Below are 137332 nucleotides of genomic sequence, written 5' to 3' on the forward strand. Positions count from 1 at the left end.
TGTGGCGCTTCCAAGCTGGGGAATGCTCAGGTACCTTGAAGTAGGGGAAGTGCTCCTTCATGAAGCTGTAGATCTCGCTCACGGGCAGGCTCCCGGTCTTGCTGTTCTTCAGCGCCATGGCGATCAAACAGCTGCGGGCAGGAAACCCGGGAATGGCTTGGAATCATGGAACGGCTTGGGTGGGAAGGGACCTTAAAGCTCATCCAGTTCCACCCCCTGCCACCTTCCACTAGCCCAGGTTGCTCCAAGCCATGTCCAACCTGGCCTTGGGCACTTCCACAGCTTCTCTGGGCAGCAAATGCCAGGGCCTCACCACCCTCACAGGGAGAAATTCCTTCCCAATATCCCATCTAACCCTGCCTCTGGCAGTGGGAATCACTCCTCTTGTCCTGTCATTCCATACCTTCTTCTGGTCTAGCAACCTCTTCAGACACAGACAGCTGGGATCCTGGGGTTTCTGTTCCCAAGGGCTCAGAAGTCTCAGAATCACAGGATAAGCTGGTTTAGAAGGGACCCACAAAGATCACTGAGTCCAGCTCCTGGCCCTGCACAGCACCATCCCCAAGAGTCACACCACATTCCCAAAAGGATTGTCCAAACCCTTCTTCTTGGGCTCTGCCAGGCCTGGTGCTGTGACCACTTCCCTGTGATCCTCAGATTTTACTCCTCTGTGTTGTTTCTCCCCACTGTGCTGCTCTCCAGGAATTACTTTCCTTTTTCACTCCTGCTACCCCTCAGAGGCAGCTTCCACAGAACTCCTGCATGGATGAGGGGATTTTTGTTCCCTTCCAAAGGACTCAGACACCCTTGCAGTGTCACAGCCTGACAGGACAGGCTGTAGGCAATGTGCTTCCTGCTCCCCACTCACCTGTAGGAATAGATGGGCTTGGGATAATGCTTTGGGTGCAGTTCCTGGGCAGAGTGGGGAGCCAGGCGTGGCTGGGAATAGTGTGGCTGTGCCCCATAGGATGTGTTGTACATTGCTGCTGGGTTACACTGCGTGCAGAGGGAAAAGAAGGGAAATGACAGATGGCAAAATGTCCAGTGGGTGTGTGAGTTTCGGGATATTTTGGTTTTCTTTTAAAAGATATCTAGATTTGATCTTGGCAGGTACTTCAAGACAGACAACAAGCACATACCAGTACCTGCTGGGGGTTCTGGGCCAGGGCAAACACCTGCTGGGAGTGAGGAGGAGGAGGATGAGGAGGATGAGGAGGAGGGAAGAGCTGTTGCTGTGTTTGCAAACCAGGGGACAGCTGCCCACCCACGGCATAGGGGCTCATCTGCTGAGAGAAACACAACAGTCAAGGAATTCCCACCACCTTGTCCCAGGAGCTGGGGCAATAACGAGCCACCAAGGCCTGCTCTTACATTGGCTCCATGTGCTGAAATGGAGTTGAGGCCCAGGATTCCCTGTGGGAGGCTGGCCTGGACGTGGATCATCGCTCCGGGCGTCGAGTGCATCGCGTTCCCCACAGCACCTGGCGCGGAGAGAGGAAGGCAAGGGATGCTCCCATGGAAGCACAGCTCAGGGAAGGGGGTTAATAGATGCAGTTGAGCACAGGGAAGCTCTGGAGTGGAGAATCCAACCTCTCTGGCTTTTCACAGCTTGCCCAGATGACATCAGCTGCTCCCAAAACTCGTTAGGCAGGGAATGAGAGGCAGCAGCTGTTTAACAGCCCACGGTGGTGACACAGACACTGTGTCTTACAAAAGAGAAACAGCACATTCAGCATTAGCTGGATTTGGGCTCTCAGGCAGGCAGGGTGGCACTCTGAGCTCTGTGATGTGTGTTTACCTAAAGGATGTTCACAAGGGAAAGAAAGGAGTTCAACCAACACACGCTGCAAGGCTGCAAGAAGCAAAGAGGTGTGAGGTAAATGAGGTGCCCTTTGTTTTATCAGTGTTGAAACAAAGCAGAAAGATTAATGATCTCATTTCAGAGCTGTTGAAAACCTCCGAGACCCAGGACTTAAAATACCTCAGCCCAACAAGTCACCAGCAGCTGCAGAACTGAGCAGACTGAGGAGAAATTCCCATGGGATCTGAGTGTTTCCAGTGCTGAAGCTCTCTCCCTCTTGGAATGGGGGGGAAGACACCAGCAGAGCCCTCATGAGAAGCCAACAGGCTCCAGGTCTTTGGACAGGAAGCAAAATGTAAAAGGATAGGCAAAGGGAGCCTGAGGGGGAGTGGCAGGGGCAGGCTGTGCTGTTTAGGGAGCAGTTATTCCCTATTCCCATTTCCCATCCCACAGTACCTGTCTGCTGGAGCATGGCATTCTGGGCCCCCAGGCTGAAATCCATTCTCCCACTGGCCATCTGTTGGAGCCGAGGCACATCCACGGATGTCAGCCAGGACAGGGACTGCAAATCCCCTGGGAGCTCATCCTCACTCAGCTGGGATGGGTCTGAGGCCAGGAGTCTGCAAAGCAGCAGGGAAAGTTAACAGGGAACAGGAATTGCTGCATTGTCCCTGGAAAGAGATGGATGGGCTGCCAGAGCTCCTGCAGCTCAGGGGAAAGAACCACCAGGCTGGAATTCTGTATCCAAATCCAGATGTGCCCTGTGGTTTCACAGCTGGTACTGACACCCTTTACCTGGTTTTGTGTTCCTTTGTCCAGTCTGAAACATTTTGGTTAAGAAAACCTCTTGTGGTTTTCTTAAATGTAGGAGAAGAAGGGGCAGGAAACCAGCAGAGAAACTGCCTGGAAACAAACCCAAACTGATTCATTATTGTCACATCTGTCAGAAATTTGCACTTGTTTGGCTTTGATGGGGGAGGAACCAGGACTTAGAACCTGGTATTAACCCTGCAATCCAGAGCCTTGGAAGGAGCTCTGTGCTCAGCTCCTGGGGAATGTGTGTGTGCTGCTGCTGCTGGAACACCTGGGAAAACTTTTCCCAGCCCCTGGATCCTGTCAGTGGTGACAGATCAGCAGCTGCATAAAAAGAACTTCACAGACTGAACTGCTGATATCTTCCATTCAGATACATGAAGTTATTGATACTTTAAAAACCAATTTTTAGGCAGTTTTTGACTGAGTAAAGGATCAGAATGAAAGGTTTGCGACTGGAGGCACCATATCTGCCAGGCACCAGCAACAACATCAGGCACAGCTGTGACAGGCTGCTTTTGGTTTAAAGCTCTGCTTTTGACACCTTTTACGTGCTCCAGATCACCTGTTTTGCTTTGCTTCTGACAGAGCATGTGGTACAAAACGGGAATATTGGAATGTATTTTCAGTACTCAAAAATTCCTGTGTGGTCCAAACTCCCTGTTAAAGTCGATAAAAGAACTCTTGCAAATGAAAGGCTAAATTAATTAATTTGTGTGGAACAGTATTACAGGAGTCACTGGTACCTTGAGGAGTAAAGCAGTAATTAGGACATGTCAGGAAGTTGTCACTCGACACCCAGGGCAAACCTAAAGGGATTCAGATCCAGGAAAACATCTTTATCTCTCAGAAGAACATAATTTAGTTGGATGCAGTTGATTTTGCTTTCAAACCCTTTTGCTTTCAAGAGCTCTCGGAGATGTGTTAAAGTGGTGTCGACTGCTGATGTGTGTTTGCTGCCAAGTGATGCTGCAGAAACCTTAAATAAATCTGGTCTCTTGCTGAAGCATCTTTTATGTTTTACACGACTCTAAATCAGCTTAAAAGAGCAAGGCAGAACTCCAGTGCCTGCCTGCCCTGGAGCTTTCAGCTCCTCTATTCAGGAATTCCAGAAACACCTGTCAAAGCTCCCTGAACAACTATCGGGGAGATCTTTAAGGCAAAACGCCACTTGTTTGCAAAAAGATTTTGTAAAGGGCAAAAAAAACCACAAAAAACCGCTCTTCAAATCTCCCTCGCAGTGTTCTCTCTCCTACTGTAGTTATAGGGCAATAATTAGCATTGCCATGGTTACGCCGTTATTTCGCGAGGCTTGGGGACTTCCATCCATTAAAAAAAAAAAAAAAAAAAACAAAAAAAACCAAAAAAAACCACAAACTCCAAAACCATCAGGTGACGGCTCTCCCGGCGCTGAGATTGGCTGGATTGGAAGAAAACAGGGGCATGAAATGATTTGAAAACCGGGCAGGCTGGGGGTCGTTTGCAACAGTTGGTTCATGGGGGGGGGGGGCGCGGGTCCTTTGTGCGCCCAACGCCCGCCGCCCGCGGCACGTGGCCCCTTTGTCTTTGGGGACCCCGCTTAATTGTCCCACCCGCTCCTTTTTACAAACCTCCCATTAATCTGCCCCGAGTGACAGGCGACACACAACACACGTCCCCTCGCCATCTGGCACCCCGCGCCCTGCCAGCGCTGCCCGCCCCGGCGGCACGAACGGGGTCAGCGCCCGCGGCATGGAAACACGGCATCACCATCCTGGGGGAGCGGCATTCCCGGCCCGGGTCGGCATTCCCGGCCCGGATCAGCCCTCCCGGCCCGGATCGGCATTCCCGACCCGGGTCAGCATTCCCGGCCCGGGTCAGCATTCCCGGCCCGGGTCAGTATTCCCGGCCCGGATCAGCATTCCCGGCCCGGATCAGTATTCCCCGGCCCGGATAGGCATTCCCGGCCCGGATCGGCATTCCCGGCCCGGATCAGCATTACTGGCTCGGATCAGCATTCCCGGCCCGGATCAGCCCTCCCGGCCCGGGTCAATGTTCCCGGGCCGGATCAGCATTCCCGGCCCGGATCAGTATTCCCGGCCCGGGTCAGTGTTCCCGGGCCGCATTCCCGGCCAGCCGCGGCTCCCGTCTCGCTCTCACCCGGGATGCACCCAGCCCCCGGCAGCTCGTGGGAAGGTGGGACAGCGTGTCCCACTCAGCATCCGCTCCAGGGACAGGGATATGGGCGAGGAAAGGGTCTGGTATTGACTGGGAAATTGCTGTCACTGTATGAGGCTCTGTTTTAAATGGATATGAAGATGCAATAGTATTTAATAACTAGAGAAGTGTGCAAAAGGGCTCTTTCTCCAAGTCAATGGTCTTCCCTTCCCTTCCCTTCCCTTCCCTTCCCTCCCTTCCCTTCCTTCCCTTCCCTTCCCTATTTGAGTTTACAGTTCTTTCACAGTTTAAATTTGAGTTTACAGTTCTTTTAAAACCACCTCAACCTGTTCACTACAGTTCACTACAGTTCTTTTTAAAATGGATTTGCCAGTTATCAGATTAACGTTCTGTTAAAAAATGAAGGAAAAAGCAAATTTAATCAGAATTACATCCCTGCCCATGGCAGGTTGAAACAAGATATTTAAGGTCCCTTCCAACCCAAACCATTCTGGGGTTCTGTTTCCATGATTTTATGATTCTGTGTTTCCATAATTTGATAATTCTATGATTCCATGATTTCAAGTTTAAAAATTATTCTTCAGGCTGCCTTCAAAACCAATGTTGGGATCTCTCATGTCTTAAAGAAGGTGACATTTTAAAGAATTCCCATTGCTGCCTGGCTGAGGAGTTTTAGAAGTCTGGGGATATTCTGTAGCATAAGCCCAGCACATCTCCCAGGCCACAGGCTCAATGTGTGCCCTGCTTCCAGTGAAGAAATTCTAATATATCTCCAAAAAAAGAGAGAGCCAAGCACAGGAATAACCAACTCTGTCATCTCCTGGGCTTCAATCTTCCTGACCTGAAAATTGCCTGTGCCAAGGCAGCTACAGATCCATAAATACATGTTGGAATAGCAGGTGGGATTACTGTCATCTCCTGGGCTTCAGTCTTCCTGACCTGAAAATTTCCTGGCCTGAAAATTGTAGCCAAGGCAGCTACAGATCCATAAATACATGTTGGAATAGCAGGTGGGATTGCATTCAGTTCCCCACCACCACCCTGCTCATCTCAGTTTGGAGGATAAACTCCGGGAGGACAAACTCCAGGAGGGCAAACTCCAAGAGGACAAACTCCAGGAGTCAGAGCTCCTGCCTTTGGCTGGGTGCTCACAGCCCCTGGCACAATGGGGCACTGTGGTAAACGCAGCCTTTCAGTGCATGTAAATGAGATAAATAGTGATAGGCTGTAATTAATGCTCTGCTGAGCCTCCCCTGCTCATTCCCAGGGCTCCTGGAACAGCCACGGAGCCACTGAGCCCAGCGAGGGGAGGCTGCAGTCCCACCAGGTGTGTTGCAAACGTGGTGCTGCTCTTCAGGGTGTGGTAAAATGATGCAACTCCACTTTTACCCCTCTGCTTTCAACTCTCTGCAGGAAAACACCCCCTGTTTCTGTTTCTCTCCTGCAAGGATGAGAATCCAGAGGATTCACCCTCAGAGGGTGCTGAGGGTTTAGAGCTCAGTTCTCTCCTGTGTATCCCAGGATGCTGATCCTGTGAAAAGTGCCTGGAAAACTGGGTTTGATACAGAAATGCTCCTTGGCACTGTTAGTTTTTACAATCTTCTCTGGAGTTATCTGCCCAAAATATCTATCCCATCAGGGTAACTGGATCAGGAGCACCTTGGAATGAGACCCCTTTCCAAATCTGATCCTGGCAAAGCTCACCAGAGCCTGCCAGCAGCACAAAATTCTCACTCACAGGTACCTAAAGGTATCTTTACCTGTTTCTCCCCACCATCAAGAGCATCCTGCTGGCACAAAGTGGAATTGGAGTCATTCCTGGTCTGGCCTTGCAGGAGTTTAGCACCAGAGCTGGATCTGAGCTGAACTCACCAGTGGGGCTTTGCCACCTTCCCTCAGGCTGAGCTCAAGGTGGTTCCTCACCTTGGGAACCACTGCCAGGGGAACTGTCCATGAATTATCCACCTCCAAATTGCATGGGATGGTGAACTCATGGCTGGAGACTGTGAGGATTCATCTCATCAACCTCCACCTGAAACAGAGCCAGGCCAAAACCCCACAGCTGCATTTGGGATATTCCAGGGGTTTAAGTCTGCTCAATGGACAGGGTTTTTCCCCATTTTCAGGACTGCCACCTGAGTTTTTAGCCCAGGTTTAGGTGACACAACTGCTCAATAGGCAGGAGCAATTAGGTGATAAGTTCTTAATTAGCTGTTTGCAATGTTTTATCCAGTCAGACATTTGGACAGGAAGAGTCCAAAGAAAACCTGTTCTAGAACTGGTGTTTTTCTTTGTCTGGGATTACACAAAATCCTCAGGCCAAGCACAGAGAGTTCTTATGTGCAAGACAAGGAAAAGATTTGTATTGTGACCCTCCAGCTGTGTCCATGGTGAGAAGTGTCCTCTGTTTTACTGAAGGATTTAATTTCATGTCCTTCAGCTCCTCATTCCAGCTGCTCTGCTCCTTCCCTTTACGCCCTTCCCCTCCCATTTTCCTGCCTCTCAGGTGCTTTTTCCCCCACTATTTTCTGGTTTCCACACTCATAACCAGCTGTCCCTTCCAACTAGTTTCTGTCCCAGCTCCTCTCCTGCTTTACTCAGCAGCTCACAGAGTTTTTGGTCTGTGATTCCTCCCTGAAGGCACAACACACACCCAGTCCCAAGCCATCATCCCACCCCTCTCTCTGTCTTCAAGGTCTCTGAGTTATTTCTGGCCTTGCTGGAAATCAGAACAAAAATTAAGCATCTTTCCAGGGATAAAGAGGGTCCCTCTTTATCTACAACTCAAGGAACATTGCATTATCAGAACAAAAACTAGTGAGGAAAATTAAATAACGTCATTAACCTGCCAGGTGGTGATGGTCTCCTTTCCTTGTGCCACGCTGGACTCTGAAAATCACCTGCAGAGGTACTTGGCACTAAGAACAGGCCACAGCTGCACTCCTGGAGCCTTTTATCCACCCCAGCTCCCCATTTCACAACCCCCCTTACACCACTCTGCTGTGGGATCAGTGGAAACTGGATCACAGTGAAATGTGTAATGCTTAAACCCAAGAGGAAACGAGAGGTGATGGCAGCACTGCACCCCCAGCCACTCATTCCCTGCTCTGCCCTAACCATCCCCAGGCTGGGATTTGCCAAATACAGCTGGGATCTGACTCTGGAACCTGTTTGGTAAAAAATCCCAAACGAAAAACTCAAAAATCAGCCCTTTGACAGACGTCAGAACAAGCAGAATGTGTCGAAGCACCAGGAATGCTTTATATTAAAACCAGGACCATGGTCTGACTGGGAAGCTACTTTTTCTTTGGGAATTGCTGCTCATTAGCACTGGAGCCTTGTGTTGGTGTCAGAGCAGTGTAGAGGGAACATCAGCTCTACAACCTGTCCCTGGGCAGGGCTCTCAGAACCCTCTCAGTCGCTGGGCCTGCAGCAGCTCCGCTTCCTGCACGTGGGTGCAACAAACCTCTGAGATCCCCAGGAATGCTGGAAAAAACCCAATTCCCTTTCTCTTTCCCTGTTTTGGCCTTTCTGAGATAAGGGATGAGCCCCTTCTGCTCTCCCAGGACCCTGAGGTGCTGCCCCTCCAGCTCTGCCATCACCGCGGGACCTGGGGAGAAGCAAAAGGCCACAAATTTATTTATTCCTTCAGATCAGCACATTTCAGGAGTGCCGAGGAAACAGTTGTGCTAATCCACTTAAATCAATCCAGTTTGACTGATTCCTTGGAGGTTTCTCACTTTTTTTTTTTTTTTTTTTTTCTTTTTTGGGGGAAAGAATGAAGCCACTCCCGTGCTGGAATTCCTGGGGCACTGGGAGTCATTATCTCACTGCCTGTCAGACACGCACGGGAATGTCACGGGAATGGACACTGGCATTTTCTCCAGGAACAATTAGGGTGTTGTTAGTGATGCATTTGTAACCTTTTGTGTGCACACTCCCATCCATCCATCCATCCATCCATCCATCCATCCATCCATCCATCCAATCATCCCAGGGGACAGAGGTGTCACTTCCTCTCCAGCAACCCCAGGGCAAAAAAAACCCAGATGTGAGAGCACAACAAATGTGCTCAAATTAGAGATTTGTCATCTTTTTCCACACTGGAATGCTGTCACGTCTGGAATTTAGGGAGTACAGCAGTCCTGTGCTTCTTAATCTGATTTTACACAAAACCATGGCAAAATAAAATAATTAAGGAAAAAATTGATGAGACAATTTTTTTAAGAATCAAAGAGATAATTAAAATGGGGTAAAGGACAATATAATCTACTAATATATTGAAATGATTAACACTTTTTGATCAAAAATAGGTAATTTAAAGCTTAATTCCTGTTTAACATATAGGAAATGCATTGCAAGGCCTTCAAAGTTCTCCACAAGGCTTCTGTCAAGTGGAAATCCATAATAACATCAAAAAATAGAAATGTGATCCTTACACCAAATATTGTTGAATCAGATCTTAAAATCAAAATGACAGATTTCATATTTCAATTCAAAATATTGCTTGAAGGCTGCAGCACCCAGGAGCTGAAGAAGCTGAATTCCCAGGAATCAGCCCATAAATTCCATGGGAAAAGCCTGGAGCTGGCTCTTATAATTTGCACAGCTTTGTGCTGGAACCACCACGAGCCACCACTGCATAGAAAACGTGTGGTCTGCCTGTGCTGTGATTTAAAATCAAAATAGTGGCACTAAGACATGTTAAATTATTAATTATGATTAACAAGGAGGAAGTGCTAAGGGTTAAAAAATCTCGGTGTGCTAAAATTCTCTACTTTCATTCCCTTAAATGTGATATAGAATTATTAGAAATATTAGAAATATTAGAAATATTAGAAATATTAGAAATATTTGAAATATTAGAAATATTAGAAATATTTGTCAGCCCTACAAGGGTGAATATATTGAATATGGGGGTATTTTCTGTAGGAAACTGAGAGAGGCAGCTCCTAAAATAAAGAATTTCTTTGCATTGCAGCCAGGCAGTGACAGCGCCACAAAAACAGGCAGTGGAGGAGATCTGATGGCCCTTAATCATCCCTGTGCTGTTTTATATCCCACAGCTGCACTGCTGGGAGAGATATTTGCCTAAAATCATTTTACTGGGGTGCAGAAAGTCCTGGGATTTCACACAGCAGCCCAAACCTCATCACCACCCCGAGCCACAGCAAATTTACTGCAGGTGCTTTGGAGCCGCACAATTCAAAGGTCTGTTAAAATCAGATTTTCCCCACATCCCTTTTACCAAAAAATTAAAAAAAAAAATTAAAAAAAATTCCAAAATCCCAAGTTTTCCATCTGTAAGCATAATCTGCCTGCAAGCTGATGGGTGTCTGGGGGTTTGATCCCCTCCCTTCCCAGCCTTTCCTCCTCCAAGTCCAACTGTCCCATTGAAAGATTCCAAATGAGACAGAGGAGTATTCTCAGCACAGCCCCAGCCTCCCACTCGCTAATTGGAGGCCATTCCCCATTTTGTGGAGCCTTGATGCTCCCCCATGGAGAACTCAGGACTGTGGGTTCCAGTCTTGGACTGTGGTGACAGCAGGAGAGTAAACAGAGCTGATAGAATTTGACAGGTCTATTCTTTTCTTAAAATCATTCAGTCTAAAAGATTTTCTTTTACATAATCCAAAGTGTTTTCTCATGAAGTAGGACAAATACTGCTCTGCATTTATGGTGCAGTTCAGATTTTATGCATTTTTATCAGAATTTGCCACTATTAAACGAGGTCAAATAATTTGTTTTAAAGCCGTGGTAAAGAAATCACAAGTGGGTGAAAAACTTTAGAGAACTGAGTTCAAAACATTTCACAGAGGGCCCAAAGGTTTTTAAAAAGAGAAAAGAAGAAAGTTATGAATTTTTTTTGCTGCAGTAAGAGAAATCCTATCTTTCTCCCCCAAAAAGCCTTTTTTTTTTTTTTTCCTGCAGCTCTGAGTTAAAGAACAGTTCTCTCCCTGAAAAAGGGGCTTTGTTAAGGTGGTGAATTCTGCAGGGCACTGAAGATCCAGCCTTAAATCCACGTCCCCAAAAGTCCCTCTCACCCACACCCTTCCTTAAATCCCCAATAATTTCTTCACCAGTATTTACGTAGCCAAGAAAAATGCCCCGAGCAAACAGTGCCTCGGTAAAGAGCAAAAGCTGAGGCACAAACCTTTTCCCCAGAGGCTGCAGGGACTCAAACAAATCCCTCGCTGAGCTGCAAGAGGCTGAGCTGCAGCCTTTGCATTTTGAATAGAGGGAGGCCAGGAGAAGAATACCTGCAGCAGCCCCAGGAAATGTTGCAAACCCCTCAGGCTGGGAGGGAGGAGTCTCTCAAAGCTCATTTTATATTAAAAAAAAAAATAATAATTTTAATCTGGTTTGCTTTCTGTTTTGTTGTGAGAACTGGGACGTGTTGTGTGTGTGTTCTGTGTTTCTTGGAGCTTTGCATCATGTGACAAAATGTAACCTAACATAACCCAGGGCTCTGCAACTCGTGCAGAACCCTCCTGTAACCTCCAACAATGCTTTGAAATGATAAATGGAAGCACGGTGGTGCAGGTAAATTAAATTATGAAAGGCTCTTGGCAAAGCCAGGTTTGTTCCCAGCCCTATTAAAAGCCCTTTGACAGGTTGTCAGTGCTTTGGAGGGCTACACAAGTGCTTGTTTTAATTAAAAACTCCTCCAGTGTCTCTTGTTTAGTCTCTCCATGACTGCTCCATAACAATGCAAAAAGTGATCTGCAAGGGAACTTTTGAATTATTATATTTTAACGAGAATATCCTTCTGTGGCAACGCTTGCACAAGACAGAGAGTTTACAGAGAGGTCAGCCCAAGGTTTTGGAGGAGTATTTGTCAAATATAGGTTAGTATCAAAATCGGAGAGCCACAGAATTACAGAATGATTATGGATGTAAAGGACCCCCAAGATTATCAAGTCCAGCCTCCATCCAAATGCCACCATTGTGAATACTTTAAACAGGAAGGTTTCTAAATAAGGAATGCATTGTAACAGGTCATCAGCCTTAGAAATCTTATTTAGAGTGGAGGAATAATTCAGATAGCTTAAAAAAAATACAGAAGAAGAAAAGTGGATTTCTACATGCTAAAAGGATTTTTTAGGAAGCAAGGAGGAAGCAGCAGGAGTTGGCAGCTGTGCCAGCGCAGTGCACGTTTTTGAGACGGATAAAGCCTCACCTGTACTCCTGCGAGGGGTGGTGGCTTTGCCCTGAATTCCTAATGATTCCTGACATTATGGACGGGATATCGCTCTCTATCATCTCCTGGGGAAGCAGCAGAAGGCAGCGGTCAGCAGCAGTAGCTATCCAGCACTTCAGCAGCGGCGGGAGCCACCGACCCCGCCCGAGCCCCGGCACCGGGGCACGGCGCAGCCCGGCCCGGGCACCGGCACCGCCAGGTGCGCCGGTGGCACCGGGAAAGGCAGGAAAACACTTCACGGGGGATGATCCCATCCCAGAGAGGGATCCCTGAGGGAGGGACAGCTACCGGCAGGGCTGAGGGCACCGGGAGCACCGGCGCTCCCGCCTTGGGCTGCTCTAACCCCCAAGCAGCATCCGTCGCATTTTGGGTGAAAAAGCTGCGGGAGATGCAGCGGCCCGAGCGCGGGGATGAGGGGAACCGGGAGACCCCAGCCCTGGACGCCCAGAAATGGAAGGGGAACCCGGGGGAATCCCAGCACCGCAGCCCCCGGGATGGAGGGAGCCTGGTGGTCCCCAGCACCGCGGATGGAAGGGGAATCCCAAATCCGGGAGAATCCCCAAACCGCTGCCGCATGGATGGAGGGAGCCGGGGAGAACCCCAGCCCCGCACCCGCGGGGATGGAGCGAGCCCGGAAAAACCCCAGCCCCGCTGCCTCGGGGGATCAGGGGGAGAGCAGCTCCCCAAACCCGCTGCCCCCGGGGATAGAAGAGCCCGGGGGTCCCCAGCCCTGGCATGGAGCGAGCCCCGGCATTCCCAGCCCCACTGCCCCGGTGATGGATGGATGCAGCGAGCCGGGGGGGGGTCCCTATCCCCGCTGCCCTGGCACGGAGGGAGCCCGGGGGTCCCCATCCCCGCTGCTCCGGGATGAAGGAAGCCCGGGGGTCCCCATGCCCGCTGCTCCGGGATGAAGGAAGCCCGGGGGTCCCCATGCCCGCTGCTCCGGGATGAAGGAAGCCCGGGGGTCCCCATCCCCGCTGCCCCGGCACGAAGGAAGCCCGGGGGTCCCCATCCCCGCTGCTCCGGGATGAAGGAAGCCCGGGGGTCCCCATCCCCGCTGCCCCGGCACAGAGGAAGCCCGGGGGTCCCCATCCCCGACCCCGCACCCCCCGCTCCGTGCACCAACCTGTCGGGCGGGGCCCCGGGGCCGCCCGGAGCTCGGCGGGCGCTCGGTGCGCGGGGCCGGCGGCGGGGCCGCGCTCCGGCCCCGGTTTAAATTTCCCTCTCCGGAGCTGTCCAGCCCCGAGCATGCGCGGCCCGGGCCGGGGTCAGCGCCGGGGCAGGGCCGCCCCCGCCCCCGGTGCCCCCGGTGCCCCCGCCCCGCCGCTCCGGCCCGGGCAGCGCGGGCGGGCAGCGCGTCCCGGCGGAGAGCGGCGAATAAAAACGGGGGGAAAGCCCAGATTGACCCAACTTTGTGCAACTTTCCGCAGGGAGGAGGGGGAGGGATCCGCCCGCTCAAACGGGCAGCGGCGGGAGGAGAGCGGAGCGGGGCGGGGGCGGCTCGGGGGAGCCGGTGCTCAACGCCCGGGGCCGGTGCTCGGTGCCCGGTGCCCGGTACACGATGCTCGGTACCGGTGCTCGGTGCCGATGCTCAGCCCATGCTCGGTGCTCGGTGCCCCGCTCGGCGCTGCGGGAAGCGGAGCGGAGGCAGCGGCCGGAGCCGCCTGTCCCCGGCTATCCCCGGCTATCCCCGGTTTGAGGATGTTGTCCCCGGCTGTCCCCGCCGCCGGTGGCGGGATGGCCGCGGGAAAGGGCGCGGGAACGGGAACGGAGCCGGGGCAGCGCCCAGCCTGAGCCTCACGCTGCGGGAGGTGAGGGATGAGGATGGAGAGGATGAGGATGGAGGGATGAGGAGGAGGATGGAGGGGATGAGGATTGAGGGGATGAGGATGAGGATGGGAGGGATGAGGATGGGAGGGATGAGGATGGAGAGGATGAGAGGGATGAGGATGGGAAGGTGGTGAGGCCCTGGCACAGGGTGCCTGGAGAAGCTGTGGCTGCTCCTGGATCCCTGGAAGTGCCCAAGGCCAGGCTGGACAGGGTTTGGAGCAATCTGGAAAGAGAATCATTCGTTCTGAGCACTGTAATTCTGCCTCCTCTTTCACCAGACGCTTTCAAAGCGTGGTTCAGCCATCAGAGGGTGAAATTTGGGACAATGTTACCTCCAAGTATGAGAAAGACATGGATCAAACATCTGAGCCAAGGTCAAATCCCACACCAGCAGAGATCCAGCCCCAGAAAATATTGGCTTGGACTGTCCAGGTCTTTTCTTGAGACCAGATTTTATTTCCTATAAATCCATCATGAAAAGAGGGACCAACCTTCTCTGTCAGGACAGAGTTTGGAGTCTGTGAGGACACTGGGTCCTTTGGGCTCAGCACAGCAAAGCTGAACTGTGGAAATACTCCCGTTATCCTTGCACAATGAAAACCCACAAGATCCATGATAAATGTATTTCCTTGTGCTTGCCAGTTTACCAGAGAGTATGGAGGGGATGAAATGTGAAGACAGATCTTTTTTTCCGCTCTTAATGAGAATCTGTTCACTCTGATGGGCATCAAATCTCTCTCTGTTAATTGCTGTCAATAGACGTGGAGGTTAATCAATACTTCTATGAATCAATGCCTTTATCAGGCACCTCTGGAGAACTGAAATAAGAGGAACAGTCCCAGTACTGGCAGAGCCTCAGGCACGGAGTTTGCACAGTTGTGAGTGTTCCCTTAATTACAGGCTGCATTAATTAATGTTGGGCTGTAATTATTAAAAGGTCATCTCAGAGTCCTTACCATCCTTACCTGCTAACTCAAAAAACACCTTAAAGAATGGGTTCCTGAGGCTGAATATTTGCAGGAGGAGTGTGGATAAAACACAAAAGTTCCTTCCAGACCTCCTTGGAGCCTGTTCAAGGCATTGTGCTGTGCTTCCCCCCTGGCTGCTTTCCTTGCAGGAACACATTCCATGCCGGAGCTGCTCTCCCCTCTCAGGTGATTTGCAAGCCTTGGGAGGGCAGGACTGCAGCAGGTGAGGAGCAAGGGGTGGCTCCTGCCCCGTGTGCTCACCTGCAGCGGGGAGGGATCAAGGGCTTAGCGCTCCAAAACCTGCAGGAGCAAGTTCCAGCAAGGAAAATTCCAGTTATTAGTGCAAGGAGCTCTTTCACAATGGGGGAAGTCCAATGCAGTGGGCACTGGGAGGTTTTTGGGTCCCTGCCCTTGGAGCTGCTGGGATTGGACAGGACAAAACTCTGAGGAGTTCACAGAACACTTTGGGTTGGGAGGGACCTTAAAAACTCCTCTCGTTTCAGTCCCTTCCACAGCCCAGGGAGCTCCAGCTGTTCCATGTTCCATCAGGTCAGCTCCAAGCTGGAGCTGCAGAACTGCAGGCTGGTGGTTCACTTTTAAAAAAAAGTGTTTTTTCCCCCTTGTTTTTGGGGTTTTCTCACCAGTGCCTGTCAGGCTGGGGAAGTGATGCTGTCCATGGGAATGGCATGGAAAGGAATATTGGGGTGTATTTTCTCCTGGTATCCAGCAGCTCTGTTTCTTTCTGTGATTTAAAATGCAAGAGCACAAGATATGGATAATTTCTGGTTGTATTTGTATTTATCCTTATCTCAGTTAAGGAAGGGTTCAAATTCACCTCTCACAATTGAACTTATTTTACAGTGAATATTAGCAGAGAAATGTGTAAGGTTTTTCTATTGATCCAATTTCTGTCTGACTTATTTGGTGGCATTAAAAATCACATACAGCCTTGAAATTAACATTGTTCAGCAATTAACTTCTTCCTTTCTTTGGACTAACAGCTTTGTAGTAAACAAATAATGCCATACAACAACAGAAGTAAAATAGGGATTTGTTTTGTATGAATTTCTCCCGAAATATCTTTAATTTCTATTGATTTTCTTTTAAACTGTTTCTTTTAAACTTTTGGATGACAAACTGAATTCATTTTGCTACCAGCTGAGGTCATCATAAAACAAGTTTGGTTTATTTTCCACACTCTCCACTGCTTTAGGAGAAAAGTAGGGGGAAAAAAATTAAAAAAGGAAGAGAGAGCTGAGAAACCTTCAAAAGCAGAGATTGATGAGAACTCTGTGAAGATTTTGGTGACCAGGCTGGAAAATCAAAATATTTCCCCCACCTCAGGCAGTTTGGACTGGGACCTGTGGTTTTTGTGGTGAACCCAGAATGGCTGAAAAGCAACTTCTTGTTTATTCCTTGTTGTTTTTTGTGAAAGGACATCGGGGTGTCCTGACCCTGGATCTTCCTGCTCCTCACTTGGCTTTTTTTTTCTGATTGTGTTTTTCTCCTCCTGAGTACCTAAAACATGTGGGGGAAATACTGACGTGAATTCAGCTCTGAAAGCATTTAGTGTTTCTTAGGAATAATTTCCTTGCACACTTCAAGCCAGCTTTGTTTTATGAGAAAGACTGCATTTTTGAGCTCCTCCTTTATTTACCAAACTGAATTTATCCCTCCAGCCCCCTCCCTACAGAAGTGAAATATTCTATTCACATTTTAAACTGCAGCTCCATCACTCAGATTCTCAGCCCCTGATGGAAGTGGGAATTTGGTGACACTCCATCCCCTTTCCAGTGCCCAGATTTGGGGTGGTATCCTCACCCCCAGAAATCAGAAGCAGCTCTTCCCATTACCCACAAGCTCCTTTCCCAGGATTTGTGCATTCATATGGGAATAAAAACGTGCAAATGGATTCTGTCCAAGCCACTGGAAACAGGAAACTCTACAAGCTCCCTCCTTTTATCCCCCTGCGAAAGCACCGACCGTTTGTTTTATTTCGGGATACTGTATCCTAACAAATTATCCTTAAAAATCATTTGGTGTGAAATTGCAGATTAATCCCACCGGGCTGGGGGTTTAGCCCTCAAGTCTGGCCTCTTGGGAGCACACAGATGGTGGCTGGGAGTGTGACAAAAGGCACAATCCCTGATTAGATGCATGGATGTAACGGACAGAAAGCTTTTCCTCGTGGCCAAGGTGAGGAAAGCACCGGAGGTCCTGGAGCCTGGCTCCTGCTGGGAGAGCTGTCCTGGAAAATCTGCCCTGGAAAAGTTTTGCAGTGTCTCCCAAACAAAGGGAAACCTGCTCTGATTCCCTTTAAAATCCCATTTTTACTTCCTAATGCTGTTGCTACTTTTCTTATTCCTTTTTTTTTTTCCTTGTTGTTTGGTTTTATTGCATCTTTGTGTGGCAAACACCAACAAATGGGGATTCCTTTCAGAGTCTGGCAGCTTCTTGTTCCTAAAATTAATTCTGTCTATCCCACAGGGAAAATGTCCTGCTTGTGAAGTGCTGGAAGTCTGGCCTGGAAGAAATTAATCTTTATCCTTGTGAAATGACATTGCTGCCCTGCTCAGCCCTGAAATTCCAACTGCCAGCTGAGCTGCTCTCTGATTTTAATGTGAAATTTAGGAACAGAATCCGTTGTGCTGCTTGTTCCTGGTGGGAATTCAGGTGTGAGTGCAATGCCCCTGGATCCCTGGAAGTGCCCAAGGCCAGGCTGGGTGGGACTCTGAGCAGCCTGGGATGGTGGAAAGTGTCCCTGCCCATGGCAGGAGTGGAACAAGAGGAGATTTAAGTCTCTTCCAACACAAACCTCTCTGGCATTCCATGATTTGCCTGGAAAAATGGGCTTCTAAATGCCCCTGCAACAGAAATCCTGCAGAGGCAGGGTTGTTTGTGCTTTAAGAGCTGGCAGAACTCCAAACCTAACCCAGAAAGACACACAAAGCCTGACAATATATTTATTATTTCGCCAGTTAAACCTAAGCTTAGCGCAATTTTTACATCTGTGAGTGCACTACAAGAATATTTTGCACTGATTTATGTCTAGTCTGGGGCAAAATGAGTTTATAGGTGCTGTAATTATGCAGTGGTTATTGTGTACAATAATATGAAGCAATGAAGTTAGAACAAATCTGTTAGAGTTAACACTTTTATTTTGCGTTTAGGGGATGAAAATAAATACTTCTGAAATTATATTATTTACCAAAACCAGAGGGCTATCAATATGCTGTTGGCTGATGGATGTAATTTATAATTTAGTTTGTCATTGGAAGAGACAACTTCAGCCCCAGAGCACACAAAATTGTCACTTTTGGTCCCTTTATTGCTCTTTTGTAGCCTGTGGTTTATTTACAGCTGAGGAACCGTGCAGAGAATCCTGTGTAGGTCTCACCTATTCCTTCATCATAGTAATTAACTTTTCCTTAATTAATATCCCTCATTTTTTCAGCAAATCCCCATGGCTTGTGTCATGCAGATAATGGCAATCAGTGCTTTTTCTGTTCTCTGTGCTCACATGAAGTTTTTTGTCTTGGTAGGTGAAAAGAAAAGAAGAAAGAAATGAGATTTTGGAGCTCTTTGCTTCCATCTTTGGGCAAATGCACAACTTTTGGTTGTAGGAGCAATGAATGTTGAGTGGCTACAGGAATATTTTGGGAAATTCATCCCTGAGGGCTCAGGTGGGCTCAGCTGCCGGGACAGCTCATGGAAAATCCAACCAGCAGCTGCAGCCAGAGCTGGAGCCCAGCTCTCAGAGAGCCCATTCTGCTTCCCAGCCAGGGAATTCCACTGGCACAGGGAGGGTCTGAGCATCCCACTCTGGCCACGGTTAAATTGATATTTCTTGCACAAAACCACAGAGAATGTCAAAGTCTGGTTTGGGACTGGAAATGTTGCAGAGCTGAAAACTCCTGATGGCATCAGGGTTATCAGCCACGACTGGAGATGCTCAAGTAGAGCATTCTTCAGAGGTTTTTTTTCCTTTGTTTTTATTTCTGCAATGTTTTCAGTGTATCACAGACACATTTCATCTCAAATGAAAAATAGCACCCACAGGATGTCAGAGTAACATCCAAGTGTGCACAGCCCGAATTCAGTCTGATCAATCCTTTCAGAAGGCACAGAAGGTTTGATTTCCATTTTCTTCCTGGGGTCTGTAAATCTTTGGTGAATATTGGTTCTACTCACGCATCATCCCTCAGAAATGAGGGATATCAGCCCTACTTCCCTGCCAGGTGCTCCAGAGTGTTGGGTGCTTTCAGGGATTCCAGTTTCTGAGGATTTGTATAACTCTTCCTGGGTGGAAGCATCCATCAGAATCCAGCAGTGACCATTCCTTTGGAGCCAGTGAGCCAACAGAAGCCTGTGAGTATTTTCCTGCGCTTTTTAAAGACTGAAAACTTAAGATCCCTTCTCTTAATGAGGCCATCACTAAATCAACACACGCAAGGAATCATCAGCTCCATTATGAGCAGCCTCTCCTGCTCCCTCAGCAGCTCTGCCCTCACCAAGCCCATGATTTAGTGAATATTGTTTCCTTCTTCCATGGCACACAAGTCTAATTAAACCATTTCTCCACCTTCCCTGGCCACAACTCTTCGTTCCAGTAATTAGAAGACACCCCAGTACAGAACACGCTGCTTCATCAGCTTTTAGGCTACGAGACTTAAAACTAACATTTTCAAAAGCATTTCATGGTTTGAAAGAATGGTCAATTAACCTTCAGTTTCCTGGGGGGAACCCTGCAAAGAACTGTCAACAGTTCAGTTTAGAGAGATTTGTCCAGTGACCTACGAGGCCACGAAGTTCACCAATGCATGGAACGGTGTCATCATGGATTTGTTCCCTGGGTTACTGTCACAAGAGAATAAACTGATTTTTCTGCTACAGTAACAAGTGACCAAGGGGCGGCTGAACGACCTTGGTGCTTCCCTGGGCTCCTGGGCAAAACCAGGGCCACTCAGCAGAAAAAAAAAACCCTGGCATCTTCAGGATGAATTGTGTGTCTCTTTCTCTTCCTCCCCATAAGGTTCTTTTTTAATCAGAGGAGCCCCGGGGGTGGGGATTCCTTGGCTGCCTGCTGGGTTTCTTTGTATTTTGAATTCTCGGCAAACTGGCGGCGTAAGAGAAACGTCTGATTCTTGTGGTGGTGACAGTCTTCAGATTTAAGTGATAGCAACATCTCAGTCTTTATAGCAAATTGAGGGTTTTCTGTGGAGCGGTGGGATGCTCCTGCTGGAGGAACCTTCTGAGCCTTCCAGAGAGGTCTCACCATGAAGTTGGTTTTATTGTGAGATTCCAAAGGAAACAAGAGGCTGCTCCTGGCCATTGAAGGTAAAACAATCTCTGCTTCATGGGAAAGGCAGAATTAGCCACAAATAAAATTATCTTCTATGTAGGATTTGATATATGGAAATTTGAATCTTTGGCTTTGCTTTTACTTCAATAAAAATGGTAAAACCACTTTATTTGCTCTGTAAACACGGGGGTTTATTACCATTTCAGAAGCTGCATGGAAAAATTGGTTTTATTTTCTTCTACTCATCATCAAAACGTTTTCCCTGGCCAGCGTTACAAATCCCTACATTAAATCTGATTTTCCTGGTTTTTCTCATTTTGCCACACCCTTGACACACAAGGTCAGGGTTGCTGCTCCATGACTGGAACTGTCTCCTGTACAGTTTAAAACATTTCAGTTTGATTTTATGTAGTGCTCCAAACTTAAGGTTTTAAGATATGAAGTAATCAGGATGGTTTTCTTAAGGACACACATCCTCGTACTTACAGAATCCCAGTATGGTTTGGGCTGGAAGGGATCTTAAATCATCCAGTTCCACCCCCTGCCATGGGCAGGGAGCCTTCCACTATTCCTGGCTGCTTCAAGCCTGGTCCAGCCTGGCCTTGGACACTTCCAGGGGTGGGGCATTGTACCCACACACCTGAATTCCCACCAGGAGTTCAGCCCTGAATCCCAGGAGCAGTTTTTGTACTGAGCTCAAAGACCAGAATTCTCCAAATCCCAAGTGCTGCATGACAGGAGCTGGATATCCTTCAGAGGAAGTGGAGACATCTCTGTGGGGATTTTTAAAAACTAGATCACACCTAAGGGTGGTGATTGAAACTGACTCCCTGTTTTTATGAGTTTTGCCCAGCTGCAGAGTCGTGGCTCAGGCTCCCAAGCTCTTCCTGCCTGTGGTGATTCCCATCGGGGCAGATCAGGAAGGTTTTCCCCCAGACCTGGGGTGACAAATCCTGACAAAACCCTGCAGGAAGGGAATCACATTGATCCTGTGTATTGCTAGTGACCCTTTGCTGTATTTCAGCACATTTGTCACTCTCTGTCCCCTCCTGACATTCTCAGCGAGCGAGAAGGGAAGGACGAGGAGAAACAACAGCTCTAATTAGAAATTTGCCCATTTCTTTCAGAACAGCTGGGGAGAAGCTCGGACCCTGAGCTGGTTTTTTCCCTCCTCAGAAGCCCCAGAGCAGAGATTTAAATTCAAAGCATGACTTTGCAGGCTGGGCTGCACAGGGGGGAGGGAAGCAGGGACGAGGAGCCGCGGGCACGGGGCGTCAGACATGGACAGAGATATCATTAGATTAAAAAAGTGTCTTCCCACACAAACAAAAGGAGAACCTGGGTGGGAGCACCAGGATTATCCAGCATGAGCTCCAGAGGCACTGCTGGGACAAGGACAGGATTCTATTCCTGCAGTGCCTGGACTGTGGACACACACGGAATGTCCCACACGGGCTTGTGGCTCCCTCCCCACTCAGCATCAATTACTCATCCAGAATGACAGCCACTGTCTGGTGACCAAGAGCTGTCACCCCTTTGAGCTTCCTCAGGGGTGAATGGCTTCGCTTCTGAGCTCTTCTGACTGCTCTGCTGCGGTTTTGGAAGGAAAAATTGGCAAATTTTTCCAGTTTTTGTTGCCCGAAGGAATCAATTAATCACACAGAACACTGTGGGAAATGGATTTGTAGAGAGGTTTTAGGGTTTTGTATCAAACCCTAAAATGGATTTGTAGAGAGGTTTTAGGGTTTTCTATCAAACCCAAAAATGGATTTGCAGAGAGGTTTTAGAGTTTTCTATCAAACTCTAAATGGATTTGTAGAGAGGTTTTAGGGTTTTCTATCAAACCCAAAAATGGATTTGCAGAGAGGTTTTAGGGTTTTCTATCAAACCCAAAAATGGATTTGCAGAGAGGTTTTAGGGTTTTCTATCAAACCCAAAAATGGATTTGCAGAGAGGTTTTAGGGTTTTCTATCAAACCCAAAAATGGATTTGCAGAGAGGTTTTAGAGTTTTCTATCAAACTCTAAATGGATTTGTAGAGAGGTTTTAGGATTTTCTATCAAACCCTAAAATGGATTTGCAGAGAGGTTTTAGGGTTTTCTATCAAACCCTAAAAAACTCTCTACAAATCCATTTCCCACAGAAGGCCTTGCTTTGATTCTTATTACTTTCTTACTTCAACACCTTGGTTTCATTCTACATCCAAATCATCATTGCTGATGGTTGTTTTTTTATAGATAAAAGCTCAGTGGTTGTGCTACAGTTTTTTGCCTCAGGAGAGTATTGATCCTGCTGAACTCCTTGGGATATGAAGTTAGGCTTTTCTTTTTCCAGTTCCCCTTCAGCCCTGCCAAACAGCTTTAACCTTTATTTGTCCTATATTTGGTTTCAGAATGGGCACTTCAATGCTCAGATGAATTTCGATATACGGGGATGTAAGAGAAAAACAACAACAACAACAACAACAACAAAAGGAATCTGTTGGGGTTATTCATGTGCTTTTGGATTTGATTTACTTCCTACTTCCTTATTTAATAACCAGGTTCCTTAAGACTCCTTAAGCTTGACTGACCCGTGTTTTGTTGGCAGGTCTATTCCACTGACCCCTGCCAAGACCCCTGCCCCAGTTCGTCTATCAGACAAAAATGAATCTATTCCAGGAACTATCACTTCCCATTATCTCTAATTAAGCCTGACAGTTGGAGACAGGCCTCATTATTTTTAATTGGGCCCTATAGTTCTAGAGTTAAATTAAACACAATTTAATGCAGATAGCTCATCTACATGGCTGTGACAGAGTCAAATTGTATTTTAAGTTTCATGGAACAACAGGGTTTGTTTGCAGGCTTTGCTTTTTTTTTTTTTTTTGCAGAGTGTTGCTGCTTTGAGCTCTGTGTTGTGTAAAACCTGCCTGGGGTGTGAGGATACTCCTGTTAATTAGAGCCTGACCTAGCCCTGCACCTGTTGGACCTTTTCTCTACACTTTTATACCAAAAATCCAAACGTGGGCCCAGGGTGGTGATGAAAAACTCTTTAATCAGCCCAGACTGCCTGTGAGAGCTTCACATGGTTCAGGTAGTTTTAAACAGATTTGCAGAGGTGTCATGCAAACAGAGGAACTGCTGAAGGTTTTCCCCAAATTCCTGTGGGAAGTTTTATTCAGAATTTAAAGGGAAGATTCCTCTCAATGCCTCAACATGGGCATTTTTACTGTTCCATTCACAGCTTTTTTCTGCCACAAAGCAACATTTTTATCACTGTCAGGTGGGGCTTTTCTGTGAAGACACCTCTGGATGAAGATGGAATTGGAGCATCCTGTTGCTGTAAATATTATAAATGTTCACACCTTGGATTTTCTTAGGGAAGGAGCATTCCAGTCCGTGCTGAGGAAGGAGTTGTCTCACCCTTCTGGTGGTGGAAAATCAGTTTGGTAAATCATTCCCTGAGCTCTTTCTTTGAGTCAGCTGCAAGACTAAGTCATTTGTTATTGAAGCTTTAACTTTGGCAGAGTTCTCAAAGCAGTTAATCCCTCACAAAACTCTTTGGATTACTCATGGAACCAAGATTCCTAATTACAGAAGGTTTTGATTAAATATTGGATTTTCCTTTGCACAGGTGAGGTTAAACACTCGTTTCAAATGACATTTCCTTTGATATATTTATATTTTCTGTACTTTCCTCTTTGAAAGGTCAAATAAACAAACTACAGCACTTCTCCCCTGAGAAGTAACACATCTAAAGTGTCTTGAGGAATCCAAGACAAGAATCCTTCAGTTTGGAACAGTGGGATCTCTACTCTTAGGGGTTTGGGCAGTTGGCATTAGTAATTATATACGGTGTGTTTAACTAACAGACACTTAATCATGGAAACTCTATGACATCAGGCCTGGAGGCTGGGATTGTCCTGGAGAAAATGAGCAAGGATTATCCAATGTTTGTCCAGTCCCTGCTCCTTCCCAGCTGCTCTCCTTGGTGTCAGCCACCCTTCCCAGCCCAAGCTCAGTCGTGCCTCCCTTCTCCTGCTGCCTCTGGAGCAGGGAATTCCTGCAGCCTGGAGAAGCTCCTGGATGAGCCCTTTGCTGCCTGTCCGTGCTGGATCCCCAGCTTTTCTCCTGGCATTGCTTTTGCTGCACACAGAGGCTATCACTTCTTCTGGGAGAGCAAAACCAGCTCCAAAACCTGCACCAAAACTGCTTTTTTTTTCAGCCCAACCACTCACTGATGTGATGGCGCCTCTGGGGATGATTTTCCATGCCCACAGCCAGCCTGGGAATGCTATTCCAGCCAGACAGCACCAACTGCATGAGCTTCCCAGCTTGTTCACTTGTTAGGTGTTTTTGTTGGCCTTATCCTGGCTGGAAGAACACCCCTCCTTCCCTGGCCCTGCAGGAGGTCCCTGCTGTGACCCTGAAATCCCAGGAGATCCAAGGGCTCTGTCCTGTGCTCTTGTCCTTTTGACTGAACTTGGAGAGAAAAGGCCTTTGTGGCCAGTGAGCAGCACACTCCCAAAAATACAGATTTAGTGACCTGTGTGAGCAGTGAGCCTGAAAGGGAATTATGACAGCTTTCCACACCTCTGTGTATCAGTATTTGGGATTTATGACAGCTTTCCATGATCCCATGGGTCTAAATTTGGGATTTTTACGCCTCTTGCATATCAGCATTTGGGCTTTGCTGGGAATATTCCCTGCAACCACACCAGGGAGAGGAAGGATTGTCATCCCTCAATGGTCAGCCACGTTGTGGAGTTGAAGTTTTAGGGGTGTGTTTTTGTGGGAAGGTTGTGGTGAGGGAGACTGGAGGGGTTTGGATGCTGGGTTTTATGCCTGTGCTTGTTCTGTACAGAAGTTTTTGGGGAAATTCACCTCTGAGCTAAAGGGTTTCAGTGTCCTCCCTTCTGTTGCTGAGTTAACAAAGCTGTTACTCCCATATTTGTTGTAGAAATTAGCTTCTATAACTTCTAGCTACACAGCATTGCTGGCTCCATGAAGTTTTCCTGTTAGGAAGAAACTTTAAATCCTCATCCTGAGAAATCCACCGCAATTTCAAGTGCAGAGAAGGATTTGCTTATTTTAAGAGGCGTTCACATTTCCCTGATTCCTTGTTTGCCTTGTGGATATGAACTTTTAATGGGATAAATTAATTATTTGATGGCCTGTGCAACACCACCTTGGTGCTACATGAAGCTCATGGATTATTATGGCTGTGCTGGATTGATCCCAGAATCACTGAGGGTGGGAAAGACCTCCCAGACCATCCAGTCCAACCTGTGATTGTTCCCCACCTTGTTTGGGCTTTAAATGCAATGTAAAAATCTCACATTCCAACCTTACAATGGCAGAATTTCCTCATGTGTGGCTGCTCTGTTCCAGAGGTGCAGCAGGGTTTGGAGAGGCTCATGGAGAGCAGGTTGTGGTTTTCATGGATTTGACCAGGTTCAAATTATCTCCTGTTCCCTCTGTGCTCTTTTGGGGTGTTTTTGGGGGTTTTTTGTCTGCTATGTTTTTGTTTCCTCTCAACCAGCTTGAGAAAGAATGTGGGTTAGAAACAAAAGATGTCCGAGGATTTAATTTAGCCAGACAAAAAATACTCTTTTCAAATGTTAAAACAGGCTGAAAGAGAGGTCTGAGGGCTGGTTTGAAAGGACAGGACTTTGTTCCCAGTGCTGTTCCCAGCAGTGGTGGGAGACACTCGGATCCTGAACTGATGGATCTGTCTCCTGACACTCCTGGCCTGCTAACCTGCTTTATTCTTTAATTAATATACACGTTTATATTCTATAATTCACCGGCCAGCTTGCTGGAGAAGAGCTTAAAAAATGAAAACAAAAACAATTGGGAATTTTTACCAGCAGTAGAGGAGTGCTATTTATTACTTGGGATGTTTGGAATTACTGAGATCAAGGGTGAATAATTGATAATCATTTTAACCCAAGCAAGAATTCCATTAAATATGAACAAGAGGAGGCTGGACACGTGGTAAAGGATTTCTCTTTCCCTTTTGACTGCAACCAATCCCTTTGGATCTGGTCACTGAAGACACCTGGCAATGAAATGGGTGTGTGAAAGAGGAGGAAACCAGATATTATGTTACTTAAAAGTCATTCATCATGTCACAGGAAGGCAGGAATCTGAACTCCTGCAATAAATAATCGCTGAAGGTGATCTCTGCACACAAAGGAGCCACTGCCAGCTGCTGAAATGTCCCTCTGACAGCAGGCCAGGAGCTGGGGCTGTGCTGGAGTGAAGGCCAGGGAGAACAGGATACAGAGAAATGATTTCCTGGGAGCCATCCCATGAGCTGTCCACAGAAATGAACAGGTTGTGGTTTTCATGGATTTTACCAGGAACAAATTATCTCCTGTTCCGTCTGTGGATTTTGGGATGTTGTGGGGTTTTTCTTGTTTTTGGGTGTTTCTTTTTGCTGTCTGCTTTGTTTTCTCTCACCAGAGAGAAAGAATGTGGGTTAGAAACAAAAGATTTTGCTGGAAGAAAGCAGGATTCTGGGTTCCAGTCTCAAACCTGAGTTGCAAGGAGGGTTTGAAGAGCTCCATGTGCCCATCACAGCACCCTGGCTCCAGCTACAAAGTTGTCATTTTGCATTTGTCAGCAAAGAGCAACATTTCTGTCTCTCTTTTAATTCCTTTTAGTTTGGTTTTTCTGTGGTTTCTTCATGGAAAGGGTGGTCAGGCCCTGGAAGGGGCTGCCAGGGAGGTTTGGAGCCCCCATCCCTGGAGGTGTCCAAGGGAGGACTGGAGGTGGCACCCAGTGCTCTGGGCTGGGGACAAGGTCAGGGTCAGGTTGGACTCAGTCTTGGATGTGTTTCCTAACCCAAATAAATGATTCTGCAATTCCCACTCTGTGCAAAGCAATTCCCTGAGTAATCCCCTTTCCACTGATGGTGTGGAAGGATCTCTTTGGGATTTTATTTTAGCTGGTGGCAACTTCCAGTTGTAATTTGTGAGAAATAATGTGTGAGAGAGAGCAGAGCTGTTCTGGTGGACAGGGTAACACCTTCTTGGCATGCCCAAAGTCCAGGTGGACAAGGGATGTCCATGGCACATCCAGGAGTCCAGGCCAGCTCACTGAGAAGATCCTCCTTGGCCCTGTAACCAGACAGGGACTTTGGGATTTTCTTTCAATTTTCTTTCAGTAGAAGAAGGGATTGGGAGGGATAAATTGGACCTACCTGGAGAGTCTGAGTGGCCACGAGCACCCTTTGTTTTCAATTTCTTGTAACTCTCAGTGACACCTTCAGCTCTGCTCCAACACATCCCTAAATGAACCAATGAGTTTTCCTCAGTGTTTCTGCCCCAAAGTCAATAACACACATTTATATGCTTTTCCTCTCTGTGTTACACCATCTCATATTATATTATTTCTCTATTTTCCTCTCCCTTTTTCCTGGAAGGTGCCCAGGATCTAAACTGAGTGGCTTGGCAGGGTTAACGTGCATTTCCCAGCTAATCTCTGGGATTTTTTACCCTAAAGCTTTGGTGCTGCTCAGTCCTGTAAGCATCAGGACTGATGTAAGTCCTGCTCCCTGCCCTCTTTTCTGAGTTCAAACACCCACAGCAATGTGTCCCCACGCCTCACAGGCACCAGGGAATGAATGGGACAAATCCTGAGGGAATCTAATGAATATTTTCCCTGCTGAAGCAGCTGTAGGAATGGCTCAGAGCTCGGGGTGTAGTTTTTCTCCAGCTGATGCTGAGTGAGGCTGCGAGGTGCAGGTGGAGCAGCGTCTCCCCATATCTGGTTACAGCACGTCAGGACCCCGGGGAGGAAAAAGGCAGAATTCAATATCTGCATGTCAGAGTGGGGCCCTCATCCCCCACAAGAGTTTTATTCCAATTCCTTCAGGGCGATCTGTACCCACCCTGGGCCCTGTCCCAGTGAGGTGGGGAGATCCCAAAGGCTGCAGCAATGCAGGGAAGCTGCTAAAATTGCCTCTGTGAGTTGGAATCACATGAAAGATTCATGTGGAGTCTTAGCACCTGCTCCTCCTTTGTGGGATATCTGCACTGTTAATTTTTAAGCACGTCTTAGCCCGAGGAAGGGAGATCCTATAACCAAGGGGATATACATTATTAACCTTAAAGCTCCTGCAGCCTCAGCCACTGTGGGTTCTGAAGGAGCAGCTGGGCACCCACCACTTGCTCCGTGCTGGCATCACACTGGGATGGCTCCCAATGCTCAATGCACCCAAAAGATGCCCTCCCTAATTTGGGTAGTTTGTAATTAACGCAGAACTCTCACCCTGACTCCTCAAGGATCCCTGGTGCAACCTAATCTGGAGGAAGATACAGTTTCTAGTTCTTATCTTGGAAAAGTGGCCACTAAGTGGATGCAAGTGCCATAGGCCCAAGTCCCTGGTCCCAGTAAATTATTAAAGGTGCTCAATTGGGGTGAGGACATCATCCCTGCCCGGCTGCCCAGAGTTCTGAGGGACCTTACCCGGGTTCAAAGCCCCTGGTGAATGGTTTCCCTGGAATAATTGGTAACAGCAGCCAGGATGGACACCCAGGTAACTTAAATTATCGTGGCTCTAGTGGGAGATGCATTAACAGAGAGATTTATTCCATGGGGTATGTCCTGCAGGGGGATGCAGCTGGAGGGTTTTTAAGGTCCTTTCCAACCCAATCACTCGGGGATTTTAAGGTTTCTATTATCTGTATTACTGTGTATTTGAGTGGTGCATTTCTATAGGTTAAATGATGGGATAATGATCTGAGAATTGTACTTTTATAAAGCACACAACTGATGCAATTCAGTCACAAATATCAGGACTCATTTTCCAAACTTCCTGGGGCAGAAATATATATTGAGTTTATCCTGGACAACGTGGGGTAAGAACAACTCTTCTCCTCCATTCCTGTGTGCTCCTAAATGCTCCCTTTCCTTCTCTCCTGGCTAATGGCATTTTTGGACTTCAACACAGAAATATCTTGGAAGCTGGGACTGGGATAACACCTCACTTGCATGGTAATGAAGTCTTGACAGAGGAGATGACAGATGGAACTTCAGGATGAATCCAGATACTTCTTTATTTTTTCCAAGAAGATACTAAAATGGGAAGGTTTATAACAAATTATAATTAAGGTGCAGGTTTCTTGGTTTCTGCTGATGAGTTTCTCTCATCATGGACTTCAGGAAAACTTCCAGAGAAAATTCAGCAGTACTGCACCACTAACATGGGTGCAAGCTGATTTCTTAAACAATCCAGTTTAATTTTCCTAAATGCTCCCAAGGTTCTGGAGCTGGGCTCTTTGGACAGAGGTCACAGTTTTGGTGTGGTGCTCTGCAATCTGCATCAAATCCCTTCCCAAAACCTGGGCATGGCTTTTGCAGGACAAACATCCATAACCTTGACATTCTCTGTCCAGAGCTGCCTCCTAAAGAACTGGACGAGGTTGAAATCCCTGCGGTCTCCTCAGCAAACATTCCACCTGCTGCAAATAACCTGGTTAATCCTTGCTTTATTTATTGGGCATGGGTGTGGTGAGACCTGCTCAGAGGGAAGAGGCTCCCTGGGCATCTCCTGTCCTCCTGTGCCCGTGGAAAAGCGTGGTGGGACACGGAGCCCGGGAAGGTCAGTCCTGCAGCAGCGCTGGGAGCTCAGAGCGTGCTGGAAAAGCTTCCCAGGGAGCTGCTCCCTGGGCTGGAAAGAGGCAGGAGGAGGGGAAGCCCTGCAGCTGGGGGGCTGGAGGGAAGGAAGGAGCGACTCTGAGGCACTGGGAGAGGAGCTGCAGCCAAGGTGGTCAGCTGGGAGCAGAGCAGGAGCCGGGTGCTTCAGGGCAGATGGCAGAGCTGGATGCAGAGCTCCAAGGAGAAGGAAGGAAATTATTCCCAGAGAGAAGGTGGCAGAGGCAGAGTGTGACAGGCTGAGGCAGAGAGAGAAATACAGTGACCGAAGGCAAGGGAGGATTTAATTTTTAATTAGCCACAATGAATTCCTTCCGCATCTGAAGTCTGGTGAGAACACGGAGTGAAAGGTGGGTTTGCTCTGGTGGGTCCCACCAGAGAGGGAGGCAAAGGGGTCTCTCAGGGAGCTGAAGTCCTGAGGGCTGAGCTCGGAGCTGCTGGGGGTGTCTGGCTGTGGGACAATGCTGGGAAATCCCTGGAGTTTTCCTTGTTGCAGCACAAATGGGATTTTTACTCTGCACGTTGTGCTGTCCTGTGCATGGTCTGGCTGAGTCAGGGTGGTGGATCCCCCTGCCCAGTGATCCAAAATTCAGCAGCAGAAGGGTCCCCTCCACTGGGGTAAGGACTTTGCCACTGATGCTTGGAGCTGATAGAGGAACGAGGGAATTTCTTTTCACCCATGGTTGCCGGAGGCTCAAAAATAATTTCTCCTTAGGAAGGCTTGGGTTTGGAGGGGCCTTTTCCCCCCTCAGATGGGACTCCCTGCCTGGCTATTTACTGTATTAATGACACGAGGCAGAATTCCAGCAAACAGGATGAGCACATTCATTACTGGGATAATTGGGATAATTACTGGGATAATTGTTCTGCTGCAGAGCCAGGACATGGGCAGAGCACTGGCTGCAGGATCTGCCTTCTCCTTTCTCCCCACTTCCCTGCTTTCCTATCTCATCCTCTCTTTGCTCCTCATGCAGCAGCAGAGGAATTCTCAGTCTGACTGCCAGGATAATTTCCATTTCCTGTAAATAGTCCTCAGTGAGGAATTCTTCCAGGGAAGTCTCACAAAGGTGACACATCCCTTTCCTCCAAAGTGCTCCTTTGTTATTTTTAATAGGTAAAACATTTCCATCTAAATCACTGCAGTCATTTCTACTTCCTCAAATAACATTTAGCTGCAAATATATATATATATAAATATAATTCATAAAGAATTATGAGACTCTTTAAAAGAAACTTGTTAACTTTGGGTACATTTAAATTTCAAGACAAGGAATAGCAACATTTTCTAATTCAAACATGCACCTCAATCCAATAAAATGTGGCTATTCTGACCCATTTAACAGGTTTTCCCTGTTTCAGAGAATTACCTTTCCCTCTGTCAGCCATCCAGAAGCCATTTAGGAATCAGCTGAGTCCCCTGTGCCTCCACCTGCTCTGCCCTGCCCTTGACCCCACATGGAATCAGTAATTTTGTGCTTCAGAAGGTGTGGTGGTGAGGGATTAATTTTTCCTCTTTCCTTCTTGGCTTGCCTTAAGCTGCCTTTTTGTAGAAATGTGGAATAGTGGGGTAAATTCAGAGCTCTTCCTTGGGTTTTATGGGAATTTCTCGGTAATGGCAAGCTGGGACCTGACTGGGAGCAACCTGACTGGTTGTTGTGCTTCTCCAAGGAACAGAGGGAGAAGTTTTGGGGTATTCTGGAGAGAATGGTGGGACCAAAGGAAGAGGGAAGGAGCTGACTTTCACCTACCTGAAAAACAGGCAATTTTTTTTCTACTCAGTGGAGAAAGGAGCTGGCAACACCAGAGCCTGGGAACCTGTGACTGCCTGAGGAATCTTGATGCTTCCTTAAACCCAAACCCAGAGGAGCTGCCCTTAGGTTGCCCTGATGGGTGGGTCCTGCTACACTTGGAATGATGGAGTTGGTTCTTTTTTTAGAACCAACCTGGATGCCCTCAGAGGGGGTCACTGTGGCTGTAACAAGCCAAGGGCAGAGTGTTCCCTTTCCCTTCCCTTGATGATCCACCCTTGATGGATGGTGATCCATCCTTCATGGATGATCACAGAGCCAACAACCAGGCCCTTCCCACTCTCAAAAATAGCTCTGGTGCACTGCAAGCTACCTTTAGGAAAGGAATATTTTTGAAGAGAAGATAAATTATTTCCTTTACAGACACTCCTGTACTGAGACTCTTTGCTGGTTGGAGCTGCAGGAATGGTCTGGTGTCCCTGTCCCAGGTGGGGACCAGGGGCTCTCGTGTGGCTTCAGGTGGCAGTTCCCAGAGTGAAATACTGATGTGGCCTCTGACAATGTCTCTGTGCCTGTCTCCTGGATTTAAAAGCTTGTAGAAAAGTGCTTTGTGTGCCAGGGTTCCAGGGAAAGGCAGATGAAGGTGTTTTCTGGAGGAGTTTGCAGGAGGCTTTTCCTCTTTACTCCCATCGTGGCTGCATCTCCAGGCTCAGCTGAAATCCTGCCCTGCCAATAAATCCTCAGCCAGACCATGAGCCCTTCCAGCCTCTTTGCTGCCCCTCCAGCTCCTCCCACCCAAAACTGCAGCCCTGGCACTGCTGTCCCCTCAACCCTGACAGAGCAGAGCCAGAGCAAGGCCTCTCCTAAATCACTGAGAGCTTTGGGTGACCTTGGCTGCAGTTCTGAATCAGACCTTGCGTCGCAGCCTCTGCAAGTCCCTGGTGTGTAGATGTTATGGAAGCAGCCCCTGACTTATGGGGGGCGCTTATGGAGTGATAAAAACTGGATTTTGCTGTGGGAACTGGAGCTGTACTCTTGGTTTGGGCTGGGATTTGTTGTCCCAGGTGTCATTTGTCTCATCTGCTCTCAGTTCTGATGCTGGCTCATACAGGCAGCTCCTTTCTGATGCCTGGTGCCCAAAGGGTTTGGTCTTTGGGGGTTGTTGGAGCACTCCTATGGGAGATGGGATCTCAATCCCTGCTTTATCAGTGGCTTTCTTGCTGTGGCCATAAATGTGATTTTGGGGTCGTTTTCCTCTGGTTCTCTGTTCTGTCTTGAAGGCTTGTAAACAACCTGGAGGTGTCTTCAACTTGGAATACATTAATTTACTGTGGTCAAATGCTCCTCTCCCTGTACCTTAGGGACTGTCAGATACTCCAGGACCATTCTTCTTTTTCCTAGATATTGAATCAATCTGCCTTGCTGTATTCCCAGGATTGTTAACTCTGAATTTTAGTTTTTCAGCTGGAAATCCTGTGCTCTGTCAGCTGGGGAATGCTCTGGAGCATAAGGAGGTTAGCTATGGAGTTTATCAGGAATTGATGTTTTCTAATAAACCATCCTGTTCTGCAATTAATAAGGATCAAGGATTCATTAAGGAGCTGTCTCTGGTCAGTAAACCCAAGCATGAAGAAAACTCTGAAATTCAGATCTAAAAGCCAACAACTGAGAGAATGAGCACTTCGGTGTCTGGGCTCTGGCCTGACAGGATTTGAACTGGGTTTTACCTGGTCCTAAATTTCCCACGGGAGGTGGAATTGCTGCTGCTTTCCTCGCTCATCCAGCGTGTCTGGGCTGCAGGGATGAGCACGGAGTTTTGGGCAGCATCTCTGTGCGTGTGAAACAAGCTGAGACAGCAAAAGGACCCTCCCTATGGGGAAAAAAAATCTCTAAAGAAATGCTTTATGCTCTAAGTCAGGTGCCTGAACGCTTGGCTGCCCGCTGTAACCTGGGAGCACTGATACAAACTGGGAATTCTGAAGCATTTTCCTAACCTGGGCCGGGCTTGCTGGCACCCACCCAAAACCCGAGCCGCTCGCATTAACCTGACAGGCCATTGTTTTATTGAAGCTGACGTGGTGAATGGGGCTCTTTTTTGCTGATATTCTTTACCTGTCTCGTTGTGTTAAAGTGGGGAGCGCCGGGGGCAGGTGGGCCCGGGCCCAGGCCCCGCTCGCAGGCCTCGGAGCGCCCGGCGCGGCCGACGGGGACCCCGTGGCACAAGAAAGAGTTGCTAAGAACAAATCTCTATTGTTCCCCGTCATCTTTAAATGAGTGTCAAAGTAGGCAGGGGGGCTTTGACCGTTAACCGCACAATTTAGCCGGCCCCTTGTGTCCGGCAGCCCCCTCCGCCTTGGAGCTCCTGGGATGAGAAAAGGCGGCCTCAGCCCCTTCTAAATGGGCCAACTCTTCTCCTTTGTGTGCAGACTGCCCAGTGTGAAATCCGCAGTGACGTTAAATGTTTTCTAATGAATAATTACTGAAAGGAAATGGAGGAATATATGTGTCATGGATTGTAGCGCGTTAAAATGTTTTCTTTTGGGCACAAAAATGTTGTCCTTCAGCAGCGCCGCGATTGTTTCAGGGAGCCTTTTGTGGGGGTTTGGATTCTCAATGGATTATCTGTGAGCGCTCGCTTTTCCAATAGGAATCAAAAGGGTCCTTTGGCAAACTAATGTTTTTCAAAATGGCAGCCATGAAGCCCATTTAGTATTTAAAGTTTGGGGTTTAAAGAAATGTTTGAACTCGGGAGATTTTCTCACTTTTTTTCTTTCTTTTGATTTATGAAAGTGAAGTGGTTCACCTCGACCTCTCCTCTATTGAGAAAGACAGACAGTCACCCTTTAACAAGTCTATAGCAGACCATGCCCTGGAGACAGACAAGAGGCCTTAAGAACTCTTGGCGTTTCCCTGGGCTGTTGATTAACCTTAAAACCCTCTTATTCTGTATTCTTTTGAAAAGAAATTAGGTTACAATGTGTAAATTTTTCCACAGTATAATTGTATTTATGAATTCTCCTGCCTCGAGGAACGTGTACAGTAGTGCCAGACAGTCCAAGTGCCTCCCTGCACACACAAACTATCCCTTTTCCATGGTTGCTGCATTCCCAAGCATGGTCCATGTCCAGCATTCCAGTTCTGTTAGAAATCTGAATGAGGTTTCCAGAGATCTGTGAAAAGTCTCGGTGAAATATCTAAAAATCATCTTGTTTTATTGGCTTTGCTGTGATGGGACGAGCGTAACTTGGTCCTGTGGTGGAATCTGCTCTGCTTTAATCCCTTTTTTATGGGCTTCTCATTTATCTGAGAGCTAAGCCGAGCAGATGAATTCTCAGGAGCCACACCAAGGTTTCCTCAGGAGGGGGAAAATGTTCCCGCTGCCCTGGGCTGGCTGTTCTTCCTGGGTGGGGATGTGTCACCCCAAGTCCTGCTGCCAAGATCTGACACTCTGAATTTCCTTTGGGGACAATGGGATGAGTCCTGACTGCTCCTGGAGCAGACACGGGGCATCCCTACGGAGCGCTGGAGTCCTGACCCCGAGGTCACGGCCGGAGGAAGATCCAGCATTGCCGGGACGTGGCCGTGCTCCCCCGCTGACCCTGCCAAGTGCCTCTGGCAGAACATCTTCCTTTTCCATTCTCCCTGGTCACGGCCCCTTGGGCCAATTCCTCCAGAGAGCCGAGGGTGGAGCAGAGCTGAGGGGTTCCTTGTTGTGATCCCTGCAGCCCAGGACTCCTAATGAGCAAATTCCTGCAGCACACGAGGGGAGCAGGATGGGTCAGGGAGCTGCTGCCTCTCAGTAAAGGAGTATTTCCAAAACAGAGCTCCCACGTTCCTGAGGGAATGTGTGTTAGCAGTGCTGCTCCCAGCTCAGCTGTGCTGGGCAAGCCTCACAATCTATTTTGAATCTTGTGTCCATTTCGAATCTTGTGTCGATTTTGAATCTCATGTCTATTTTAAATCTCGTGTCTATTTTTTATCTTGTGTCTCTTTTGAACCAGATGACTCCAGGCATGTTCACTTATTGCACATTACCGTGGCACCACTTTTATATGCTTTTATCTCAGAGCTGTAACTGCAGAGAACAGGCAAAAATGAAAAGTTTGGTGTCACAGAAATTTCCAGGATGCTGGAGCTGTGTCAGTGGGTTTAGGTTGGATATCAGGGAAAGGTTTTTCCCCCAGAGGGTGCTGTGCACTGATCAGATTCCCCAAGGATTGGGCACAGCCCTGAGGTTGCCAGAGCTCCTCACACTCTATTTTGAATCTTGTGTCCATTTTGAATCTTGTGTCCATTTTGAATCTCATGTCTATTTTAAATCTCGTGTCTATTTTTTATCTTGTGTCTCTTTTGAACCAGATGACTCCAGGCATGTTCACTTATTGCACATTACCGTGGCACCACTTTTATATGCTTTTATCTCAGAGCTGTAACTGCAGAGAACAGGCAAAAATGAAAAGTTTGGTGTCACAGAAATTTCCAGGATGCTGGAGCTGTGTCAGTGGGTTTAGGTTGGATATCAGGGAAAGGTTTTTCCCCCAGAGGGTGCTGTGCACTGATCAGATTCCCCAAGGATTGGGCACAGCCCTGAGGTTGCCAGAGCTCCAGAATTTGGATACCACTCCCAGGGGTGCACAGGGTGGGATTGTTGGGGCGTCTGTGCAGGGTGAGGAGTGGATGATGATCCCTATGGTCCCTTCCAGCTCAGGATATTCCATGATTCTGTGGTGCCAGGTGGAGACAGAGCTGAACAAACAGGCCAAACTGGGCTTTAGGATTTCTGTGTCCAGCCTTAGATAAGGCTTGAAGCGTTGAAGGGGATGGGAAAGAGAAGTTCTTTGCAGAGATCAGAACAGAAATGTGCTCTGGGTGGGAAAAACTAACTTTCTGTTACCAAAACCTGGTTTTGTTACCAAACCCTGATTCTGTTGGGAAACAGAGGGGTCTAAACAACCTGGCTGATAAACAGGTGCTTTTCCCACTTCTCTCTGAAAATGTGCCTATTGAGGGTTTTTTCATTTTAAGTTTTGAACGGTTTTGTTCATCCCCAGTATTTATTAGCTGAGGATAAGTCAAAAATGCCTTTGCCTGGCTCATGCTCTGAGGCCCAAGGGGTCCTGTGGCCCAGGAAGGGCTCTCCCATTTCTGGAGAACCTGATCCTGCCATGAGTCCCTTCAGGAGCTCCTCATCCAGCGAGGTGGGGCTTGGGTGGGAAACTCCTTAAATACAGAGCTCATAATTAACGGAAGGAGCATCTGGAGAACGGTGAGATCGCTTGGTGCTGCTTATTTCCCAAATGGATGTGTTTTATCCTGTTGGAAACTGGGGAAATCTCTGTTGTTGCTGTCTTTGACAGCTGGGCAGAGGCAGGAAGAGCTGGCACCAGGTGGGAGTTGGTGTCCAGGAGGAAAATAATTTTTGAGTGGAGAAAACTGCCTGTTGCATATGAAAAAAAAAAAAAAAAAAGGAAAATCCATGGAAACTGCGACTTAAACTGGGTTTTGCAGTGACCTCTAGTGGGAGCCGAGCCGGGAGCTGCGGGAAGGGGCTGAGGAGTGATGGGGATGTAATTTGTGCTCGGATTTGCCCGAATTGCCCATCAGGAAGGTCAGAATTTGTGCTCAGGAATTTGTGCTGTGATCCCACAGAGTTCCTTGCAGTTTCCCTGTTGACAGACAAATCCCTGTGGGAAAAGCAAAACCCTTCATTGTAGTGAGGGAGAGGTTTTCTGATAAAGCTCGTGTCTTTAGGGGAGAAAGAAATCTCCTGGCTCCTGAGTGACGAGGGAAGGCCGGATTTGCCCAAATTGCCCATCAGGAAGGTCAGAACCCATGGGTTCACCCCCAGAGTCAGCCGTGGGTGTTTTGGTGAGAGGCAGAAGCTGCCGGGGCTCGGCGCTGACAGCTCCTGGATAATTCATTAAAGAGGGAGGATGGCGCATCCCTGCCCAAGGAGGGAGCAGCAAACAGCCTGACACACGATCCTGGGTGTCCGTGGGACTCGATTCCAGCCCCGGGAACTCTGTGGAAGCGGCAAGGGCTGGACAAGGAGGTGAGGGGAGGGTGGAGGTAAAGCAGGACTCAGGCGTGACATGAAAATCGCGATTTGCAGGCTGGTGGAAGGGAAATCTGGCAGCTCCGGGATGGTTTGGCGTGTGGAGGATCCTTGAGGAGATTTTTTTTTTGCTGTTGGTTGTCCCAGTAAAGCTGGATTTGTTGGATTGGACCTTTTGGTGCAGTTCCCTGTGTGGGTGGGAGCTATGAAGCTTTCAAAGGTCCACGGGGTGAGCTGGTGCCCACCTGAGGCTCTCACCTGTATGGTTTGGGCTTTTCCAGTGCTTCCAAAATAGCTGTGGCCTCATAAGAGATCCTCCTCCCCCCTGCACCCTCATCTCTTCTGTTCTATGGCATTAAACCAAAGAAACATCAATGGAGCATCAATTGAAAAATGGAAGTTTTGATCCTCCGGTGAAGATAAGCAATAATTTTGCAAAGTTTCTTTCTGTTTTTTAAAGTTGTTTCCTTGACAGACCTTGCTTCAAAGTGGTACAAACTTTGTCAAAGGAGCTGGCCTGTTCTGCCTGACTCTTTCTCAGGAGTTGCAGAGCTCAGGAATTTGTGCTGTGATCCCACAGAGTTCCTTGCAGTTTCCCTGTTGACAGACAAATCCCTGTGGGAAAAGCAAAACCCTTCATTGTAGTGAGGGAGAGGTTTTCTGATAAAGCTCATGTCTTTAGGGGAGAAAGAAATCTCCTGGCTCCTGAGTGACGAGGGAAGGGAAATAATCCTTTAAAAAAGCAGAGTCTTGCTGGGCTCACGTGCACTGATGAATCCTGGGGCATCTCTTATTCAAGCACAAAACTTGCCGTGAACTTCCAGAAATGGCAGGGGACAGGGCACTAAAGGGTGCTGGCATCATAAAATTATCAGCACCAGCAAAACACTGAGAAAATCTGGGCACAAAATAGCCCAGAAAAGAGTTCAGGAGTTTTGTCTGGTGGGGAGCAGTGTCATTTACTCATTAACATACACGTGAGAGAAGTGGGTTAAGGAAACCTGAGCAGGCAGGTGCTGAGGCTGATCATTTCCTGCTTCCCAGCTGGGAGAGAAAGGAAAAGTGGCTTTTCCTGAGAGCTCTGTCAGAAGCAAAAGAATAAAAATAATAATAATAAGTTATTGTTAATGCTAATGCTAATGCTAATAATAATAATAATAATTTTTATAATAGTAGTATTTGTATTGTTAGTAGTATTATTAGTATTGTTATTATTTTCTCTCTTCCCCCCTTCCATGTTCCTCCCTGAACGGGCAGTGGGGTCTGTCCAGGTGTTGGTTTGAGAAGCAAAAATCTTCCTTTATTTTGTCTTCCAAACCAATGGAGCCTGAGCTAAGGACAGGCACAACAAATGGATGAGAATGGTCACATGCAGGGGAGGGGGAAAAAAGGATATTAATATTAAAAGGAAAAAGTAGGGAACTTTCTGACAGAAAAGAGAAGTGATCACAATCAGATCCTGCTCTGGCTAAGGAAAAATGAGGAATTTTGTGTCCGGGGGCTGGGGACAGTCAGCAAAGCAAAAAATGGCATTCCTTGTGTGTGAAGTGAGTGCAGGTCTGATTTCTTTATTTTTTTATAAAAATAACCTGCTTTCAGGGGATCATTCTCTCTGGAGTGTTGTGGTCTTGTTGCTGCTGAGCATGAATCTCAAAACTCAGCTCACACTTAAAGAGACAAACGCAAAGAGCAGGCTGGATTAAAATGAAAATAACCCTAAAATTCCTGTTTAAGAGCTGATTTTTCTGAGTTTGCCACGGTCATAAAGGATATTGTGTGGTTGGGTCCTTTGCTCTTCGTTTTATGCAACCCTGCTCCCAAATCCACTAAGCCCCAATATCCACCAGTGCCTGCAGGCTCATCCCAAAAAACCTCCCTCCAGAGTCAGGGCTTGCCAGAGCTCAGCAGGAACATTCAATTTGGTGCCTATTGCCAATTTGCAGAGCTGCTGCTTTGGAAAAATCAAAATTAAATTAAAAAAGGGGGCAGAACCCCACGTGGCCCTGCACAAACAGAGCATCGCCGTCCTTTTAGTGCTTGGTGAAAACCTTGCACACAACCACAGCGTCCCCTTGAGCAGTGGAGCAGCAAAAAGGGACAAGCCAATGTCCCCAAGGGCAGGAGGAAAACAGCAAAGGTGCTGGGCTGGTGAGCACAGCCTGGAGCTGCTCTGGCTGCTCAACCACGTTCCTCCCCTAATTGTGCAAGCCTGGAACCCTCCAAGGGAGCTCACTCCAAGGCAATTTACTCCAAGGTAAGCTGCTCCAAATGTACTGAATTCATTTCTGTCCATTTATGCCTTAGGATGGGAGTTTGTCTCTGAGCTGGGTAATCCTGGTGTCTGTAAAAACAAAAGGAAAACCTGAAAACCCAGCTTTAGTGCAATATTACCATAATATGTGTGATGTAGACATAATTTGTCATACCATAATTTGTCATACCATAATATGTATGAACTGTGTAGACAAAAATGTTTTTTTTTATTTGCTAGCATGAAATTAGCAGCTTGGTTTAAGTAAATAAAAAGCAGTTTATTTTTATAGCCTGGGAATCGAGCTTGACCTACAGCAGTGAGAATTTCCCAGATACATTCAATTTCTACTATGAAGAATGAGAAGTGGAGGGTGCAAGATGATTTGGTTGTGTAAAGAGCGTTTTTTGCATCTCTCAGCCTTTGGAGAAGAATAGGGGATGCTGGGCAGGGTTCAACCATCCCCAGGTCCCTCTCTGATCAGTTTTGTCAGCAGTGGCCATGCCTCTCGCTGGCGTGTGGGGACATCTGCTTCCAGCACTGAAAGCTGACTTGGAGCTGCTGCTGGGAAGCACTGGGAATCACATTCTTGTGCAGGGTGGTGCTGTGGGATTCATCTTTTTTGCCTACAAGTCAAACCCCTCGCAGCCTTTTCCAGGGATTCTCCATTTTCATGCCTAGATCTGTACAATTTCTACTATGAAGAATGAGAAGTGGAGGGTGCAAGATGATTTGGTTGTGTCAGGGACAGCGGTTTGTTGCATCTCTCAGCCTTTGGAGAAGGATGGGGGATGCTGGGCAGGTTTTAACCATCCCCAGGTCCCTCTCTGATCAGTTTTGTCAGCAGTGGCCATGCCTCTCGCTGGCGTGTGGGGACATCTGCTGCCAGCACTGAAAGCTGACTTGGAGCTGCTGCTGGGAAGCACTGGGAATCACATTCTTGTGCAGGGTGGTGCTGTGGGATTCATCTTTTTTGCCTACAAGTCAAACCCCTCGCAGCCTTTTCCAGGGATTCTCCATTTTCATGCCTAGATCTGTACAAAGGGGGAAAACTAAGGGTTTTTCTGGTGCCTTCCACTGTTTATTCCAACTTTGTGCCTGGAAAATTCTGTCTGGACTGAGTTACTGAGTGTTCAGATCCTGACTACATCTCCAGGGCTGGGTTTGTCTCAGTCTTTATGGAAACTGGGATCTTCCTTCCTGCTCATAGCAGCGAGTCTGGCACGTCTGGACTGGGAAGAGCTTGGATGGAATTGCCATCCTTGGACAAGGAATAACCCTTGGACAAGCTGGAATCTCTTGGAATTACCTGTGCAAGGCTGATTTTTGTCCCCGGGAATGGCCCTCTCTGCCCCCTCCTGACCCTGCACCCCACAACCTTTGTGTTGCAGAAGGAGGAGGTGGACGAGAACGGCGACGCCAACATGGAAGGGGCTCTGATAGCCCGGGACAAGGTCGGGGTGCAGGATTTTGTCCTTCTGGATTCCCACACCAGTGAGGCTGCTTTCCTCAACAACCTTCGCAAGCGCTACCAGGAGAACCTCATCTATGTAAGTGTCCCTCAGGTGGGCTGGTGGCTGCTGAGATGTCCCTCGGGTGGCCTGGTGGCTGCTGAGATGTCCCTGAGGTGGGCTGGTCGCTGCTGAGATGTCCCTGAGGTGGCCTGGTGGCTGCTAAAATGTCCCTGATGTGGCCTTGTGGCTGCTGAGATGTCCCTGAGGTGGCCTTGTGAGTGCTGAAATGTCCCTGAGGTGGCCTTGTGAGTGCTGAGATGTCCCTGAGGTGGTCTTGTGAGTGCTAAAATGTCCCTGAGGTGGCCTTGTGGCTGCTGAGATGTCCCTAAGGTGGCCTTGTGAGTGCTGAAATGTCCCTGAGGTGGCCTTGTGGCTGCTGAGATGTCCCTAAGGTGGCCTTGTGAGTGCTGAAATGTCCCTGATGTGGCCTTGTGAGTGCTGAGATGTCCCTGAGGTGGCCTTGTGAGTGCTGAGATGTCCCTGAGGTGGCTTTGCTGCTCAGGTCCAGGAGGAAGAGCTGAGCTGAGATGTCCCTAAGGTGGCCTTGTGAGGGCTGAAATGTCCCTGAGGTGGCCTTGTGGCTGCTGAGATGTCCCTAAGGTGGCCTTGTGAGTGCTGAAATGTCCCTGAGGTGGCCTTGTGAGTGCTGAGATGTCCCTGAGGTGGCCTTGTGAGTGCTAAAATGTCCCTGAGGTGGCCTTGTGGCTGCTGAGATGTCCCTAAGGTGGCCTTGTGAGTGCTGAAATGTCCCTGAGGTGGCCTTGTGGCTGCTGAGATGTCCCTGAGGTGGCCTTGTGAGTGCTGAAATGTCCCTGAGGTGGCCTTGTGAGTGCTGAGATGTCCCTGAGGTGGTCTTGTGAGTGCTAAAATGTCCCTGAGGTGGCCTTGTGGCTGCTGAGATGTCCCTAAGGTGGCCTTGTGAGTGCTGAAATGTCCCTGATGTGGCCTTGTGAGTGCTGAAATGTCCCTGAGGTGGCCTTGTGGCTGCTGAGATGTCCCTGATGTGGCCTTGTGAGTGCTGAAATGTCCCTGAGGTGGCCTTGTGGCTGCTGAGATGTCCCTGAGGTGGCTTTGCTGCTGAGGTCCAGGAGGAAGAGCTGAGTATCCTCTGTGGATCTAACAAGGTGTTGGTAGTGCCCAGCAGAGTGATCACCCAGGAGTAATTTATCTACTTGGACTGGTGAAAATAAATCTCAGCTTGCGCTGAGTTGCCTTGTGAAGCTTTAAAGGATGTGCAGTAAATAGGAAGGGAATGGAAAAGGGAGCACTGTGATTGAAGGAAGGCAGGGCAAGGTTTGTCTGGGAAGGGCTAAGGATTTTATTCTGTGTTGTGTTAACTTTAGTAGGAAAAGGGTCCTGGAAGTACCAAGGGATCCCTTGCATTTGAATTGTCAAGATCTGAGCTTGCTCTCATGGTTCAGCTTTACTTGTAACCAAGGTGATTTTGGAAGAAGTTTGGTGTCAGTTTGGGAAGAGTTCTGCTTGGTTGGTTTGGTTCTTCCATAACAAGCTCTGTACCAGCTTTGACATTTGTTTGTGGATTATGTCCTGAGATACTTGGCTCCTCCTTTGGGATTTTGGGTGGAACAGTTGTCCCTTGGCTCCTCCTTTGGGACTTTGGATGGAGCAGGTGTCCCTTGGCTCCTCCTTTGGGATTTTGGGTGGAGTGGCTGTCTCTTGGCTCCTCCTTTGGGATTTTGGGGTGGAGCAGGTATCCCACCAGGCTCTCTCTCCCTGCAGACCTACATTGGTTCTCTCCTCGTGTCTGTGAACCCCTACCAGGAGCTGGACATTTACACAGTGTCTCAGATGCAGCTTTATCGGGGCGTGAACTTCTTTGAGCTGCCCCCACACCTGTGAGTGTTCCCAAGGCATCTCTGTGGGTATTCCTAATTTTGGGATTTCCCTGTAATGCTCTACTGCCACCACGGGGGGTGTCCACAGTCACTAGGCCTGGTTTTTACTGTCAGGCCTTGAGTCAGGCTCAGGTTTTGAGCCCAGCTTTGGCAGTGGGTATCCCTGCCCAGAATGAGATGATCCCTACCATCCCTTCCGACCCATTTTGGGATTCTATGACCCTGTCCAACACTTGTAAAATTAAACCAGGAGTAAAAACTCTTGGAAACCTTTGCTATTCCTCCTCCTGTGCCATTCCTAATGGATGTTTCCCCTCCTGTGCCTATCCCAGCTATGCCATAGCTGACAACGCCTACAGGGTGATGTGCAGTGAGTACAACAACCACTTCATCCTCATCTCTGGGGAGAGTGGGGCTGGCAAGACAGAGGCATCCAAGAAGATCCTGCAGTACTATGCAGTCACCTGTCCCACCACAGAGCAGCTCCAGACTGTCCGGGACCGGCTCCTGCTCTCCAACCCCGTCCTCGAGGTGAGGAACCAAAGGAAGACCAAAAATGCAGAGGGGTTGGAGTTGGTGGCCTCACTGCTCGAGGATTCCCTGCAAATCTGCAGCCCTGAGCAAGAATGGCCAATACTGGAACAGCCTCTGAAAGAATATTTGGGATTTAGTATCATTTAATGTTCGAAAATTTTAATTTGGGGTTTGATTTGAGGATGGCTGGAAGAAATGCAAGAAAATACAAAAAAAAACTGCACCGTGCAGCATTTCCTTGGGGCCTCACTTATAGGTTAGATAAGAAAAATCAGTAATTGGCTTAGCTGAATTCCATTTTATAGCTATGGAAATGCATTAGTTTGTATTTCTTTAATCCCACTAAATTCAGTGGGACTTGGCTGAAGTAGAAAGTCTTGGTTACTTGGTGCCAGTGAGGTGAGAAGTGACTTTCCCTCTCTGCTTACCCCCAGGCTTTTGGGAATGCAAAAACCCTGCGCAACGACAACTCCAGCAGATTTGGGAAGTACATGGACATCCAGTTTGATTTTAAGGTGAGAACAAACTCAGTGGAGCGCTGGCAAAAGGAGCTGTGTCTGAGAAACCTCCTGGATGCTGAGCAGGCAGCCCACGATTTATTAATTCTTACCCTGCACATTTCTGACCCTCTTTTTGCAGACCTTGCATTTTGCAGGTGAGGTCACTGGTTATCCATCCTGAAAACTTCCAGCCTTGCTGGCAGTCCTGGCAGTGCTCCACGGAAAGTTGATAGAGAGTTCTAAAGCTCAGGTTACTTTTACAGGACAGCAAATCCTTGTACTGTTGCTGGACAATCTTAAACAAAAGGTGGCAGATAAATGACAGCAGAATTTGGCTTTTCCTGAGCCTATTCCTCGTTCCTGGGAGTAAAGAAACAGCAGTCACAGGGATTGTTGGTATTTTTGGTGTTGATCTGCCTGCTTTACTCTGCCAGGGAGCTCCAGTGGGAGGGCACATCCTCAGCTACCTGATTGAGAAATCCCGAGTTGTCCACCAAAACCACGGAGAGAGGAATTTCCATATTTTCTACCAGCTGCTGGAGGGGGGAGACAAGGATCTGCTCTGCTGGCTCGGGCTGGAGCGCAACCCCCAGAAGTACACGTACCTCATCCAGGTCAGCGGGGGCTGCAGCTGCTCTGGGGCTCATCAGGAACTGTAGGGATGGAAAATGCAGCTTGGGCAGAAGGTATTCTTACCCTAAAAATAAAGGATGGCTGGAAGATCAAGCTCTGCAGAGCTTCAGCCAGTTTATGGTGATGCTCTCCACACTCAGGGGTTTGATTTATTTGGGGTTTCCAGTATAAACTGAAAGATTTGATCAAAGGAGCCATGCTCAGGATTAATAACAGTGAAAAAACTCACTGAGAGAACTGGAAATCAAACCAGTGTGCCCAGAAGTATCTGTGTTTGCTGATAATAAAAGTTCTTTACCAATTAATTGTATTAATTCATCTTTCCTTTGCTGCCTAGGGTCGATGTGCCAAAGTGTTTTCTATCAATGACAAGAATGACTGGAAAATAGTCCGGAAAGCTTTTTCCATCATTGACTTCACTGAAAAAGATATCGAGGTACTGCCGGTTAAAGGGGACTGAGCAAAGGGATTTCAGAGAGGAGGGCACTGCTCTGTTCCTGAAGTGGTGGGAACAGCTGTGGAGAGGGGTGAAAGGTGGAACAGGACACACTTTGGGTGGTCAGGGCTGAAGGGGCTCACAAGAAACATGGAGAGGGATTGTGGACAAGGACAAAGTGTGACAGGACAAAGGGGAATGACTTCCCACTGCCACACTGTAGGTTTGGATTAGATATTGGGAAGAAATTGGGTCCCTGGCACAGATTACCCACAAAAGCTGTGGCTGCCCCATCCCTGGAAGTGCCCAAGGATGGATGGGGCTTGGAGCAACCTGGGATAGTGGAAGGTGTCCCTGCCCTGGCAGGGGTGGAACTAAATCATCTCTAAGTTCCTTTCCACCCCCAACCACTCTGGGATTCCATGATTCAGTGGGATTGAGGGAGTGGGTGGTGAAGAGCACGATGCCAGGGTTGGTACCGGATCCTCTGGTTCTCCTCCTTCAGCCCTGCCAAAATTCTGTTAATTAATGGCAGGAAAGATCAGCACCACCCCACAGGGCTGTGAGAAGCCATGTTCTAATGGAATATCTCCCGTTATCAGCATCTCTTTGGAATCGTTGCCAGTGTCCTGCACCTTGGGAACATCCAGTTTGAGGAGGACAGCAATGGCCACGCCATCATCCGCGACGGCTCCCAGATCAAGTGGATTTCCAAGGTGCCTCTGCCCAGATGGGGTCAGAATTCCCAGTGCTAGGAGGAAAACCTGATCCTTGAAGGGCAGGGATTATTGGTACAAAATATTTATTCCCAAAAGCACAAGGATAACTCTAAAAATGCCCAGCTCTTGTTGTAAACCACCTCGAGTTTTCTCCCTGAAGTTTCCTGATTTCCTGTGGCTCCAAGATGGGGGTGCTGGGGAGGGGCTGGGGGTTGTGCCCTGCTGATCACACAGTGCTGCCTATTTAAACAGGGACCTGTGGCTGTGCTCTGAGTGCAGATATTTCTCTCCCTGCAGCTCCTGGGTGCTCACCTGTCCATCCTGCAGGAAGCTCTCACCCACAGGAAGATCGAAGCCAGATCCGAGGAGGTACCAGGGAATGATCTGGGAGACCCCCAGCTGGGGTGGGGTGGGAGAGGAGCCAGTTCTGAGTGTAAACCAGATCCTTCTGTCTGTTCCTCTCCTCCACATCCCCTTCTTCCAGTCTGAGATGTTAAACTAAAATATATTGGAGTTCTATTGCTGAACAAGGCAAGAGCTGTTAAAAAAGCTGTAACAGGGAATTGTGTTTGAGCCAAACAATTTCCCCTTGCCCAGGCCACGGTGCTTCCTGGGAAACTGGACTGCACAAACAGAGGAGACCACTCTTTGAACATTTTATATTTTTATTTTAATAATATAGAAGTAAAATGAGGTCAGAATATTTTCCTGCTTCATCTAATTAATACCCACCAAAATGTAGTGTCCCAAACCTGCTGGCAGGTGGGGATACACCAGACTGAAGGAACACTGATGGAAAATAAAGCTGTAGGGAAAATTAGGGAATTCCAGAGTGGTTTGGGTTGGAAAGGACCTTAAATGATCCCATTCTAACCCCCTGCAGGAATAGCTGCAGTCCAGGGTGGCTGTGCTGTGCTGTAGGACAATGTGGCTTCTTCTCCAAGCCACAGATGTGACCTGGCTGGGCAGCAGTTTGCTCTGATCCCCCGTGGTGTTCATCCTCTCTGGGATATCTTTATTTCCAGGTGCTCAGCCCACTGAATGTGGATTTGGCATTCTACGCCCGGGACGCCGTAGCAAAAGCAATTTATGGAAGGACTTTCACATGGCTGGTCAACAAAATCAATGGCTCTCTTGCCAACAAGGTTGGTTTCTTGGCGTCCTGAATGCTCCTAAAATGCTGAGCAGTTTCTCCAGAGAGGCCCCACAACCCTCATCACCAAATACCTGGGATGTTGGATAATTGCTGCTGGGACATGCCCCAGCCCTGAGCTGGAAAACCCTTTAGTTACTCCCTGTTAAAGAGTTTTAGCACTTCATCACCTGCCTTAAAGTGGCTTCTCCACTGAGATTTCTCTGAAAAGAGAAAGTTTGAAGTTCAGGTGAGAGCAGCCACCTGCAGGGAAGGAGCAATGGCAGAGCAGGGCTGTTTTTGACAGGACTCCACTCAGAAAACAGTCATTGGCCTGCTGGATATTTATGGCTTTGAAGTGCTGGACACAAACAGGTAAGGGCTGTTCCTGGGATTTGGGGGGACCTGGGGGTACAGGACATTCCTGCATCAATTTTTGAGAGTGCCCTCAGCCCAGTACAGGGCACTAAAAACCTGAGTGCAGGGTTTGCTGGACCCCAGGAAAAGCTTTGCCTTGGGCTGTGGTGCAACAGTGTGGGAGCAAGGGGTGGGCTTGTTTGTGTGGGAATGGGGGGTTTGGTCCATATAAAAATGGAGAATTTGGTCCCTGTGGGAGTGGGGGCTTGGTCTCTGTGTGGGAATGGGTGGTTTAGTCTGTGGAGGAAGAAGCAAAACTGCCCCTGGATCACATCAAACCTGCTGCTCATTTAACCTCCCTGAAGTTTTGAGCAGTTCTGCATTAATTACTGCAACGAGAAGCTGCAGCAGCTGCTGATTGAGATGACCCTGAAGGCAGAGCAGGAGGAATATGAACTGGAAGGCATTGAGGTAAATTATATTTCCCCCTCCCTTTTCCCTTTGAACTGCCATTACACTGAATGCTTTTGATCACCAATGTGAAAGCCATCCTGATTGCTATTGTTCCCATGGGAAGTGTAGGATTAGCAGGGGTCTCTTTCTGTAGCTCTTTTGAAGTGCAATTTAACCCAAATTTAATTGACATCATTTAAGGAAGAAGCAGGACCTTCCCCAAAATTCAGATGCTCAGCAGTGACAACGTCCCTGGAGAATGAGGGATTCCAGCAGTGTAAAACATGGAAAGACAGAGAGGATTTATGTAGAGAACAAGCGGATGGTGTGGGCTGCTGGAAGCAGGAGAACTCTGGAGTGGGATCATGGATCACTGTGCTGTCACCTTTTCCTTCAGTGGGTCCTAATTCACACCACACATTTCAGTGGGATCTGAGGCTGCATCTTATTTAAGTACCAAAGAACTTTAAAAATTGCAAAGAAAAGGTCTTCATCTAAAACTGTTCTTCCTTTTCCCCTTTTCCAGTGGGAACCAATCCCATATTTTAACAACAAAATCATCTGTGACTTGGTTGAGCAGAAGCACAAAGGAATAATCTCCATCCTGGTAAGAACAGAGTTTGTACTAAATTAAAATGCAGCCTGTGCTTTGCTCTAATGTTTCTTAATCACATTTTCCCCTCTAATTATGGGATGGGTCTGTGTTATCCAGAGCATAAACACAGATTCCTGTAACAAACACCCGGAGGGTGAGGCAGAGAATCTGGTTTCAGGGGGAGTTAAAGATGGGGGATGTTCTGCTTCCCCTGCAATGCAGCTTTGGGTTTGTGGGGCAAAGTTGTCCTAAATGTTGTTGAGGAGGGAACATGAGCTCAGAGCAGCTCTGATCCAGTGCCTGCTGTTCCAGGATGAGGAGTGTTTACGGCCTGGGGAAGCGACAGATTTGAGCTTTTTGGAAAAGCTGGTGGGGGATGTTCTGCTTCCCCGACAATGGAGCTTTGGGGCAAAGTTGTCCTAAATGTTGTTGAGGAGGGAACATGAGCTCAGAGCAGCTCTGATCCAGTGCCTGCTGTTCCAGGATGAGGAGTGTTTACGGCCTGGGGAAGCGACAGATTTGAGCTTTTTGGAAAAGCTGGAAGAGAAAGTAGGAGACCATGCCCACTTCGTGACGTATGCATTTACCCTCTGTATCCTATCCCAGACCCTTGCCATCCCAAATCCATGCCAGGGCTGGGGAGGGAACACTCTCTGCCTTGTCCCAGAGGGAATCAAAGAGCCCATGCAGTGTCTGATGTTGGAAATCTCCACTGGTGGATCTAGGGTGCTGGGAGGTGTGAGCAGGGCTCTTTCTCTTCACTGCTCTGATGCTGAGCTCTGAGTCTGTCATTCCACACCAAAATCTGGGGCTCCTGGGATTTGGCCCAGGACTTTAGCCCAGGAAAGTTAAATGGCTTTGGCCATAGATGGCTTTGGTCCCCAGGGACTCCAGGGGAAGCCGAAGATGTTGTGACAAGGAGCCAAATGCCTGAGGCTGAGGGGGGATATGTAAATATTTACACCCATCTTGTTCTGTGTGAGCTTGGAGTACAAAGAAGAGAGAAAATGCTCGTGCTCCTCTCCCCCAGATGAGTGACATTTTGGTTCATACTCCATTTGGAGGGGGTTTGGATCCCATTCTGGTGGCAGCTGAGCGCGTTGGCGCCGGGCTGTGCTGGCACTTCCCTGCAGGAGCTGCTGAAGGGCTGTGACAAGTCATCAATTGAGAGTCACAGTGCTGAGCTGTCACTGTTCCTGCAGCTCTGAACTCCACCACAGCCAAGTGGAAAATTTGTAGCCAACTTCCTTGTCACCACAATGTGCCTTAATGCTGTTCTGCCTGATTAAAAGCTTTAAATAGAAGTGCTGGAGCTACTTCCACGGGATCTGCTCTTGGAAGGAGCTTTGATACACGAACGTGCTTGTTGTGGCACTCAGCTCTGCTGTTTGTGACTGCTTACAAAGCTGAAACTTCAACTGTGAAGTTGCTCTTTTTTTTTCTTGTTTGGTTCTTTTTTTTTCTTCTTCTTCTTCTTGTTTGGTTCTTTTTTTTTTTTTTTCTCCCCAGGAATCATTGCTTTCTGAAATATTCTGCTATTCTCAAACATTTGGGATTCCTCCTTTGTATTTGGGTTCTTGCTCTAGGGCAAAATGTCTGAAATCCTTTTCCCCCTGGGTTTGCTTCGGGGTTGAGGGAGCTGGTGGGTTTTTTTCTCCACATAAGCAGTAAAAATGTATTTAAATGGATGTTATGGGAGGAAATATTAATATTTCTGGAATGGGTGATCACTGCCAAACAGCCACGAGTAGACCCCAGGTACCCTGAGGGGTTTGTGGGAGCTGCCAGCAGGGAGAGATGATGGTTTGCTCAAGGGCCATAACTCCACAGTCAGAGCCCCACCAATAGGATCAAACACCACATTTCCAGCTGTCCCCCAGCTGAGGGAATCTCTTTGCTGCTCTTTCCCCTGGTGTTCTGTTGGCTTTTCCCCCGGCAGGCGCAAGCTGGCGGATCAGAAGACGCGGAAATCCATCGACTGGGTGGATTTCCGCCTCCTCCACTACGCAGGAGAGGTCACCTACTGTGCTGTGGGTGAGTGAGGATGGCCAGGCTGGAGCTCCTGAGCTCCTAAACTGCTCTGGGTGATGGTGACTTGATGGGCAGAGGAATTACAAAATATCTGCCCTCTGCAGGCACTGACCTGGAAGTCTTAAATGTGGCTGCAGTGAGAATTTTGAGGATGTGAATGTTCCTGTTTTCTTTTCTATTTTCTTTTAATTCAATTTTTTTTCAGGATTTCTGGAGAAGAATAATGATCTGCTGTACAGAAACCTGAAGGAGGTAAGCACAAAAAAAGGGGTGCTGTTCATTTATATCACCTGCTTGGTGCAGAAGATTTATTTACTCTCTGTAGCAGACAAAAACATCCTTTTCTCTTTAGCACTGATCTTTAGGCATCTCTGTGCATGTTCTCAGGGCTGTACTGCTCCCAGGAGGAATAGAAGGGCTGCTCAATAGGGCAACCTTTATCTCCTCCTGTTTTTAGGTGCTGTGCAACTCCAAGAACAACATCATCAGGGATTGTTTCCTCCTGTCAGAGCTGGACAACAGGAGGAGACCAGAGACTGTGAGTTCTGTCTTTAGTCTTAGTTCTGAATATCAACTCAGCTCCCAGGCCTTGGTTTAATCACTGATCCCTTCCTCAGTCCTGATGGCCATAAACTAAAACACAACATAAACTAAAACACAACAAGTTTTGCCTCAACCTGAGGAAGAGCTGCCCAGGGAGGACCTGGAGTCATTCCAAACCCACCTGGACACATTCCTGTGTGTCACCTGCTTTGAGTGACCCAGCCTTGGTAGGAGGTTGGACTGGGTGATCTCCAGAGGGCCCTTCCCACCCTATAAATTGTGGGATTTTGGGATTCCTGCACTTGGTGGATGTTTTTGCTGCCATCCACCCCTGAGAGCTCCCTGGCAGAGGAACAGTGGTGCTGCTGAGACAGCAGCCAGCAAAGTGACATCCCCTAGCACATCCCCCAAGGAGCAGGGGGCTCTGAAGGGCTGCCTGCTGTGTCCAGCTGCATGGCCAGGGCTCAGATGCTCCAGCTCAGCACTGACACAACTGACCACACTCCAAAAGCTCCAGGCTACCAATGCACCATCAGCTTTTGCTTCCAGGTTTAAGCTGGGTGCAGGGAGTTGATTTCCCTTCCTGCAAGGAGGAGTTCCAGAGCTCAGGAAGTACTTTTGATGCTGTCTTAGGTTGCAACCCAGTTCAAGAACAGTCTGACGAGTCTGATCGAGATCCTGATGTCCAAGGAGCCCTCGTACATACGCTGCATCAAACCCAATGAGAACAAGGAGCCTGGTAAGGCTGGGCCTGAAGGCTCTGCTGAGCCCAAGGAATGGACAGAGGGATTTCTTTGGAGCAGGGTGCAGCGTGTGTATGTTGTGGATTTGTGTTTGTGTTTAAACACCTTGGTTAAACTGGCAGCAAATTTGTCCCCGTGGGTAATTGGGGTTTAGGTTCCTTCCCAATTTCCCCCAACACATGGGCACATGGGTGAGCTTCCCCAGACAGACCTGACCAGTGGAGGTGTGCTCTTGCTGCAGGGAAGTTTGATGACTTCCTGATCCGACACCAGGTGAAGTACCTGGGGCTGATGGAGCACCTGCGGGTGAGACGCGCCGGCTTCGCCTACCGCCGCAAGTACGAGCTCTTCCTGCAAAGGTGAGGGAGCTGCTTCCCCTCTGACCAGCTAATCCTGCCCTCCTGAGGGCTGCAGAGCAAGCAAAACTCCAGTCCCAGTAGTGAGAGTTGTCAGCAGAACCCCTTCTGCTTCAAAAATACCCTTTGCCTGTTCTTGTCTGCATCGTTTTGATCTGCGTTGGCATCTCCTGCCTTGAGTAAAGCAGAGGGAATTTCAGGGGTCGTTTCAGGAAGGGGTTCCTCAAACTTCAGGTAGTTTGCATTGATGGCCTGCTGATGTTTCAGGTACAAATGTCTCTGTCCAGCTACCTGGCCACACTGGCACGGTCCAGCAGCACAGGGTGTGGAGACACTCATCAAACACATTGGTTACAAGCCTGAGGAGTACAAATTAGGAAGGTAAGTTCCTTGCTCTGGCTGCTCAGTGTTTGCTGTCCTGGATCCTCTGTGCTGTCTGTGACAGGAGCAAGGAGAGAGACAAAATCCCCAGATGCACAAATTTCCTCATTATTTTTACCTGTTATCCATGGGAGCTTGAATCCAACCTCATTTCTTCCATTTCTTTGTTAGGGCTCCAGCTTCTCCTGCTTCCCTGGGCAGCCCAAGGCAGCTCAGGTTTGGGTGGCATTACAGCTGTCTGGGGGGCTCTGAGCCTGCTCAGGAAGGATGGCTCACCATGGATAACCTGCTCCTGGTCTCTTTTTCAGAACCAAAATATTCATCCGTTTCCCAAAGACCCTGTTTGCCACGGAAGATGCCTTTGAGTACAGAAAGCACCTGCTGAGTAAGGTTCCAGTTCCCTTGGCCAGGGACCTTCTTCCTGGGTCTGGCTTGAATGGGGCTTGGAGCAGCCTGGGATGGTGGAAGGTATCCCAGCCCATGGCAGGGGGTGGAATGGGATGGGCTTTAAGGTCCCTCCCAACCCTGGTCTGCACAGCTCTCAGAATCCATGGAAAACTCAATAAAGTTGCTCCAGGCTGGGGGGGGAAATCCCTGCTTGAGTTGTGGGTATGTGGCTCCTTTGGAGCTCCTCAGTGCTGTGAGTACCTCCCTGTCCATGCCCAGATGCACCAAGTGCCTTTCCCTTGGGATTGGGGGGCTCTTCTGTCTCATCCTCGGGGTACCTGATCCTTGAGAAGCAGAACTAAAGGGCACGGTCCCTACAGGGGCTGCTCCTGGTCCCGTTGGCGCTGTGGCCCCTCTGTCCCCTGTGCCATGGAGGGGCACAGCTCCTCACCACCCTGACCCTGCAGGTGACAGTGATCTCTCTGCCTTCTTTCCAGTTTCAAGACTCCAGGCCAAATATAAAGGATTCCTTGGGAAAAGAGCGTACCAGAAGAAGAGGAAAGCAGGTACAGGCTCTGCAGTGGGGGATTCTCTCAGGGCTGGGCTTTCTTCAGGGACTGGAGCCTTGGGAGGTCCCAAATCCGTGGTGCTGTGGGCAGCACTTGGGGCTGTTGGGGTCATAGGAGGTGGCAGCTGCACCCAGAGCATTCCCAGAGCTTTTCCAGAGGTTCCTTTAGTTCTGTTTGGACCCTCACACCACGGCCTCAGCTGTGGGAGCAGCTCTGAGCAGCAGCAGCGCCTCTGTCACACACTGGGGACATTCTGGGGTACCTGGGGGTTGATCCTCAGCTGCTGGGGGAAAAACCCCTCTTTTCACAGCAGGCTGATGTAAAGTGCAGCCTCAAAGCAGCTTTTTGGGCTGTGGGCAGGGACAGCAGGAGGCAGAGCAGGGACAAGGCCTGGCCTTGATGCTGAGCCCCACAGCACAGGTGGAACTTGATCCACCACGGAGAAGAAAGCATTCCAAACTTGCTGTTCCCACCAGCTGGTTTTTAGAGCTGCAAAATAACCAGTTTTAGCTTCTGCTGGGTGAATGTGAAGGTCAAGGCCCAGGACTGATTCCCTCTTGCAGCAATCAAGCTGGAGGCCTGTTGGAGAGGAGCCCTGGCACGGAGGGCGGCCAAGAAGAGGACGTGGGCAGTGCAGACCATCAGGAAGTAACTGTCCCAACCATATTGCCCAGCCACAGAATCCCAGAATGGTTTGGGTTGGAAGGGACCTAGGAGCCCATCCAGTTCCCCTTGCCACCAAGGGGACACCTCCCACTGTCCCGGGTTGCTCCAAGCCCTGTCCAGCCTGGCCTTGGACACTTCCAGGGATCCAGGGGCAACCACAGCTTCTCTGGGAGCCTGTGCCAGGGCCTCACCATCCTCAAAGGGAAGAATTTCCTCGTAATTCTTTTAATGCCCCTCCATTCTCTTCATCCTCCCTCTCCACACCCCTAAACCCTGAAGTAGAGCTGATTCCTTCTGAACTCCAAAGCACTGTGGTTTGGCCAACAGAACTTGGTAAAAACCTGTCAATATTTAGAATATTCTAAAGCTTGAGATTTCCATGGCTGACCCTCAGTGTTAATACCAGTGATCCTTAGCCTTTTCATCCCCTCATTTCCCTGGATTTCTGGAGGTCATGGGGTATTTTCTGTAGGTTCATAAACGGCTTCATCAATCGGAAGAAGCCTCTTTGCCCGGAGAACAGGGACTTTGTGAGGCTTTCACAGTACCACTACCTGATGAAACTCCGAGACCACCTCCCAAAAAATGTCTTGGACCAGAGCTGGCTCAAGCCTCCCTCCATCCTGGAAGAGGTGAGGGGTTCTGGAGGCTTTGGGAGAGGTGGAGGTGGCCCCTGTTTGGTGGCCGTGTGTGTGCACATTCTGGGTGGGAGAAAATGATCTGCTGCTGGCTCATCCTTTGGAAAACCCCAAGATCTGCTGTGTTTGGGTGGGAATGGGTGGAATAGCACAGTGGTTGTGGTTTCCAAGAGAAATGAGGAAGCTCCCTGTTGGTTTAAGCAATAAAAAGGGAAAATGCACTGACAGAAGAGTGAACTCGAGCCCTAATAAAAACAAAATTAATCCCACGGGGTTCTAGGCTCATGGCACAGGCAGAGCTGTTTGCACAACTTCCCTACTTTATTTTTTCCTGGGTTTTTTAATGCAGACATCTGAGATGCTCCGGAAAATCTGCATGAGGAACCTGGTGAGGAAATACTGCCGAGGGCTCACTGCTGAGAGGAAAGTGCAGGTAACCAAACCCTGGAATGCAAATGTGGCAGTTCAAACAGGTGTGATCCCTGAGGATCACCTGGGACACAGGCAGCACCTTCTGATCCTGCTGCTCCATTCAGTCTCTCAGGGATAAGAGCAAACTTTTCGTAGGAGAGCAAACTCCTGGAGCCAGGGGTTTCCTCCAGTGTCCCTCATGATGGAGAGAGCAGACAAGTGGGGCTTAATTTATGGCATGAAATCTGCTCTCCATAGAATTGGAAAAGATCCATAAATATCAAAAATCTGTAGGCTTTTCCCAGAGTAACCCAAAGCTGCCCAGAGAAAAGCAGCACAATTCCAAGATTCCATGAGTGTGGTGGGCAGTGTGTGAGCAGAAGGATGCTGTGGAGTAGCAGTGTTTGCATTGTCCCTGCTGGTGTTCCCAGTGGTGGAATTCTGAGGGTAAAGGCTGTCCCTTCTTCCATCAGCTGCAGCAGAAGGTGGTGACCAGTGCTGTTTTCAGTGGGAAAAAGGAGGGATACCTGGAGAGCCTCAGCCAGCCCTTCCTGGAGACCCGCCTGAGTGAGTGCAGCAAACCCCTGGAAGCCTCAGCCACGTCCTCCTGGCTCTGTAAATTCCTGCTTGACCAAACAAACTCTTTCCCAAGAGAAATTCCCTCCTGGCAGAGGCAGCATCACCTGCCATTGGAGTTCCTCCCTGTCACATCGAGTGACATGACATCACTGCTGGATTGTTCTCAAACTGGGGATACTGGGATCCCTCTGGGACAGAAAGCCTTAAACCTGAGCAGAATTCCCTGGGGGCTGGGATGGACCAGGGAATCAGCAGCAGACCCAAAACCAGAATTCACACCAGGCAGAAACTCCTGGTGTGAATTTACTTGTCAGGCAGGAAAAGTCACCAAAATGGGTTTGGCAGCAGCTGGAGGTGACCACCCTCGGTTTGGAAGGGAGCATTCCAAGGGGGAAAAGCCAGCTGGGATGAAGACAGCTAAACCAGCTCTCTGGAGTTTGCTGGGGTGTGGGGAGTGTCTGTCTGGGGCTGTGACTCTGGCACCCACACCCAGTTTTTCTTTCTGGTTTTCTCCTCAGAAGAGAATGACCTAAACCCCAAAGTGCTGCAGCTCATCCGTGGGGAGAACATCAAGGTAAGGGAAGGACAGAACTCTTGGAATTACCTTCACTGGTGTCCTGGAGCTGGTTGCTCACTCAGGGACTGATGAAGAGCAGCAGTGCCACCATTTCCTTGCTTTTAAATTTGAGACAGGTCTCAAAATACACCTAATTAAAAGTTATTTAAGATTCCTTTTAATGAAAGCTTAAAGAACATTCCTAGCCCTGTCCAGGGCAGGAGCAGAGCTGGAGTGTCCCTGCACTTCCCATGATTATGGCATAGAGGGCACAGGGGCCCCATCATTCCCAGGATTCTGCCTCCTGAATTTCCCAGTGTAGAGAACCCAGATCCCTGTGCGCTGGGACCTGCAGCTCCACGGGCAGAGCTGCTCCTCTCTGAGCTGCTTCCAGGCAGGAAAATCCAAACCCCTGGAGCAGGAGCTTGCAGTAGTGGAAATGCTGATTCCAACTCGTTGTTTTCAGTATGTGACCCCCGTGATAAAATATGACAGGAACGGGTTCAAGGCGCGGGAGCGGCTCCTGGTGCTGACCCAGAGCTCAGCCTACGTGGTGGAGATGGCCAAGATCAAGCAGAAAATTGAATATTCCACCCTGAAAGGTACCAGTGAGATCCATTGTCCAAGGCTGGGTGGGACTGGGAGCAACCTGGACTAGCGGGACAGGTGGAATGGGATGATCCTAAATGTTCCTTCCAATCCAAACCACTCCATGATGATTCTGTGAGTTGTTGTGGGGATTCCTGTCCTGCCAGGTATCCTCTAGGAAGGATGACATCCTGAGACTTTGTCTTGCAAAGTTATTTGAATGATCTGTCCCTCTTTTCCTGGGGGCTGGACAAAGCCTTGAAGGATGATTTTATGAGTAAGGGTTCCTTGAAATGTTTAAATGCAGGAGGACATCACTTTCTGCTGGCATAGAGGGGAGAAAAAAAGAACCCAAACCTTTCCTACCCTGGTTTTTTTTTTAATCCTGGCACTGTTGGAACTACCGTTCAGAGGTAGAATGGATCCTTCCCCCTCTTCTGTTACCAAAACAAAGGCACCAGGGAAAAGTTTGGGGCAAACAGCTCATGCAGGGGTTTAAATTACCAATGTTGGAATTGTGCTATGGACAATGGGTGACATAAAAGGACTTTCAGAAGATATTTTGAAAACTCAGATTAATTCATCAAAGTAGGAGCTTTGTGTGTTTTGCTCAAAGAATGGGAATATTCTTCACTCTTAGAAAGGACAGAGCCCTCCTTCAGGAATGTGATTTCCCCTGTAGCCATGTGGGGCTGGAGTTGTTTCTTCTGGAGGAAGGAGCTGAGGGTGATGTGGAGCTGGGTTTGGTAGGTTTCCCTCTAATTCTGGGCTTCTTTTGAAGGGATCTCCACCAGTAACCTGAGCGATGGGATTGTGGTCATTCATGTTCCCGAGGACAACAAGCAGAAGGTAGGAAATTGGGATGGTGGTTATGATGGGGCTGATGCTTCCAATACCCTCCTATAAACTGGGATGACACAATTCCTGGTGTTTATTTGCTTTGTAATCAGACAGGCCTTTACATCCTTGCTGTCTCAACATGAAAACTTTGACTTGGAATCCCAACCTGTCAGGGAGTGGTGGAGAATGGGAAGGTCCTCCCTGGACCTCCTTTTCTCCAGGCTGAACCCCCCCAGCTCCCTCAGCCCCTCCTGGTGTGGCTGATTCTCCATCCCCTTCTCTGGACACACTCCTGCCTTTTTTTAGACCAAATAAATCCTAAATAATCCCTGGAGAGGGTGTTTAATTTGGCCACTTCTGCCTGGTAGTCATTCCAAAGGAGTTTCTCTGCACCATCACGTGCTGGGGTGATGCCAGGCGACTTTATCCCCCTTTTTTTGTTTCCAGGGAGATGTGATACTGCAGTGTGAGCACATCTTTGAGACAGTGACCAAGCTCTGCATATTGGCCAACAAGCAAAGCCTTGTTAAAGTGGTGAAGGGAAGGTAAGGAAGGCAGGAAGGTGGATGGGTAGCACTGGACAGGCTCAATTTTATGGGAAAACCTTTTAGGCCTGGACTAGGTCAAGACTGTTGACATCCCCCCAGCAGACAGTGCCCAAAGCTGGACAGGCCTGGTGCAGCAGCATCTCTGTTTTTGTGACTTCCAGAGGCACAGGGAGATGAAATGGGATGCACTGAGAGAAAATGTATTAAAAATCATTCCAACCTTTTTCTCAGACTTTTCCCAGGCTGATGAGTCCTTGTACCTTGCTAGGGGTGCTGCTCTGCTCTGACAGCTGCCCATACTCCACCTGCCTAAACCCAACTTATTTCTAGGTTTAAACCCACTTTTTTTTTTTCAGTTTTCTGATGTGACCTGGGCATGAGGTCATGGCTTTAGTGGTTCCACAGGGGATCCCATTAGCCTCAGGAAAGCCAGCTGGGAAGCTGTGGGTCACCTCAGGACGAATGCTCCTCTCCCAGAAGGATTGAGGAAGCCCAAAATGTGATTCCTCCCAGTCCCAGCCCCGAGCTCCTGGCAGGTGGATGCAGTCCATGTCTCCAGCCTCTCTGAGAATTGGAGCTGGCAGGTGAAACCTGCACTTCTGCTCCAGCTTTTCAGCCTGGCCTTTGCGTTTCAGCTCTAATTAGATTTGGTGTGCTCAGTGCTTTCCTCCAGGTCAGATCTGCTTAGCTTCCAGTGCTTAATTGCACCAGGAACACTCAAAAGCCCAGGCTGGGCAGCCTTGTTCCATTCATCAACCCCTTGGTCTCGCTGGGATAATGCAATTGTTTAGGAAATTCACCTAAGCTGGAGGCTCTGATCTGCTCCTCTAACGAGATTTGCCCAGGGAACAGAAATAAAGGGGGTTTGGAGTAAAACCTCCTGTGGGGAGAGCTCTCCAGGGGCGTTCTGTGCTTGCAGCCTCCGGTTCCGCGTGGGCTCCGGGAAGGAGGGGACCATGGTGTTCACCGTGGGGCCAGAGCCTCAGGTCTTCAAGGACAAAACTGGACAGCTGACAGTGGTAAGGCCTCAGCTGAGCACACCTGGTGCTTCTTCATCTGGATTTCCACCTGCAGAGAGCACAGCCCCCCCTTTCCTGGGAGTCCAGGAGGGCCTGAGTCCCCTCCCAAAGCAGGAGGTGACCACCCTGTCAGTGTCACCTGCATGAGGTGATCCATGACAGTGCTGGGAGCTGCAGCTCCAGGGATTGTGCAGGAATGGGCCCAGGGATGGGGGAGCAAGGCTGCTTCCTGGTGTGGGCACTCAGAGAATTTAGTCTGACCCAAACTCAGTGTGCACCAGCAAAACGAGGCCTCAGGGGATGTTTTCCACCTCCCTCAACCAAGTTATGTCTGAAATGGGTTGGGGGATGGAGGGAAGGCACTTCTTGTCACCCAAGCAGGTCCTCTGAGGAGGTGATAGCTCCAAGGAATTCTCCATCCTGCAGATGAGATGGAGGGAATTGTCTCTATGTACCAATGAGCAAATAGAAACTCCACCACCACCTCTCTTCCCAGGCGTCTTGAGAATTCCTGATTTAATGGCTCCTTCCTCTTCTCCTCCCAGGTGTCAACCCCGAGAAAGTCTTGATGAGAACCAGTTCCTGTTCCCTTGGCTGGGAACAGAAAGGAGCCTGCAGGATGAGACCAGCCCTCACATCTCCCCTGGAATCTCTGATACCACAGGGCTGCTGTGATTTGAGAGTTTGTTTGCATCTTTTAGGCTCTTTTTTTATAGTTTAAAACTATTCAACTATAGATAAATAAAATCCCTGATGTTGTTGTAACATCCCCAGAAGGAGACACTCGTTACATGGTCACAGGGACATTTATCCCCAAAGTTCCAAGGTAAAATCTTCATCTCTGAGAGGTCAGGAAGGATTAGGACAGAAGCCAAAAGGCTTCTGTAGCTGTACTTTGACTCACTACTCAGGAGCACTGCAGGAAATGCAGAGCAGTATTAACCCTGGTCTAAAACCAACTTTTCTCAAGGCAGACTGACCAGAGAGAATCCCAACAGCTGGAGCCTCTCCCACAGGGAGGGCTGGGAGGTCAAACTGACATTAATTAGGATGGAGATCTGATATTTCATCCCAAAAGTTCCTCCAGCCACACAGCCCGTGAGGATATCGAGCTCCAAGCAAGTAATAAAGTGACTCGCATGTAAATATGAAATATCTTCTAATTTATTGTGTTATATTAAAAAACAAAAAAAACCAAAAGTACATATTGCAAACATCAACCATACACTGAAATCCAGCTGAAGCTTGTTCTGTGCAGAAGTCTGGACAGGAGGGAATGATTGTACAGAACAGGAATTTGCTGTTGTCCATGAAACAATTCCATTAAGACTGAAAGGTTCTACCTATGCTTTGCTCTAAGGTAGGATGGGAGCTTGGGGCCTTGCCCAGGTGCTGCTCAGGGGATCCAAACCTGCCTCAGGGAAGTGCAGGAGCAGCTGCTTTGGGGCTACAGGGAGAGAGAGGTGGGAAAGGGGCACCAGGGCTGGTCCCTGTCCCCTCCTTGTGCAGCCCAAACCGTGTCAGGAGCTGGGAGGGGACAAAATCCCTTCCCCAGGGGGACTTTCCTCATCTCCCCTGGGCTGTGCTGGCACTGCTGGTGCTGGAGGATGGAAGCAGCCAGCTCAGCTCTCCCTGGCACTGGGAGGCAGGGAAGGATAATCTGAAGAGCTGCTTGTGCCCAGGACACCTGCCCTGAGCCCCAGCTGCACCTGAGAGCTCAGAGTAAAACCATTTAGAGTAACGAGGCTCAGGGCTGAGAGCATTTGTGCAAGGGCATGACCAGGGTGTGCCCACAGCAAGGACAGGGGCAGCAGGTAAAGGACAGGCCCCAGGACAGCACAGCTTGGCTGCACCACTCCAGAACCCCGAGGGTGAGCTCAGGAGTGAGTTAAGACAGAGTCTGCCCACAAATGCAGTAACAAAACTGAAATGGAAACTTTAACTTTCCTGGAGTGACTTTGCTAAACCAACAGCTCTACAAAGCACTGTACAAAGATTAAAAACAGCCCTCCCCTTGGTTTTAAGAACTTAGTTTGCATAACCTGAAAGGGAAAAGCCTGAAGCCAGTTAAGGATCTATTTACAGAGAAGTTAATCACGTAGCTGTGACCTGTCAGGTGCTTAGTACTGGTGTCACCTCCTGGGGCTGAAGCTGCTCTGCCCCACAGGACTGGATTTGGTCTGGGGTCTGCAGGTCTGCACAGCTGGGGAGGAGCTGGAGAGCAGCTCCCAGCTGGAGTGAGCAGGGTTTGCTGCAGGACTGGTGCTGCTGGTCCCTGGTCACCCTCTGCTGAGACACAGCCTCCACTCCCAAGGGCTGCTCCAGATGCTGAGAAGCCCAGAAACAGCCCAGTAATCACCAGTAAGTGTCAAAGTACACAGTGCTGGAGAAACAGCAATCCAGGACTTCCCTGCCTCGCCCCCAACTCATCCCAGCCCTGAGGGGAGAGGCACTGGCTCCTTCCCCCTCTGCACTGCCCTAGAGGGTGCTGCAAACAGGTTTAATTACAACTCAAACTGGAAGCCCTGAGGTGTCAGGACAGAGCTGAAGCTGCTGAACCCCCAGGAGACTGTGGAGCTCTCAGTGAACAATCAGCAGCTGCAGGAGAAAGAGGAGACAGGTACAACACCCCCACCTGCCACAGCCAGCAGCTGCCTGCAATGTGGAGAAGTCTTTGGTTACTAGAAAGATGGCCTCAGATTAAATTGAAAATCTTTGAGCTTTACTTGATGATTCAAAACTGTACGGCCACTTCCTGGAGTGTTTCAGCTTCTACCAACGAGCTCTGTGGAACAGAAGAACGTGGCTGGTGCTGCTGCAGCACCTTTGGTTTTTACACTGTTCCCATGTCCTTAGCAGCCCTGAGCCAGGAGCAGGGATCCTTGGAGCAGGAACACAGAGCTGCTGCTCCAGAGGAGTGTGGCTGTTAAAGCCAGTGCTAAATATTCCAGAGAAAGGGTCAAAAGAAACTCTAGCCCAGGGCAGAGTGCTCTGGTGTCACCCACGGGTGCTGCTGCAGTGCAAGTTTAACACTTCCTACCTCAGGTTTCTCTCCCTGCCAGGACTGGTGACCTGAACTGTCACAGCTGTGGCTCTGCTCACCCCTATGGAATGACACCCCACCTCCCACCACCACTGTCACTTGACTCCACAACAGGCAACAGGAGACAAGGAGGTAGATAAAATATTCATTGACAAGAGAAAAGCACTCGTAGAAAACCACAGTGCAGTGGCCTTCTCCATGCTCTGCCCTTCCACACACAGCTGCCATGGCTGGGAGGATTTGGAACAGCCTCAGGGGGAAGTCAAACAGGGAATATCTGCCTCTGGGCCAGTGCCTGCTTCTGTTTCCCCTCACTCAGAGCAAGGCAGTGCTCATGGATCAGCTCCAGAAGGGAACCAGGGCTGCTGCCTCCCACCAGCACCCCCCAACACGGGGGGATTGGACCTGCTGTGACTCCTGGTGCCTGAGAGCTGCTGGAAACCAACCCCCAGCTGAGATCCAGGCTCAGGCTGAAGCTCTAAGCACTGACCAGTACCAACACCACTCCTAGGGAAAGCAACCATGGACAGTTTGCTCCTGATTCTCCTCCTTTGGGCGGAATTTTAACCTTGAACTTCAGGGATAAAACAGGGATGGGTGTCCCCAGCTCAGTGCTGCAGAAGTTCCACCGAACCCTTGGAGGAGCAGATCCTGAGAGCTGTGGGGAACCTGAGGGAGCAGTCCCTGCTCCCTCCCACTGCTCTGAGGGATCCCTCTGCCCCCAGCACTCCAGGAATCTCGTCAGCCTGTGCATTTTTGTTCTTTGGGGAGTCACCCAAGGCATTCCCAAGCTCTCTCCTAGGAGCCAGGGAGCTGTGCAGCAGCCCCGGGTCCAGGTCCCTGCCTTTCCCCCGAGCCCAGGAGGGTCAGGGAGTGCCTGGAGAGAAGGAGGATGGCTGGCTGACCTTTTGTTTGCTGTTTTGGTTTTAAAGTGCAGGATCATTACCAAAGCCACAGGAAGCCAGTCCTCCTCCTCTCCAACACAAAACAGCAACGACAAGAGTGCTAAAAATTCTGGGCATTTCTCCAGCTGCTCAACAGGCCCTTCCAGGCTGCCCAGTAACCTCATTGATCCTCGCCCTACAACTACCGCATTTAAATACCCCAAATAACCTAGAGTTTGTTACAAATCCCAATTTACAGACTGTGCTGGACAGGAGTTGCACTGCCTGGTCCTGCTGCAGGGCAGCCCCTTCCCCAGAGCTGAGGGGGTCCCCAGGCTCACTGGTGCAGGTGGGCCCTGTCATCCGGGCGCTTGATGTGGATCCGCCGCACGCGCTCGATGCGCTCCCGCTCCTCGTCCTCCTCCAGGTGGTGGGAGCGCCCTGCAGCCCCTCCCGTGGCTTCCAGGAGGGCATTGTCCGGCCCCCTCCCATCCTGGGATTCGTACAGAAGAATGTTCAGGGTCTCCTCATAAATTCGGGCTTCTGGGAACTCCACCTGGCAGGCAGGGAAGAGAAGGTCAGGTTTTACCTCGGTTTGAATTCCTGACACCCGGTGTTACAGTTCCTCAACTGCACCCCAGCCACAGAAATCCTTTCAGGCACAATCCTTTCTATTCCATTTTTTTGTTTCCAACTTCTGAGTCCAACAACAAGTTGGGTTTTTGCCAGAACCAGGCACATGTCTCCTGGGAAAGGGAAGAATACAGGGAAGGTGTGCCATTGCTGGGTCCCTCCTTACACAGGGGTGTAGAGCCAGGGAATGGTTTGGGTTGGGAGGGACCTTAAAGATAATTTAGTTCCATCCCTAGATCATCTACTTGCAACCCCCAAACCCAAATGTAGTTAAATGCACAAGTTTGTCTGAAGATAGAGCTGGACTGAACATTATGGATACCACGATGCACTATGGAATACCACAGGGCTTTATGGAATATCCCAACTGCCCAGCGCAGGCAGCTCCTGCTGCACCCCCAGGATGAGCTCCAGCTGCTGCCCCACTCTCAATGCACTGATTATCCTCCAGAGGTGCTGAACAATGACAAAGTGCCAGCCTGTTCAGCTGTCAGGGTGCCAGGCTGGAGCATTCCCAGTTTTCCTTTACCTTGGTTTGCTTCTTCTCAGTGGCATAAACGATGGAGGTGCAGCAGACCTCGGCGATCTTGCGGCCCTGCCCGTAGAAGGACCAGCAGCAGATCTCATCCCCAATGACATCCTTGATGAAGAGCACCCTCCCGTTGAACCTCAGGGACAGCTTGTCAAAGAGCTCAATGTTCTTCAGCATGTTGTCATCGGAGTTGCTGTGGGAATGGAGGCAGCAGCAGGAATTTGCAGAGCACACGGAAAGAGCAGGAGCAGTGAGCACTGACAGCTCCGAGATCCCACATTCCTGTGTCACAGAATCCCAGGATGGTTTGGGATGGAGTGACCTTAAAGCCCATCCAGTGCCACCCTGTGACATGGACAGGGGCACCTTCCACTAGCCCAGGTTGCTCCAGGCCCCATCCAACCTGGCCTTGGACACTTCCAGGGATGAGGCAAACCAAAGAAATGAATTCTTATTATTTCACTACTACAGGCAGGAAAACCTGAAGCAGCAGCAATACAACAGCAACAGCCCTGTGAACAACTGTCCAAGGCCATTTCACCCAGGTGCAAAATGCTATCAGCCAATCAAACCATTCCTGAGCTCTGCACCCTGGATGAGCACTGTTATGTCATGAAACTTATAAGAGAATAAGGGAAAGAGGACAAGGCCCCCAGTTTGATGATTTCACCACTCACTGAGCTCCCTGTGCTCAACTACCACACTGCAGTCCCTGGGAATGCAGACAGCACTTGGCTACGAGCCTCTGCCAGCTGCACCTAAGGATTAGAGGAACTCCTCTGGCACAGAAATAGCACAGGCTCAGCCTTCCATGGATGGCAGCAGACTCCCTTCTGACTTCAGTTTGAAATTAATTGCGAAAAAATGGAGTGCCTGCCAACACCTATCTGTCATCAGGTCTGGGGGAAGAAAAAGGAAACTTTTATAGCGGATTTTAGTCTATGAAAAACTTCTGGCAATTCCACCTGAAGTCACTTACCTGGTGTAGGAATATTTGTTGTTGCTTCTGTTATAGAGCAGCTTCACTGCTGGCTGTAAGAAACAAAGCACAGATGAGCTCCAGGGAGCACAGCCTGAGCTGGAACCTCAGCTCAGCCCAAGGCCCCACAGAGAAGCTGCCAATGACAAATTCCCAGTGGGATTTCTGTGGTGTTACTGCTGTTGCTGCAAACCTGTGATGCACAGGTTGGCAATGGGGCTCCAACCCCTCCTGACCCATTCTGGGACTGGATCCTCATCTATTCTTATCTTCCCTCTGTCTTATCAGCACCCCCTGCTATGTGCAGGGACACCTTCCACTATCCCAGATTGCTCCAAGCCCTGTCCAGCCTGGCCTTGGACACTTCCAGGGATGGGGCAGCCACAGCTTCTCTGGGCAACGTGAGCCAGGGCCTCACCACCCTCACAGGGAAGGATTTTTTCCTAATATCCCATCTAACCCTGCCCTCCTGCAACTTAAAGGCATCACCCTTATCCTGTCACTCCATCCAGCACTGTAGTTCTCTCGGAGCCCCTTTAGGCACTGGAAAGAGCTCTGAGGTCTCCCCAGAGCCTTCTCTTCTCCAGGATGGACACCTCTAGCTCTCCCCATGGCACATCCCAGTCTCTCTCACCTTGTTGGAGGTTGCAATCAGCTTCTGCTCCTCCTTGGAGGAGGTGATCACCGGGACCTTGCAGAAGGGCTCGTACGCGTCCTTGTTCTGTGGGAGAAGAACCAACAGCAGCTGAGTGACAACAGATCCCAGGGCACACCCACATTTCCTGGGAATGATCTCTGCTGAGGGATCAGTGCCCAGTCTGTCCCTGTGGTGGTTTCTGGACTGTGGCTGGCCAGGCACCATTCTTTTGGGAGGGTGTCCATTCCAGTGCTCCACCACTGAATGTCTGTGCCCAGTTGAACAGCAGGATCTGGAATAGAGCTTCTCTCAGACAGGACACCAGTGACAACAGCATCAAACCCAAGATGGCAACCTCAGAGCATAACAAAGAACACAACAGGACTCCCAGAAGCTCTGAGAAAAAGCTGGTTTTCCTAGATGTGAGCAGACTCCAGCAGATGGCAACACGATCAATTCCCATTTCCATCCCAGCCTCTAAAATCAACACATGAAGACCAGGAGAAAATCCTGCTCTGCCCAGATACTGCTGCCCACCCCCAGCTGTCCATGAGCCCTGTGCCCACCTGCAGGGCTGCCTGGCATTCATCCACCAGCCCCTGCACCAGGTAGTACTTGGCCTCAGCCAGCAGCTCCTCGATCTCCCGGCGGCTCTCCGGGAGCGGCACGGCCCCGTCCCGCAGGTAGTTCAGGATTGTCCCAAAGTGCTTCCCACAGCGGTCGATCAGGATCCAGCCTGGGGACACAGGAAGGCCACAGTAAGGACAAGCTCAGATGAATGTGGCTAAAGGCCTTGGCAGAGCAAACTGGTAAAGGACATGATGGAACAGGGAGTGTGAGGATGGAACGGGGAATGTGAGCAGGGAGTGCGGCACAGCTGGAGCTTGGGACCATGGTGGGAGGAGAATCATGGAATGGTTTGGGTTGGAAGGGATCTTCAAGCCCATCCAGTCCCACCCCTGCTATGTGCAAGGACACCTTCCACTAGACCATGTTGCTCCAAACCCCTCTCCAACCTGGCCTGGGATACTTCCAGGGATCCAGGGGCAGCCACAGCTTCTCTGGGCACCCTCAGCATTCTCACATGGAAGAATTTCTTCTCAATATCCCATCCAACCCTGCCTCTGACAGTGGGAAGCCACTCCCCCTTGTCTCATCCCTCCATACCCTTGCCCAAAGTCGCTTTCAGCTCTTCTGGAGTCACTCTAGGCACTGCAAAGTGCTCCAGTCTCCCTGGAGCCTTCTCTTCTCCAGAGAAGAAAAGAGCTACAAGCCCTTGCCCAAAGTCCCTTTGAGCTCTTCTGGAGTCCCTCTAGGCACTGCAAAGTGCTTCAAAGTCTCCCTGGAGCCTTCTCTTCTCCAGAGAAGAAAAGAGCTACAACCAAAGCTGTGGGTGCAGCATCCACATTTCACCTCTTGCTGCTGGGATCAGGCTGGACCCTGGAAAAGTCAGGCAGTGCCAAGGCTGGAGATTCCCTGAGTGAACAGATGGCCACTCTCACAGGCTGAGGCTCAGGAATGCAGCGAGGAAACGCTTGTGGGGAAGGAGTCATATTTTGGACAAATAAGGAAAGTAGGTTAAAGCAGCCCCTGTGTGCTCTGCATGAATGGAATTACGAGGAAAAGTCTGAACATTTGGTTCAATCTGGAAAGGGAACATGGCCTTTTCTGAGGGAAAAGAAGACACTCTGCAGCAGCTCACTCCAGGCTTCCCAGCTCCCTCATTCCAGCTGTCCACAGACAACAGAAAGTGTGCTCCAAGTGGGATTTTACAGGCTGGAACAACAAACTGGAGAAAGAAATGATGGAACAAAGGGCTGATCCAGACTAATGGCTAATCCAACTAGAGCAGAAAAAAGCCCATATGGTAGTGCAGAGTATAGAAAGCAAGAAATCCCATTTTAGTGGGAGATTTAGTGAAAGGTGTCCCTGCCCATAGCAGGGGTGGAACAAGGTGAGCTTTAAAGTCCTTTCTGACCCAGACCATTCTGGGATTCTGTGATAAAGAGGAAGCACAAGCCATGGTAATAAACCAGGACATCCATATTCCACAAAAGCAGCTATTTCCCAAGCTCACTGGAGCACACAGGAAGGTAAAGGGCCAGTGAGAGCAGAATTACCATCCCCAAACTCCTCTGTGATTCCTCTGGGCTGCAAAAATCTGCTGCAGCTTCATGTTTACAGATGGTGAAACTGAAGCAGAATTGCTCATTTTCATGTGGGGATGAGAAAACACTTCCAGTAGCGTTGCAAAATCAGGGTGACCACTAGAAGAACTTTAAAAACCCTCCTGCTTCCCCCAAACAGCCCAAAGGAGATGAGTCACAGGGAAGTGACCCCGGTGCCACTCAGCCACAGCAGAGCCAACAAGTGGGCTGAAGTCTTCTGGAGTCATTTTTTAATTGCAGTGTTCCAAAAAACATCCTGTGATCCATTCAGGAGCACGGACATGGAATTCATGGGCTGTACGGAACCCATGGTTTGGGATGGAAGGGAACTTAAAAGTTCCAACCCCCTGACATGGGCAGAGCCACCTTCCACCATCCCAGGCTGCTCCAAGCCCTGGCCTTGGACATTCCAGGAATGGGGCAGCCCCAGCTTCTCTGGGAATTCCATCCCAGCCTCTCACCACCCTCACAGGGTGGACTTCTTTCCAATATCCCATCTGTTCCTGCCCTCTGGCAATTTGAAGCCATCCATCATTCCAGGCCCTTGCAAATAGTCCTTGCCCACCTTTCTGTCAGCTCCTTCAGGCCCTGGAAGCCACACTGAGGTCACTCCAGAACCTTCCCTTCTCCAGGCTGAACAATCCCAGCAGAGCTGCTCCATCCCTCTGATCTTCCTGGTGCCTCCTCTGGGCTCTCTCCAGCAGCTCCAGCTCCTCCCTGTGCTGGGCCCCAGGGCTGGGGCAGCTCTGCAGGTGGGGTCTCACCTGGGCAGAGGGGCAGAGCCCCCCTCTCCCCATTGCCTTTGTCCATGGACACATCACACCTTTAGAAATCCATCTTTGTCTTACAGGAATTCTCAGGGACAGGATCCAAACACTCCAGCTAAAACCAGATATTTTCCAACCAAGCCCTGGCAGGTGAAACAGGAGCCTGATACTGGACACTGCCTGAGGCTCCACTCTCTTATCAGCAGCTGGACCAGGAACAGCTTCCCCATCAACAGCAGCAGGAGTCAGGGAAAAAAAAGAGACTTGGAAACAGGTGGATGCACCTGGAAAAGACACATCCTTCTCCCTGCTCATTACCATCCAAAGAAAATGTTCCAAATATGCTGATTTGCTACAGTTCATCAATAATTTCTAAGCTGAAAGCAATCATCTGCCACCCACAGCCAGAGAAGCAGACTTTTCTCTTCCAGCCTGAGGAACAGCAGGTTGGAATTGTTCAGCTGGGAGGAGGAGCTGGGATCTGAATCCCAGACACAGAGCAGGACCCTGTGTGCCAAATTCCAGACTGGTTCAACCCAACTCCTTCCACTTGCCCCCCAAGCCTGGCTTCTTTTCCTAAGAAACATCTTGTTTGGTGCCAGGTTTTGGGTGTGACCAATTAGGAAGATTTTGAAGAATTCCAGATAAAAAGTGTTTCCTTTAGCAGCCCCAGTGCTATTGTCCCAGTTTCCAGGCAAGGGGAGATAAAGCAAGAACTGCTGCAATGGGAGTGTCTGTGTTACAACATACAGGAAGTATCAAATTCCTCTTAAAACACAAACTGGTTCCATGGAACAATCCCACACACACACTGTGGGAGTCACAGCAAAACAAACTTGGGATTTTAAGTCCCAAACAGTGGGAGAAATTCCAGTTATCCTCAGATTTGAGGTGCAAACAGCATCTGCACTTCCAGAGTCTCTGAGCCCTGGGAATGGGATGTCCCAACCCTCCTGTATCTGCCCAGGACACTGGGATCACGCCAGGGTGAGTTTCCAAAAGGAATTTGGAATTTCCAATCCATTTCCAACCATGGGAAGTCTGGAATTATCAAATTCAGCACAGCAGCTTCAGGGAGGGACAGGAAGATCCACCCCAAGTTTAGCAAAGGGAGAATGTTCACAACATTTCACTCCTCCAGTGCTCCCAGTCAAGGTGTTGATTCCCATTTGACAGGTTTTTTCCCAAACTGGACCCAGTGTTGATTCCCATTTGACTTTTTTTCTAAATTTGACCCACAGACTGACTTTTTCAATGCAAGCTCCATGATCTGTATCCAGGATAAGTATCCCAGAGACCCTTTGATCCAGAGCCCCAAGTCACAGCATCCACACTCCTGCTTTATCCTGGCCTGGGATTACACCTGAACAACACAGCTCTGTTTTCCCCAGCTTAAGTATAAAGACTTCTAGCTAAACCAGAAATATTCAGCTAATCAGGCTGTATTTTTACATTTTTCCCCTTCAAATCTACTTCCTTTTATCTCAGGAAAGCTTATCATAAACCTCTAAACACACTGTTTTAAAGCACTCAAAACTCAATCCACTCTGTAATGTATTTTCCCAGCTGTATAATCATGGAATCATGGAACAACAGCATGGTTTGGGTTGGGAGGGACCTTGAAGATTATTTAGTCCACTCCTTGCCATGGGCAGGGACACCTCCCACTATCCCAGGCTGCTCCAAGCCCTGTCCAACCTGGCCTGGGACACTTCCAGGGATGGGGCAGCCACAGCTGCTTTGAAAACCCTGTGCCAGGGCCTGCCACCCTCACGGGGAAAGATTTCATCCCAATATCTAATCCAAATCTATTCTCTTATCCTGCTACTCCAGGGCTTTATAAATATTCTCTCAGTGGTTCTTGTGGCTCCTTCAGGCACTGCAAGGCCACAATTAAGTCACCCCAAACCTTCCTTTTATCCAGGCTGAACAATCCCAACCCTCCCTTGCAGGAGAGGTCCTCCATCCTTCCAACCCTACAAACAGAAATTCCTCTGACCTTCCCACGACCCCTGTGACTTTCCCTGCCCAGGAAGGACACAGAGGGCACCAGGAACGTCCCAATCCTTACCTTCACTGTCCGTGAGCACCTCCATGCGCCCGCTGAACATGGCCTTGAGCATGGTGTCCTGCTTGGTCAGGGTCTGCATGGTGGTGTAGTACAGGGCCCCCCCCACGTTCAGCTTCACGTACTTGGAGCTGGGGCTGCTCCCCTTGAAGGACGTCGTGCGCGTCGCGGCCGCCGGCACTGCTGAGCTCACCACGCTCTCTCCCGACATCTCTTCCTGCAAGGAAAGGCTGCCCAGCTCAAGGGAGCAGTTCCCAGCTTGAGGAAGGACTTCCCAGCTCAAAGGAGCAGTTCCCAGCTCAAGAAAGGACTTCCCAGATCAAGGAAGGACTTGCCAGCTCAAAGGAGCAGTTCCCAGCTCAAGGAAAGACTTCCCAGCTCAAAGGAGCAGTTCCCAGCTCAAGGAAGGACTTTCCAGATCAAGGAAGGACTTCCTAGCTCAGGGAAGGACCTTCCAGCTCAAAGGAGCAGTTCCCAGCTCAAGGAAGGACTTTCCAGATCAAGGAAGGACTTCCTAGCTCAAGGAAGGACCTTCCAGTTCAAGGAAGGACTTCCCAGCTCAAAGGAGCAGCTCCCAGCTCAAGGAAGGACTTTCCAGTTCAAGGAAAGACTTCCCAGCTCAAAGGAGGAGCTCCCACCTCAAAGGAGCCGCTCCCCGCTCCAGGAAGGACTTTCCAGCTCAAAGGAGCAGGTCCCAGCTCAAGGAAGGCCTTTCCAGTTCAAGGACAGACTTCCCAGCTCAACGGAGCAGCTCCCAGCCCAAGGAAGGACTTTCCAGCTCAAAGGAGCAGGTCCCAGCTCAAGGAAGGCCTTTCCAGTTCAAGGACAGACTTCCCAGCTCAACGGAGCAGCTCCCAGCCCAAGGAAGGACTTTCCAGCTCAAAGGAGCAGTTCCCAGCTCAAAGAAGCAGCTCCCAGCTCAAGGAAGGACTTTTCAGTTCAAGGAAGGACTTCCTAGCTCAAAGGAGCAGTTCCCAGCTCAAGGAAGGACTTTCCAGCATAAAGGAACAGCTCCCAGCTCAAGAAAAGACTTCCCAGCTCGAAGGAGCAGTTCCCAGCTCAAAGGAAGGACTTCCCAGCTCAAAGGAGCAGTTCCCAGCTCAAAGGAGCAGTTCCCAGCTCAAAGGAAGGACTTTCCAGCTCAAAGGAGCAGCTCCCAGCTCCTTCCTTGGACTTTTCAGTTCAAGGAAGGACCTCCCAGCTAAGGAAGCAGCTCCCACCCTGGCAGTGTGACACCCCTGCTCCCAGGGTGAGTTTCACACCTTGGCTCCTCCCGTGGCTCTCCGTGTGAAGTTCTCAAGTGTTTTAAATGTTTCACTCTCAGGAACTGAAGGATACTCGTGGACACAGCCCCTGTTTTTTCTCCCCCCCGGGAAAAGCCTTGGGAATGCTGAGCTGGGTTTTGCACTGCAAAGCCAACACTTTCCCACAACAACTGCTTTCATTTCTTACACAACTCCACAGCTTAAAGCTCTTACTCCATCAACAATCTGGGACGGAATTGGGCAATTCCCAACGCACACAAGTGGAGCAGATGATTCCTGCGAGTCCAAATGCAGAAATCAACAGATTCCCCAATGCTAAAATGCAGAATATCCACAGGTTTTCAAGGTTTTTTCCCTTGGAGCAAAAGGGAGAGCACACAGGAGCTTTTCCTGCTCTTCCCTGCCCTCCCACACTGCTCAGAGCACCAAAATCCAGCCGGACAGAGCAGCCTGCAGCCACATTCCTGTCACCTCCTTGTCACCGAGGTCACACTGGCACGGGCACAAGGAGGCTCAGCACCACAAATGCCACCGGAGCCGTTAAATCCTTAATCACTTTGAGCCTCCTTTCCCACAGGATGGGACAGGGTGGGATAATTAACCCCTTCCATCCCTGCTCCTACAGCTCCCACGGCTCCGGCATGAGCCGAACCGAAGGATTTTTTGCTTCACCGCCAGGAAACTCCCAAAGGAGCCGGAGTTGTGTGGCACAGGAGAGGGGCAGGGATGGCCTGGAGATGATTCCATCACCTCTGAGATGCACAGGCAGCAACCTCAGCTCACGTTCCGGCTCCCTCCGGCACCGGAACAGCCCAGCTCGGGGTTCCAGAGGGGATGGATCCCACCACGACCCCAAATCGCAGCCCTGCCCTCCCCAAACCACGGGGCACGCTGGGGACGGGACACGGCCAAACCAGACCGTGACCACCGCCACTCCCGGGGATCAGACTCCCCCCGGGACCCCTCTCTCCAGCCTCGGGGCTGGCCCAGCCCCTGGGATCTGCCGCTCTCGGGGGCCGGACCCCCAAATCCTCACCCCAACGCCTCCCCAGGGCAGCGGCTCCCGCACGCACCCGCGGGCAGAACCGCTACCCGCAATCCCCGGCCCCTCCGCCTCTCCCAGTGCCCCTCCCACGGCCCAAAGCCCCCCTGAGCCCCCCGACCCGGAGTCCCTCAACCCCCGCAAGGGCCGGAGCCCCCTCAGCTCCCCCTGCCCCGGCGAGGCCCGGACCCCGCAGCCCCTCACACCCCCCTCCCCTCCGCGAGGACCTGAGCCCACCCCCGCCCTGCAGGCCCGTCCCCCGCGGCCCGCGCCGCCCTTTCCCCCTCACCATGAACGGACCGAGCCCCTCGGAGCGAGCGAGCGGGAGCGCCGGGCGGGGAACTTCCGCCCCTCGCCTCGCTTCCGGCGCCGCCCGGGTGCTCCCCCAAACCCGTCCGATGGCCCGCCGGGCCCCCCCGGCCGCTGCCGCGCTGCGCTGCCGCCTCGCAGGCTTGGCACAGCCCGCTTTGGCCCGGCTCGGTTCGACCTTTCCGGTACCACCGGGACGCAGAGCTGGGTGTTCTGCCTGCGCCCAGCCGGTGAGCGGGCCGGCGGAACGGCAGCGGCGGGGCGGGTTGGCGGCCGGACGGGGAGCGCGGACACGGGGGCGAGGAGGGGGCTGCGGCCGCGGCCTGGGCGGGGGAACCGGGAGGGACCGGGGGGTTCCGGGGCCGCTGGGCCCGGCCCGGCCGGCCCGGTGTCCGCCGGGACGAGGGTGAGTGCCTGAGGGCTACGGGGAGGCTGCCGGCAGCGGCGGGGCCCGGCGGGGTGGGCGGCGCGGTGGGAGCCTGGGCCCGGGGAGGCTGCGGGGGCTGCCAGAGGGGCTGAGGGGGCTCTGTGGCCGCTTTGCGAGTCCTGGGAGCTGCAGCCCAGCTCGAGGGCTGTGGGTGGCTACTCGGGGGTGGCACCTGCTCCGGTCCCCGGCGCCCTGGGTCGCTTTGTCCTTCCGTGCTGTCACACACGGAGTTATCCCTCCCCTCCAGCCGCCTGTGCTGGTGACCGCCGCCGAGCCGCGGTGCTGCTTCTCCTCACACTTACCGTTTTCCTTGCGGGTGCAGCGAGAGGTAAATCGGGTCCAAAGGACTCGGAACTGCGGAGGGAAAGTCTACGTCCCCAGATCAGCCGCGGGGAATGTGCTTGTCCATGCAGGAGCTGCCCGAAGCCTCTGGATGGGGGTCATGTGAGTGTGTAGATGAGCATCACACGCTTCCCTTGAAGAAGTGACCCCTCAGGTGAGTTCTTTGTTGCTGTTTATAAAGCTCTGGTTGACCCTGGGTGTTTTATCTGGTGAATGGCAATAAATCAGTGTCCCTTGTGCCCTTTGCCTCCTGTCCCTGGCTGGAGAGTTGTTCTTATCTGTTGCCAAGGAAAGAACAGAGGCTGGAGAAGGGAGGTGGAGCACAGTGTCAAAACCACTGATTTGTTTGTTTTTCCACTTAAAATCTCCCAGCCTGCAGCAGGCTGTGGGCTGTGCTGGAAGGATTCCCTGCCAGTGTTTTTGTATCCCTGCTGCAGCCCCGTGACCGTCACTGGGGTTTTTTTCATCCCACTTTTCCCTCTGCTGTCAGATTCTCCCCTCCCCTGCAGGGAGCCAAGAACTGCCTTTCCATGAGTGTTTTCTCCACTCTGCTCTGTTTTTCCAGGTGTTTGCTGCGAGGATCCTTTGCTGCCCCCAGCCATGTTCAGTGCCAGCCAATCCTCCAGGGCGCAGTTCCTGGACAAGGCGCGGCAGGCGCGGGAGGAGCGGCGGGAGCTGAAGGAGAGGGAGAGAGCTGCAGTGCAGCTCCAGGCTCTGGTCAGGAGGTTTCTGTGTCGCTGCCGCCTGCAGAGGGACATCAGGTGTGTGGGGTTCATGGGGTCATGCAGTGGGTTGGCTTGGAAGGGTCCTTAAAGCTCATCTCATTCCAAACCCCTCGCCGCTTGTCACTAGGCCAGGTTGCTCCAACATGGCCTTGGACATTTCCAGGGATGAGGCAGCTTCTTCCACCCTCACAGGGAAGGATTTCTTCCCAATATCCCATCTAACCCTGTGCTGTGTCAGTTTGAGTCCATTCTCCTTTTTCCTGTCATTCCAGAAGTTTGTAAACAGTTCTCTTCATCTTCCTCCTGGGGCCCTTCAGGGAAGGAATTCTTTGCTCTGTGATTGCTGTTTAACTTCTTGTTTTGTGCTCCGACCTGGCCTTGGACATTTCCAGGGATGAGGCAGCTTCTTCCACCCTCACAGGGAAGGATTTCTTCCCAATATCCCATCTAACCCTGTGCTGTGTCAGTTTGAGTCCATTCTCCTTTTTCCTGTCATTCCAGAAGTTTGTAAACAGTTCTCTTCATCTTCCTCCTGGGGCCCTTCAGGGAAGGAATTCTTTGCTCTGTGATTGCTGTTCAACTTCTTGTTTTTCCCTCTTTGCTAGGAGAGAGGTGGAGGATTTCTTTGGGACAAATGAGTGTGGCTCAAGTAAAAGAAGTGCCCTGTCTGTGTTCAGGATTGCCAGGAAGCTGCTGTTTGTGTTCAATCCCAAGGAGGACAAGGAGGTGAGGACACTGCCCTGACATCCCTCCGTGCTATTGGGGACAGGTTAAATATGTTTCATTCCTTACTCAGTGTTCTTGGGGGTTCTTGCAATATATTTTGCCTTCAGCAATGCTCTTCTGGCTCCTGGTCCTTCCTGAAGGATTGAAACAGGAGAAGCCTTGAATTTTTCAGCAATGGTTCTGTATTTGGGACATCCTTTAATGGATGTTTCTCCTGGTGACTGTGCCAGCTGCAGGAGCTGAGCAGTGCCTGGGGATTTTGGCACACCCCAGTTCCCCAGGCAGGTACACTGGCACAGCTCCCAGAGATCTGTGCTGGAACAGGGAAGGCTGTTTGTCCCCCAGCAGCTTTTCTCACCATGCCCTGAACTTGTGGGTTCAGAGTGAAGCCTTAAAATTATGATCCCAGGAAGCTGTGAGGGCTGACTGGAAGGAAAGCAGTGGAAGGTGGAAAGCTGTGTTCCAATGGCAGCAGCAGTGAGGGATTTTTAATCTCTATCCCATGGAAATCTGTGCTCAAATGCAGCTTTCTGTGGGTACAGCACCCAAAAAAAGCCCTGTGTTCCAAGGAGGGAATTCTGCACAGCAGCAGCAGTGTGATGTGTGTGCTCCTAGGGAAGGAGCCATCAGGATTCCTGTAGGGAATGTTCTGGGCACATTTGCTGATTTGAGACAGAGAGATCTTCCTCCCTCTGCTGAGCTGAGGGAGGAATAGCGCTTCCTGTAGTTAGAACTAATCCCACCTTTGGATTTTCCCAGAGGTTTGAAAAGCTGTGCCGTTGTATCCTGAACAGCATGGATGTGGAGAACGAGCCCAAGGTCAGCAGGGGGGTTTGGTTTGGTTTTAACTCTCTGTGTGGGGATTTACTTTTCTAATTGTAATTTTAAGCTTGCAGAAGCCCTTGAGCACTGTGGAGATTCCACAGGGAAAGTCTGGACAAATCCTTTAGTATTCCTGGGATATTTTTACCCTGTGCAGCCACGGGGCTTAAAGGACACTTGGTTTCTGGGGTGGGTGATGTGGGAGTTTGGTGAGAGGAGCATCTCGGTCCCACTGCTGGGTTCAGTCCCCAAACTCTGCCCAGCAGTAGCACAAACCCTGATCCCTGTGTGCATCCCCCCTGCTCAGGTGTGGTACGTGTCACTGGCACTCTCCAAGGACCTCACACTCCTCTGGATCAAACAGATCAAAGACATCCTGTGGTTTTGCTGTGAATTCCTCAAGCAGCTCAAGGTAAGGACTGTTGTGTTTTCTCTCCCTGCATTTGGCAGGTGGCACAAGGCTCAGTGGATTTGTTAACTCTGCTGTTTGTTATCCCAGCCTGACATCCTGCAGGACTCCAGACTGGTGAACTTGCACCTCACAATGCTGGTCACCTTCACAGACACTTCCACCTGGAAAATCCTGCGGGGAAAAGGTTGGTGCATCCAAGTCTTTAAACCACAGATTTGGGACTTGGTGTTAAAATCTACTGAATGCTCTGGCATAACTTCCAGAGAAGCTGTGGCTGCTCCATCCCTGGAAGTGTCCAAGGCCTGGTTGGAGAGGGTTTGGAGCAACCTGGGATAGTGGGAGGTGTCCCTGCCCTTGGCAGGGGTTTGGGATGGGATGATCCTTAACATTCGTCCAACTCAAACCATTCTGGGATTCTGTTTCTGCACTCTGGTTACCACAAAGATTCATTCTGCTCCTGTGTTTGCCCAAAACAAGGATTCCCTTGGGATTAGACTCTTCCCCTTGGGATTAGGCTGTTTCCCTTAGGACACCAATAGCTGCTACAGCATTTTTATAATATTCCAAAAACCCCCACACAAGAAGTGTTTAGAGGATAAGGGAATGTGCTCTTAGCTCTGGGGTTTTGTGGCAAATAGGTGTAGAAAAGGCAAACAGGTAATGGGAGGGAATGAGACTCTTAGAGCCTAAACAGTACAGTGTGAAATGCTGCCAGAATTATGGGTTTGTGTAGAAGGACAAGGACTTTGTGCCAGCAGGGCTTGGGCAGTGACAAACCTTCCTGTGGGGGAGTCAGAGTGGTGCTGTTGTGCTGTGGGGGTGACATCAGTGCTTTAACCCAAAGGTGAGACCCTGAGACCTGCCATGAACCACATCTGTGCCAACATCATGGGCCACCTGAACCAGAAGGGCTTCTACTCCGTGCTGCAGGTCAGTCTGAGCTGCCACAGTCCCAGCTTCACCCAAACCAGCCCCAGCCCTGCCTGTGCCCCTCTCCTGAGGAGCTCTTTGGGTCTGTGCTGGGGTCTCAGGGATGAGCTGCTGGTGATTTGTGCACGATTATATTTTTCTCAAGCAAAGCAAAAATCTCTCAAGTTCTCAAGTAAAGCAGAGTGTCCCCACCTGAGACCAAATCCACCCTTCCCCTTCTGTCACTGCTGCTGAACCTAAATCCTGCTTAATCACCTCATCATGAGATGGACAGGGACAAGTCCTACATAATTTTGCCAAACTTTGCAGCTGCCACATTGTATTGGTTGGGTTTGTTTGCTGCTCTGCTGGGAAAAGGAACTGATGTAATGAATCTTTTAAATAAGAATTACATTACCAAACTCTGAGCCTTGCCTGTTAATTTTTAAAGCCTGTGAGCACAGGTTCTAGGGAAATAAGTCCTGCAGAGTGTCTGATTTCATTGCAGTATCTCTCTTCTGCCATTATTAGTCTGAAGCCCTTCTAGTTCTGCCAAATATCTTGTAAGAACTGGATTTTAGGCTGCTCTGATGTTCTTTTTCTCTGCATTAAATAAACTTAATGTCTTTCAGGAGTAATAGTATTTTTTTTCCTAAGTGCTACAGGGGTTTTATATTTTCATTTATTCTTTCCAATCCAGATTTTGCTAACTAATGGCTTGGCAAGATCCAGACCTTCCCTGTCCAAAGGTTCCTTAACTGCCATCTTCTCCCTTGCCTTGCGGTGAGTCAGCTGGAGCTGCTGGGGGATTTGCAGCCAAAATTGTCTTTTTTTTTTTAGTGGGATTTTTTTTAAGACTTCTCATTCTTTTAGTGGTTTTGTGCCATTGAGAATATCACCCTGAGGAAAGAAGTTGCTTTAGGCAGATGGCTCACTTTGCTGTCACCCTTTTTCAGATTAGAGTGGCTTTGAATCAGGAATTAGTGTGAGCCTAAACTTGAGGGTGCACTTCAGTTCAGGGTGAGCTTGCTCTGAGAAGAGAAGTGTGAGTCAATGATATTTTGATCTTTTCCCTGGGATGCTTCAAAGCCATGTTGAAAAGGGCTTGGAGCAGCCTGAGATAGTGGAAGGTGTCCCTGCCCATGGCAAGGGTGTGGGATGGGGTGAGCTTTAAGTTCCCTTCCAACCCAACCCATTCCCTGTGTCTCTTGCTGAGGGAGTTCCCAGGATCCAGTTCTGGATGGCTCAGTTGGAGGCTGTGTTGCTTTCTCAGGTTGTATTGAGCTCTGAAGTCTCTCTCTCTCTCTCTCTCTTTCCCTCTCTCTCTCTCTAGCCCTGTGGTTGCTGCACAGTTTTCAGACAATCTGCTGAGGTCCTTCCTGATCCATGTCATGTCTGTGCCTGCTATAATGACTCACCTTGCTACTCTCACCCCTGAGGTAAGTGGGTGATCTCAGAGGACTGATTATCACACCAGGCCACTTCTTATTCCATTTTACCAGCTCTTGGAACAGAGCTGTGGCATTTCTCTTTGCCATTTTCAGTTCTCTGTTGTGAAAGCTTTACAAATACTCTGGATTTCTAATGCAGAAGTTATTAACACCAGTGGGATGATGGGCTGAACTGCCCTAAAATACCTAAATAAATAAATAATAAAGGCATATATGGCCCACAGCTTGAATTTCTCATATCCTTGTTCTTCCTTTTCCATAACCACAGACAGAGCCAAAGCCAAAATCACCCTTTTGGGTGGCAGAGGCTCTGTGGGGGTGACAAGTGTGCTGCCCACTGATCCAATTCAGCCTGCTTGGTGCAGACAGGCAGGTTTTGTGCCAAATGGGCAAATCCTCTGTTCTTGCAGACAGAGATTGCAAAGGTCTGGCTCCATCTCCAGCATGCCCTGTTCACCTGCCAGGGGTTTTATTTCCCAGCCCAGCTCTGTGTCAAACACTCTGTGGGGCAGAATGTTTGACACTAAAGCAGCCTCAACTTGCTGCTTTATTTGGGAAGAGGAGCCAGTGCCAAGTGCTGCTGGCAGGTCAGGAGTGGGAATGTGCTGCTTCCCAGCCTCAGTGGCCCTTCCATGCTGTGTTCCAGCGCCTGGCAGTGATGGAATCCCACGATCTCTTCCGGAAGTTCATCCTGTTCCTGAGCCGGGAGTCGCAGTGCCGGGATGTCTGCGTGTGCCTGGAGGGCAGTCACACCCTCTGCTTGCTGGGTGAGCACCTCCACCTCTTTTACTGGGCTTGAAAAAGAGTCTTGATTCTGATCTTCTTTTTCCATGGAGAAGAGCTGCTTCCAAATCATAGTTTTTAAATGTTATTTTGATAATTTTCTCTAAATAATGACTGAGGTGTATTTTGGGGTGTTACAGACAAGGTTTAAGACCTTTGCAAAGGGAAGAAGGGTCAGAGATTTGCTCTTGTGTGCATGTCATGCATCATCTCTGCCAGCTTTTCATTTGGACTCGGAGTGTGGCAGACTTGGATCTCCCTCCCCTAAATGCTGCTACATATTTAAATTCACAGTTCTGCAAAAGTAACAAGATTACCAGTTGGGACTCTGAGATAACCATGGGGTGTAGCTTCTCATAGTTTGTAGAAGGTGTCGGTGGGAAGGTGGCCAAAGGGACATGTCACCTCAGGGGTTGATGTGTGCTGGAAATGGCTTCCTGCAGGGTAGCCTCTGAGATCACTGCTGACACAAATCATCCCCTGGGACTGGGAAAGGATTCACTTCACCTGTAAGCCCTGTCCCACAGCATCTGTTCCTCCTTAAGCCTTGCTGTGCTGGTCCTTCCTCCAGGCAATCTGGTGTTCCTGGGCTCCCTGAATGACCAGGTGCTGGAGGAGGAGACAGCTCATTTTGTGGGGGTGCTCATCCACATGCTCTCCTACTGCCAGAAGTATGTGTCCCAGAAGAAATCCAACCTCACCCACTGGCACCCTGTGCTGGGCTGGTTCTCACAGACTGTGGATTATGGGTGAGTGGGAAGGACCTCACTGAGAAACATGATGAAGCCTCTCCTTTTATTTTTAAATTTTTATATGTTGCGAAGTGGTTTATGTTTTGAAATGAGCAGTGAGAATAATTCCTCAGATATTTCAGGTTCTAGCTGCACAATAAACTAGCAGCATTCCTGCACAGACTATTCCGTGGGTGGGTGCATATTCCAGTTTGGATTATGAGCTAAATGGATCAGTATCACTGCCTGGTGTTTTATTCCAAGCTGCCTTCTGAGCTGTCCCCCTGCTCTGTCTTCCAGGCTGAACGAGTCCATGCCCCTGCTGACCAAGCAGCTGCAGCACCTCTGGGGGGTCCACATGATCCGGATCCTCTTCAGTGATGTGCTCAGCAAGAAACTGCTGGAAAATCAGGAGATAGCTCAGCTGCCAGCACAGCCAATCTCCCCTCAGAACAGCCTTCCTATGAAAAGTCAGTTCTGGAGGGTTTTGGGGTTTTTTTTTTTGTCTCTTTGTGTGTGTTTATGTAGATTTCTCTCCCAGACTTGCAGGGCTTTGACTTTTCCACTTACGCCAAAAGCTTTGAATAATTACTTGCAGCAGCTGCTGCTGCTTAGGTGGAGGTGTGATGCCTTCTATTTGTAATTCCTCCTTGGAATGCTTCTGTGACCTGGGGCAAGTCTCTTTCTTTGGTGCTGGGAAAATATTTGCTTATTTTAGCAGCTTCTTTTCATAGTTTTCTCAAGTAGCTGAAGTGCTTTTGGCAAAACTTAAGACTTCCAAGGGAAGATGAGAGCTCAGCTTCCCATGTGAAAAGCAAGGTGAAGCTGGATCCTTCACCTGTGAGGTGTGGTGATCCTGCAGAAAAGGATTTGGGATAAGATAACTGTAAATCTGATATTTTCTAGCTGTTGCCCATAACACAGGATCCTGTGGTCAATATTTGCTGCAGTTGGGACTGTGGATCGCGAGGGAAGGGCACTTACAGCTCATTCTGTTTTCACCTTGTCCTGTAGAGCATGTATAGAACTGTGGAATGGTTTAACTTGGAAGGGATTTGGGGCCATGGGCAGGGACCTTCCCCTGTCCCAGGCTGCTCCTAGCCCTGTCCAACCTGGCCTTGGACACTTCAGGGATCCAGGGGCAGCCACAGCTTCTCTGGGCACCCTGTGCTTGGGCATCTCCACCCTCACAGGGAATGATTCCTTCCCAAAATCCCATCTAACCCTGCCCTTTGGCATTCCTCCTGTGTTTCTGCCCCCAGACCTGTTCAAGAGAGCTTTCCAGAAGTCAGCCTCAGTCCGGAACATCCTGAAGCCGGTGGGAGGGAAGCGCGTGGACTCTGCCGAGGTGCAGAAGGTTTGCAGCATCTGTGTCCTGTACCAAACCACCCTGACCACCCTCACCCAGATCCGCCTGCAGATCCTCACAGGTCAGGCCACCTCCCTGCTGCTCAAATCCTTTCCAGTAGAGAGGAAAAAAAAGAGATTTTCTTATTTCTGTTGATTTGTTGGGAGTTTTATCACTGCCAACAGGTTATTGACTGGCTGGGGAAGGCTTGTTCCATCCTGAATCATCCGTGGGATCAATAACATTCAGCACCACTTGATCAAGCACAAACTCTCAAGAATACAAATTAAAGCAAGTTTTCCTCTCATGAAACCTTGCTTACTCCCTCTCAATATTCAGCCTGAGTCAGGGTTTTTGGGGAGCCTGGCAATATTAATCTTTCTGTGGTGGGAGCACGGAATGCTTTCATACATCTGGAGAAGGGGTGGAGGAGGAGATCACTGTTTTGGTCTGGTGGGTAGAGCAGGGAGTGAGTCCATACTTTGGGTGTTTTGTGGTGACCATGGGTGCAGCCCTGTTGTGTTCTCGTCCCTAAGGTGGATGTGGGATCACAGGGATTCATTATTTTCTAAAGTTGCAAAAGAATTATGGGGAGAAGGTTCAAGATGTGCAAACAAAGCCTCATTAAAAGCTTGAGGGTTTTTTTTTTTTGTGCTTTCCTGGTGATTGTCCCTGTCCTGTTAAAGCAGACAGGCCTGGGAGCCAAATGGGATGCTCATGTTTCTCTTCTGCTTTGCAAAGGCTCTTTCAGCTTCAAGCTTCACCTCTCTGAGCTTTCACAAGCAGCAGAATGGGCTTTACTGGGTGCACTTTATATTTTCATAGGTCTTACTTACCTGGATGATCTACTGCCCAAATTATGGGCTTTCATCTGTGAGCTGGGACCCCAGGGAGGGTTAAAACTCTTTTTGGAGTGTTTGAACAACGACACAGAGGAATCCAAGAGGCTGCTGGCCATGTTGATGCTCTTCTGTGACTGCTCCCGTCACCTCATCACGTAGGTAGCACATGGATGGGGATCACTGGATTTGTGACATGGAGCTGTTGTATTCCTTCAGGTTCAAGAGAAACATTTAAGGCTTTATGTCTTTTCATGAAGATAAGTAGGCAGGGTAAAGCAGCAAGCTTTTGGGATTGATTCCTGAAAAATAGAAGGCTTCAAAAGAACTTTTTTCCCTCAGCCATGTGCTGCTTGCAGAACTGGGCTGGAAGGGGGAAAAGAAGCAACACAGAAGATGGGAAAGGGGGTGGAAAATTGCCCTTGCTGGTCACTACAGACAATTCTCTCCTCCTGAATGCGGTGAAGATTTTCTTGGGAATGGAAAAGGTCTTTTTAAGCCTGAAACAGTGAATTTGCTTGGATCTCAGCCTCTCGTACCATCTTCTGTTAGGATCTGCTATCAGTCAAAATCCATAAATAAGGTTTGGTTGTTTATGACTTTAGATCCTCATGGGTGTCAGTTGTCATAGAAATAAGAGCTGCTGCTAAAGGATAATGTGCCTTTATGAAAATTTCAACAGGGAATTAAATTTACACTTGTGCATTTGCATTTGTTTGCTCTGACAGGATTCTGGATGACATTGAGGTCTACGAAGAGCAGATTTCATTCAAACTGGAAGAGCTGGTGACCATCTCCTCTTTCCTGAATTCCTTTGTGTTTAAGATGATCTGGGATGGAATTGTAGGTGAGTGCTTTTAGTAGATTGAGTTGATGTTACTGTTAGAACCACAAATGACATTAATTTTTGAATTTGAAGCTTCTGCTAATTATTCTTTGGCACAATAAGCACTTCAATGTGGGAATATGTCCCAGTCTTTTGATGTCCAGATGCCACGATCATGCTTCATGCCAAATCTAGAGCACTTCCCTATTTCCAGTAAGAATTTGTGTAACAGACATGATGGGCATGTTGGTTTTTGGCAGAGATGAGGTTTAGCAAGGCTGGGCCATGTGTTGGACAAGAGCAGGGCAGTGCTGTGACCAGGCAGAGCAGCTTGCTTGGGTCTCTGTAGAATCTGCTGTGGATCTCTCTGCTGGTATAATTTGGGTAGAGCTCAGCTCTCTGGTAATTAGCTGAGATAGTCCAGCTCTGATGTGAAATGAGATGGCTTTGATTAGCTCTGTTTAAAGAAGAGATCATATCTCTTCCCAGAGGCACAAAATCCTTCCCTCCAGAGGCCGTGCAGGTCAGGAAAGCACCCCAGTGCTGTTACTGTGGGGAGGATAATCAAGGTGTAACTCCTGCTGGTGCCAAGGGTGCCTGGACTTTGCTGCCTTGTTCCTTTTGTGCAGAGAATGCCCGAGGGGAGACCCTGGAGCTGTTCCATTCTGTCCATGGCTGGCTCATGGTGCTGTACGAGCGGGATTGTCGGCGGCGCTTCGCTCCTGAGGATCACTGGCTGCGCAAGTGAGTGGCCCAGGGCAGGGATCCTGGGCAGCTCCAGGTTTGTCCCACTGCTCCACATCCTCTGGGGAGTCTGATTTGGGATTCCTTATTGACATTCTGCCTGTGGGATCGAGATGGGAACTGCTGCCTGTGTTTGCAGTTAATGATGCCCCTTGTGTTGTGGTTTTCTCCATGGTGGGAGGTTTAGGTGGTGCTTTGCTTGTCCCACTGCTCCACGTCCTCTGGGGAGTCTGATTTGGGATTCATTATTGACATTCTGGCTGTGGCATCTTTTGGGAACTGCTGCCTGTGTTTGCAGTTAATGATGCCCCTTGTGTTGTGGTTTTCTCCATGGTGGGAGGTTTAGGTGGTGCTTTGAAAACTGACTCGGCACCCAAAAGCTTGGCTGTCCCTGGCCCCTTTTACCTTCTTAGTGTGTACACTGAGCTCTTCAGTCATCTTTGGAATCACTGTCTGTTCTCTCTCTCCCACACCTGGGTATTTGTCGGGGATCTCTGAATCTCTGCCTTTCTTTGTCAAGGGACCTCAAACCCAGCGTGCTCTTCCAGGAGCTGGACAAGGACAAGAAACGAGCCCAGCTGCTCCTGCAGTACATCCCACATGTCATTCCCCACAAGAACGTGAGTGGGATGGGAAGAGGGTGGAGGCTGGGAATCAGTAGCCTGGGTGGCCATTGGGGTGGGAGGGACACGAGTCTGGAACATTTTGTGACATGAAGCTTCTTTTGAAATGCCAGCTGAATGAAAGTCTTCTTCATTCTCACCTTCCCCAATAGAGTCCTCTAAATGTCTTGATTTCTGTCACTGGGAGAGGACTGATCTGTGTCCTCACCCCTTCCTAGTGCACTTCCTTCAAGTGCCTTGATATCTGTGTTGAGACAGAACTGGTCTGTGTGTGCAGCTGCATGCAGTGAGTGGGTAACAGTGGCACCCCTGAGAACAGCTGGGATCAGGACAACCAGCAGCAGTTCTGTGTATCAGGAGCTTCCCAAACCCCTGCTGCCCTGCAGGATGGGGATCCCCATGGAGTGTCTCCATTTGTTTTGTTTTTGCAGAGGGTCCTGCTGTTCCGGAACATGGTCACCAAGGAGAAGGAGAAGCTGGGGCTGGTGGAGACGAGCTCGGCGTCCCCTCACGTCACCCACATCACCATCCGCCGCTCCCGCATGCTCGAGGTGAGGGGCACGAGCCAGCCCACAGGGCAGCAACCTGGCCTGACAAAAACAGGGCAGGGAGGTGTGATTTCACCTTCTCTGTGACTGCTGAGGGACCCATTCCCAGAGCTGACATTCCAGGAGAATGCTGGATCCTCGTTCAGCTCAGGCTGCTGCAAGCCTGGAATTTTGACTTGGAAAATGCTGGTTTTTTGAGCTCGAGACCATATGACAGATGCAGATTTCTGTGGTGGGCCTGTGTCCTGTCTCTGCTGCATCTCTGGGTGGGTGTTCTCACGTGTCTCTCTCTGGGGTTATCCTCTGGATTCTCTGCTCTGTGTAGGATGGGTACGAGCAGCTCCGGCAGCTTTCCCAGAACGCCATGAAGGGAGTGATCAGGGTGAAGTTTGTCAATGACCTGGGGGTTGATGAGGCTGGTATTGATCAAGATGGGGTCTTCAAAGAGTTCCTGGAAGAGATCATTAAAAAGGTGTTTGACCCTGCACTGAACCTGTTCAAGGTAGGACACAGGTGCCACCTGAGGTGACCTGGTGCAGGCAAAGCCATTCTGGCTCACTGGGCTTTTATCTCTTTGTGCAGACCACCAGTGGTGATGAGAGGCTGTATCCATCGCCAACATCTTACATCCATGAGAACTACCTGCAGCTCTTTGAGTTTGTGGGGAAGATGCTTGGGAAGGCTGTGTATGAGGTGAGCCAGAAGCACCAGGTTGGGATCTTGTCAGTGCTGGTGCCTTTGAGGGCACCTGTCCTGCTTGGGGGGTTTTATTGAAGAGTGGAGTTTGGAAAAATGGCTTGGCTAAAGATCCTCTTAGTGGAACAGACTGGAATTTTTTTAGGCATGTATTAAAAATAATCTTGGAGGTAAAACTTGGGTCATGCCCTGATTGTTCCTCATGGTGCTGGGACACTAGCCATGTTTTTTGGTGTTCCACCTTATCCATTTGTGGATACCTCAAAAGGACATGAGACAAAAAGGAGCATGAAATGACAGAATGACTCTGATAGAATGATGTGGGTTGAAAGGGAACTTTCTAGTCCAATCCCCTTCCCATGGCCAGGGATACCTTCCACTATCCCAGGCTGCTCCAAGCCCTGTCCAGCCTGGCCTTGGACACTTCCAGGGATCCAGGGGCAGCCACAGCTTCTCTGGGCACCCTGTGCCAAGGCCTCATTTCCCTCACAGGGAAGGATTTTTCCATGTATCTCACTAAATTTCCCCTCTTTCAGTTCAAACCATGTAATGCAGTTCTTTTAAAGAACACGTGGAGTTCCCCAGGTGTCTTTTTGCACCTGCCTTACTAATTAATGGGTTTTAAGAGGATGTGGGGTTTGTAGCTGACTTTGGTGCCTTGCAAAGTGCTCTTTGCACTTGTTCCACATCACAAGATCTGCCTTGCAGGTAACCAAAGATGCCACAACCACAAGTGTGTGGCAGGACCTTACCTGTGCATTCTTCTTCTTCACAGGGAATAGTTGTGGATGTTCCATTTGCTTCCTTCTTTTTGAGTCAGCTCCTTGGGCATCACCACAGTGTCTTCTACAGCTCCGTGGATGAACTGCCCTCCTTGGACTCAGAGTTCTATAAAAATCTCACTTCAATTAAGGTTGGAGCAATAATTTTCCTGTCATTCACCTCCCTGATTGCTGCCTGTTGTTAGAAACCAGGAGTGACTGGTGGTTCTGCTGCTGAACCCTGACCTTTTTTCCCTTTTTTTCCTTCTCCTTGTTGTCCTCCAGCGTTATGATGGTGATATCAGTGACCTGGGCTTGACACTGTCCTATGATGAAGATGTCATGGGTCAGGTAGGTTTTTTATTCAGTGATTTTTTGGACCTTACCTCTGCTTTGTCCTTTCAGCTTGTTTGAACTCAGCCACGAGATTCAGTATTTACCTGTGGGCAATAAACAGCTTTTTCCACAAGAAGAGGTTCCCGTCTGACCCTTAATTTTTTTGCTTCCAGAGATGAAAAGTGTTTAATGCTTCCCCTGCATAACTGGTGTTCCCCTCTTAAAAGAAGAGCCTGTGAATGGGGAGAAATTCCTTTTCTTCCCACATAGATGTTTCTATCAGGGAAACTCCCAAGTGTGTCAGGAGGTCTCTTGGCCTAGAGAATGAAAAGCTGTTTGGCAGTCCCTTAGGAAGACTTGGAGGTACTTGGTTGCACTTGAGCCCTGTGAAGTTGTGTGTGCAGAGCTGGAAAATCGGGAGAGTGATAAGATAAAAATGCTTTTTGCTGGCAGTGTTGTGCTGCAAATTCCATGGGGAGCCATGGAGGACACCTGCTGCTGCCTCAGGATTGCTGAGGTTTCAGCTTGGAGGGTTCTTCCATGTGAAAAATGAAGGTAGGAGCAGGATATGGAGCCCAGCAATGAGACACTGGAGGCTGTGCTTTACTGAGGTTAAAAATAACCCAGGCACTCCTGTTTCCCCAGTGCTTTGGTTGTGCTCTAGGAGCCAGGTGGGGTCACCCTGACTGAGCTCTGTGTCCCTGTAGCCACAGCCATGTCACAGCTGAGCTCATTCCCTGTGCTGGGCTTCAGCCTGACCTTGGAATTCACCTGGAGCCGAGCACAGAGGCCTCTGTAAAGTGGGAATGAGGATGTGCTGCCTCAGCTTGGGCAAAGAGGAGTGGGGACTCTGCAGGCAGCACCTGGAGAATCCTGCTCTGGCCCTGAGCTGGAGGAGATCTCCAGGCACTGGGAAATCCCTCCTGGCTCTCTGCCTTCCTGCCTGGAGGGGCAGAGCTCCTGAATGAGACCTGTAGCTCAGCCAACTTTGGGTCCTGCTGTCAGGCTGAGCTCTCTGAGCTTGCTCAGCCTCTGGATTCTGGGATTGTGACAGTCCCCCAGGGCTCTTGGAATTGATTTGTGTGTGGTTCAGCAGTGATGGATCAGACTGCAGAGGAGGCTTCCTTGGAGAAGGGCTGGCTCCACTGGTGGGAGAGCTGCAGTTCCTGCTGTTCAATTACTCTGTTAATAGTTAAGTGAAACTGGTTCAAGGCAGAAGCAGGATTCTTACTTAAATTTTAAATCCTGCTGGTTTATTGTAAAAATAAATGTTTTATAGGGAGGTAACAGCTTAGCATGGCATTTCCTTCCATTGTGGTTCCAGGCAGTAATTAGCAATCCAATAATTTCTTCCCTCAGCTGGTTTGCCATGAACTTGTTCCTGGAGGGAAGACCATTCCTGTTACCAATGAAAATAAGTAAGTACAGCAATTAGATTTTTAAGGTCACCACTGCACAATACTTTATTCTGGTTCCTTGGGCTTGCATCTGGAATGAATTGAGATAGATTGGAGCAGAAGGAGCACATAAATATCTTAATAGAATTTGCTGGTTACAGTTCATCGGCAGAAATTGTATTAAATTTGATTTGCAAAATAAAAATTGACAATTTACTTCTTGAAACAGCACTTCTGAGGTCAAAGGCACCCAGTCAGGGAGATTTTGCAGGATTTAATGATGGTGATGGATACAGACAGATGGATTCAAAGCAATTCAGGCACACAGTGGTGAACACAGAGGGCACAGATGCTCAAAGACACCTTGGAGCAGACAGATCTCCTCAGAATGATAACATGTGGCAGTTGTATAAAGCACCGTATTCCGAGCAGACAGTGCTGAATTCAAATGTACTCGACAGTCGTTCTTTGGAGCCAGGAAATCAGAGGAGACACCGAGCCCCGGGGCTGTTTTCACAGATAACCGGCTTTTAGATCGTTATCAGAAATGTCAACTCCGGAGCCTGCAAACCAACCCCACCTTTTTGTTCCTTTTTTTCCCCCTTCCCTATCCCCTTCAGTGCTCATAAAAGCAGAATGAGATATCTATTAAGCAAATGTGTGTTTGAACTGGTGATCTGGGGGTTGTTATCTTTTTCCTGACAAATGGAAGCTGGATCCCACCTGGATCTGTGCTTTGCAGTCTGATGTTTCCGGGCTTTTCTCTTCTCCAGCTCTGACCAGGGAGTTTGCATTTGAAAGGATCTTCCTCTGGCTTGTCACAAGTCGGCTCAGGGGAAAAAAGTTGAAAGTCCTAGATGCTGCTCTAGTAATTTACAGCAGAAATTTGAAGCTTTTGCACCCAAATTGGGAGTTGGGAGGGAGCAGCAGTGCTGGGAATGGCAGCAATATGGAAACAGCTCTGCCTGGGGATGCTGGGGTGACCTTGCCAAAAACCAGGCAGTGGAATTGAGGTGGGGTCTGCTGAAGAAGAATCAGCAAGTTCAGGTGTTTTGCCTGGAGGTGAGAAGAGGAAGAGCCTCTCTCTAACAAAAAGTTGACCTTTCCCATGGTTCATGGTTTTGGTGTGGTGTTTCTCCAGCCGTGGGGCAGCAGAGCCCAGTGAGCTGTCGGTCAGACCTAGAGGAGAGCTGAGCTGTTACAAGGAGTTGGAGCTGTGTCCAGCCAAGGCTGATCAAGGAGTTATTAAAGCAAATTAGTCCCTGAGCTGGGCAGGAGCTCTGAGAAATGAGCAGAGTCTCAGAGAGGGAAAAGGGGCAGAAAAACATCTGCTTAAATAACAAGCAGGGCCTGGAGGGTGAAGTACAACCCTGTCCAGGCTGCCCCAGTCCTTTTGGGGCTGGAGAAACACATCAGGGCCAGTTCAGTGCTGGGTGTCCCTGTCAGCTCCATGTCCCCGTGGCACCTGCTGTCCCACAGGATCAGCTACATCCACCTGATGGCACATTTCCGGATGCACACCCAGATCAAGAGCCAGACCGCCGCTCTCATCGGCGGCTTCAGGTCCATCATCAAGCCCGAGTGGATCCGCATGTTCTCCGCGCCCGAGCTGCAGCGCCTCATCTCCGGGGACAACGCCGAGATCGACCTCGAGGACCTGAAGTAAGTGACAGCTGGGGCTGCCGGGCATCCCTCATCTGGCCTGGGAGCTGAGCTCTACCTCTGCAGAGCTCCTGGGAGGTGGCAGGACAGTGACTTGGCCACAATTTCTGCTGCTCTTACTTGGAGGAGTAGCTTTGGAACGTGTTCCTCAAGGCTGATTTGGGATGGGTCCTTTCTTCCATTGGGTCCTGGGAGCAGAATTCCTCTCTGCTTTTCCCTTTCCTCTGATCAAGTGCCCAGGAAGTGCTTGGGGTTCAGTGTCAGCAGTGAACCCTGACCCATGGCAGGTGTTGGACAGGGCTTGGAGCAACCTGGGCTACTGGAATTCATCCCTGCCTGTGACAGGGGGTGCAACAAGATGAGCTTTAAGGTCCCTTCCAACCCAAACCATCCCACCTGAGTGACCCTTCCAGCACCTGTGCCCCTCCTGCTGCAGTGGCAGGCCTGTCAGAGCCTTTCCCTCCCCAGGAAACACACGGTGTACTACGGGGGCTTCCATGGCAGTCACCGTGTCATCATCTGGCTCTGGGACATCCTGGCCAACGACTTCAGCCCTGAGGAGAGAGCCATGTTCCTCAAGGTGAGTGAGGAGCCATCCCTGCCCAGCTGGGATCTGGGGTGGTGGGGCCAGGGCTGTTCTCCAGTTACGTGGGTACTCTCTGAAGGAGCACCAGAATTCCTGACACCTGTAAGTGCCCAGCAGAGCTCTGTGGATGCTGTGGTGTCACCATGAATGGCCCTGCAGAGGTGGCACTCCCCAAAGGCTGTCAGACACACACTGGGGGGTGCTCAGTGTCTGTCCCAGCAGTGCTGGGACTGTCACTGTGTGGCTGTTCTGCTCCCATCATCACCATGTGGCACTTTCCAGTTTGTCACCAGCTGCTCCAGGCCTCCACTTCTGGGCTTTGCCTACCTCAAGCCTCCTTTCTCCATCCGCTGCGTGGAAGTGTCTGATGACCAGGTAGGCATCCTGCTCTCAGGGCTTGGGAATTCCCTGCCCAGCTTCCTCCCCTCCATCTGACCTGCAAACCCTTAATGTGGGAAGATGAGACGTTAGGATTGGATATCAGGGAGAAATTCTTCCCTGTGAGGCTGGTGAGGCCCTGGCACATAGCACTCAGAGAATCTGTGGCTGCCCCATTCCTGTGGGGGTCCCAGGCCAGGCTGGATGGGACTTGGAGCAACCTGGGATAGTGGAAGGTGTCCCTGCCCATGGCAAGGGGATGGAATGGGATGAGCTTTAAGGTCCCTTCCAACCCAAACCATTCTGGGATTCTGAAAACAGCCCTACCCCAATAGGATGCTCATGGCTGCACACACAGAGAGCAGCTCCTGGATTCCCTGGGTTCCTCCAGGGCTGTGTTTGGGATCTCCCTGTGTCCCAGCTGTCTCCCTGCACACCCTGCCCGTGTCAGCCATTGTGTTACCAGCCAAGCTCCTTGGAGAGGGGTGGGAAACTGAGCTTTGGGCTTTGGCTCCCTGTTCCCAGTGCCAGATTTTGTGTTGGCACCTCTGCTGTGTGCCCGGAGCCCACAGAGGGAGGTGACAGCTGTGTGCCCTTGCAGGACACGGGGGACACCCTGGGCAGCGTTTTGCGCGGCTTCTTCACCATCCGCAAGAAGGAGCCGGGCGGGCGCCTCCCGACCTCCTCCACGTGCTTCAACCTCCTCAAGCTCCCCAACTACAGCAAGAAGAGCATCCTGAGGGAGAAGCTGCGCTACGCCATCAGCATGAACACCGGCTTCGAGCTGTCCTAGGCTCGGGATGGGGCTGGGAGCTGCTGCTGGAAGGGGGAGCCCTTCCCACGTGGAGCCCGGAGCAGCTGGGCGGGAGCCGAGCTCGCTGGAGGCCTGGAGAGGCAGCTGGTAGTGGAGGTTCACAGGGATCCAGGGAAGAGCTGCTGGGCTCAGGGCTGGTTTTTCTTAGGCACGGCTCCAGGCTGGAGGAGGGGATGGGCCTGACCTTAAGCCCTTCACTTGACACCCACGGAAATCGTCCTTAAAAGCAAACCCCGGGGGAGCGCGGAAGGAACGCTCCAAGTGCCACTCAGATTAGTGACACGCTGGGCAGCTGCTGCCATGGGAGTGCTGCTTCTTCCTTCCCCAGGAGCTGGGCTGGCTGGAAGTGAGTCTGGGAAGCTGCATGAAGGCAGAGTGATGGCAGTGTTGGAGCCTGGATGGGCAGTGCTCTCTCAGGACAGGGGGATTCCAGGTGTCCGTGCTCCTTTAGGGTCCTGGGTGTGTCTTGGAGAAGGAATCACAGGGAAGCAGCAGCTTCAGCAGGAGCAGATGGACCCTGTGGCTCTTGGGAAGGCTTTGGAATGCCAGAGGTTAAAGGCTGGAGCAGCAGGAGTGGGCTCAGCCAGCTGTGCTTCTGCCAGGCTCCTGCCAGACCCAGGCCTTGGGACAGAAAGAGTCATGTCTCAATTTCTCAGGAGCAGGAAAGGTTTCATTTTCCTTGGTTTCCAGAGGACAGGAGCTGGCACACACTCGGGCTCCCCAGCACGGTGCTCAGGTGGGGCAGGTTCCTCTCTGGAACCAGGGGAATGTGTCAAATCCTCTGGAAACCTCCACTGGCAAAATCCCTCTGGGATGGAAGTTTCCTTTTGCTTGCAGGCCCTTTCTTAGGGAGTTGTTTGGACCCAGGGCAGGCTCTCTGTGTAGTGGCCACATTTGCTTTGTTGCCAAACTCTTTATTTTGGTGGCTTTGTCTCTTTCTGGCCTTATTTCTGTCAGTTGGTGTTTGCCTGGAGCAGGCAGCTTTTGCAGGGGGTGGCTTGGGCAGGTGTGGATCCTTCCTGCCATTTCTGAGACACTCATAAAGTGTCTCTTCCCATTTTCGGTCCCATGAGCTGCTGTGAGCCCTGCCCTGGCCCATGCTGGAGAGAGGAGGGACTGGGCTGCTCCTGGGCTGTCCTGGCCCTGCTGGGATTCTGGCACAAAGCAGAGCCATGGCATTGCCCTCTTGGGGACAGGGTTAAAAGCCAGTCACCTCCTGCCCTTCACCTCACTGGTAAAACAAGCTGCTGGCTTCTGCCCAGGGTTTTCTCTCCCTCCTTCCCTCCCTGTGGCACTGGGGATCCTCATTCCCCTCCCTGGCCATGTCCCACCTCTCCTGCTGCCCTGCCTGATCTGTCCCACGGGATTCCTGTGCCCAGGTGAGCTCAGCAGAGCACAGGTCTCCACACCCTGGGCTCTGGAAGAACCCCCTTAACTACAATATTTCACAATATTTCCAGGGGGTCAGAAAACCCTCGTCACCGAGCAGCGAGATGGCCTTGGCTTCATCCTCCTCCTGTCGTGCTTCAGATGGATTTCAGAGAAATAACCCTTTTTTTAGAGCCAATGCCTGGAAATGCATCTGGAAAGCAATGTCAGGATCCTTCTTCTCTGTCAAATCAGTGAGATTAAACAGGAGTGATGGGAAGTGTTGGTGCAGACAGGAATGTCTGCATCCAGAGGGTTCAGGACACTGGGCTGTGAGTCAGAGAAATTAAAAATGATAGTAAATGTCTTTTTTTTTTATTTATACATAGAATATTTTGGCATTAACCAGTTGGTTACTGTGTAGTTGGGAGGTTTAGGCACTGCCTTGGACCTCTCAGAGTTTAAATATCACCCAAAATCTCCTTTTTCCTTCCAGGAAGTGCAGTGTGTCTGACTAGAGCACAATGAGCATTCAGTGAAATGAGTTGTTGAACACTGAGATCAAATCCTTGCTCCCCTTTTCCCTTTGTTCCTCAGGAGTACAATTCCTAGAAAAAAAATCTTACTGCAGACTTAGCTTGGTCCCTCCAAACCTGGAGATGTTGCACTACAAACACTGCTCCAGTGCTGGAGCTGGTGTGGAAAATGTGATAAATGTCTGGGAAATTCCCAGTGGATGCAGGCAAGGATTCCTGTGGAGGGGCTGATTCCTGTGTCCCAGGGAGGCTGTGTCAGTCCCTGCCTGCTCTGTGAATTCTGCCCAGGGATGGTTTTGCCACAGGAGATTCACAAGGATCTTTTCTATCCTAGAATTGCTGATGTGGAGACCTTGGTTGCATCCCTGTGTGTCTGACCTGCAGAGAAAATAAAGCTGGGATGAGTTCAGATGGTTGGGTGTCTCCTGGTCCTTTCCTAGGGCAGGGAATGTGCTGGTGGGATACTCCTGGCAGAGCAGAGCAGGGCATTGGGGCCCTGGCACCTCTCAGAGAGCACCTGCCTTTATTCCAAGGGTGGGCAGGCCCTGGCACAGGGTGCCCACAGAAGCTGTGGCTGCCCCTGGATCCCTGGAAGTGTCCAAGGCCAGGCTGGACAGGGCTTGGAGCAGCCTGGGATAGTGGAAGGTGTCCCATGGCAGGGGGTGGAATGGGATGAGCTTTGAGGTTCCTTTTAACCAAAACCAGTCTGGGATTCTGAGTCTGCCAGGCTGGGCATGGAGCCTGCTGCTCCCATGGGAATGCCTGTTGCCAAGCTGGTTCCTGGTGCCCCTGAGAGCTGGGATCTCTGGGGTGCTCTAGAGGGGGCGATACGAGGCCTGTTGAGCCCAAAGGGACCTGGCAGCCTTGTTTGAAGCAGGATTTGCTCATGTTGGAATATGCTTGGAGAAGCTCTGCCTGGTCCTGCAGAGTGCAGGGAGTTTGGTCCTTCCTGGGGATATTGGTGCTCCTCGGATGCAGGGGTGGGTGCTGGGACCAGCAATGCTCAGTGCCCATCTGGGAATGGTGACTGGAACCACTGGTGGAGAGGGAAACAGGCTGGGAATCCAAGTGGGATCCCCCAGTGCAGGAGTGGGGGAGCCCCAAGGAGCAGCTGCTGGAGCTGACATGGGCTTTGATGTTAATAACAATATTATAATATTGTGTGTTTCTGCCTGATGCTGGAGGCTCCTTGGAGGAGTTAGAGCTGTGCCTGCTGCTCCAGCTCCCCTCTGACTCCAGGCTTGGAGCCCTTCACTGCCCCTCCATCCCTGCCTGGAGCCCTCCTGCCCCCCCTGGCCATTCCCAGCCCTCTCTGGCTCTGCTGGGAGCGGGAGCACGGTGGGAGCTAGGGAGAGGCTCCCAGTCAGTGTGCAAATGCCATTGTTTTGACACAGAGGCATCTGGCACTGTCAGGAACAGCAAAAAGCAAGCCCAGAGCAGCTGCTGCCAAGGCAGAGCTGGCAGCAGCCAGGCCTGCACAGCCCCTGCTTCCCTGGCATCAACCGGGATCTGGGCACGCATCGCTCCGGGCCACCGAGGTGAGATGTGGCCGTGGCTATCCCAACCTTGGGGGCATAAAACTGGGAACTGTGGGGTGAGGAGCTGGGAGGGATCCCTGAAGGATCCCTGGAGCCTGGTGCTCACTCAGTGCTGGCACAGAGCAGAGCTGGGTGTCCCAACCTGCTGCAGGCACGGGATGCTCAGGAGCAAACAGCAGCTCCTGCTGCCCCTCTCCTGCTCCTGCAGGCTGTCCCAGCCCCTGGCTCCCACCCAGGCTGGTGTTCCCCCTGTTAGATCCCTCTGTTCTGCACCTGTGCCCCATGCTAGATTCCAGGTTAGGATGGAGAGGAGGCTGTGCCATGCTCTGGTCTCCACATCCCTGATGTCTCTGCAGCTCATTTTTGTGTTTGTTCCCATTTACCAAGAGGTGCAGCAGCTCCTGCAGCAGGTGCTGGACTGGTCACACCATGTGGCACTTGGCACTGTCACCACCTGGGTAAGTGGCACTGAACTGGTGCTCACAAGCTGCTTTTGTGGCTGTTTCTGAGGTCAAGTTCTTCAATCCTGACCCTCTCCAGTTTCCCTGGGGTGGTTTGAGCCCTCCCTGTGTTGCTCTGCCTCTCTGTGCCTGCCCTGCCAAGGCAGGGAGGGGGCACTGGGGTCAGGTGGGCACTGGGGTGGGCACTTTGGGCCAGGCTGCAGCACAGGGGGGGCTGAGGGTCCCTGACAGCCCCTTCCTCCACAGACAGCAAGCTCAACCTGCTCCTGTCAGGCACAGGGCTGATGTTTCCTGCCCTGGGCTGCTCCGGGGTGGGGAGGGTTTTTCCTTGCCCATTTCCAGGCTAAAAGGGGATTTCAGGAGCCTGTGAGCCCACAGGACTTGCCCTGCTGGAGGACCTGTGATCTTCCCTGCTCCTGCAGCTCCAGTGGAGCAGTTGGCTCCCCACTGCCAGGGCTGTGCACCCCAAAATTCACCGGGCTCCAGCACACCCTGTCAAGGTTGAGGCTCTCATCCCTCTCCTCCCTTCTGAGCCCTGGCCCAGGAAATGCTGCCTTGTGTAAATTTACATCTGACTTGGCACAATGGATGTTTGCGTGGTTGCTGGCGGAGCAGCAGCCGTTCTGCTGCTCCCACGTCGTGGTGGTAATCGAGGTGCTTGAGTTATAGCCCAACTTATTCCATTTTACAGCTCCTACAGCGTTAACAGATGTACGGGCGTCTGATCCAATCATGCAGCAAGAGATTTTGGGGCCAGTTCTTCTCATTTTGACAGTGTGGAAGCTGGGAGCAGCCATACATTTTACAAACAAGAATAAACGACCCTTAGCAACATATGGCTGTGCTGGCAGCTCCGGAGCAATCCCAGATCAGGCACCCTGCGAGGCAGGAATGTTGCTGGGCGCTGGAGCTGGGCAGCCTGGACAAAGCATCTGCCTTCCCCCGTGATATTAATGAGGTGCAGGCACTGGAATCCCTATGCTGTATGGCTGGGAGGGCTGGGAAGAGACAAAAGAGCTTGGAAAAACAACTGCCATCCCAGAGCAAGGGAGGTTTATTTGGATTTAGAGGCTGGGTTTTGTTTTGGTCACTCTGCTGCTGCTGCCTGGCTGACCTTGTGGGATCAGGAGCAGGGGCAGCCTGCTTCCAGCTTGGAAATGCAGCTGGGAAGAACCCATGTGAACCCTGCTGGTGTAATTTTTCCCCCTGGGAATGCTGTGGGCTGCAAGGTGGTGATGCCCACCAAACTTCCCTGGGCAGGCTCTTCTAGTCCCTGACCACCCTCTCCATGAGGAAATTCCTTCTGGTGTCCAACCTGACCCTCCCCTGGCTGTCCCCTCCTGTCAGGAGCTGTGCAGAGCCACAAGGTCCCCCCTGAGCCTCCTTTTCTCCAGGCTGAGCCCCCCCAAGAGCCCATGGCTGTCCTGTGACCTTGGGGACAACTCTCAGGGCAGAATGTCTCAGCCCTGCTTAGTGACACACCGAGGGTCACCCCAGCACCTCCCTCTGCCCTCCAGAAACAACTGCTGTGGGTAGAGAGGGAGGGGGCAGCTGGGAGCACCCCAGTAAATTTAATCTCTCCATCATGTTAAGTGTAGTAGCTTGATTTATTTCTCCTTGCAATCCAAACAATGCCAGCTTTGGTCCCAAAACAGTAGTGAGATTTCTTCCCCCTAGCTGGAAAAAAAAAAAAAAAAAACAAAAAAGAAAACACTATAAATCCCTCCCCAAGCTGATTTATGGAGCATTCATGAAGAATTTATATTGCAAAGTATTTTATTAAATTAAACTTGAAAAGCCTCTTGATTCCTGAGGTTCAGTCCCAGAGCCAGAGCTCTCGTAAAACTGGCTGGAGCAGGCAGAGGGAATGGCTGAGGTGACACTGCAGCTGATGGGACCATCCAAATCCAGAGCATTTGTCACCAGGATGTGCTCCAGGATGAGCCTTGGAAAATTACTCCATGAAAAATGTGCATTAACAAGAGCCATGAAATATCTGCCTCAAACCCAGGTGAGTGATGAGATGGGAGATGTGTTAGTGCTGGGCACTCCTCACTCATTCCTGAGCATTCCTCACTGCCCAAAAAGGGACAGAGCCAGAGATTCTTTGGAGAACAAGTTTAAGGTTGGTTCCACTCAAATAATTTAACGGGAAAAGGGGCAGGATGGATTTAAAAGCTGCCTCACTAAAAGCAGGACAAGCTCTGGATGGGCATCACCACCTTGCAGCCCACAGCATTCCCAGGGGGAAAAATTACACCAGCAGGCTTCACATGGGTTCTTCCCAGGTGTATTTCCAAGCTGGAAGCAGCTTGGACTCGAGTGCAAAGCTGGAATTGTGATGTGGGTGTGAGCTCTCTCCAGCCTGCTCTGCTGAGGGCTCCGTGGAGAAACATTCCAGGCTCAGCAGGAACAGCCTGGAGGAACCCTTGGGGTGCTGCCCCCTCACCCAGCTCCAGCAGGGCCCTGATCCTCACCCCAACCCCTTTTCCTGCACCCTCCATGCCCTGGGTGCTCCCAAACCCTGGGCTCTGCTCCCCCAGCTGTTCCTGCAGCCAGAGGGGCAGTTGGTCCCACCATTCCAAGGGACAGCTCCACATGGAGACAACCCCAGCACACAGACCCTGGGATTTGGCCTTTCCTGCTTCACCCCCTCCATCCTGTTCCTGGCAGAGGATGCCCTGGATTGTCAGCACAGAGACATTCCTCACATGATGTACAAGAGGCAGCCAGAGCCAAGGAATTCTTGGTGCATTCCTGTAAATCTGTACAGCTCAGCTCCAGCCAGAACTGACGGATTGGAAGGGACTTGGAGCAGCAAAGCACACAGGGCTCGGTGTTAAAATGTGACAGTTTGTGGTCCTTTGGTACCAGGAAATTCACATTTATTATTTCAGAGCTGCAGACACAATTCCCAAACGCCTCCAGCTGCTGCTCCATACGAGCACTGAGACTTCAGAGGAGGAGCTGATTGTTTTCCCTTCATCATCCCTCAGAGTCCTGTCAGAGCCTTCCCACAGCACCTGCTGCTGCCCAGGGAAATGAAGGCATCTCCAAAACGTTATGGAATTCTCCTGCTTCAACTCCCACCTGGGAGAAGCAGTGACTCCAGAGCCATCCCCACATGGGATGTGTGGGCCAGGCCCAGGGAATAGAACAGGTGTGTTTGGGTCCCTTCCAACTCAGGATATTCTGTGATTCTGTTCCTCTCAGGATTTATCAACAAGGTCCTGGTTATTTCACATGGAAATCCTTGGCAGCTCCAATTTCCAGTCCAGGCTTGTTCTCTCTCCCTTCCTTGATGGACAAAAGCAGTCAACTGGATTTAGTTTTCCATAATCAAGGACAAAACATTCCAGCTCCCAGCTAGGGCTCAGGCTTTATGTAGATTTTCTCTTCCTTCCCTTCCTTCATTGCAGCATAACGTGCCAGGACAAAGAGATAATCACTGAGCCTGGAAGGCAAGGGAGAAGCAGGAAAACAAGTGATCTTATTCCAGAAGAGAAGCTTGTTGAGAAGCAAACCTCCCCCAGTTTTATTCCCAGAACTAAGGGAATGCTTCAGTAGGACAGGGCAATGGTTTGGGATTTTGTTTTTTTACCTGTTTAAATACTTGGCCACGTTTGGATCTGCTTCTCCTGCTTGGACTAAAGGGACCACGCTGGGAAAAGCAAAGGGAAATTCTGGTGTTTAATTTTTCAGTTCTGAGCCCACAAAGGCTGGAGCCTCTTCCCACCCCAAACCTCTCCTGGGGTCCCCATTTTGACCCCTGCAGAAGTGAAGGATCTTTGCTTCCCAAGGGGATCTGGGAGGGATAAATGATGCCAGAAATATTTGTGTTTGTCCTGGAAGCCCCCTGCTCTGCTCCTCCCAGGATACTCATCCATGGGAATTACTGAACAGAGACTATTTACAAGGACCTGGAGTGACAGGAGAGGGAATGGCTTCCCACTGCCAGAGGCAGGGTTAGATGGGATACTGGGAAGGAATTCTTCCCTGTGAGGGTGGTGAGGCCCTGGCCAGAGAAGCTCTGGCTGCTCCATCCCTGGAAGCATCCAAGGCCAGGTTGGATGGGGCTGCAGAATTCCAAAAGGTTTAGGCTGGGGAAGGAAGAACAGAGCCTGGCTTTGTACCTCCTGCACTCCTGGAATTGGACTAAACACACAAAAGCTTGGCTTGAGCCCCAAGCCCAGCCCAGCCCTGGGTTGCTGTCACTGGGGTGTCCCCATCCCCTTTCCTCAGGGTGACCCCAGCACAGCACTCACCACCGCTCAGCCCTGCGGCACACGGCTCGGGAGAAGTGGAGAGCAGCACTGCTCCTGCCCCCCGACTGGAACAGCAAGGAAACAGCACTCAGTGCCTGCAGCAGCAGGCACAGCCCCCCTGCCCTCCCACACACATGGAGCTGATCCCTGTGCCACAGCCAGGACATCCCAGTGCAGCAGGGGGGGCAAAAGGAACTCCCAGCTCCTTGTCTCTGCTTTTCTCTTGGCGTTTGCCCATGGAAACAGCACCTCCCAGGCTGCTTTCCCACGGTGGGCAGTGCAGCAGGGCTACCCCGAGGAGGTGAGGGGCACAGGCAGCACCTACGGGCAGGATGAAGGCTCTGAGGGGAGGCAGCTGCTCTGAGTAGCTGTCAATCCACTGCTCCAGCTCCAGCACGGGCTTCTCGCTGAACGACGTTCGTTCTACAGAGGGGAGAGAAAATTCAGCTGAAAAAAAGTGATTCAGACAACAAGCTGAGCTCTGATTTTGCTTTCTTGGATCAGCAAGTCCTAAGAAACCAAACACTCAGCATCCCACCACCCACAGCAGGCTGTGCCCAAGCCCTGCCACCCCAGGAAAAGCAGGACTTACTCCGGTGAGCCTCCCTGGCTGAGGAGAGTGGTGTGGCAATGTTGGAGCCCACATCCTGCAGCATGCACTGGACCTGGATAAAAACCACAACTGCTGTCACTCCCAGCCATGGCTGTTCACATTCCTGTGCTCAGCAGAGCTGAGCAGCCAAACTCACAGGCTGCCCAGGCAGGACCTGTGTCACTGCTGTGCCCTTGTGGTTGGTTTGTGTCCCAGTTTCAAACAAAACTCCTGTTCATAATGTGGATCTGACTTAGAATAAACCTAGAGATGAATCTGTCTGCCCATAACTAATAATTTGATCTAGCAGCTTCCTTCCTGGTTAAAGAAATTTGCCTCTTAGAGAGCAATAAAGGAAGCCTTAAAGATTTATATATTGAAATACTATTGAATTCCTATTTATATACTGAAATGTATTGAATTCCTGTGCGTCAGTGGGAGCACTGTGGCTAAAATTAAGGAGTTCATGTTTTAATGAACTTATGTTTTGTTATGTTATGTTTTAATAGCATAGGTAAGTTACAGGAGTTAAGCATAACTTAACTCCTATATAACATAAGCACAATAAGCATAGGAGTTATGTTTTAATAGCACAGGTAAGGGACTGCACTGGATGAAGATGATCATTAATACTCACTTTATGAAGCTGATCAACAAACGTGTGACCCTTTTCACTGCTAAACTCACCAGCCAGCCTTGGACAGAGAGAAAAAACCAAAACACAGTTAGCTTGGAATGAAGAAATCACAACAAACATGATTTTCCATGTGACTTGGATCCCCCCAGCCGGTCCTTACCCGATGGCCGAGCTCAGCTCGTCCGTGGCTCCGAGGGCCTCGAAGATGCGGTCGCCCTTGGGCCGCCGCTCCCCGGTGAAGGTGCTGGAGAATCCTTTGGGAAAGGCGGGAGGCGCTCAGGGCTGGCCCGGGGAGCTCCGCCCGCGGCCCCCGGGGGTCCCCGGGCTCTACCTGAGTCTCCCGTCCTCGTGTAGATCCTCGGGGCCCGCTCGGCAGCGGCGCGGTCGGGGCTGTGGAGGCACAAACCGTGAGGGGACACCGGGGGACACTGCGAGGGGGGGACACACCGTGAGGGGCGGAACGACGCCGTGAGGGGCGCAACGACGCCGTGAGGGGGTCTCGGCCCTCCCACGCTCACCTGCCCGCCCCGCTCCGCCACCGCCGCCCCACCATCGCCGGCGGCCCCCGCAGTCCCCGTCCCGCCGCCGCCGCCGCCCGCCGCCACATCCCTCCCGGCCGCCGTCGCCGCCGTCCCGCCCTCAGCCCAGGCTGTCACCCCAGCGCCACGCCACGCCGCAACGCCCCCTTCCCATTGGCCGCCCGCAAGTCCCGCCCTCGCACGGCGCCCGGCTATTGGCTGAGAGCAGGGAGGCGGGGCAGGGCGCGGCCCCGATTGGTGGGTGGGGCTGTCAGTCGGCGCGGGCCGTGAGGCGGCGGCGATGTGGGAGCGGGAGCTGGCGGTGTCGGCGCCGGGCAAGGTGATCCTGCACGGGGAGCACGCCGTGGTGCTGGGCAAGGTGAGGGCGCGGCGGGGCAAGGAGGGCTGCCCAGCTCGGTGAGGCGCCGCTGACCCCCGTTCTCCGCCCGCAGGTGGCCCTGGCCGTGGCGCTGGACCTGCGGACGTTTCTCCGCCTGCGGCCCGGCGCTGAGGGCCGGCTGAGCGTCTTCCTGCCCGGCGTGGGAGTCCGCAGGAGCTGGGACACCCCGGACCTCCGGGCCCTGCGGGGGCGGATCGCAGGCAAGGGCCGGGGGAAGGAGGAGCTGCCCCGGGGCAGTGAGGGGCTCTCGGTACCGCTCGGTGCCTGCCGCACCCCGGTGACCGTGCTGGGACCCCCGTGGGGTGACTCTGTGGGGTTATTTGTCCCCCTTGTTATTTGTCTCTGACCCCGCTCGCTGACCTGTCCCTGCACCTCTCAGTTATTTACATTCCCCTTGTGACCCCGCTGATGCTCAGGTGGCCCTGCGTGGCCCTGTCCCCTCCTGGTTTGGGTTCCAAGGACTTGTTCCGGTGTCCTCCTGTGACACAGGCAGGAGCCAGGCTGGGCCTGATTTCCTGCCTGTCTGTCCCACATCAGCCCCCATGGGAATTTCTGCAGCACCTTGCACTGGCTGGAGCCCCAGGATATCCCAGTTCCAAAAATCCACATTCTTTAATGAAGAGTTTGTGACTTGCCATGTTTTCCGTAGTGATTATGGGTGGATGCAATGGGAGGTGTAGGCAGGGGAAACATTTGGAAGTGTGGAGTGTGGAAACGCTGAGATTTCAGAGTCCCTGGTGGAGATTTTGTTGTTGTTTTATCACAGATCCTCAAGTAGAACCTGAAATTGGCCCCAGCTGTTGCTCCCTGCTGTAACAGAAGGTTTTGTTGTAAATAGTAACAATTCTGTTTTTTTAAGTCTTTAAACTCTCCCCTGCTTGCTTCCATAGCTGATGGTGATGAGCCCAAGTCCCCCAGCCTAGAACAGCTGGATGCACTGAGGGAGTTTGCTGGAATTGCTGCTGGGGCCTCAGCTCCAGAAAGTCTTGCTACTCTTGCCTTCCTGTATATGTGCCTGGCTATTTCTGCTAAGTATGGGTAAGGCTCTGCTCCTGCCCCAAAATTTGGGTGGTGCGTAGGTGCTTCAGGCAGGTGAGCTGGGAGTCTCTGCTCTCAGTTCTGAGGGCTGAAACCAGAGCAGTTCATGCCACAGTCACAACACACACACCCCTCCCTCCAGCAGGCAGCTCCTGGTTTAGACTGGAAAAACAGAAATAAACTGTGAATTTGTTGTCTGAACTAAGTCTGATTTTTTTATGGGCTGTATCTCCCTAAAACTCTGGCAAATGGGGCTGTTGCCAGCCTTGCCCAGCACCATCAGTGATCTCTGTGTGACTGGATGGGTGCTCAGGGCAGTGTCAGAAACCAAAGCAGAGCCTAACTTCCATCTTCTCATCCAAGAAATCCAAGGATGAAGAGCTGGGATGTGCAGCTGGGTTGTGGTTTCCCTTCAGTCTCAGGGTGGCACTGGGACTGTCACTCAGCAGCCCTGGAAAGCTCCTGGGCTTGATTTTGGGGTCAGTAACACAACCCAGGTGTTCAGTGGAGCAAAGGGACATGGATATGTCCACGTTCCATCTTCCCCACCAGCCTCTTGCTCCAGTGGGATGTGGCTGTGCAATTACAGATTTGGGATGTTTGCACTTTATTCAGAAATATGTTTACAATCCTGTTTACAGCAACCTCTGAAGGGGCTCTTTATGGTGCTGCTCAGGTATTTAGTTACCAGAAACCCCTTCTAGCAGCCTGACAGGCTGTGCCAATCATGGGTCCAGCTCAGGAGGGATTTATTCCAGCACAAGGGCTTGGCCAGGCTGCTCCATTCAGGAATGAGCCCTCCTGAAGCCCCAGTGTGTCAGATGCACGTGCTGATGTTGCCAATTCTCAACCAGCTTTCCCTGTGATCAGTCCTAACCAGCCTCTTTGCCTTTTTCATGTTGTCTGGAGGTGGAATTCAGAGTGCTTGTGCCAGTCCCTGTGTGTCTGTTTTTCCAGGGATGTTCCCAGCGTGGAGATCGTGGTGTGGTCGGAGCTGCCCACGGGAGCAGGGCTGGGATCCAGTGCTGCCTATGCTGTGTGCCTGGCTGCAGCCCTGCTCATGGTGTGTGGAGCCATCTCCTGCCCACTGCAGGAGGGAGAATCCACAGCCAGGTGAGGAATTCCAGCCTGGGATGCACAGCTCTGCTCCCTGTGCTCCTCTTTCCCTTTTGCCTGCATGAGTTCTGGCACTGCCACCTCTGCTGGTCTCTCTTGGCTGTCACCACCAGTGACACCCTGAGCCCATCTCCTGTCCATGCCCAGTGTTCCCTGCCCTGTCCCAGACTTTGTAAAACTCCCCCTGTTTCCCTTGTGTAGGGTCAGAAAAACATACCTAAAAAGGGGGGGAAAAGCTTTATTTTTCCAATCTAATAAAACACACTGACATTTTTCAACCTCAGTTTCCTCTGGCTCTGAGCATCTTCCAGGTTTTGCTTTGAGTCCTCGAGGATCCTTTCTGGTTTTTTTTTTTTTTGCATTTCTCATGAATTCTTTTCTGCATGTGCTGCATTTCCTCCTGATCTCCTGCCTGTCTTTCCCTTTTATCAGTACCTGATGAAAGAGAGTTTCTTTCCTTCTGCCCTTGGAGCTCCCCTTTGGAAGCCTGGAGTGCTGTGCCCCTGTGAGGGGAAGCTCTGTTTGAAGCTGTTCAAAATGAAAGCTGGAGGGGCAGAACCTCTGTTGTGTGGGATTTTGTGTGGGGCTGAGTGTGAGACAGCAAGGAGGGTGGTTCTGTGTTCTGCTTCTGAACCAGAATCTGCAGCCTGACACAGAAGCAGGTTCTTGTTGGGAGCACTTTGTCCCCTGTGCTTGGGCAAATCTCCCAAATTGGGAAATAAAAGGGCAGCTCCAAGTGGTGCAGTCAGGATGTCTTCATTCCCTGCTCACCCTCCGTGCCTTCAGCATGGATCCTGCACAATTCCTGCCTTCCAGCTGGTGTGCAGAGAGCTGAGGGTGTCAGACTTCAGAAGGATTTTGCTTCCCATGGCAAGAAAAGAACAGCAGGATAGAAAGGCTCCTGTGTCGGGAGGAATTGCAGCCTCTCAAAGAGGATTAAAAACAAGTGGTTTACTCCTGTTCCTGAGGCTGCTGGTGTGAGCTGTTTGCTGAGTGCTCCCAGATTAAATCCTGGAGGTGGAATGCAAGGTGTGTGGACATGGATAAGGACATTCAGCCAAGGCCCAGGGAAGCAGGAGTGAAGTTTCTGAATAGCACGTGGCTCTTGGAATTTCTGCCTTGCCTTGCAAGATGCTGCAAGGCTTTCCCAAAATGTGGATTTGTGCCTCTGCCCGAGCATGGAATACCTGTTGAATGGACTTGTGGTGTGCAGGAAGGGTCAGAGGTGTGGTTTTTTGCTCAGACTGAGAGCAGGATTAGATGGGACACTGGGAATTCCTCCCTGAGCATGGTGAGGCTCTGGCAGAGGCTGCCCAGAGAAGCTGTGGCTGCCCCTGGATCCCTGGAATTGTCCAAGGCCAGGTTGGATGGGGCTTGGAGCAACCTGGGAGAGTGGGAGGTGTCCCTGCACAACCAGGGCTTCACTGGCTTCACTGCCCTCACAAGGAAGAACTTTTTCCTAGTATCCAATCTAAACTTGTTGATATCTGTCAATTTAAAGCCATTCCCCCTTGTACTGTCATTCCAGGCCGTTGTAAATAGCCTCTCTTTCTTGTAGCCCCTTTAGGCACTGGAATTACGGAGCCCCAAAGCTTCTCCTCTCCAGGCTGAGCAATCCCAGCTCCCTCAGCCTTTCCAGTGTGTGTGGTAACACCACGTTGGCTGAGGCAGGGATGAGTCTGGACTTGAATTCCCTTAAATCTGATCTACACCAGGCCAGGGCTGGGATCTTCCCCCTGAGCCTGACCCCTCCCTATCCACTGGTTTGGAGTGGTTTGTGTTGGAGTTACTTCCTTGCTTTCTAGGTGGACAGAAGAGGAGCTGACCCTGATTAACAGCTGGGCCTTCCGAGGGGAGCAGGTGATCCACGGCAATCCGTCGGGTGTGGACAATGCTGTTGGCACCTGGGGTAGGTGTGTTTGCTGCTTCTCAGGCAGAAACTCCCAAATTCAGCTCCCTGTTCTGGCCTGAGCACAGGGAATCCTTCCCCTGTCTCAGTTTGCCCCATCTGTGAGCTGGGCCTGGGGCCAGCTGGAATGTTGGGAACAGGCTGCAGGAGCAGCAGAGCTCTGTCCCCCCCAGGCAGGTGCCACGGGACAGAGACCTTGCTGCAAATAACTGATATTTAAACATTCTGCAGGAACAAAGAAACCTAATCCTGTCCCAGGGATAATGCAGGGAAAATGCAGTTGGACAGCTGTCATTTAGTTTCAATTAGCAGAGACTTCCCAGTGTTTTGAAAGTGTCCTTGGAGACTGTTAATAATCTTTCTAATGAGACCTAATCACAGTGCCTCTGTGAGGGTAGGAGCCAAGTGAGACATTCCTTCTGGACAATGAAATTCCATGCTGCTGACACCAGTGCACACGTTCAGTCCACGGAATCCCATGTGCTTGGCTCTGCCACAGGGAATCACTGCTGCATTCTGTTTTCTCACGAAAGGTTTCATGCTGGCCAAACTCATTGCCTTTTCAAAAATTATTTGATGTGATCCTGGAGGAGAGGAGAGCAAAGGGAAAGGCCTTGGGTTGAGCACGTGCAGCCAGACCCTCTCATTAAGGCAGCAGGGTGAGGCAGGGCCGTGCTGCTGGAGAACATGGTTCATTTAGCTGGTTTTTCTTGCAATTACTGTCACAGGCTCTGGGTGAGGTTCTGAAGATGAAAGACCTTCTGTGTTATCTCCCAGCTCGCTCTCTACAGAGACAATAACATGTATTTTACTTTAGGTGGAGCCCTGAGATACCAAGCAGGAAAAATCACACCGTTAAAGAGGTAATATTGGAGTTTAAAAATAACCCTCACACACGGTGGGTGGAACATGGCAGAGAGGCTCTGGGTGGGTGTTGGAGGGTATGAGGATGATGGGAGATGGCTGGAGTGTGGGAAGGGCTCTGCAGCCCCATTTTGGGTGTGGGCAGCCTCAGTTGTTGGGGTGAATGGGGGCAATAAAACGTTTGGTCATTATCTGACATTAGATGAACACAGCACAAAGGATCAATATTAATTTCATGGCATTATGGGCAGCAGGAATGGATCTGCTCCTGGCAGCAAATGACATTGTGGAGAGGGGGAACTTTGTGCTTACCTGGTGGTGGGAAAACCCATTGGCAGAGAGAAATCTGGGTCCTGTGTGTTCCCTCTGCCTCCTGCCACAGAAGTATAATCTGACTCCATTAAAATCTTTCACAGTGCATGAAATTGCTCTATTAGCAGTTAATGGCCACTGCTGGCTACTCTTGTAGAGAGTATTTCAAAGGAAAAAAATTTGCTTGAAAAACATGGATTTTAGTAAATACATTACAGTACTATTTGTAGCTCTAGTACAGTTGTTCCTTGTATCCAGGAGGAAAAAGCCTGAACCCAGCCAGCACTGAAACACCTGCTGAAGCTTTGTAGAATGAATGGGACTCCTTATCTTGGGTTCCTGCTCAAAGAAGCTTTCTGAGGCAGAATAAGCTGTTGCCTTGGGGAGTGTGAAGGAAAGAGGCCAGGAGATGTTCCCTGCCCATGGCAGGGGGTTGGAATGAGATGAGCTTTAAGGTCCTTTCCAATCCAAAGCACTCTGGGATTCTCTGTCTGCTGTTGCTTTCAGGGTGCCCACACTGAGGATCTTGCTGACCAACACCAAAGTCCCTCGGAGCACCAAGATCCTGGTGGCTGGTGTAAAGGAGAAGATCCTGAAGGTGCAGGTGGTTGTGGGATGGAGATGTGGGGGATAACCTTTGAGAGAGAGCCCTCATGTGGGACTGCAGGTCCCACAGGATCTTTTGGGACATCTCTCCTGTTGCCACTGTATTCCTGTCTCCCAGCTGCTTGGGAATGGAGTTTCAGCTCATCTCCTCCCTTCCTCTAATTTAACAGGAGTTAAAATCATCAGTTTGCAACCATGAAAAGAGCAGTTCCTTCCTCTGGCCTGTTTCCTTCTCCTCCTCCCTTTTCTACAGCCAGGAGCAGATTACCATCGCCCTGCTCTGGGAATGAGTGAGGAATTGCCTAGCTCAAAGAGACTGGGACCAGTTTTCTCCCAGTAGTATTGGAAGAGCAGCAAGCAGGCAGCTGACATCCCTCCTTCCCCCTTTCCAGTTCCCTGCCATAATGAACCCAGTGCTGGACTCCATCGATGCCATTTCTCAGGAGTGCCAAAGTGTTCTGGAAGCGATGCCTGCAAATCCATCACCAGAGCATTACCCTGTGCTGGAGGTAAGGGGCTTGCTCGCCAGTATTTTTAGCCACTGTTACTGTTGAACATCAAAATGTCATTTAAAGAACATTAGGTCTGAAAAAAAAAAAAAAAGTGATGGCAGGAAATGTTCAGTTCTAAGCGAAACCATGGTCTGGGTGTGCTGCTGTGTGCAGGGAGGGAGGGGGCAGGCCTGGGACTCTGGGGACCTGTGGCTCTGGAGGGTTTGTTTCTCCTGCATTGAGTGCCACGGCTCTGGCAGTCACTCCCTGTGAAGCAGCTGCTCTGTCACTGCCAGGGCTGGGCTGAGGAGAGCCCAGAGCCACTGGTTTGTGATGGACTGACTGGTTCCCAGCCAGCTCCTGGTGCTCCAGGCTCATCCTGGCTCTGGAGAGCCACAGACAGAGCTATGCCCAGAGCTGACCTGACATTGATGCACGAGGTGCACACAAAGATCTGTTTGTCTTGGCTTTGCTCAAAGAGCAGAGGCTGGGGAGGGGGGAGGATCAGGCTTCCGAGTGGAAGAAGTGCTGAGAGTGCTGTAATGCTGCTCCACAGCACCGTGGGGGAGGGATGTGTGGCCGTGTCCCAGCTGAGGCAAACCTGGCCTGGCCCTGGGAGCCAAGCTGGACACTCAGGAACCATTTGGTACCGGTCCTTGTTGGCATCTGGATGCTTCCCCTTGGCTCTCAGGAGGACCTCTGCTTGTCCTTGCTCTTGCTCTGCTTTGTTCCCATGGGATTCGTAGCAGAGTCCTGCTCCCTTGGCCCCAGGGGGATGGTGGGATTCTGGACCCCTCACAGTGGGCTGAGCTGCCATTAGCTGAGGGAGATCTATTCACAGCACAGCTTCACACAACTCATCTTAATTCCACATCCTCAGGCTGTCAGAAGTGTCAGGGGACAGGGAAGAGAGGGGATAATTTGAGTTGTGCTTTGAGCTCCTCACATGGAAAATGCCAAAGCATCCTTGTGTCCCACACCCGGGAAGCAGCACTGCAGTGAGCAGGTTCCTGTCTTGAATCTTGTTGTTTTGTCTTGTGCTTGAAGAGCCCACAGAGGCCCAGCTGATTAGATGCAGCACACAGATATATAAATACAGCTTTTGGGCTGTTTCTGAAATGTGCAGCTCTGGCCAGCGCTGTATTTGAACCATGGAACTAGTCTAGTGTGTCATAAGCTGTCATCGGATTCCTGGCAGATTTTGGATCAGGAGATGACAGGTGTCTTGGATCATCACAGCAGTGCTGTGCCCTCACTCAGGCATATAAAGAGGCCTCTGGATGGACGTGTGTCCTGCCCAGCCTGGAGTGGGTGGTGGCTGAGCTCTGCCTGCCATCCACTCCTTGCTCTTCCCACAGTTCCTTAAACACCGGGCAGAAATGCTCTGGAGGGGGGAGAGGGATTCTTTCTGCAGTGTCCCCTCCTGTGTGGGGTTGGCAGGATTCCTGGGTGGAGCTGAGGGAGGGGGATGTGGCTGACACCTGCCCTGTGCTCCCTGTGCACAGAGCCTCTCCTGGCTCACCGGGAGCTGCAGGCAGGGAACAGCTCAGTGCTGCTTACTTAGCGGGGGAAGCACAGGGCTGGGAGGGCCCTGTGGTGCTCAGGGAGCTGGTGTCTGCTCCTGGCCCTGCTCCAGACTTGCTCCAAGCACAAGCCAAGCCCTTCCCTCTGCTGCTGAATTCCTCACCTGTCCTGCTGGGCGGGGAGAAGCTGTAACTTCCACCTCTGTGTGGTGCTGTCCATCCTTTGGCCATTTGGACCTTGCTGCTGGGGCAGCTTTCTCCAGGAGTAGCAGGTCTGGCTGGCTGGGAAGTGTGGCAGGGATGCTCCCACAGCTCTGCCAGGAGGATGGGCTCACTCAGAGAAGGGTCCAAAGGGAAGGACCCTCTCGACCCCACTTGAGCTGGGTGCCAGATTCCCAGCGTGGTGCTGCCGAGAGGTTCCTTGGCTCCCAGCCCTGGCCCTGCCCAGGAGGAGGCAGAAGTGCAGCACAGAGCAAACAAAGGGACGTCCCTCTGTGTCACCTCTGCAGCGACGCCTCGGCCGTGTCAGAAGTCCCTGGATTTGGCTTTGCTGGATGGATTGCAGAGCAGGGCAGGGTGACAGCCAGGAATGAGAGCTGCTGGCTCGGTGCCCTTCCCACGGCCGGCGAGGGGCCTTGCACAGCCCCTGCTCAGCACTCGAGTGACAGGGCAGAGGAGAAGCAGTCAGGGGGCATTGGAGAGCTCTGGAAAAAATTCCTGCTGGCAGCTTGCAGGGATCAGGGTTTTCCTGGAAGGTGCAGGAGCTGTTGTACCCCATCACTGTGCAAGTTGTGATGGGGGACAGGGGCACATGAGCAGCTCAGAGCCCAGACTCTGGCCTGACCTTGCTCCTGGTGCTGGTGGCCAGATTTATGCAGAAATGAGGTGGTTGTGGAGGGGTGGCTGGGAAGGCAGGGCTGCTGCTGCTGTAAAGAACCTCTGTCTCCTTGTGTGCTCAGCTCCTCTCTTTGTGGTTTCTTTTAGGAATTCTTTGACATTAACCAGCACCACTTAAATGTGCTCGGAGTGGGCCACCCCTCCCTGGACAGGCTGTGCCAGGTGACAGCATCCCACAGCCTGCACAGCAAACTGACTGGGGCTGGTGGGGGTGGCTGTGGCATCACCCTGCTGCCACCAGGTGAGTGCAGCCCCTTGGGCATCTTCCTCTTCCTCACAGCTCTGGTGGGGGGGGCAGGTCTGGGAGCAGAGGGATCACTGCCAGCCCTGGCCTGGCTCTGGAGGGATGGGTGGGATGTGTCCCAGCACTGCCTGGCACTGTGGGTTGCAGTGTGTGATCCAGGGCCGATTCAGAGTGTTCATTTATGTGTGTCAGCCCCTGAGGGCACTGGCCCTGTGCCAGGGGCTGTGTTTGGAGGAACCATGGCCCTTTTCCTCTCCCTGCAGTGGCCGAGCTGACTCGCTGGCTGCTCTTGCCTTGCTCTTGGCAGACACCTCCCCGCTGGCCGTGGAAGCAGCCAAGCAAGACTTGTGTGCCTGTGGATTTGAATGCTGGGAGACCAAGATTGGGGCCCCCGGGGTGAGCCTGCACTCCTGCTCCTCTCTGAGTGCCCAAGTGCTGCACGCGCTCGCCCAGAGCTGAGCTGCTGCCTCTGGCAGGCCTGAGCTCTTGGCACCACGTCCTCGGAGCTTTGTGTGCCCAGATGCCTGGAAACTTCTTTCCCCTCTCCTGTGTGGCTGAGGGCCTCCAGACCCACGTGGGTATGGAGCCAGTTTGGGACCTGGTGTCACTGGGATTTGAGGCTGCAATGGGAACCTGGGAGCACCCACCCAGTGGTGTTTGACCAAGGCTCTCAAAAATCCTGGTTTGAATTTCCTTCCTCAACTGCTGTGCTGATCCCAAGGGGCAGGAGAAGAGGGGCTTGGCTGGATTCCAGGGTGGATAATGACACTTTGCTGCTTCAGATGCTTGTGGTGTCTCTTCCCTCATCCCTGCTGTCCTGTGGGAGCTGGCAAGGTGGATATGCATGGTGCTTTGACGTTTTTGGGTGAAAGAGCATCTTTGGCAGCTCAGAGCTTGATGCTCAGGTCTCTCTTTCTTCTGAACTGCATTCCTAGTGAAGATGAAACCTTTAATACAGCTCTTCTCTGCTATTAATTAAGTGTTGGTAATTAAAATGCAAGATAAAGCACAATTCTAGTGAAATTACTGATTTTCACTCTTTTCCATAATCTGTGCCTGGGCTGATAAGCAGAGTCCTGTAGTCAGGCTCTGTTTTTTATTCACATGTTCAAGGTCTGACTCAAACAGCACCTGCAAGGAGGGCAGCTCCAGGCCAAGGGCAGGCTTAAAATTCCTCCTTGTAAAAGCTGTTCTCTCACACTTCAGTCTTGGACCAGCATGTCCCTGACCCTGCCTGGTGTTGGGTTTACTGTGGTGTAATTAAGTAGGGGAAAGAAACCCAAACCATGTCCTCAAAAGCTCACCATAAGCTGCTGTTGACAAACTCCAAAACCTAAATGCATTTAGACTTATTACACAAATGTAAATGCATTTTTTACTCCTGAAATTTTAATGAGCTGTGCCACAGAACAAAGGGGAAGTGGCTGAGGCCAGAATCTCTGGGAGTCATGAGCTGACTCTGAGGGACTGTGGTCTCTGCTGTACCTGCCAAGGGGGTTTTATCATCACTCTGTTTGTCTGGGGTGGGTTTTTTAAGTGGGTTTTTAAGTGTAGCTGTGTTCAAGAATTGCTTCACTCAAAGCTGAGTAATGAATTGGCAGAGGTGGGGAATTTGTCTTCCTCTTCCAGCCCAGGGATAAAAAAAATCAAGTGTGAGAAGCTGAGATGTTCTAGCTCTAAACTCCCAGCATCATGGTGACCAGCTTTAGTTCCCTGCTCCCATGTAAAACTGTCTCTGGTTTTAATAAATCCATGGGTTTTTTTATGTGCAAAGTGTTCTTTGATAATTATGCTGGATACAAAAGGAAAAAAGCACCTTACACTGCTTCAGGAAAGCAGGTCTCAGATGCTGCCTTTCTACATGTCTAATTACAATTCCAATTTGCATCTGAGAGCTGCTTTACACTAATCACAAGTCAGAAAGGCTGATAAATAATTTACCATTTTCTAATACAGTGTAATCAATGTGAGGATCTGGGAGCGTGTTGACTTTAACCACTTACATGTGTCGACTTTGTGATGTTGGCACAAAGAGATGCCAGATCCAGCACGGGGAGCTTCCCTTCAAAACAACATGTCTGGGGCTGAGCCTTGTTGGCTCTGAGAGCTGGGGACTAGAACTGAGGGGAAATTCACAGAATCCCAGGATCATTCAGCTTGGGAAAGCTTTCCAAGTCCAACCTGTGACCGATCCCCACTTTCCCACCCAGCCCAGAGCACGGAGTGTCACATCCAGGTGTTCCTTGGATACCTCCAGGGATGGGGACACCTCCAGGGATGAGGACTCCAAACCTCCCCAAAAGGGACCGCTCTTTCCATGAGGAAATTCCTCCTGATGTCCAACCTGAGTGCTCATCCCGCTCTGCTCTGTGGCAGTGGAAGTGGTGACATTCCAGGACATTCCAGGACAGGGAGAGTGGTGGCGGTGTCGTGGCAGGAGGGTGACCCATACTGGGGTCTGTGGGAAGGGTCCAGGGTGACACAGGCACTGCTGGGATCTGCCTTCCCTGTGCCACAGGGACCAGATCTGCCGAAGTCAGCAGCTGGAGCCAGTCCCAGTCTGGAGCGAGCACAGATTTCACATCCATCTGTGAGCACGGGAGTGCCCATTCCCTCCTTTCCAAACTCCTCCTTCACCAGCTCCATCAAACAAACGCTCTGCAGGAGCATTGCTACACCCAGCGGGATAACCCGAGGGGTGGCTGGCATCTTCCTGACCCCACTTCCACACGGGAATCACCCCTGCACTCACACCGAGTTCCAACCTCCTGCTGTGACTCCTGAGCCCTGGGACACATGAAACCATCCTTGCCTCCTCAGCCCAGGGCAGGAGCAGCTGCTGCCGTGGGACTGGTGCCCCATGGGGACACGGAGTGGGGCAGAAGGAGGCACAGCTCTGTCCCTGGTGTGTTTTGCTGCCTTGGAAGCAAAGCTGAAGCCTGTGGAGCGTGTTCTCCCCACGGATCAGCCCCTCCTTTCCCAGGCACCCCGCGGGACGGATGTGCAGCAGGGCAGCGATTGCTGCTGAAGGATTAGCCTGGTAATTTGGCTAATTTTTCTTGAGCTTCATTTTTCACATTACGAGCTCTGCAGCAAGACTAACGAGCCTGGCTTTACCTCTAATAGCCAGCACAGGGATGGGGAGGGGAGGCTGTGCTCCAGCCTAAAGGAGGGATTGAGGAATTTCAGAGCGTGGGGGGTCCGGTGAGAGCTGGGGGTCACCGATGTTTAGTGACAACAAAAAGGAAAACACTTTGAATAAAAATACCTTTTAAAATCCTCCTTGTCCTTCACAGCCGGTGCCCGGGGCAGCATTGCTGCCGGGGTGTCTCCCCCCATCCCTGGGGAATGTCCCGGTGCCCTGAAGGGCTCCTGCGCCCCCTGCACGTCCTCCCCTGAGCCGGACCCCGGCGCTCCCCGGCCGGCCTGGCAGGCACAGATGGTATTATTGTTTGTTTGCACTCGGTGTCAGCAGTGCCTTCTTTCTGCTCCGCTGAGTAGATGCTGAGGAGGCAGTGACATTATTGGAGATCACGGAGAGAGCAGGAACAGGGTCAGGGAGAGAGAGAGGAAATGTCAGCGCGCAGTCCCGCGGGGCTGGGGGGCTGCTCGCACCCCCGGGGCTCCCGCTGCTCCAGGGGTCCCTCCTGGGGACAGGAGGTGACACTGGGACCCCCTGCACGGCCTGCAGGGCCAGTGCCGTGTCCTCAGACACACTTGGAGGGTTTGGGAGGTGTGGGGATCCCCCAGGGTGAGTAGGGACCCCCCCAGAGCCATTTCAAGGGCGATTTGTGCATCCGGCACCTCCCTTGTCCTCTCTGCTTCCCATCCCCAGGGATTTTGGGGCTCCCGCATTCCCAGGGCTCGTGGGGAGCCCGTCCTCCCTGTCCCCCCCGATCCCTCTCCCCTCCCAGCACGCTGAAGGTTTTGAAAGTTAAGTATTACCGTCTGCTTTGTTGTTGCCTAACTACGACAGACAAATTGAGAACTAGTTGTCAAAATGTCAGTGCACAACAAATCAACATTCAAAATGAGTCTCAGCGCTATGTGGTGTATAATTAAAAAAAAATCCTTTTTAGAAATTTCAGCAAGCGTTGGCTCTGCTTTATATTTGTCTGTGTGATTAATAAAGGCAGCTAATTTTCAGACTTTAAAAACAGCTAGAAAATAGCTCCTAATTACATATTAGGTTCCAAGCGGCCCCCGCTGAGCGAGGCTGGTATTGGTGGGCCAGAGAATTTGGCAGGGGCTTAATTACATTCTGAGCATCATCTAATTTTAGTTAAATGTAATGTAATCAGCAGCAGATGTCTGAAATAAAATATGAATTATGAATATGATGAAATTTCATTCTTGAATAAAAAAGTAATTTGCTATTTAGTTCATTAAAGTCGCAGAGGTTTATTAGGGAGCAGGTACACGGTGTGGCTGGGTTCTATTAAAATGATATTTCAGAGGGAAAGGAAATTGCATTAAAGGTGCTAAAATATTCTGCCAGGATGCTGTGCCGGGTGGGAATGAACGTTTACAAAAATAACGGAGCCCTGGGCCGGTGCCAGCCCCCGGCTCCGGAGCTTCCGTTTACGCAAGGTGACGTCCTGGGGGGACCTGGGATGGGCTCTGCACCCCCTCTGGGTGTCCTGAGGGCAGCTGGGCTCTCCTCACTGGTGGGTTGAGTTATTTCACAGAATCCAAGGATCGTTCAGCTTGGGAAAGACCTCCAAGAGCATCGAGTCCAAGTTGTGCCTGATCCCCACTTTGTCACCAGCCCGGAGCACTGGGTGCCACATCCAGGCCTTCCTTGGACACTTCCCCAGGGATGGGGACTCTAAACCTCCCTGGGCAGCCCCTGCTAAGGCCTGACCACCTTTTCCATGAGGAAATTCCTCCTGGTGTCCTCCTGACCCTCCCCTGGCACAGCTTGATGCCATGGGGACAAGGCGTCCTGGCACACATTGAGCTGAGATCCGTGTGCCTTATTCCAGCTTGGCCAGGAAAATGAAGCCTCAGTTCTCCTGTCAGCTCTGGGACCGTGGTGGATCCTCCTGGGACACCATCTCCTGGACATTCTCCCTGCAACATCCTGTGCAGTTTCAGCTCTGAAGTTGAAATTGCTTTTCTCTATCCCTCAGTGGCCCAGGCTGACAGATAAGCATCTCCTGGTGAGGGGGAAGGATGGCGTGTTCATTATTTCCTTGTATTACACATCCTGTCATTTTAATCCCTCCTGGATGCCGGGCACCAGCTTCGAGCCCTGCCCACTTCCAGGGTGCTCTCCAAGAAAACCCTTGGCCGATTCATCCTGCATGGCAGGAAATCCCGGGGCACATCCAGGCAGCTCCGGTGATGCTCTGGCTCGGTCCCGGTGCTGGCGCCGTGGCACAGCCGGGCTGCTGCTCACCGGCGTGGGTTCACCGTCCTCCCTCTTCTATTCATCAAGGGCATGACAGCTAAAATTCATTTGAAGATGAAGAAAGTGCCGGCTAATCCTTTCTGGGAGACAGTGATAGACTGGCGGCTCGGGAAGAATTGCACAGCAGTAATGAAATTAGGCTAAAACTGCTGGCGGATAGCAGATAATTGCCCTTGTCTGTCACGAGGAATAACATCTCCCAAATCCAACACAATGATTGTTAAAGTTGCAGGAATTTATTTTATTTATTTTATGGGCTCGGGATTGGCTTTCTGAAGGTCTTTCCCAGGAAAATAAAGGAGAGGGAGCTGCGAGCTCGCCTCCCGCCTTCCCTGGGTGCTTCGCCGCCGCCGCAGCAGCTCGTTAGCCCTGACTAAGCAGCATCACCACGATGACAAGGACACCCCGCTGGGGCCACTCCGGGGAGCAGGAGCTGAACCAGCCGGCACGAGCTGCTTGGAGGAGCTGCTGGAAGTGCCGGTCCCTCCCCAGCTCCTGCTGACCTTCTGGTGCCTTCCAGGAGGAATCCATCCGCCGACGCCGGGTGCCTGCCTGGTTCTGGAGCAGGTCCCGGTGCCACGGTGGCCACACGAGTCCCGGTGCCGTGTCCAGGCTGACCAGCAGCCGTTTGTTGTGTAATTGATGGGGCGGGGGCGGCCCAGCGCGGGTGAGTGACTGCGCCGGCCGGCGACGGCGATGTTTTATCCGCCAGGGCTGGCACGGGTAATTTACTGTGCTCGGCAATAACATATTTCACTTCCCGTCTCCCAGATGAAGATTACTTGTGTTTGAAAGTGCCTGAACACACACTCAATTCTGCTTAAACGCTCGCAGCCAGCCGAGCGCGGCTCGGCCCTCGCCGGGGTGGCACAGGGATGAGGATGGGGACAAGGATGGGGACATGGATGGGGACAAGGATGGAGCACGGCCCCTGCTCCCTCTGGAGCCACTCACAGCGCTGGGGAAAACCCCCCGCAGCGCCTGGCGCAGCGGCTGGAAATATTCCATCCACCTTCCCTGACATTTCGTCTGGCCGGGCGAGGAGCTCCGTGGCATTTCCGAGAGGGGCTGGGGAAAGGTCAGGGGGTGGAAAAGGTTGGCAGGGTCGGTGCTCCTGCCTCATCCCAAGGCTGCTCCTGACTCATCCCAAGGCTGCTCCTGACCCCTCCGGACAACTGCAGCACAGTTGTCTGGAGGGGACAACTGGAATGGATATCCAGGCACTGCATGGGCTGGATATCCATTCCAGTGCTGGGATATCCCTTCCAGTGCTGGGATATCCCTTCCAGTGATGGGATATGCCTTCCAGTGCTGGGTATGCCCTGTGTTTTTCTGGGATGCCCGAGCCACCTGAGAGATGAGACAGCACCAGCAGGAGGGTTCTTGTGCGCAGCCCCAAAAGCTCCCTGTGAGAGGCAGGTGTGAGGAGGGGCAGGAGCTGGGGCTGCAGGGCTGAGGGGCTCAGAGCGATGGGGACGTGGTGGGGCCGTGCTGCCAGGGCTGGATCCCATCCAGCTCCTTCTCTTGCCAGCAGCTCCAGGTGGGCTCTGGGCAGAGCGGAGCTGGGGGTGTGGAAGCCCAAGGCTGACCCTGCTGACCCTCGGGTGGGGTGCTGGCCCCGGTGCTGCCGCTCCTCCTGCCGGTGCTGGCACGTCCCCAGCGTTCCTGACACGGCGCTGCCGTTAATGGATGCTGGTGTGTCACCCAGCCCATTTGTCTTCATTTGGTGCCAGCCGGCGGCTGCGGGGACGCGCCAGGGCTGGGCACAACGCCCTGGAGCTGCAGCCTGGCCCAGCAGCAGGGTGGGGGATGGCACGGCCAGCACAACCAAAAGTGGATGTTGATGTCCATTCCCGTTCCCAGTGAGAATCCCTGGTCGCTTTGCAGGTGGGACTGCCAGCCTGAGACCCGGGCAGGGTTGGGGACATCTTCCTTGTTTGTGGCATGACCTCTGTGTGCCACCGTGTCTGCTGAGCTGGTGTCCCAGGGTGGGTGGGCATGGATTTGGGGGCACAGCAAGGCAGGGACCAGATAGGCTGGCCCAGAGGTCCCTCCAGCTCCCCATGGCCATCATCATCCTCCCTCAGTGGGGGATGGCACTGTCACCACCGTGTCCTGCCAGATTCCGGGATGGAACCTCTCCGCTGGAGCTGGGTAATTTCTGATTAAGGATTACTGTACCATCGGCTTTGGTTTGATTGCAGATGTTTTTAATTATATCGTATAAGATGGTATTATGTAATTGCATTTATCTGATTGAAGCCTTAATTGTAGGATTTCATAATGGTTTGACTGGGTAAATACACCGTCGCGTCTGTTGTCCCCCACCGAAAATTAGGTGCTTCATGTCTTTATTGCATTATCCTGGAGAGGAGCTTAAATTGGGAAGGAAGGAATTAGGAGAGAGAAGAAAGGAAAGGCGAGTTTGTCATAGGATCACGGGATCCTGGAATGGTTTGGGTTGGAAGGGACCTTAAGGATCATCTTGTTCATCATCTTGTTCCAACCCCGTGCCATGGACAGGGACACCTGCCACTAGAGCAGGTTCCTCTCCCATGGGCAGGACAGCTTCTTTCTCTTCCCAGTCCCAGAGATCATGGTCCCCTTCCCATCCGGGCTCTGGAAGCACCAGCACCCACCAGAGCTCAGCCCAAACATCCCCTCCAGCCGAGCATCCCAGGGGCAGCCACTCTTGCAAAAGCAGGTGAGGGATGGCAAAAATTCCTGTTTTCATTAATGACAGTACACGGCAAAATAATTGGAAATCTCCCCACCTTAATTCCCTAAAAAAAGCTGGTAAGGGGGGTCTGAGCTGCACCTCCCACCCTCGGGGTGGGGGGATCTCTGCGCCTCCCCCTGGCAATTAAAGAGAGGTTTGGGGTTTTGTGGGAGCCTTTTTCCCGGCTGTAATCTGCAACATGTTGTTCACAGGGAGCCTCCTGGCTAATGGGTTTAGGATTACGGGAATATGCACAAATCCAGCGGCTCGCTGTCACTCCGCTCGGCGCACTAAGGTGATTTCATTAGGATTTGGGTTTAGAGAAAAGTCTCTCTCTCTCTCTCTCTCTGTCTCTCCCCCCGCCCCTTCTCTCCCCTTAATATTATTTTTATTCAATTACATCAGCAATTCATGAAACTTCAAAGCCGTTTCATCAGCGCAACCCGAACGCTGCCGGATTGTGCTTGAAAGGGGGGAAGAGGAGGAAAACATAAGCTGCTGCTTTAATGGAATTACTGAAAGGGGCTTTTTAATTAAAAACAAAGGTTGGGCTGAGGTCTATCCATAATTCAGTGCCGCTGGATGTAATATCTGACGGTGGTTTAATTTTAATAAATGTATGTATTATTAACGGTGGGATCTATATTTTCCAAGCCCAAGGAAGGCCCAGCTGTTCCCACAGGAACGGCTCTCGGTGCCATGGGGGGCACAAGGGGACACTTGGTGGCCACGGGGCAGAGGATGGGGACAGGGATGCTCCTGGTGACCCCCCAGTGCCACAGGAGCTGTCACAACCCTGAGTTAATTACCAGCAGCACCTGCATGGGTTATTCAGACAACTCCAACCCCTCTTTTTGATGATTTACTCTTAATTAGCCTTTATTAATGAGATGTGACCTCATCCAGCGAGCTGGTTCCTCACTGCCATCTGCCCGTCCCGCCCTGGGCTGGGACAGTGCTGTCCCCAAGGCCAAGAGCAGCCAGGCAGTGGCTGAGGGGACGATGGCACGCAGCGATCCAGGTGCCACGGGGGATCCTCATCTCCTCATCCCTGCGCTGCTCCAGCGGGATGGCACCCACCCCCCACCCCCTGCCAGCCGCCGCGCGCTAATAAAAACAAATTAACTTGTAGCAGCGTTAATTTTCCCCCATCCATCCATCCCGGCCTCATTACCAGGGCGATCCCAGGAGCCGGGGGTTTGGGCAGATTGTAATGAGGAGCATGCGGTAGTAAAAGTCCTTCTAATAGGATTTATTTACTGTAATTGTGATTCGAGGCACAGTGCCATCCCCGGCCCCGCTGGCCCGGAGGAGGGGGCATGGAGCTGAGGCTGGAGCACGGATCAGGAGGAGCTGGAGCTCCCTGAGGGGTCTGGAGGGTCCTGCTGGACCTCGGGCATGGAGCAGGGGCTGTCCTGGCACAGCCACCCCTGTTCCTTGCTCCAGCAGAAGTTTCCTGGAGTATGGACAGCACATCCTGCTTCCCAAGCACCCCAGCAGGAGCTGCCAGGCAGATCGTGCCTCCTGGTGCTGCCAGAGATGGGGTCATCCCTTCCAGGGTTTCCCACTGGAGCTGGGATTCATGGACTGCTCCTATGGTACATCTCCATCCTCTTGAGCAAAGGCAGCTCGGAGATTTGGGAGGTGAGGCTGCCCCATGGGATGCTCAGGAGGTGCCAGGGTCACCACTCCTGCTCTGGTTTGGCTTCTCCACACACACACACACAGCACTGGCACCCAGATCCCCTCTCCTGGCTGATCCCAATGCCAGGATCTGCAGCAGCTCCACTCCAGCTCCAGCACTCATCCCGGACACTTGGAATGCCTCCTCCTGGGGTCCCCAAACCTGCTGGGAGTCCCCAGGGAAGGGAGCAGAGCCGGGAGAGCTTTTCTCTCGCTCACACTTCATTATTGTTGCTAAGGAAACCTCTTCCCAGGATCTCGCCTGGAACATGTCTGCCTCGGCGGGGCCGCACATCCATCTCTCCCAAAGTGCCCTGAGAGCCGGAGCCGGCGCAGACAAAGGCGGGGATGGAGGCGGAGGCAGCCCCGGGACCACCGCTGCGGCTTTGAACAGCCCGGCCCGCGCGGGATGCGCCGCACGGAAAAGTTGTCAGGGATCATACAAGACAAAAACACAAAATCCTAATGGAATTTGCTCCGTAGGCAGCAGGGTCGGGAGTTTGCAGCCATGCTCCGAGGGCTGGCACGGCGGCGGGATGAGCAGGGACAGCGGGATGGATCATCCTGCTCCTGCTCCAGCCCATCATTAATTTTTGTCCCTATTTTATGGAGGGGACTGGTGCTCCTGGCCCTGTGTCCCCCCCCCCCCCCCCCCCCCCCCCCCCCCCCCCGTTCCCAGCTAACGCTTCCCACTGTAGCGAGACGAGTTCCCATCGTTCAGAATGAGTGATTCCCGCATTGATTTGCAGCTTCCTTTTGATGCAGCAAGAATTTATTCCTCGGGAAAGCGCTTTCTGTAGCCATCAGGGGTTATTGATGGTGTTGAACTCGCTCGCTGCCCTCTGGATTGCAGCCGGCCCCAAAGCGCTGCGGTGCCCAGGGGATGGTGGGGGCAACAGGGACATGCCACTTTTGGGGGGTTGCAGCCAGGGTCTCCCTGTGTATGAACTGGTGGGAATTGGGAAAAATATTAACAGGGCCGGGATGGCCCCACCAGCAGGGTGGTGGATGCAGCGCTGATCAAACCTGGCGCTGCTGTGGCACCAGAGTGAGCTCATGGCACACGTGGCTCCGTCCCTTGTCACTGGTCATGCCATGAGCTCAGCTCGTTTTGTGTCCCACACAGCTCTGCAAGACCCCGCGGGGTGGGAGTGGCGTCTGGGCATGACTTCCAGGTGGGACACACCTGGAATGCCCTGCATGGCACTGCCAGTCCCTTTCTCCGGGTGCAGCCCCGCAGGGATGTTCCCAGAGCCTTGGCAGTGCCTGGCCCTAGCAGGGTCCCCTCTCCCTCCCAGAGAGGACGTTCCCAGCAGAGCACAGCAGCGTGCCCTGCATCCTCCAGATCCCCACGCCGCAGAGGTGCCTTTTGTCCCACCCTCGCCAAGCCACTACCTCCACTTCTCCTCTTTCCCCCCTTCCATTCCTCATTAAAGAGAACACCACAGATTTCCCAGCCTGTCTCCCGGCTTTATATTGAAAAGGCTAAATGATATGCTGACACCTTAATTACACCCCATTGTCACAATGCAGCGTGGCAGTGGTGTGAGTGATATGAGAAGAAAGGGCTGCGGCGTGCGTGGCAGATCCTTTGATTCGCGCTGGCAGGTTGGGAGCGACACAACCATCGTCACCCCCGCGCGTCACCCGCGTCACCCCCGCTTGGGACGGCCGCTTTGGGGGACACGGGGCTGGCCCTGGCACGGCAGCATCCAAGGCTGAGGGATGTGGTCAAGCCAAGCCGTGGGTGGCCGCGGTGGTCCCAGCCTGTCCCCGCTCTGTCCCCGCCGAGGGCACGGGAGGCCGCGGCTGCCGGCAGCGCCGAGGTTCCCTCCTTGGCAGAGACCCCAGCCAGGCAGAAATGTGCCAATTAAGCACCGGCTGCTGATTAGCGGCGGCTGGGGAATTCGCGTCGTCCCTCGTGTTTGGGAAATCGGCGTCACCCGAGCGGTGGCAGCGCTGGCTCCCGGCCATCCCCACGGCGCCGCGCCTGGAGCCGGCCCCTCCATCCACCGCCGAGGGGCTGCCGGGCGGTGACAGTGACGGCAGTGGCGGTGGCACTCTGTGCCCGGCTGGAAATAGTGCCCTTCTCCTCTTGATTTCCCTCCAGTCCCCGTCGGTACTGGTGTCACGCGGGTGGTGGCTCCACGGCCCCTCACAGACTTTGGGTTTTGGGGTCCCCGAGGCAGGGTCGGGGTGTAGATGGAGCCTGGCTGTGCCTTCTGGGGGTGTGGGACCCCTCCAGCTCTGCAGGACCCTGGAGGAGCAGCTCCTGCCATGGGGGTCAGGCTGTACCCAAGGGGAGGGTGCAGGTGACACCCCTGTCCCCCGGCTGCCCCCACTGTCCCCTTTCCCTGCCATGGCTGGGGGGTGAGCTTTGCTCTGTGCTACCTTCCACAGTCAGGGTCTTTCTGCTCCTCCTCACACCACTGCTCTGAAAGTGACAACAGGGGCACCTGGGCAGCACTGGTGGCACACGGCCTGTCCCCTCTGTCCTGCCCTGCATGTGACCAGGGTGGGAGAGAGGAGAGGGAAGAGCCAGGCCGTGTTTTCCATGAACAAAAAGTTGCCTTTAAAACGACACGATGTGGGAACAGACATCAAACAGGCAGAGGGATCACCCGGCAGAGAGGCACTTCCCCATATGCATCCAGCAAACGCATTTGTTTTGGAAAATGCCATCCCAGGGGAGTGCGGGCAGGAGAGGGAGCGAGTTCCAACAACTGGAAAAGCCTTTGTAGGATCCACAGCAGAGCTGCTCACAGGGCTGGGCAGCAGCAGGAATCCGGGCTCTGCTGGGCTGGCAGCTCCCCCAGGGGCCCTGAGTCCCCTCACTCTGTCCCACTCCCTGTCCCTGCTCCCTCTCGCTGTTCTGTGTTCTATTCCACATCCCAGCTCTGTGTCCTTGTCCTGTGCCCCAGCCGCACGTTCCTGCCCTGCATCCCTGTCCCTTGTCCCCGTCCTGTGTCCCAGCCCTGCAGACATTGGTGACTCAAGCCGGTTTCTGCAGAGCAGAGGAGAGATTCGTGTCCCAGCTCCATGTGCCATCCTGGACAAAGCCGTGCCGTGCCAGGCCGTGCCAGGGACACGCAGACCTTCCCGGGGCAGACTGGAAGAGCCTCAGGTGGGGCCAGACCCGGAGCCGGCACCGCTGGGAAGGATCCAGGGGCCAATTTACATGCAAATGTCCTTATTAATCAAGGACAAGAGGAGGAATGAGCAGAAACCCCCCAGCACAAGGGCAGAGGCTTTTTCACCGGATGCTTTTCAAAGTTGCTAATGAGGCATCAGCAGCTCTTTTCAGAGCCAGATTATTTGCTGTCTGGATTCTCCAGCGATCCCGTCTCCTCCGCTCCCAGCATTACCCAGCCTGTCCCCAGCCTGTCCCAGCCCAGCCCGGCTGGAACACCGAGAACCGGAGGAAAACGGGAGCAGGGATGTGGCGGCCCCGGTTGCAGTGGAAGGATAAAACCCCGGCTCTGCAGAGCCCGGCCGAGCCGTGAGCTCCTGAACCTGCTGGCTGGGTCCTGCCCCGGGGTCACTGTCCCCAGCTGCCCTCGCGTGTCCCCATCACCCCTGAGGCATCCCCGCATCGCCAGCAGGACCTGGAATCCCTCCCGGCACAGCGTGGCCGCTCAGGGAGACTCCGTGTCCTTCTGGGGGATGTCCCTGTGTCCCCACACTGCCCGGTGTGGGACAGGGACCCTTTGGGGCTCCGTTCCCGGCCCAGCCACCCCATTCCCGGGGCCCTCCCAGCTCCGCGGTGTTTATTCCTGCGCGGGGCTTTGTCTGCTGCCCTTAATCTGATTTCGTGCAGTTCAGGCGGAGGAGCCGTGGGAGGGGAGGGGGAGAGGGGCCGGGGGGCTCCAGGGGGGTCTCAGAGGCCCCGCTGCAGCGCCCGGGGAGGGAAACCTCAGTGGGTGCTTTGGGGGGGACCCCCGGGGCCGTTCTCCCAGTCTGGCTGAGTTTCCTGGTTTCCACCCTGAGGTGGAGGGGCTGCAGAGGGACTGGGAGAATGGGACACCAAGTGGGGTTCCAGGGCACCCAGCCCACCCCCAGCCGTCCCTGCGGTCCCACTGAGGGACCCCAACCAGCACATCCCGCTGTCCCTGTCCCTGCTCCCAGCCTGGAGGGGCTCTGGCAGCTGTGGGGCAGGAAGGATGCTGGCACCTGGCAGGGGCTGGATCTGCCTGGACTGCGGGGCTGGGGACACTCAGGCCACCCGAGGTGCTCACCTGGCACCTGCAGGACAGCAGGGATGGCTCTGTCCTCCCTGAGGGTCCCATCCCTGTCCCTTGTGCCAGCCTGGCCCTCAGGTGCTGGAGAGAATCCAGCAGCCAGGATTTCATGGATAAAACACTGGGACTGCTCCACGTCCATCCTGCTTTCCTTGCCCAGCTCTGCTGAGAGGCAGAGGCAGCATTAAAAACCACTAAAAGGATACAAAAGTCATCAAAATAAAATAGACTTGTTGGGGTGACTCCCCCTGCACAAACAAACGCTGCCTGATTCAATTAACGGGGCAGTTAAGCAGATAATATTGTTAAGCAAAGCAAAACAGCCTTTTGATGTGTTAATCATCCTCGTGCCTGGAAAAAGTCACCGAAAGCAAGGAAATCTGGGCCCCCATTTGAGGGGAGGCAGCGACTCAGGGGTGGATGCTGGGGTGGGATGGGGATGGAGCAGGGCGGGAGGGGGTGGAGGGGGACCCGTGTGCCATCACCCACCTTTGCATGTCAGCCACGTCTCTGATTTTATTTCGATTTCATTTAACGGAGGCAATTTCTGAGCAGCTCTGGGTCTGTGGCTGCCAGCGCCGGCTGCGTCGTTTCTCTGGAATTTTATACAATTTCCCAGTGGGAAAGAACCAATATTGGAGATCTCGGGCAAAACCTGCCTCTGGTTTCTTCCAGAAGAATAAAATGAAGTGGGGGGGTGTGCAGAGCAGAATCTGGAGCATCAAGGGGATATTTCAGCCTCCAAGGGTCCTGTGGGTGAAAGCTGGAGCTCGCAGCTCCCTGGAGCATTTCCCTCCTATTCCTCCTCAATCCCACCGGGAATCTCAGCCTTGAGAGAGGGTCCTGTGGGTGAACGCTGGAGCTCGCAGTTCCCTGGAGCATTCCCTCCTATTCCTCCTCAATCCCACCGGGAATCTCAGCCTTGAGAATGGAGGCAGCGAGGCAGGGGGGGATGCGTGGAATCTGGGATTGTTCCTCTCCCGGGAATGCTGCAGCAGGCTCACCCCACAGCAGCCCCCAGAGGAGCCCTGAGCCCCCCTTTTGTGGGGAGGCTTTTATTCATTATCACAAATAAATGTGATTTATTGGCCCCCAGCACCCCGCGGGAAGAGCTGGCAGCACCCACAGGGACAGTCCCGGTGTCCCCAGAGCCGACCCCGGGGCCTGGGGCAGTGCCATAAATCCCGGTGACACCTCCTCGGGGCAGGACAGGGTGGTGACAGCGACATTTCCTCTGTGTGACACCCGGGCACAAACGGGGCAGGAGGGGGTGGCACGGTGGGGCTGGTGGTGGCATCCACGGTGGCACCCGGGGGCCAAGACACAGCGATGGTGCTGGGAGTGGATTTCCCCCCCTGGAAGTGAATTTTCCCCCTGGAAGTGATTCTGGAGCATCGTCCTGCCCTGAGGCTGGAATGGGGATGGGATGAGGGGGGACGGGACCCTGGAATCGCTCCCTCCTGCTGTTGAAGCCGCACTGCGAGGTGGGTGTCAGGTGTTGGGCTGGGAAAATTGCTGGGAAAATTGCTCACCACATCAACAGAAAGTTTATTCAAATCATTCCCACTGCACATTGCCTCTGGATACGAACTTGTAAGTGGCTCTGGAGCAGTTTGCTGATTCCACAGGAGACAAAGGCACAGGTTAACAGGATCCAAGGGATCCCGTGGGAAGCAGAAATCGCTCCAAGGAGGCTGGGTGGGTGCTGCTCAGCGCCAGCCACCTTCCCATCACCCTCCCAGCAGCAGGAATTGAATAATTGATGCAATTTGAATAACACTGGGATTTGTAACCATGCTGAAACTTGCAGACAAGGAGGTTGTAATCAAAAGCTGATGGCAAACACTTGTTTCTGTGCAGGTGGGGACGGTGCTGCAGGGATGGGGATGGTGCCCATCACTCCATCACAGCTCTGGGGCTGGATTTTGGGAAGCAAACTGCTCCCACCACAGCACCGGGGCTCCTGCCCTGCATGGAGCTGCGTTTGCGGAATGATTTCTCCAAGAATCACATTGAGCTCGACAATAAATCCTTCCCTGGGTGTCCAGCCAGAGCCCCCCACTCCTGCTCCATCCTCAGGGTGCCCTGAGGCTGCTTGAGCAGCATTCCTTTTGGGAAAGCCAAGGGAAGAGTTTTTCACGGTGATATATATGAGCCCTCACACCCCTCTGCGCCCTCTTGGCTTCATCTCCAGGACCTCGTGCTGACGATGTGGGGCTGGAGCCGTCCCTGCTCCCCTCGGGAATGCCGGAGCTGCTCCCCCTCCCGGCTCCGTTTAATCCCCGCCATATAAAACGCCACAAAAGACTTTGTGGAGTTCCCGGAGCCGCGTGTGCCGAGCAGCCTCCAGGCACTGTTTGTGAAGAGAGGTTATTAAATTGATTTTTTTTCCCCCCTTTACATGCTCAATGTACATTAAAATTAAAGTTCTGCTCAGTCCCTCCCCCGGGGCGAGGAGGGGACGCGGTGGAGCAGAGGTGAGGTGTGCCCGTGTGCCAGGGGCTGGAGCGGCTCTGCCAGGCTGGAAGGATGATCCTGGCACCACCGAGGGCGTGGGATGGGGATGGGTGGGGGTGCAGAGGAGGCGTTGCAGCCCTGAGTGCTCCCAGGACCAGCAAAGGCAAGGAAATGCTGGGAACAGGGAGCCAGCCCTGGATTGAGGAGCAGCTACTCCCCTGAGGACTGTCACACAGGGGTGGCAGTGCCAGGGCGTGGGGTGACCGCTGCAGGGTGAGAAGGGGTCACAGGTGCCATGGGGGGGCCAGGGTGGGTGGCTGGACCGTGGCTCTGCTGCTGACCCTGCCCCGGGGCACATCTGGTGCTGCTCAGGGCAGGGTTTGCAGCATCAGGAGCTCAGGGCACACCTGGGCACTGCTCAGGGCACATCTGGCACTGGGGCACATCTGGGAGCTGCTCAGGGCAGGTTTGGCAGTGTCAGGAGGGAGGTGAGGGGCGTCTGCAGGTGGTGACAGTCCCCTGTCCTGCTGAGGTCCTGGTGCTTGGGCTGGGGGGCCCAGAGGAGGCTCCCCACGGCCACCCCTTGCTGCTGCTCAGCCCCATCACTCCCCCTCCCAGCCCAGCCCCAAGGACTGGAATCATCGCCTAATTTAGAAAAATGACAGGGAGACGGTTTTCCACTGACACAGTCACTACTGAAAATTTACTTCAAGGTTCATTGTTGGCAATGTCAAAAGTGATGAAAACCAATAAAAAGAACCAGCACAGCATGAATGTCTGGGTGACAGCCCGCGGGGGGGGGGGGCCCGCCCCAACCCCCTCGCCGCAGCCTGAGCCTGTACAGATAAAAGGTAATTGAAATGTTAGTTCCATTAATATTTCAGCGTGCCCCATATCTGACAGCAGTGCTCCTCACACGCTCCCAGCCCTGCCTCTTTAGCTGCTGGGGGTGGAGGTTTCCCACAGCCCCAGCCCGGCGTGGGTGTCAGGCAGGGCTGGGTGGCACCGAGGGCATCCCTGAGTGGCACTGGATGTCCCTGTGTCCCAGCACGTGATGCTCACGGTGCAGTGCTGGTCCTGCAAGAGCCTGGAGTCACCCTGGCACCCCTGGCAGGAGGTGGGAGGTGGTTTCTCACAGACCCAGCCCGGTGAGGGCATTGGGCAGGGCTGGGTGACACTGGCTCATGTCCCCTCAGAGCTGGGGATATTTGAATATCCCAACAGGATATGAGGGCTTTGCACCTGCCCCAGCCCTGGCTGCTGTCACAGCCTGGAGTCTCACGTTGCCCTGGCCACAGAGAGTGACCCTGAGTGGCACTGGATATCCCCGGGTGGCACTGGAGTGGTGTCCCTGCACCACATGGTGCTCCTGATGCAGCCCCAGCCCTGCAGGAGCTGGTGGTCACTTCAGCAGGTCGGAGATGGGCAGAGGCACTTTTGGCCAACACTGGCACTTCTCACACTGTGCAGGGCACATCTCTCATGGGCACATCTCTCATGGGCACACCTCACATGAACACATCTCACATGGGCACATCTCACATGAGCACACCTCTCACGGGCACATCTCACATGGGCACATCCCTCACGGGCACACCTCTCATGGGCACATCTCTCATGGGCACATCTCACATGGGCACACCTCACACAGGCACATCTCTCACGGTGCTTGGCACATCTCAACATGGGCACATGTCTCATGGGCACACCTCACACAGGCACATCTCTCACGGTGCTTGGCACATCTCACATGGGCACATCTCTCACAGGCACCTCTCACCTCTCACACTGGCACATCTCTCACGGGCACCTCTCACGTTTCTCATGGGCACACCTCACACGGGCACCTCTCACATCTCACACGGGCACATCTCTCACATCCCTCACGGGCACCTCTCACATCTCTCTCGGTGCTCGGCACATCTCACACGGCGCAGCCCCCCCTCCTCCGACAGCGCGTTTCATCTCTCCCCGCGCCCGCCTCGCCGCATCCTCATCTATATCAAAGCATCAGGCAAATTAAATTGTTTGCAAAGCACCGTCTGCGCGTCTGTTTTATTCCTGCTTTGGGAGAACACGACGCCGCCGCCGCGGCTGTGCCATTTTGTTGAGTTTTCCCTGTAATTCTTGTTCAAAGCGGCGCCGCGGCCCCGCGCTCCCGCCGCCGCCGGCATCAAAGCCCCACCGGGAGCGCGGGGGGGCTGGATTGGGGAATGGGTGCGGGGTTGTGCGGGGAATGTGCGCTTCTCCTTGGGCTTGAAGGCCTGGGATGAGGAGGATGGGGAGAATTCCTGGGCAAATTGTCCCCTCCGGGTGACAGCACCGAGTGTCCCCCCGGGAGAGGGAGGAGGATGCTCCTGGAGATCTAGGAAGTGCCAGCCAGCCCCGTGTGCCCGCCGAGAGGCTGGAGCCAGAGAAGTTGGGATATCCCGACAGGATCCCTCGGGATGAGCCCCAGCCGCTGCCACAGCCCGGGGTCCCTCTCACGTCGCCGCGGCCGCCAAAGCAAACAAACAAACCCAACTCTCGCCACCAAATTGTTTCCCATAAATCCCCCGCTTCCCGCTGCGCTCCGGAAAATAAAATAAAATAAAAAAAAATTTAAAAAAGCTCTTTTTTTTTTTTTCTTCTCCATTGACTGGTGGTGGCTGGAAAGCACGCCGTGTCCTGGTGCTCGGGATGTTTGTCCCTGGCTCCACGGGAGCTGCAGCAGCAGGGAGAGGGCAGACACCAAGTCACCTTTGATTGAAGCTGAGCCCTTCCAGGCTGTCCCCTGCTGGCTTTTCACTCTTTTTCACTTTTATGGCAAAGAATTGAATTCAACTTGACTTTTTTTTTTTAACGGGGTGGCAAATCCAGCGTGCACCCAAGGTGCCCCTGGGGTGATGGGGAATGTCTGGATCCAGGCCTTGCCATGGGCACCTCCCTGCTGGGGGCTGGGGGATTATTTGTGTTGGCAAAAAAAAAGCAGATTAAAAGCCCAGAGAGCAATTCTTTGCCACTGAATTGCAAACGTGCTGTGTGCAGCAGGAGCTGCTGCAGTTGTCTTGGTCCTGAGCCATGGTAATTGTATTCTATGAAATATTTATTCATTTTCATTTCAATTTCATTTCCAACATGTATTTCCTAAAAAATGATGTGGGGGGAAAGGAAAAAAAAAAAAGAAAAGAAAAAAAAAAAAAGAAAAACCCACCCTGGATGCATTTATCATCATCACAGGTTCCTTGCCAGAGCTCCCCAAAGGGGCACCGCTGGGCAGGACCACACAGGCTGCCAGGGCTGGTTTTTCTAAAAACTTTAAACGTAATTTTTCATTCTGCTGGAAGCCTGTGGGAGCTCTGGAGGTGCTGGACATTCTGGAGCCTGGCTCCTGGGAATTGCATGGCACCAAATGGAGCACAGCTGAGCACAGGAACAGGCCCCTGCGGGTGATGAAATGCCCCTGAGGAGTAAAATACCCCTCCACACCCTAAAATGCACCTGTAACACACTGAAATACCCCTGTGCACACTAAAAGTGTCCTGTGCTCTCCAAAATACCTAAAATACGCTTGTATATACCAAAACACACCTGTGCAGAGTAAAATACTCCTATACACACCAAAATATTCCTGTGTACCTCAAAAGATCCTTACACATCCTAAAATATACCTATACACCCCAAAATATTCCTGTACACCCTAAAATACTCCCGTGCACCCCAAAACACCCCTATACACATTAAAACATCCCCATGCAGAGTAAAATACTCTTGTACACCTTAAAAGATCCCTTTAGACACCAAAATATTCAATATTCACCAAAATATTCCACCCTAAAATCCCTCCCGGCAGAGTCCCGGCTTGGTGCCAGTTTATACACCCCAAAATATCTCTATATACCCCAAAATACCCCTATACACCTCAAAATATCCTTATACACATTAAAATATTTCCATGAAAAGTAAAATACTCTTGGACACCCTAAAAGATCCCTTTAAACACCAAAATAGTCATGCCCATCCTAAAATCCCTCCCGGCAGAGTCCCGGCTTGGTGCCAGTTTATAGACCCCAAAATATCTTTATACACCCCGAAATACCCCTGTACACCCCAAAAGATCCCTTTAGACCCCAAAAGACCCCTGTCTACCTTACAATCCTCCCCCTGCAGCCCCTGGGCTCGGTGCCAGGCAGGTGCCCGCAGGTGTCACCCCTGTCCGGTGCCACCCCTGTCCGCCCGCATCCATCCTCCTCCTCCACCCATTCCCAGCTGATTATTCCCAAGCTTCTGGCAGTCCCCACCTGATAAACAGTTGATTACTTCTCCTCCCAGCCCCGTGCCCGATTTGCATACAATAAATATCGCCCTCGGAGAGCCGAGCCCGGCTCATGCCTTATTTATGAGGGATAAACCCGGGATCGAGTTTGCATAATCAACACGTATTTAATTTGCGAGCTCTTCCACGCGGGTTTCGGGCTCTAATCAGGCTCCTCTCGCCGCTGACAATCAGGGTGGAAATATCTTCATTAAGGGCTGGCAGGTTCCAGAGCCGAAGGGAAAACGCCAGACCTGGAATGCCAGACCTGGAATGCCGCGGCTCCCCTTCTCCCCCACTCCCAGGAATTTCCCTTTGCTGCCTCTACACCAGATTTTTTTTACTCTAATTTGGTGACTCTCCTTCTTCCAGCATGCTAATATATGCAAAAAACCACCGGGGCTCCTATTAAAATGCCATGAAAATCTAATGAAATTAATGTTGGCAACAAATATTACCTAATGGAAGAGCCTCGGGGAAAAGGGAAAAAAAAAACACGACCGAGTCCAAATATATATTTGCACATATTTAAAGGCCTCTGTCAAGTAGTTTAGCTCCACAGTTTGGATGTTATTAAAAAGGAGGGGGAGGGAGCCTGGTGTTTTCCGAGCCCAGCACAAGTGGAAGGGCTTCCATGAGTTATATTTTTAATTTCAGTGGAAAGTGGAGCTGGCGTGGCTGGGATGCTCTGGGTGCTGGGTGCTCAGCCCAGGGCAGGGGTGGGAAGGGAGGTGAGCAGGGCACGCTGCATCCCATCGTGTCCAGGGAGAGCCTGGTGAGCATTCCATGTGTCCAGTGGCTGTCCTGTCTGGAGAGCAGCCCATCCAGGGGGTGTCCCACCCACTGGGTATCCCACCCTACCTGGTGAGTATCCCGTTTGGTGAGCATCCAGTCCCATGAATATCCCACCTGCTGGGCATCCCATCCACTGAGCATCCCAAATATCAGGCTTTGCATCTGGGATGGATCCCCCCCACCAGGCACCACAGCCAGGCACCATTCCCTCCAGGGAACATCCCCCCTGGAGAACTCCCCATCCATCCCTCCATCCATCCATTTGTCCGTCATCCATCAATCCATGCATCCATCCATCCATCCATCCATCCATCCATCCATCGGCCTCCAGCTCCAGCAGGGATTGCAGGGACCAGCAAGGCCTCCTGATTCCTTCCAATTATCCCTGTTTATTAATTTGGGTGTTCATACTCCAAAGCCACCCGGCAGTGACAGCTCGTTATGAGCTTATCTCTCACAGAGGCTACTCCTCATGGGCAATTACAGCACCTCCGATTAATTCCTCTTTAAAGGAGCCCTGGCAGCTTCTAAATTTAAGATTTGTTGATAAAACCCCAAGACCTGAGAGCCAATATTCCCATTAATTATGTTACATTTGGGGTTTTTTGCCAATTTACAGCAGACACATTGTGTTTTCCCCCCAGGCTCTGCAGAAGTGATTTGAAAGTCTCTGTAAAGACATGTCCTGGCCCAAAGTTTGGGGAAAAGCTTGGAGCAACCTGGCCTAGTGCAAGGTGTCCCAGCCCATGGCAGGGGGTGGAACTGGATGGGCTTTAAGGCCCCTTCCCACCCAAACCAGTCTGAGATTCCATGATTCCATCACCGATGGCTGGAAAACACCAGCGTGGCTGATGGGTGTGGTGCTGGATGATGTCCCCTCCTTTTCCCCATCACTGTGATCCCACCTGTGGGACTCAGGACATCACCAGCAGGACAGGGCAGGAGAGGAAATGCCTTGGAATCCTGGGAAACTGAAAACTGGGCAAATGCACTTGGACAACCCTGTCCCTGTGGAAAGGAAACAACAGAGGTGGCAGCTCCCGAAGGCAAACGGCACGGGAGGGGCTGATTCCAACTGGGAGCACAAGGGTTTTGTATTGGAAAATAATCTAGGAAAAAAAAAAAAAAGTGAAGGGTCAAAGCAACTCAGGGTATTTGCTTGGAAATGTGAATATTTGGGATTTCTCTCTTTTTTTTTTTTTTTTTTTCCAAGTTAAGCCTTTGCAAAAGCATCCCTGTAGTTATAGTCATATATATAAATATGAAGCTCTATTTTTATACTTCTATCAAAATGAAGCTTACTTTCAACCATCAGCACATACAGGAAAAAAAAAAAAAAACAAAAAACCAAAAAAACTGGCAGCAGACTTCCACTTGGGAAGCACCTGGATGAAAAGCTTTGAGCCATCTGCCCTTGGAGCCCCCAAACCTCCCTGGGGTGAGGGGTTCACTCTTGGTTTTAAAGCCCAATCCCCCCTGCTTTGCCCATCTCTCTTCCCAAGTCCAAAATAGCTCCAGCAGTATCCGCTTGGCTCTTCCAGAAAGGATTGTTCAATATTTCTCTGCGAGCTGTGGGATGTCTGCTGCTAGTGAGCACATTAAACAGGGGTATAAATTCGTAATGAGAGCCCTGAAATGAATGGCTCTTATCATTTATGGATGGAATAATTAAAGATACTGTACTTGGAGGTTTTACATGGGCCTGTAAATTGTCAGCCGTGAAAGCAGAGAATCAGGAGAGTTGGAACAAGCTCAGGCTGGGCAGTGGAGGTGGCACTTTGGTGCAGTCAGAGCTCAGGGACTCTGGAGGATGCCAGCGATGCTCTGGGGACATTCCTGTCCCTTCCCAGCTCCCAGAGAGAGCCAGCCCTGGCTGTCAGAATTTGAGGATTTAAGCCCTTTTTTGGTGACTTTCCTGCCCTTGGAAAACTCCTGCTGGCAGAGCCAGCCCTGGGACTCCCACCTGCTGCTCCACCCCGGTGCCCAGGGCTGGCAGGGCCACGGGGGATGCTCTGCTCCAGCATCCCAGGCTTTGGGATGGGATTCCCTGGCAGTTCCATGCCCAGCCCATGGGACAGCCTGTGGGGTGGTGGGTGCAGGGGGGCACCAGCCCACCCAAGCCCCCAGGGTGCCCCATGGGGCAGAACCACCTCTGCCAACACCTCGTCCTATTTTAACTCCGATCATCTAAAATACTGTAACTATGGCAACAGCTGCAGGTGAGACTCATTACAGTTAATCCTCTAATTACTAACTACCTCTTCAATCAGTTGTAATTACTTTGGGGACACAGTTAACCTCTCATTAGAAACGCATGGCCACGTTTTACCAAAAGCACAAACAGTGACATGCCTGGTAATTTAGCACCGCGGCACTCAAGGCCACTCTCCGGCTTTTATGCCGGCACAATCTCATCCCTGTCATTAACCAGGAATGGTTGTCATGACAATTAATCATTCAATCCCTCATCAGCAACTTTTGCCAAATGTCACCCTGCTCTTGATCAAATGAGAAGGGAAAATTAAATGAATCAATTCAGCACCTTGGCATTTGTAACTATTTTTTTTTGGGGGGTTGGGGTGTAAGTTGGCAGTGGCCCAGCAGCCACAGTGCCACGCTCTGCCCACGTGTGGGGGGTCTGGGAGCCTGGCCTGGGGCTGGGGGGCCCCAAAAGGAGAAGCTCTAGAGCTGGGGGTCACTCTGCACCCTCGGGGCTTGTTGACCTGGTAGTCCAGCCCTGTGGGCATCGTGGCACTGCCAGCTCCTGCCACGGCCACCCAGGTGTCCCCAGCAGCGCAGGGTGATGGCTCAGCCAGCCCGGTGACCTCCAGAGCCGAGCAGAGCGTCCCTTCCTCCACCTCCCTTCCTCCGCCGTGCCCCAATTTTGCAAACAATCCTCTCTCCGATCATTTTCCTTTTAAACCTGCAATTAGCTGGAGTCATTTGCTGCATGCAAATCCCAGCCCTTAATTACCGGCACTAACCTTGAGCTGCGCTGGGGTTCCCAGCAGGCTCAGCCTCAGGGTCCTGCCGGAGCCCCCTGCAGCCCCCAGCCTGACTTTGGGGCTTACACGGGGTCAAGGGGCTGCTGTGGCTTTGTTCCTGCAAAAAAAAGGTGTTGGGATCTCAGCACTGACGGCTCTGCACCTTCCCCTGGGCCCTGGGAGAGGTTGAGGAGCCTGTGGTGGGGTACAAGGCTCCCAAATACCCATGGCACTGCTCAGGGCTTCATTTGCAATTTTGGGGGGCTGGGAAGGCAAGGGGTGCTCACCCAGCTGCAGGGACCCCAGGGAGGTGGATTTGGGATGGCTGTGGATCAGCATGGCCATATTTTGGGGCAGAGGTTCATCAGTCCTGGGGGCTGGCAGAAGGTTGCCCCTGGCACCCTGAGCCACGTCTCATCCCAGAGTGGAGCTGACCCCCATGGAGAGCACGACTTTGAGGGGATGCAGCCACAATCCACGTGCCTTGTGACGGGAGGGGAGCCTGGGGAAGGGGAAGTTTCGCTGCCACTCGATTATAGGAGATTGTAAAATCGCATTAGGGAGGCTGGCATTTCAAGGCTGATGCGTTTGGACAGGGTGTCTCTCCCCGGCTCGGAGGGATCGATTATCCATCAGAGGGAAGGCGGCTGGAGCTGGCACTGCACACAGCTCCCAGCTCCCACTGACGTCCACAGCCAGGCAGCCCAGGGACCCCCAGCCAGGGCAGGGCTGGGGGAACCCCCAGGGCACCTGGATCCAGTGTCCCCCTGAGCAGGGCGGGGACAGGATTCCTGAGAAGGGGGATGTTCCTGTGCTGGAGAGTGGGAGCCAGCAGTGAACAGCCCAGCCCGCAGTGTTTTAGTTGATA

General features: G+C 51.5%; 6 protein-coding genes across 17 annotated transcripts in view; 3 read left to right on the plus strand and 3 right to left on the minus strand.

Moving 5' to 3' along the window:
• The window catches only part of FOXN4 (forkhead box N4), a gene marked incomplete at its 5' end in the record, with an annotated part of 6769 nt that extends 4331 nt beyond the window's left edge, over positions 1-2438 (minus strand). Inside the window, 5 exons of the mRNA XM_041410403.1 lie at positions 35-131; positions 869-996; positions 1146-1283; positions 1372-1481; positions 2258-2438. Of these exons, the coding sequence (XP_041266337.1) occupies positions 35-131; positions 869-996; positions 1146-1283; positions 1372-1481; positions 2258-2438 (654 nt within the window). The remainder of the gene's footprint in view (positions 1-34; positions 132-868; positions 997-1145; positions 1284-1371; positions 1482-2257) is intronic.
• Positions 2439-41166: 38728 nt separating this feature from the next.
• Positions 41167-59922, plus strand: MYO1H (myosin IH). The gene is made up of 31 exons (XM_041410404.1): positions 41167-41319; positions 43024-43139; positions 43472-43670; positions 44108-44188; positions 44608-44787; positions 45144-45242; positions 45845-45958; positions 46259-46330; positions 46987-47106; positions 47401-47468; positions 47816-47921; positions 48430-48510; positions 48982-49073; positions 50438-50532; positions 50735-50781; positions 50987-51067; positions 51706-51811; positions 52057-52174; positions 52439-52552; positions 52861-52937; positions 53437-53505; positions 54072-54156; positions 54647-54806; positions 55162-55245; positions 55697-55790; positions 56321-56376; positions 56825-56960; positions 57728-57795; positions 58234-58331; positions 59254-59353; positions 59899-59922. Exons 1-31 carry the CDS (start codon positions 41194-41196, stop codon positions 59920-59922), a joined length of 3066 nt encoding a protein of 1021 aa, XP_041266338.1. The 5' UTR covers positions 41167-41193.
• Positions 59923-60495: 573 nt separating this feature from the next.
• KCTD10 (potassium channel tetramerization domain containing 10) lies at positions 60496-73785 on the minus strand. 3 transcript variants are annotated; one of them, XM_041410043.1, is made up of 7 exons: positions 73661-73785; positions 71068-71281; positions 66628-66797; positions 66059-66145; positions 65425-65477; positions 64443-64638; positions 60496-63836 (listed from the first exon to the last, which is right to left on the minus strand). In XM_041410043.1, exons 1-7 carry the CDS (start codon positions 73661-73663, stop codon positions 63618-63620), a joined length of 942 nt encoding a protein of 313 aa, XP_041265977.1. In that variant the 5' UTR covers positions 73664-73785; the 3' UTR covers positions 60496-63617. The 3 variants fall into 3 exon arrangements, with proteins under 3 accessions (XP_041265977.1, XP_041265978.1, XP_041265976.1); XM_041410044.1 differs by having other exon boundaries at positions 73672-73689; XM_041410042.1 differs by lacking the exon at positions 73661-73785 and adding an exon at positions 72327-72526.
• UBE3B (ubiquitin protein ligase E3B) lies at positions 73776-94879 on the plus strand. Of its 5 annotated transcripts, none has more exons than XM_041410036.1 (28): positions 73776-73910; positions 74430-74603; positions 75015-75210; positions 75780-75900; positions 76660-76719; positions 77030-77134; positions 77222-77318; positions 77979-78064; positions 78744-78826; positions 79377-79482; positions 80141-80261; positions 80849-81026; positions 81309-81478; positions 82271-82438; positions 83182-83353; positions 83924-84042; positions 84651-84765; positions 85286-85385; positions 85820-85939; positions 86262-86438; positions 86519-86629; positions 87408-87545; positions 87679-87744; positions 89089-89147; positions 90606-90788; positions 91257-91368; positions 91657-91749; positions 92354-94879. In XM_041410036.1, the coding sequence occupies exons 3-28, from the start codon at positions 75050-75052 to the stop codon at positions 92543-92545; spliced, it is 3213 nt and encodes a 1070-aa protein (XP_041265970.1). In that variant the 5' UTR covers positions 73776-73910; positions 74430-74603; positions 75015-75049; the 3' UTR covers positions 92546-94879. The 5 variants fall into 5 exon arrangements, with proteins under 5 accessions (XP_041265970.1, XP_041265975.1, XP_041265974.1 ...); XM_041410040.1 differs by having other exon boundaries at positions 73798-73910; positions 74521-74603; XM_041410039.1 differs by lacking the exon at positions 73776-73910 and adding an exon at positions 74011-74086 and having other exon boundaries at positions 74521-74603.
• Positions 94880-99332: 4453 nt separating this feature from the next.
• MMAB (metabolism of cobalamin associated B) lies at positions 99333-102570 on the minus strand. Of its 4 annotated transcripts, none has more exons than XM_041410194.1 (10): positions 102482-102570; positions 102295-102353; positions 102124-102217; positions 101964-102021; positions 101327-101399; positions 101060-101157; positions 100735-100799; positions 100466-100569; positions 100071-100130; positions 99333-99923 (listed from the first exon to the last, which is right to left on the minus strand). In XM_041410194.1, the coding sequence occupies exons 1-9, from the start codon at positions 102568-102570 to the stop codon at positions 100117-100119; spliced, it is 654 nt and encodes a 217-aa protein (XP_041266128.1). In that variant the 3' UTR covers positions 99333-99923; positions 100071-100116. The 4 variants fall into 4 exon arrangements, with proteins under 4 accessions (XP_041266128.1, XP_041266125.1, XP_041266126.1 ...); XM_041410191.1 differs by having other exon boundaries at positions 100466-100624; XM_041410192.1 differs by lacking the exon at positions 100735-100799.
• Positions 102571-102740: 170 nt separating this feature from the next.
• On the plus strand, positions 102741-113654 carry MVK (mevalonate kinase). Of its 3 annotated transcripts, none has more exons than XM_041410414.1 (10): positions 102741-102821; positions 102934-103081; positions 103772-103919; positions 104877-105032; positions 106841-106944; positions 107762-107807; positions 108628-108724; positions 109119-109235; positions 111725-111878; positions 112189-113654. In XM_041410414.1, the coding sequence occupies exons 1-10, from the start codon at positions 102783-102785 to the stop codon at positions 112338-112340; spliced, it is 1161 nt and encodes a 386-aa protein (XP_041266348.1). In that variant the 5' UTR covers positions 102741-102782; the 3' UTR covers positions 112341-113654. The 3 variants fall into 3 exon arrangements, with proteins under 3 accessions (XP_041266348.1, XP_041266349.1, XP_041266347.1); XM_041410415.1 differs by having other exon boundaries at positions 102750-102860; positions 108628-108718; XM_041410413.1 differs by having other exon boundaries at positions 102758-102860.
• Positions 113655-137332: the final 23678 nt, after the last annotated feature.

The sequence above is a fragment of the Onychostruthus taczanowskii genome, unplaced genomic scaffold (assembly GCF_017590055.1).
Source record: "Onychostruthus taczanowskii isolate IOZ18803 unplaced genomic scaffold, ASM1759005v1 scaffold32, whole genome shotgun sequence".
In the NCBI taxonomy this organism is placed as follows: Eukaryota; Metazoa; Chordata; class Aves; order Passeriformes; family Passeridae; genus Onychostruthus; species Onychostruthus taczanowskii.

Bases quoted from the DNA above. Each gene is read 5' to 3' on its own strand.
- MMAB (XM_041410191.1), bottom strand. From the start codon at position 102,570: ATGTGGCGGCGGGCGGCGGCGGCGGCGGGACGGGGACTGCGGGGGCCG. The intron at 102,022-102,123 runs GTAAGGACCGGC...TCTCTGTCCAAG, and splicing joins GAGCTGAGCTCGGCCATCGG to GCTGGCTGGTGAGTTTAGCA. The intron at 100,800-101,059 runs GTAGGTGCTGCC...TTGCTGTTCCAG, and splicing joins TCAGAGCCTTCATCCTGCCC to TCGGGGGGCAGGAGCAGTGC.
- MYO1H (XM_041410404.1), top strand. From the start codon at position 41,194: ATGGAAGGGGCTCTGATAGCCCGGGACAAGGTCGGGGTGCAGGATTTT. The intron at 44,189-44,607 runs GTGAGAACAAAC...TTACTCTGCCAG, and splicing joins ACATCCAGTTTGATTTTAAG to GGAGCTCCAGTGGGAGGGCA. The intron at 46,331-46,986 runs GTACCAGGGAAT...CTTTATTTCCAG, and splicing joins TCGAAGCCAGATCCGAGGAG to GTGCTCAGCCCACTGAATGT.
- UBE3B (XM_041410036.1), top strand. From the start codon at position 75,050: ATGTTCAGTGCCAGCCAATCCTCCAGGGCGCAGTTCCTGGACAAGGCG. The intron at 76,720-77,029 runs GTCAGCAGGGGG...CCCCCTGCTCAG, and splicing joins ATGTGGAGAACGAGCCCAAG to GTGTGGTACGTGTCACTGGC. The intron at 78,827-79,376 runs GTGAGTCAGCTG...CTCTCTCTCTAG, and splicing joins ATCTTCTCCCTTGCCTTGCG to CCCTGTGGTTGCTGCACAGT.
- MVK (XM_041410413.1), top strand. From the start codon at position 102,783: ATGTGGGAGCGGGAGCTGGCGGTGTCGGCGCCGGGCAAGGTGATCCTG. The intron at 105,033-106,840 runs GTGAGGAATTCC...CTTGCTTTCTAG, and splicing joins GAGGGAGAATCCACAGCCAG to GTGGACAGAAGAGGAGCTGA. The intron at 108,725-109,118 runs GTGGTTGTGGGA...CCCCCTTTCCAG, and splicing joins AGAAGATCCTGAAGGTGCAG to TTCCCTGCCATAATGAACCC.
- KCTD10 (XM_041410042.1), bottom strand. From the start codon at position 72,509: ATGAAAGCAGTTGTTGTGGGAAAGTGTTGGCTTTGCAGTGCAAAACCC. The intron at 66,146-66,627 runs GTGGGCACAGGG...CTTCTCCCACAG, and splicing joins AATGCCAGGCAGCCCTGCAG to AACAAGGACGCGTACGAGCC. The intron at 63,837-64,442 runs GTAAAGGAAAAC...CCTGCCTGCCAG, and splicing joins CTGAGAAGAAGCAAACCAAG to GTGGAGTTCCCAGAAGCCCG.